General features: G+C 35.4%; 3 protein-coding genes across 4 annotated transcripts; 2 read left to right on the top strand and 1 right to left on the bottom strand.

The window, feature by feature from the left end:
• Nucleotides 1-16,629: 16,629 nt before the first annotated feature.
• Nucleotides 16,630-40,537, top strand: LOC123529756 (28S ribosomal protein L42, mitochondrial-like). Its single transcript, XM_045310273.2, has 5 exons — nt 16,630-16,725; nt 32,593-32,656; nt 33,700-33,784; nt 37,609-37,760; nt 40,427-40,537. Exons 1-5 carry the CDS (start codon nt 16,656-16,658, stop codon nt 40,479-40,481), a joined length of 426 nt encoding a protein of 141 aa, XP_045166208.1. The 5' UTR covers nt 16,630-16,655; the 3' UTR covers nt 40,482-40,537.
• Nucleotides 40,538-47,191: 6,654 nt separating this feature from the next.
• LOC123529570 (lysine-specific demethylase 7B-like) lies at nt 47,192-108,713 on the bottom strand. Of its 2 annotated transcripts, XM_045309942.2 has the most exons (22): nt 108,576-108,713; nt 100,014-100,099; nt 98,904-98,959; nt 97,719-97,777; nt 97,234-97,397; nt 96,101-96,242; nt 94,283-94,484; nt 93,038-93,288; nt 92,323-92,429; nt 88,925-89,019; nt 87,727-87,741; nt 80,661-80,759; nt 79,438-79,590; nt 75,664-75,806; nt 73,530-73,675; nt 71,421-71,910; nt 66,024-66,211; nt 62,097-62,189; nt 58,172-58,284; nt 57,185-57,275; nt 56,218-56,277; nt 47,192-55,770 (listed from the first exon to the last, which is right to left on the bottom strand). In XM_045309942.2, the coding sequence occupies exons 1-22, from the start codon at nt 108,683-108,685 to the stop codon at nt 55,688-55,690; spliced, it is 2,946 nt and encodes a 981-aa protein (XP_045165877.2). In that variant the 5' UTR covers nt 108,686-108,713; the 3' UTR covers nt 47,192-55,687. The 2 variants fall into 2 exon arrangements, with proteins under 2 accessions (XP_045165877.2, XP_045165878.2); XM_045309943.2 differs by lacking the exon at nt 87,727-87,741 and having other exon boundaries at nt 108,576-108,702.
• A 7,244-nt stretch (nt 108,714-115,957) lies between these two features.
• LOC123529569 (cocaine esterase-like) lies at nt 115,958-121,265 on the top strand. The gene is made up of 3 exons (XM_045309941.2): nt 115,958-116,293; nt 116,769-118,310; nt 118,787-121,265. Exons 1-3 carry the CDS (start codon nt 116,277-116,279, stop codon nt 119,091-119,093), a joined length of 1,866 nt encoding a protein of 621 aa, XP_045165876.2. The 5' UTR covers nt 115,958-116,276; the 3' UTR covers nt 119,094-121,265.
• The last annotated feature ends 10,407 nt before the right edge of the window (nt 121,266-131,672 follow it).

A 131,672-nucleotide genomic window follows, 5' to 3' on the forward strand; every position in this document is an offset into this window, starting at 1 on the left:
AATTATACAAAAAGTACATCGGTACGAAGTGACAGACAGTATTGTTTCGCACGCTTTTAACATTCAATGGATGTGCACATTATATCCTTAATATAGTATCTCACAATCGCTACAAAGATTATCGTTTGAGGGAATATTATTTAGAAATTCTGCATTTATGCCTTTGATTCTCAGGGCAGGTCACACTGCAAATAATATTGATTGAATCTTAACTGAATGATAATTCTTTTGTTTTGTTCACTCTTGCATTGATATGCGTGTTTAGTATATTTTAGTTCTTATAACGATGAACTGTACATGTTCAAGTTATATCAATAAATTACTGTTCTGTTCTGTTCTGTTCTGTTAAAATATGTTCATCTATATCTGATTATTCCACCTCAGTATTTTCTTAAACCACCCTACCCCCAGGTTTAGAATAACGATTTGCTGACATCGCTCAAAGTAGAAAAATCCAAACGAAGGTTAAACTTTTCACGTGCCCCAATGTTCACTATGGGCATTCGGCGCATTTGTTTGGTCGATAATGATGCTATATAGGATAAAAAAATCCAGGAACCAAAAATAAATCCAGCACCCATTTACTATCTATACATTCAATGTGTATATATATAGTAAATGGGTGCTGGATATATCAATTTACATATAGTAAATGGGTGCTGGATTTACTTTTGGGTCCTGGACTGTCTACTGATGTTTTTATCCTATATAGCATCATTATTGACCAACAAATGCGCCTAATGCCGCTGACTAAGCCGTCGTAAATATATACAACACGGCTTAACTCAGAGATTAAGTTACAACTGAACAGTTAAAAAAAACTTGCAACAAGACTCACTGAACAAAATAATGTCGCTGTTTTGAAAGATATTTCTAACTTCGAGTGAATCCAATTTATTCATCCTTTTAGTAGCGACCGTAGCGACACATTCTCATGCCACGGTTAGTATTCATTCTATTAATGGAAACCGGAGAATCCCTGACATGTCTTCTATAAGAATTCACAAGCCTCTCTGAGCGGACGCTTACATACACACACTCTAGAAGCAACACGGATATTACGTGCACGACCTCTTTTAGGTCAACGGAGACTACCTCAATTTTCATCTTTAACTGTTAAAATGTACATGGTTATGTATTATTATGTTATTATTAAAGTCTAAAATCTGGAAATAGACAAACATTCAGTAAATAATGAGTATTTGGTTGTCACACTTGTTTTTCTTCTGAATATACTTGTATATTAGAGTGTTACTTTTTCAGCAAGGACTAGTGCAATTAATCTGGTTCAGGCTACTTCCATGTAATAGAACGCCCGCACAAAGGGGACAAAATGACCGCTGCAGTGTACTAATGAGAGGAATGCATTTTAACCTGTACGCTATTCTACCTAAACTAAAGAATTCAACAGAGTACCAAGCTTTACCCCAAGATCGGGCGTGGCTTCGAACTCCATTGGGAACATTACTGTAACTTTTCACGTAGCACAAAAATTGTCTTTTATTTCCATGAAGAAATATTTCAAAAGACTTTAATACGATTTATGCTACCTTTTCCTTTTAGTCTGGTTAAAAAATATTGTAAACTAATGGTTTGATTCGTTATGTTTAAGTTTAAAATTGCTACAATTTTATCTCTCTTTTTAATCTCCGGAAACCTGTTAACCTGTTAACCTGTACTGAACCAAAGTGGTAACCCGCCATTTGGTATTTTGCAAATAGTTTAAAATTAAGGGGGACAGCTAAATCGTAGACACAGAACTAGAAATCAATCAATGACCTATACTGCATTTACCTGTCCACCTGCATGACACAAGTTAATAGAAATATTGACGTAAATGTATGGTTAAAACATAGTGATAAGTCATTTCATTGTAATGCCAATTTTCATGGTAAATACTGAAGTTTTTTTTCTTGTTTTTATATATGATGTGTGATATGGTACAAATAACACTTAGTCTAAATTTCAGTTCAAACAGCGGATCTGAATTTATTTTATTACACTTAAAACATTTTCTGATGTCACACAATAATCTTGTATTTCTTCCCGCATTAATTCTGGTATAACTGGGGATAAAATATTTATCGATGACTTTATACGTAGGACTATCTGCAAGAGTAGATACACGGAAATTAAATAAGAAGTTTCAGAAAATCTTAAATAATATGCTTCAAAATGATCAAATCAAGGGTTAAGTATTATATTCAGTCTTAAATGTTACATATCAGCAACCAGCATTATCTTTTTAATTGTTTCTCATAATCTAAAAGTTTAGGTACTATCTCTATCTAAAATCGATCCATCAGTATTAACATATCAAAATATTAATAGTATTTAATTACGCAAAAATGCAATTTTATTCATATCACAACCAGCAATATCTTTTAAAGTCTCAAAACTAAATTGGATATCTTATTAAAACGATCACAATTGTACACTATATCAAATTGTTCATGTATTAATTACGCAAAAAGCAATTAATTCATTTTGAGCAACCAACAGGGTTATCAAATCAAATCCATGAAAGATATAATACAGCACAAAGTGCCCCCATTGCGCAGATGATCACTGCTAATATCGTGAAAGGGAAAGATCGGAGGCAACAACAGTATTTATCCAAGGAGAAAAACCCCACACACTGAATCAGTTCAAACAATTCAGTACGTTAAGGAATCCTAAAACACGCTCATTATCTAAGTAATAAGTATATTGATATGTCAGTTCAGAAAGGAGGAGTGCCAGAATTTTCCAGTTGTGTTGAACATACCAGTGCTATAAGCCAACTAATCAGAGAAGCAAAGTTAAACAACAGCGACCTAACAGTGGTTTGGCTGGACCTCACAAACGCCTATGGTTCTATAACACACCAGCCGATTGAGAAAGCTATGAAACAATACTACATTTCTGACCACATACAAGGAATCATCAATGGGTACTTCAATTATCTTGGCAAAAGCTAGAGAAAGGCATCGTCACAGGCTGTACCATCTCCGTCGTCTTGTTTGTAATGGGAATGAACCTCATCATCAACGCAGCCAAGAGGGAATCCGAGGTCCTAAAACTGGGGTATACCTACCAGCAAATAGAAGTTTCATGGACGACTTGACGGTGTTAACAAAGACTCATATACAGGCGAGATGGGTACTGTCCACACATGGGCAAGAATGAAATTCAAGGCAAAGAAATCAAGAAGTCTGGTCATTAGAAATTGGCAGACCACAAAGAAGTTCAACCTCCAGGTTCAAGGAGAGGACATTCCGTCTATTGTAGACAGTCCGATCAAGTGCCTCGGAAAATAGTATGATGCAAGCTTAAAGGATGCCAACAACATACAGCGCATTAAAAACCAGTTACAGGAAGGGTTGAAACAAATTGACCAGACTGGCCTGTCTGGGAGGTTTAAGGCATGGCTTTTCCAACACGGGCTCCTACCCAGATTGATGTGGCCCTTTGTGCTTTACGAAATAGCAACATCAACAGAAGAAGACTTAGAAAGAAAGGTCAGAAGATACATGTCGATGGCTAGGGGTCCCACCCAGCTTCAGCAACATTGGTCTCTTCAGCAGAATCAATCAGCTACAGCTCCCACTCTCGTCATTGGTGGAGTTCAAGGTTGCAAAGACAAGACTGGTGGTGGTCACTCTTAAGGAGTCAAAGGATGACTTACTCTGAAAAGCAGGAATTGAAACTCGGACTGGACGGAAATGGTCTGCAAGCCAGGCAGTTAGCCAAGCCGAAAGTAGACTCCAGCACAAAAATGTAGTTGGGACTACTGCTGTTGGTCGTCAAGGGCTCGGTATCATCAACAGCCAGAGATGGGGCACAGCAGACAGTACCACAAGGAGGCAGATGATACAGAATGAAGTACACTTGGCAGCGGAGGAAGAAAGAAGGACAAGAGCAGTTTCCCTGGGTGCCCAAGATGCTTGGACGAAGTGGTGTACCACAGACAGAAAACTGACATGGGCAGAAATCTGGCGCTACGAACCAGTCAGACTTAGCTTCTTAATAAGATCTGTTTATGACCTGCTACCATCACCTTCCAACTTACACCGATGGGGACTACAAGACAAGCCAATTTGTCCATTGTGCGACAAGGTAGGAACCATGGAGCATGTGCTTTCAGCCTGCTCCACATTGCTAACCCAAGGCAGATACATGCGGAGACATGACTGCGTACTTGGAGAACTCGCAGACAACTTGGAAAGTGAGAGAACCAAGAAGAGGAAAAAGCAGAGCCCACAGATGATACAATTGGTCAAGGAATGCCAGACTGCACCAAAGAAGAAAGCAGCAACAACATCCCTCCTTGATGAATTAGACAAGTGGGAAATGGCAGTTGACCTCAGAAGAAAACTGATCTTCCCCGACATCGTACAGACCAACTTGAGACCAGACATTGTCATCTGATCCAGGAAAGACAAACGCCTGCCGATGATAGAGCTGACAATTCCTTGGGAAATTTGCCGTGAAGAGGATTATGAGCGTAAGCGGGCAAAGTACACAGAGCTCCAAGAGTAGTGCAAAGAGAGAGGTTGGAAGACGTGACTCTTCCCTGTTGAAATCGGGTCAAGAGGCTTCCCAGCACAGTCCTTGTGGAGAATGTTAAGTGCCATGGGCATCACAGGAGGAGAGGAAGAATGTCATTGGAAGGCTTAGTCTCGCTGCTGAAAGGGCATCCAGCTGGCTGTGGCTCAAGAGAGAGGAGAAGAGCTGGAAGCCTACCACTGACACGTAGTGCCTGATCAACCCTACGGACCCGCCGCCTAGATAGTGTCCTGGATTAAAGGGTCGAAACACTTGACAACGGGCGGTTCCTGGCTGAGGATGTCAATGGTTAAAGCGGTACAGAACAGTATTATACACACTGTATAAACAACTTAGAGAAATAACGAAGTGTAGACTAGGAAACCTTTAAATTTCCCACACATATTAAAGGCTCTTTTACGATAGGGCATGACAACGCCATTATTGGAGAGGCCTATCAAGACCTCTGCCAAACTAGGAGGATTTAGACTAATCTACGAATTTTACGGCGTTAGATTTCACTTTCTAGCACAAATTACAGTGAGTCAGTCTAAAATGACCCAATGCGCTTCCGCAAAAGTAAGTTTTGAAAATCCTCTAAGACGAAAATAATTGTTCGTTTTAAATAAATAAATATAGTGTAATACTAGTGTTACAAATGTTTGAAACGGTTCAGTTATTAACAAAAAAAATTATATAGAAATATATTTACTATTCTTTGTTCGCAGTACTCAAAAATATGCATATAGATTGAATCAGGTTAAAATGTATTTCGTTCAATTAAATGAATTTATTGTTTAACTGGCGGGTCCGGAATAAGAAGAGTTCTTCTGAGCTTCTGTGTCTTCGCCAGATAGTCGGAGATGTTAATCACGTGATCAAAACAAGGCGGCAATTCGACATATAAACCTTACAAACTTAGCAATAAACTAGAATATATAAAATGTTTAGAATTTCTTTTTCAAATAGCACATTAACAATAAAAATATCTGAAAAAAAAAAACATTTAAAAAAGAATGATGTATCTTTTTTCACTTCCGGCAGACGTCCGTTCGATTTGGGATTTTCTTCTAAGCTTTTCTAAAGCTTCTCGGAAGCTTTTCTCTTGGGCCCAAACGAACGGATCAGCTGACAAACAAGCCTGTCAGGTGAGGTTCTCGCAAAAATGGTAAGATGCTAATTTGGCAGCTTTCACCAGGGCCAAGTTCAGAGTACAATTATTGCAGTGGTAGCTTTTGAACATTTTTAAATGAAATTCAGTAACTAAGAAATGCTTGGGCCTACAGTCCTTAGATTGACGGAGGTTGATCATAACCTGAAGATGACTTATTGATTTTGAGGTCATTAGGTCATCGTCACAGTGACTATGACACCTAATAGGCCACAGTGACCGGCAACAGGGAAACTGATTTTTGGTTGCGGGTTTATCCCGCTACCAAAGTTAAAGTGTATTTCTGACAAACATATCATCTTTATTTGATTCCAAATCACATCCAAAGGATGTTCATGTGCTACACAAAATAATCCCATTCATGAAAAATGTGGATGAATTTTCAATGAACAAGCAGTTCTTATTCAACCTGTATCCACTGGCACTGACCATTTAGATTATATAAGATCTATCAAAGATAAGGTATTCCAGCCCATGGTTACATCACAAGCTGGGTCAGGCAGAGTTCATCTTAGATATGAGTCACATTAAATTTGTATTTGTTTCTCATTCATGTATATTCATAGACTAGCATTTAAACAGAAATTAAATCTACCAAAAACCCGCAACCATCAGACATTTCAAGGCTTTGGTTTTTTGTCTATAGCACAATCTATCATATAACCAGAGACATAGATAATAATTGTTATCTATGTCTCTGAAATAACTTTAAAAGGAGCAAAGTAGCCAAAGTGGACCTCTCGTACGTTTCGTATTTAAAAGAAGATTTTTCTGTTTGTGTTGTCATTTTCTTCCCTCACTTTTTTTTCGCTACTTTGTACATTCTAGACGTTTTAGTGTATTTTTGTGACTTTTCAAAGATGGGTTGAAGTCGTAAAATGAGCGAATAAATGATAACATAATTTGAGCCGTGCCATGATAAAACCAACATAGTGGGTATGCGACCAGCATGGATCCAGACCAGCCTGCGCATCCGCGCAGTCTGGTCAGGATCCATGCTGTTCGCTAACAGTTTCTCCAATCCCAATAGGCTTTAAAAGCGAACAGCATGGATCCTGACCAGACTGCGCGGATGCGCAGGCTGGTCTGGATCCATGCTGGTCGCATACCCACTATGTTGGTTTTCTCATGGCACGGGTCATTTGATTTTGTTGAAATTGTTAAAACGTATCAACAAAATATTGTTGTAAGCGTAGACTAAATTCAATTGTACGTTCAGTAACTTTTAAATTACTAGCAAAAGACGGCGGGTTAGCTGTTTTGTTCAGTATATTTAGGCAAAGATATTTCGTTTATTCATGTCGAAAGATTTCTTCATGTAGATAGAACGAACGTTTCGAAATTCTATGCTTCTTGTTAGACAGAAAGAACAAGTTGTAAATTGAAAAAAAAGACAATTACCAATTCTTGATTCAAAATGAATCCTGCCTTGCATGGACCGCCATCATCTTTTATAACAGTAACATTCAAGACGTGCAGATCAGAGTCATTATATCGCAATATGTTGTTATGATCGTCAAGTTGAAAGTTTAGCTCCAAGCTATATTCCTCTAGGTTAGGATACGTATCTACACACTTCGACCGATTTTTTTCTTTCTTGTTGCAAAGAAAGCAGGCAATATTTCGGTACCTTTTAAACGTAACTGAGTTTTCTGTAAAAATAACTGGCAGGTGAAAAGCTCCACAAACGTGTTTTAGCTGTTTGTCCGACTCATCCGGGCATTTGTAGATATCCACAGGGTCGCATCTACTAACTAAGGCCTGAACCTCTGTCCTTGGTGTATACAGCAAGTTGCATTTGTAATATCTACTTACCGACGTGATTCGCCGGTACAGGGTATAGGGATCATCATGACTGTAGAAGACCTTCAATGAGGCACAAAACATGATCACTCTCCAGACGCTAAATTTACTTCCAACGTGCCCTTCATTACACTGGAAACAATATATATTTTTGTATGTTTTGTTGGTTCTAAATGACGTCACAGGGATAGTAAGATCAGGGTCGTTTTTGTTGTTTCCGAAATATTCCATCGGAACATTGTCAATACATTTTCTTTTCATTTCCGAATCACCTTCAAAATCTAGCGGACATATGTTGACCATCAAATAAGAATTTGGTAACCGTTTAGATTCTAAACGAAAGTCATTCGTAATAGCCTTTGCCTCCACACAAGCAATAAGTCCTTGTGTGTCACGTGGTGAATCCCTATTTTCCAATAGCTCCTCAGTAATTGTAGAGTTCAAATTATTCAGTCGATTGGACAAATCTGCAATACTATTTGACAGTGTGTCGCTTATCACATCAGCAAGCCGGAAATCTGGACAACATGTCCCCAGCTCCTTGCAGCCGTTGTCACATAAACAGCTTTTACAACACGTTGCAGCAGACGACACAAAACTTGCATTGTTTGAAGATTTGATGGTACAAAGGGAAACCGTCGAACAGTGATCCATTTGCAATTCCAATAGGTTAATCAACGAATTATTTCCGTCAAGCCGTGTTCCAATTACTGTATTAGCAAAAAGAAGCGAAACGACGAAGTGAACCACCGATAATTGTGTCTTCATCTTGACGAAAATTCTCAGCCGTTATACCATCATGAAAAGGAAAACCCGAATTCCGTCGCAAGGTCTATATAGCCATATGAGAAAAATAAGTATAAACAGTGTTCATTGCCTCGCTGCAGAAACTGGCGAGAGCGTGGTATTATAATATACAATATCAATTAAGCGGATGTTCAGGAGTGGATATCGAGTTTTTCATTTATATAGAAGAAACACAATCATCTGACTTTATCCAGTTAATATGTTATTTTCAAATACATATTCCTTGATCAAAGTTCGAGCCAATACCAGATATCTTAATTCAAATAAATATTTTTAATTAAAACATTTTAGACACGCACAGGATAAACTCTTTGCTCCTTTAACACGTAACTTCGATGGCTCGAATGTTTAATTGCTGATATATATTCAAAATGGATTCCATTGATGCAGAACATAAAAAAATAATATACAAGCAAACCCATCAGTCTTTCAGTAATTGCAGAAACTTGAAACCCGTGCACGGTATAGTAACTTTCAAGAAGGAAATGTTTACTTCTCGGATACGTCGGTAAAATCATTTTCAAATGAGAGAAAGGACAAAATTAGGACGTATTGATATATATTGTTAATACGATGCAGTCACTGATAAATGGACACGTTACAACATTTTTTTCAGTTTTGGTGCCCCAAGCCACGCCCAAAACCTTGAGTTTTGGATCGGACCGGGCTGTCGTTGTATGGAGCGTTATCCCCCACCAGGCACGTTTGGTCTCCATTTCGGAAAACTCTTGTTTGGGAGGACCACAAGGATAGTTATGGTACCGGGTTAGGGTGGGGATGACCTACAGTAGCAAATAGGAGGGCCCTATGTGGCCTTGAGTTTGGATTGGAACCGTAAGGCCGTCCTAGACGGTGATGTTATATGTGGGTCAAGCATAGCGGCTATCCCGGGGAAACTCTTTGTGTCTAAAAATTGGTCTATGGCAGATTTGGAAATGTTTTACTTTTTTCAGTTTTGGTGCCCCCCAGCTGCGCCATAGACCTTGAGTTTTGGATCGGACTGGTTGGCCGTTGTAAATAGGGTTCCCCCACCACACACGGGAGGCCAACATTCCGGGAAAACTATATTTTGGGAGAAATGTACAGGGAGGTGTGAGGTTGGGTGGGATGGGGAGGCCTAAAATTGTTACAGTAGAAAAGGGGAGGGCTCTTTGAGACCCTGAGTTTTGTTTGGAACCGGACGGCCGTTGTAGAGGGTGCCGGTCTATTGGAGACAAGCATAGGGCCACTCCCGGAAAAACTCTTCTTTTACTCGCGAGCGGATCTTAAACTTGGTCTGAATACGTTTTTGGAACTTTTCACTTTTTTTTCAGTTTTTTCGCCCAAAGCTTAGCCCCAGACCTTGAGTTTTAGATCGGACCGGGTGGCCGTTGTAGAGAAGGTTGTTTTACGCCACCACTCCGAGAAAACTCTTGTTTGGGAGAAAACCGGGCAAGGTGTGAGACTGGGGTTGGGCGTTGGGTGGGGATGACCTGAATCGTTACAGCAGTAAAAAGGAGGGTCCTATATGGGGCTCTACGTCTGAGTTTGGATCGTAAGCCGTTGTAGAGAGTTACGGTCTACGGGGACAAGCATAGTGGATAATCCGGGAAAACTCTCGTTTACTCGTAAGCGGTTCGTAAAATTTGGTCTGTGGCCGTTTTCGGAATTTCTCACTTTTTTCACTAAGCCTCGTCCCAAACCTTGAATTTTGGATCGACTGAGTGGTCATTGTAGAGAAGGGACAGGTGAACATCATTCAGGTCAAACTCATGTTTGGTAGGAACACAGGGTTAGGTATAAGGCAGGGGTGGGCAGGTTGGCTTGAAATCATTACAACAGTAAATAGAAGGGCCATAAGAAGGAACCCGGAGTGAGGTGTGAGGCGGGGCTGGGACGGAGATGGCCTAAAGTCGTTACAGCAGCCCTGAGTTTGGGTTGGGACCGGTGGCCGTTGTAGAGGGTGACTGTCTATAGGGGCCAGCAAAGTGGCTATCCCGGGAAAACTCTTGTTTACTCGTAAGCGGATATTAAACTTCGTCTGAGACCGTTTTTGGAAATTTTCAATTTTTTAGTTTGTCCGTCTAAGCTACTTCCAGACCTTGAGTTTAAGATCTGTCCGGGTGGCCGTTTTTGAGAGGTTTGTCCCCCACCAGTTACGGGAGGCCGCCATTCCGGGAAAAACCTTTTGTTTGGAGGAATCTGGGATGATGTTAGGCGCTGGTGGGGGGGGGGGGGGGGCTTAAATCATTACAGCAGTAAATAGGATGACCTATGGGACCCTGAGTTTGGGTTGGGACCAGGTGGTCGTTGTAGAGGGTGACGGCCTTTTGGGGACCAGCATAATGTTTATACCAGGAAACATCTTTAAGCCTTCTAACGGTAGAACCCGGTAAATCGCTCTTATAGACTATTAAATTGCTGGCAGTAATATATAGGAAAGTGTTAAAGTGCTGTGATAAAACATTTAACTGCTGGCTGTAACGAAAGTGGAAAACTGCTCTCATAGATCATTTGACTACTGGCAATAACAGAAGTCTAGTAAAATTCTCTCATAACAGGAACCTGGTCAGTTGCTCCCATATACCATTTAACTGCTGGCAGTAACATATATAGAAATCTATTAAACTGCTCTCAAAAACCATTAAACTGCTGGAAGCAATGTATAGGAAGCTTGTAAAGTGCTCTTAGTAACATCATTTGAATTCTGTCAGTTACATGTATAGGAGACTGGTAAACATGCCCATAAGCAATTTAACTGCTGACAGTAACATAGATAGGAAAGTGACAAAACTGCTCTTATTAACATAGTTTTAGTGCTGGAGGTTGAGTATATAGGAAAGTAGTAGCCCTGCTCATAGAAACATCATTTAACTAGAGACTAGAGACGAAAAAAGTATGTCTCCCACTACTTACCATGCAGAAATTGTAAAATGCCAAAAATTAAGGACTATAACTCTAAGGGCAATCACTGAACCATAACATTCCTACGTTGTCCACAACTTGGCTTGGCAGTGGTAACTCCTGTGAAGTTTTGTGGAATTCCAACCAGTGGTAAAAGAGAAGTAGCACAGAGCAAAGAATTTGACAAATCAAGGGACAAGATTCCGCTGAAAATCATTTAATCAGAACATGATGATAATAATTATGCACATTTACGCTTCACACTGATTACTTGTGAATTTTGGTGAAATTCAGCCTAACTGAATGCAGAAACTAGTGTAAACACAGTTAAACATTAGACAAATCAAGGGCCATAACTCTGTTGAAAATCACTGAACCAAAACATGCCGATGATATATACAACTAGGCTTGGCACTGGTAACTCCTGTAAGATTTGGTGAAAATCTGCTCAATAATGTAAGAGAAGTTGCCGGAATAGCATACAATTTGACAAATCATTGAACCAGAACATGCCGTCATTATGCATAACAAGACTTGGCACTGATCACTGCTGTAACGTTTGGTGGAAATCCGCCAAATTATATAAGAGAAGTGGCTAAAACATAATAAACTTTGATGAATCTAGGGGTCATCTCGGTTGAAAAACACCGGACCGGAACATGCCCATGATATTCACAACAAGGTTTGTACTGCTCACTTTTATAAAGTTTGGTGTAATTCCTCCAGGTATCAGGGAAGTTGCCTGGACAAGGTAAGATACGACAAGTGAAAGAGCCATAACTCCGCTGAAATCACTGAACATGTCGATACGTATAACTAGGCTTGTCACTGATAACTTGTGTAAGGTTTGAGGGAAATCCGCTCAGTAATATAAGAGAAGGGCCAAAACATCACAAAATTTAACGAATCAAGGGCCACAAATCATCGAACCGGAAAATGCCGGTAATATGCATACTGAGGCTTGGCATAGATAACTCCTGTACGGTTTGGTGGAAATCCTCCCAATAAAAAAAGACGTGGCAAAAAAAAATATTAGAAAATTTGACGAATCAAGGGCCATAACTCCGCTGAAAATCATCGAACCAGAAAATGTCGACGATATGTACAACTAGGCTTGATCACTTTTGTGAAGTTAGGTGTAAATCAATCCAGTGGTGTCGGAGGAGTTCGTGAACAAACTGTGTGACAGACGAAGAGACGGACGTTCCCACATATGGGTATTTATGTGGCTACTCTTTTGTTCCCTCTAATGTTCTTTTAGCCACGTAAAAGAAAAATAGCCACATAAAAGCTTACGGAATGAATGTCATCAAAGAAAAAGTATAGTTACCTATTGTTCATATCTGTTTATTTGTTGTTGGGTTTAACGTCACACCGACACAATTATAGGTCATATGGCGACTTTCCAGCTTTGATGGTTGAGGAAGACCCCAGGTGCCCCTCTGTGCTTTATTTCATCACGAGCGGACACATGGGTAGAACCAACGACTTTTCCTAAGCCAGCTGGATGGCCTCCTCACATGAGTGAGGCTCGAACCTACATTGGTGAGGGGTAAGTGATTTGAAGTCAGCGGCCTTAACCACTCGACCACGGAGGTCCCCTTCTCGTATGACACAAGTACTGGTTTTTTCCAGGAAGCAGACATGTGCACATCAAATTAAAAATGCAGCCCCTATTGCATGCACAAGGTTTTTCTTTGATTTTAACAGGTGACCTAGTTTTTGACCCCAGATGATCCAGATTCGAATTTGGGCTAAAGATCGTCAAGAACATCATTTTGACCAAGTTTCAAGAAGATAGAGTCCTAAACATGGTCTATGGCGTGTTATCAAGATTTTCCTTTGATTTGAACTGATGACCTAGTTTTTGACCCCACATGACCCAGTTTCGAACTTAACCCTAGAAGTCATCAAGCGAAACATTCTGACCAAGTTTCATAAAGATTGAGTCCCAATTGTGGCATCTACAGTGTTCACAAGCTTTTCCCTTGATTTGACCTGGTGGCCTAGTTTTTGACCCCACATAACCCAGATTTAAACTTGACTTAGAGGTCATCAAGACAAAAATCTTAACAAATTCTCATGAGTTTCAAATTTAAATTGTGGTCTCTATAGTTTTAAATAAGTTTTACCTTGATCTGGCCTAGTGACCCAGTTTGTTGACCCCACCCCCATGACCTAGTTTCAAAACTGACCTAGCAATTATCAACACAAACATTCTGACTAAGTTTTATAAAGATTGAGTGACAACTGTGGCCTCTAGAGTGTTCACAAGCATTTCATTTTATTTGACTGGGTGACCTAGGTTTTGACCCCACATTACCCAGATTCAGATTTGACCTAGAAATCATCAAGGCAAACATTTTGACCAAGCTTCATAAAGATTGAGTCACAATTGTGGCCTCTAGAGTGTTCACAACCTTTTCATATGATCTGACCTACTGACCTAGTTTTTAACTTTACATGACCAAGTTTTGAACTTGACCTTAGAGATTACCAAGACAAACATTCTGACCAAGTTTCATGAAGATTGGGTCACAACTGTGGCCTCTAGAGTGTCCAAAAGGCAAATTTTAACGGACGACGCGCGACGCACAACGGACGTCGGACCATGACATCACAATACCTCACCTTGAGCACTTTGTGCTCAGGTGAGCTAAATATCACACAATAAAACAACAAAACTGCTCTTCCTCACCACACTGGGCAATGCCGCCACACTTCTTTTCGACAATATCATGTATGAAACTCATAGAATGTTGCCAAGTTAGACAATATACAGAGCAAACATTATTTTTCAGAAGAACGTTAACATTCATGACACTTAAAAGTATGTTAACAGTTTTAATTATTGCTGATAAGTACTGCCAATGTAAAAGATCGTTATAAATTTGTTTATCCTGTACCTTCCTCACATATGTGTGTGCAATTTGTTCATTAAGAGCAGGTACTAGTATTTGATTCCCTTTAAATGGTACTAAACTGGAGCATTAGAATAACGGGAAAAGTAAAATATTCTCTTTTTAGCTACCTTGTAGCAAATGTAGTATTGGTGATATCAATGTTTATAATGATATTTAAATGTAAATTTAACATGAAAACTAAACAGAGATAATTATGCTTATACATGAATAATGCCTTTAATCCATTCACAAGTAGGTGGATATACACATCGTGTAATTTTTTTGTCAAAAATAGAAAACTTTCTAATGCGTAGATCCTACTATTCTGAACTTCTTTTCTGGTCCGAGCATGTTTTGATTAGAGAGGTTCCACTATATATGTTTGTCCTAAATATCCTTCAGTTTCAGGGGAGATTTTGCAAGTAAATGTACTTGTATTTTTACTGCTTGCTTGAGATAGATGATTGTCGAACTTGTTCTACGATCATCTGTTCATTTTGGTTTCAGCTAAACATATTTGTAAATTTCCATAAAAAACACTTCGTCATTAAAATGGCATTTAACAAATCAGTAATATATATATACGATGCAACAAAAAAAACTTTAACTCTTAGCTTAGCTTAGCGTATCGCTTTACTATAGTAAAGGAATGACGGACAGGTTTTCGAACACTAATTTTTCACTTGGCATGGCCACAGAGGTCTAAATAAAAGCTGGTTTCTGTTTAAATTTCATCGTGGATGTATTTTTAAAAGTTTGGTAGGAAAAATGGGAGAGGGGGTTGTATTCGGTGAAGTGAAACTCAGTTTTTGTAAAAGAGTAGTACATCCAGATCACAGCAGCGTGATTTTGGTGTGATTTTACAGTAAGCAAATGTGACAAGAGAAATCTCTCTTAGAATTTACATGACCCCTACTTTTCTCTTCATTTTATAGCAGAGCTACCGGCACCGCGAAGCGGCGCCGACAGCGCCGCTTACGGTTAGACATAAATGCGCGTTTGATGATAAAAATTTAGTACTAAATACATTTTCTACGAAGAAAAAAGAAATAAATTCCAATATTTTCATTTTGAAACGACTTTCGTCACGCTGCCATTACCGAACTTTATTATATATACTTATGTTTGTCATGATTACGTTATAACTCCACAGTGGTGCAGTAGTTAGCGAGTTCGCGTTGAAAACCAGAGATCGTGAGTTCGAATCTCACCTGGGCCTGATTTTTTTTCAATTCCTTTTTTTATTTCAGTTTTTTTTTTGTATTATTATTGAGTTTTGAAAATATTGTATAACTAGTCATTCATGAGAAATTTAACAAGTGTTTAGTTTTGATGTCAGGTTCCAATGTAGTGCCTGTGCAGTAGTCAGTAGACATAACTTAAAAAAAAACAGCTTTAGGATCAAAATATACAGGCATTAAACTGTGAAAAGCAAATAATGCTCTTCTCCCCGTTCGCATATATTTCATCCGTTAGCTTTAAAATCACTGACCAGAGTTTAACAAAAAAAACTAAAACTATTGGCGATGAATTATCAATAAACATCAAAAAGGTTCTTACTACCATCCCTATTTTATAGTGCTAAAAGATTAACCATAAAAAAAGCCATAGAAATGTTAACTTAGAAGTTCAGTAAATAAACAGGGTTTTTCGAGAATTTCGGCAAACACTGTTTTTCTCTAGGTAAAATTCTGATCATTAACTTTTAAATATTGCTAGTCTTTTGGGTTTAAACCAGCTTTGTACAGTCATGTAAATGATTGTAATTTTCCCTTACCAGGCGTCTATAATAGCAGTATTTTTGACTGAAAGTTGGACACAATCATTCTTCCTTTCAGAAAGAACCAAAATTCGACAATAATGACATTTAAAAGAATTACAATAGTCATTTCCAGGATTACGTAAATTCTAATTTCTATTAACTTTAACTTAAGTCCGTATTGGCAAACATTCACACGCAAAGAGACAGAATTCCTTTGGCTATTGGCCTAATGATTCTGTTAGGTTTGAAGCTTTTCAATTTGAAGGAGTTATCATTTGTGACTGGTTTCCAGTATGATAATAATTTTTGTAAAATTGTGGATGCAGTACGTTTTAATAAGAATAACAGAAATTATTCAAATACGTTTTTTTCCCCTTTATCTTGGTGCAGATTTTAATCTATATCAAACTTTCTTTTAATTATATAGGGCCTACAGAATATGAAGATTTAAATTTGATGCAGTCTAAAACATGCATTCAGAAATCATGAATTATCATTAATACTTATAATTTTAATAGATCTAATAGAACATAAACTTCCTTAACGACAATTTTAACACCACTCCTTTAATTTTTAAGGGGGCTCTGCCTTTTTGGTATCACCTAATTTCATATTATCAGTTTGATCATAATTCTTAAAAATGAGGTAAGGATTTATTCTCTAAAATGGGTCTAGCTATGTTTTGTAGCTCTTTAAAAAAAGTCTGTTGTATATAGAATATATAGGGAATACTATTTACTTGTGTGTGACCTATAGATAATTATCTTAGTGGTTTTGGACCTTAACAACAACACCAAATATGGCGGCCTCCATGAAAATAGTACTTCGGACAGCTCAAAGCTATTCTAGAGCATCAGTAGCGCATAGATGTTAGTAAAGTTTCTTCATCTACGAATAAGTAGTCTGTATTAATATGCCTGTCAAAAGATAAACTTCTTTTTCAGACATCCCAACTTTTTCTGAATGCCAAATGGGAGTTTTTGCTTTCCAAAGTGGGAGATTGAGGTGTTCAAGTGGGAGATTTTATACCGCGGTAATTATGTTCATGATAACGAAGCTTTTAACAAATCTAATGATAATATAAACTTATTTGCCCTTATAAAATCACTAGTCTTAAAAATTCACTTGTCTATATCTTATTATTCATGCATTTTTAATGTTTTGGAACAATAATACACGAAGCCTTCCGTGCAAAATTAAATAGTTATGGCACTTTAAGCAGTATGTCTAAATTCAAAACACCACTGAGAATTAAACCTGCACTTTTATTTCTTTTGTTGGAAAGAAGACTCCCCAGGTGAATTTTACATGACAAACAGTGCAGCTGTTAGAACTGTTAAAACAAAATGTATATAGCTAAAAGAATAAAAGTTCAAGCAATAGAAAATTTACTGTTTGATTCTCATCCCTGGCAACCAGTATTTAAAACCCCTCGCTCAAATACTTTTACTGATCAAAATCCTGTTATCCAAAATTGAATGTCCGGGTATTGTTACACTTTCGTAGATTTGCCTAAATCTCCAGTTAAAAGGATGTGTTTGACAAATTGTTATGATGCAAAGACAGTTTAACAGCATTTGATGGTAAGTGATATTAAAATTTACCATGACATTTCCCCTTATCAAAATGATTTTAAGAGAAATGTTTTTTAAAACCTAGCAGGTTGACTCGGCGACCATCTACTTTCGATTTCAAAAAGTTATAGAAAAAGGTAAAGCCAGTATAATTTCTAATCTAAATTTGATTGAATTTAATTAGATATCTAATGTCTGGATTTTAATTTCAATTGTGACACATTAATCAACACCTGGCTTTGCTGAATCGTGTAATAAACAATAATCAGCAGGGGTAGAATAAGGTGCGAAAATATCCGAAAGGTGTTTCCGAAAGGTGTTGTTTACAGACTCAGCAGTGATACAGTATCAGATAGGCGCAAAGAAGTGGATTATTTCATAATTTTTGCTTTTTTATTGTTGTTTATGTTGTTTTGTTGTTGTTTTTTTTAATCGGGAGATTGAGACTTCTGATCGGGGTGGTCGGGTTTTACAACCAGAATCGGGAGAAACCCGATCGGATCGGGAGAGTTGGGATGTCTGCTTTTTGAATGAAATGTAGTGGTAAATTGGGAAGTATTTAGTTTGCGCGATGAATAATTTCTGCCAGTCAAGGTTACATTTTACCAAATCACTAGTGACGTGGAATCGGTTGGCAAACCGATGCGATGTATCAGAAAAATAATCGGTTGAATGTTATTTATTTTCATAATGTTTAATATGAAATTAGGCCCTGCCTAGCTGGAAAGGAAGTGGCTATTCTTACGGTCCCGTAGGAAACTATTATAGTCTCACGGGCTATTCTTACGGCTCTCCCGTAAGAGGAGTGAAAAGCCCGCCGGTGGCTATTCCTACGGCTGTTTTGTATTACAATACATTGCAGTACTGAAGTCATTCAACTGATATGTTTTCAACCGATTTCGGAAAGGCAGTGGCTAGTGAACCGTCACCGGTGCAGCAGACCCGTGGTCTAGTGCACCGTCACCGGTGCAGCAGACCCGAGGTCTAGTGCACCGTCATTTTTAATATATATAAAATATAGCCTTTATGCAGAGTTTAATTGAAAGATATTTTCACCAGTAATAAGCAAGAACAAAATGAAAAGAATGAAGTAAGATAAACCTTGACTTACTTGTTAATTTATGGCTTTATCTCAAGCGCTGATCTTCGTTCATCGGCGACGTCAGTAGTTGTCATTTTCTAAGATATTTCCGAATGACAGAATGAATTTGTTTGATTTTTTTAAAATTTTCATGAATACCATATATTTTTGTCAATTTAAGTCGAATAAATAAAAATAATTATTGTCTGTATTTGGATATATATGTAAGTGTACATATCAAAATTGAAATTGATCTTAATTTCAGATTTATTATGTCGTGGGACAGTAAATTCGGAAATATTGATATCTTGCAAGCAAATATTTTATAATGTACATGCACGGTGAAAACTGTTTATAATTTTAATATTTGTTATATTATTGATTACAATAGCTGCATCTCACGAAATCCATGATTAAAACTGTGAAAGGCAATAAAGATTAAATTAAGACAATGAATGAAGGTCTACAAATGTAGGCATTGTTGGATTGCTTGTTAAAATTATTTAATGATTGGATTTGGCGTGTTTGTCTTTTGTGGTGGCAGCTCTGATCATGAGATAGTGAATCTGAAATAATGTTGCCGAAGAGTGAAGACTGAGGTAAATCGGTAAATTGGAAGGTAAATCAAGTTTTATCTTACTTTATTCTTTTAATAATGGTCATACATATTACTGGTGACAAGATGTTATAATTATACTTCAAAGAAAGGCTATATTTTATATATAACAAAAATGACGGTACACTAGACCTCAGGTCTGCTGCACCGGTGACTGTTCACTAGCCACTGTCTTTCGGAAATGAAATGTAATCACACTTGGTTTTTGTGTTACAAATAAAATGGCTGGTCAAAATTGATGCAAACATGTCAAGCTGATGTGTGACAAACGTCAACTAATTTAAAGAGCAACAAACATGTTTAGATTTGTAAGAGATTTATACTGTTGTGAAAAATTTGTATAATATACAGGAAACATAGATCAATCAATCTCTAACTGGTTTAGTTGAAAATACTATTTATTAGTGTTTCAATAATATGAATTTAGGTGCTACCTAGAAGGCAGAGCTCCCTTGAAAAATCACCAGTGCCCCTTGAAAATTAAAGGAGTGCTGCTGGAATTACCTGGAATTATGGATCCGTTTTAGGAAGTTTATGTTCATTAAGATCTATTAAAATTTTAAGAATTGGTGATAATTCATGATTTCTGAATGAATGTCTTAGAATGCATCAAGATTAAATCTTGACATGCGAAAACTCTACAAATATGCTATATAGGAACTAAAAAATAAGGAAGTTACGGTTCTTTTTAAAAGGAGGAATGTGCCCAACTTTAAGGCAAAAATACTGCTATGATAGACGTCTGGTATGGGAGAATGAAAATCATTAATAATTAACATGTACAAAGCTTGTTTAAAATCTAAAAGACGAGCCATCTTTAAAAGTTAGTGATGAGAATTTTACCCAGAGAAAATCACTGTTTGCCGAAATTCCCCAAAACTCCTATTTTATTTACTGAACTGCTTAGTTAACAGTCTGGCATTTTTATGGTTAATCTTTTGTCACTACAGTAGTGCTAAAAGATTAACCAGTAGTACTGGTATAGAATAGGAATGGTAGTAAGAACCTTTTTGATGTTTATTGATAATTCATAGGCAATAGTTTTTTTCCTAGTAATAAACTCTGGTCAGTGATTTTTAAGCTTGTGGATGAAATATATGTGAATGGGGAGAAGAGCATTATGTGCTTTTCACAGTTCAATGCCTGTATATTTTGATCCCAAAACCTTTTTTAAAAATAAGTTTTATCTACAGACAGTACATTGGAACCTGACATCACTAACAAAACACTTGTTAAATTTCACATGAATGACTTTATTTTTTACAATGCTTTCAAAACTCATAATAAATAAATAAATGAAAAAAAAAAATGAAATAAAAAAAAATGCCTCTGGTGAGAATCGAACTCCCAACCTTTAGTTTTCTATGCGAACTCGCTAACCACTGCACCAATGTGGAAGTATGACATCATCAACACAAATATAAGTATATATAATAAAATTCAGTTATGGAAGCGTGATGAAAATCGTTTCGCATTGAAAATATTGTATTTTATCTTTTTTTCTTCGTTGAATATGTATTTAGCACTAAATTCTTATTATCAGACGCTCATTTACATTTTTATTCAATGTTCAAAGCAGTAAGCGAAACGCTTTTGTCAACCGTAAACAACAAGTGTCTACTGACGTCTTACTGATTAATTACTATGAGCATTGTGTGCTGGAAGAAACCCGAACAACACCGATTCCAAAATAGTACCACAAATTTTCAACTCGATAGTAGTTCTATACATAGTTTTATTTGTTCTGTTTTTCACACGTTTAACCGTAATGCGACTCTAGCGGCGCCGGTAACTCTGCTATTAATAAGCTATGTATTTACTTCTACGTCTGTACAACCAACAGTCGTTTTCTGACAAATATCGGTTTAAAAATAAGTATTTTGCACTTTGGATAAATTACGGAGAGCCGTAGGAATAGCCACCGGCAGGCTTTTCACTATTCTTACGTGAGAGCCGTAAGAAAAGCCTGCGAGGCTGTTCCTACGGGACCTTAAGAATAGCCACTTCCAACTGAAAAACCTACCTAGTCATACAGAATCTAATTTCTACATTCATTTTTCTTTTTGGTATTTCATGTTTTGACAGTAAGCCTGTAGCCAATTATGAACAAAGGCAAATGTTTTGAAATGTTTGGTTTAAATGAACAAGATCAAATCATTTCTTCAAATGTGTCAAGACTAGACTGATGACGGAAGAATCGGGTGCACAGAATCTAGTCCAGAAATGCACCAAAGGCCACTAGTCTAGTATATACAGTTGGCACTATGGGCCCCAACGATCATGTCTTTGCTGTTGATTTGTTTCTCTAATACAATTTTCTGAATCCGGGAATGCAAGGTTTCTTTTCAGTTCATGTACACGTAACAAATAGTTTTAAAATACATACGGCACATTCAACCTCATGATATCAGTGCATTTAGATTATGTGGGTGCAACATCAAGTCAGACGTGACAGTAATAATGTCAGTATTTATACTTAATAGCAAACTTAAAAACTTTTAAAACTTGTCTTTGTAAAGAGAAAATGGACATCACAATTAATAGGAAACCAGTGTGAATTTAGTTGCTATCTAAAACGCAGAGTTCTCTTGATAAACCAACAGTGCCCCATAAGAATAAAAGAAGTTGTGTTATCATAAATTAATGGCAATACCTGATATTACAGATTCTTTTTATGAAGTTTGGTGTTCTTTTAAGTTATTAACACAATGTCAATTGTTTGCATTAATGATAATTCATAATTTCTGAATGTAATATCAGTTTGTTATGATTCTTAGACTACAACAGAATTAAAACTCAATTTGGCAATTTTTTTTATATATTTTATTAAAAAGAAGAAATGCGTCTTCTACAGTACAAAATGAGGAGAATTAATTATAACTAAAATATTTCTGTTATACGGTTAATCCAGGAAGGTCTAATACAACGTATCAGTTGTTCCAAGGTTAATCAATTAGTTATGATCATAGAAACCAGTTAAAGGAGTTAATCGCAATATTTTGTGCACAACTCAATCGCACAGCAAGCGATAACCACTGTAAGCATATTTCACGATTTGCCACTGAAAGTGCATAATTGTCTAATAATAAATGCAGCGTACTTGGGCTAAAAAAATATCGTATATACTGACATCATAGTCGTGCGTATTTTCGGGTGAAACACAATATAGGGAACAGTAGTGTTGCACCTGGAGGTGAAAAAATAAGTTCTTAATTTTGGCTAAAAAAGTATTTTTCTACATAGTAGAGTGCTTGAAGTATAAGCAACTTAAGTGGTTTGCTGGTACTTGCATCGGAAATGTAATTTTTAAAGGCTGATAAAATACATATTTTTGCTGGTCACGGACACTACAAGTGGTACATTTTGTATAATAAAGCTTCAAATTTATGATAAACTTGAACTATTTTTACTGTTTTGTAGGACAAACACATGGAAATACATAATGCAAGGCAAAAATAGGACTGGGAAAGGTACAATGTATAGATACTGAAAAAAGAAACATATTGTTGGATATTACTTTGTTGCTAAAGAACATGTATATTTCAAATCATCTGACATCTTCAATTTTAGTCTTAAGGACGTATGCTAGAATTTGATGCGAAAATGACGTTTTCAAGGGCAGATAACTCTTTTTCGAATCCGGTGACCTATGATTTTTATTGCATTTTTTTGTTTCTTAGATGATTGTCCTTCAATATCCAAAGTTTAAAGAAATTCTGTTATTGGGAAAATTTTCACCCATCTCATATACAGGGAATTCTAGCATACGCCTTTAATGATGAAAACTTAATGAAAAATCAACAAAAATTCTGTCTTTGTTGAAACAAAATGACTTAGATTAAAGGGAAAGTGATTAATTTTCAAAAAAATCCTAAATATTGATAGATACCAGTAATTGGTTACAGACACTACAAAAAATGCCTCAAGAATGGTTTTGCATTAGATTATGTTAAAAACATTAAACCCACTCATGAATTATTTGGTATAATGTTAAAATGATATCTGAATGGAAAAAGTATTTAAATTTGATATTCTTCAAACAAAAATATACAACTTGACAAATTAAAACCAATGAAAAAGAAAACAGAACAACAAAATCTGAAAACTTCCTTTTTAGATGATAAACATGATTTTTAGCACTTTTGAACTGTATCTATATTTTTATATCTGAAAATATTTGTCAACAAATACATATAATTGTTTTTTTCTCAATAATAATAAACTTTGAAATGATAATTTTTCATTTTTCTGTAAAAAGATGCAAATTTTAATTTTTTCAGCTCTGGTTACGGACACTACAGTTTCAAGTAGCATTATTAAATAGACAAAATTTACCTTTTGTAGTGAAATTATTAATAGACTTTGTTAAATTTGTCATCAGTGAACCTTCCATATTGAAAAAAAAAATGTGATTCTTTATCTCTTGTTGCTTCCATGTTTGCTATGACATCTTTCAATGTCATGCTGCAGCAACAGAAAATGATGCTGTGTATAAAGATGCCGCAATAAGGGTTTTACAATGTGGTTGCAACATCAACAAGTTGATGAAAAATAAAGTTAATTAATTAACTTGTGAAATCAGTTATTACTTTCATAAGAATAACTATAAATAAAATTTTAAAAAATGTTTATTTACACCATTGAAAGACAGGTTACGGACACTACAGGGTTTTTGTAGTGTCCGTAACCATATTAGTGGTGCTACAGCAAAAATGTAGTTAACGATAAAGGAAATAGCATAAAAATTTAATGCCAACAGTTAAATTTGATAAGAAAAAATCAATAAAGACTCTCATAATACCTTATAAATCTACAAAATACAAGTGGTTACGGACTCTACATCTTTTCATAAAAACCTGATTTTCAGTTTTAAAGATTCATACAATTAAATTTCAGAAATACATGATTTTAATTTTTTTTCTTTAAGTACTGTTAGTTACAACAGAGAAATGATTCTGGACCAAAATATTAAAGAAAAAATAATGTTAACATTGCAATTATTTATTATAACAAAAGGAAGGAATTTCAGTGAAAAACTGCATAACATCTTACCCATTTCTTATTTTTCTCGACAGCTTCAACAATTTTCATCCGATTATGACAAATCAAACACCAAAATAATCCTTAAAAAATTGTCTTTATGCTGATAACACACATTTACATGGAAATATATAATATCATATCATTATTTTATTTGAAAAATACGGAAAATTCTAAGTGCAACAACATAACCCTTCAAAAATGACGATTTTTAGATGCGTTTTTTGCCACTGCTTAAAAGCTATTTGAGCTAGATCAATAAAATTTGGCACAGAACTTCTTCATATTTAGTGTTATAAAGTGTAAAATTTAATGTTAAATTGCAATAAAGGGTTAGGAAATTTATGAAAACCATGTATAACAATGTGATATTCTAAATGCTCCCTATATTGTGTTTCACCCGTTTACCTTTAAAAGTGATGGTGTTTTATGAGAGAAGTAGTCGAAGGAAGTACAACCTTGAAACTTGCAACACTTGTTCACCATCATAAGCTGACCCTGTACAGCAAGAAACATAACTCTTTTGTACTTAGAAAATATCAGATTTCTTGGTTAAGCTTTATGTTTAGGTCAACTTTTCTTCTAAACTATCAAAGCTATTGCTTTGAAACTTGCAACACTTGTTAACCATCATAAGCTGACCCAATACATCAAGAAACATAACTCCATCCCGCTTTTTGCAAGAATTATTGCCCCTTTTGGGCTTAGAAAATCAGTTTCCTTGGTTAAGTTTTATGTTTAGGTCAGCTTTTCTCCTTAACTATCAAAGCTATAATTGCTTTAAAACTTGCAACACTTGTTCACCATCATAAGCTGACTCTGTACAGCAAGAAACATAACTCCATCCTGCTTTTTGCAAGATTTATGGCCCCTTTTGGACTTAGAAAATATCAGATTTCTTGGTTAAGTTTTATGTTTAGGTCAACTTTTCCCCTTAAACTATCAAAGCTATTGCTTTGAAACTTGCACCACTTGTACACCATCATAAGCTGACCCTGTACATCAAGAAACATAACTCCATCCTGCTTTTTGCAATAATTATTGGCCCTTTTGGACTTTTGGAAAATCAGTTTTCTTGGTTGAGTATTATTATGTCTCCCACCACACAGTGGTGTGGGAGACATATTGATTTACTCCAGTCTGTGTGTGTGTGTGTGTGTCTGTCACAAAGCTTGTCCACACTCTAAGTCGAACTTTTCTCATTTGATCTTCACCAAACTTCAACAAAATTTGTCTGCCAATAAGTGCTCAGCCATGTTCGATAACTAGCCAAATCGGCCTAGGCACTTTGGAATTATGGCCTTTGAATTACCGAAAAATGCTCAGATTTTAGGCGCATTCCTGGAGCCAAAAGGACCCCTATACTACTCGTGAGTAGTCATGAGTAGTATAGGGGTCCTTTTGGCATTAGTATAGGGGTCCTTTTGGCTCCAGGAATGCGCATGCAGTCTGAGTAGTATAGGAGTCCTTTTGACTTGATGAATGTGCATGCGCTCTAGTAGGGCAAGTTCGATGAGCCAAATTGGTCCAGGCACTTCGGAGTTATGGCCCTTGAGTTACCGAAAATTTGCCTTTTTACTCTTGTCTGCGCTCTAACTCGAACATTTCTCATCCGAGCATCACCAAACTTTAACAAAATGTGTTTGACCATAGGTCCGCGGCCAAGTTCGATAACTAGCCAAATCGGCCCAGGTACTTTGGAATTATGGCCCTTGAATTACCGAAAATTGGCCTTTTTATTCTCGTCCACGCTATAAGTCGAACATTTCTCACCCGATCTTCACCAAACTTAAACCAAATGTTTTTTACCATAACTCTTCGACCAGGTTCATTAACTAGCCAAATCGCCCGAGGCACTCCAGAATTATGGCCCTTGAATTGCCCAAAATCAGCCTTTTTACTCTTCCAAGGCATATTTGTAGTGAGTAAACAGTATATAAAAACTGACTTGTTATTTAGATGATTAGGCAGTTGTGGGAGACATGCGCTTTTCTCATTAGCAACTTTAGTGTTTAAGTCAGCTTTTTAGCTCACCTGAGCACAAAGTGCTCAGGGTGAGGTATTGTGATTGCTCACCGTCCGGCGTCCGTCCGTCCGTCCGTCGTCCGTCCACACTTTCCTTTAAACAACATCTCCTCCTAAACCAACAGGCCAATTTTGATGAAACTTCACAAGGATGTTCCTTGGATGGTCTTCTTTAAAAATTGTTCAAAGAATTGAATTCCATGCAGAACTCTGGTTGCCATGGCAACCGAAAGGAAAAACTTTAGATATTTGGTGTGAAGCATTGCCTAGTGGACCTCTACCAAGTTTGTTCAAATCATGACCCCGGGGTCAAAATTGTCCCGCCCCAGGGGTCACTTGATTTTACATAGGAAAATCTTAAAAAATCTTCTTCTCAGAAACCAGAAGCCCTAGAGCTTAGTTATTTGACATGTAGCATTGCCTAGTGGACCTCTACTAAAATTGTTCAAATCATGACCCCGGGATAAAAATTGACCCCGCCCCAGGGGTCACTTGATTTTACATAGATTTCTATAGGAAAATCTTCAAAAAAAAAATAAAAAATAAACCAGAAGGCCTAGAGCTTAGATATTTGACATGTAGCATTGCCTAGTGGACCTCTACAACATTTGTTCAAATCATGACCCCCGGGGTCAAAATTGACCCCGCTTCAGAGATCACTTAATTTTATATAGGAAAATCTTCAAAAATTTTTCTAAAAATAAACCAGTAGGCCTAGATCTTAGATATTTGACATGTAGCATTGCCTAATAGACTTCTACAAAAAAAATTCAAATCATGACCCCCGGGGTCAAACTGACCCCGTCCCATGGGGTTACTTGATTGTACATAGAAAAATCTTCAAAATTTTCTAAAAATAAACCAGAATGCCTAGAGCTTAGATATTTGACATGTAGCATTGCCTAGTGGACCTCTACAATATTTATTCAAATCATGACCCCCGGGGTCAAATTGACCCCCGTCCCATGGGGTTACTTGATTGTACATAGAAAAATCTTCAAGATTTTCTAAAAATAAACCAGAAGGCCTAGAGCTTAGATGTTTGACATGTAGCATTGCCTAGTGGACCTCTACAAAATTTGTTCAAATCATGAACCCCGGGGTCAAAATTGACCCCCGCCCCAGGGGTCACTTGATTTTATATAGGAAAATCTTAGATATTTGATATGTAGCATTGCCTATTAGACTTCTACAAAATTTGTTCAAATCATGACCCCCGGGATCAAATTGACCCCGTCCCATGGGGTTACTTGATTGTACATAGGAAAATCTTCAAAATTTTCTAAAAATAAACCAGAAGGCCTAGAGCTTAGATATTTGACATGTAGCATTGCCTAGTGGACCTCTACAAAATTTGTTCAAATCTTGACCCCCAGGGTCAAATTGATCCAGTCCCAGGGGTTACTTGATTGTACATAGGGAAATCTTCATAAATTTGCTAAAAATAAACCAGAAGGCCTAGATCTTAAAGCTTTAGCTAAGAAATTTGTTCAAGCAAGCAACTCTACTCAGGTGAGCGATATAGGGCCATCATGGCCCTCTTGTCTCATAAACTATCAAAGCTGTTGCTTTAAAACTTGCAACAGTTTTTCACCATCATAAGCGGACCCTGTACATCAAGAAACATAACTCTATCCTGCTTTTTGCAAGAATGATGGCCCTTTTTACACTTAGAAAATCATGGGTAGGACAATATTTCTATTATACAAAAAAATCAGATGAGCGTCAGCACCCGCAAGGCGGTGCTCTTGTTATTTTTAGCTCACATGAGCCAAAGGCTCATGGTGAGCTTTTGTGACCGCTCTATGTCCGTCGTCCGTCGTGTGTCTGTCAACATTTTCTAAAAAAATCTTCTTCTTGAAAACCACTGAGCAGAATTACACTAAACTTCACAGGAATGATCCTTGGGTGGCCCCCTTTCAAAATTATTCAAAGAATTGAATTCCATGCAGAACTCTGGTTGCCATGGCAACCGAAAGGAAAAACTTCAAAAATCTTCTTGTCCAAAACAGCAAGGCATAGTGCCTTGATATTTGGCATGTGACATCATCTTATGGTCCTCTATCAAAATTGTTAAAATTATGCCCCTGGGATGAAAAGAGGCCCCTCCCCAGGGGTCACAAGTTTTACATAGACTTATATAGGAAAAAAGTTTAAAAATCTTCTTGTCTAGAACCACAAGACTTAGGCCTTTGATATTTGGTATGTTGCATTACCTTTTGTCTTTACCAAAATTGTTAAAATTATGCCTCAGGGGTGAAAAGAGGCCCAGCCACGGGTGGTCTCAAATTTTACATAGACTTATATAGGAAAAAACTTTAGAAATCTTCTTGCCTTAAACTGCAAGGCCTAGGCTTTTGATATTTGGTATGTTGCATTGCCTTGTGGTCCTCTACCAAAATTATTCAAATTATGCCCCTGGGTGAAAAGAGGCCCTGCCCTGGAGGTCACAAATTTAACATAGACTTAATCCCTTATATAGGGAAAAAAAATCTTCTAGTCTGAAAGTTCAAGGCCTAGGCCTTTGATACTTGGTATGTAGCATTGCCTAGTGGATCTCTAACAAGATTGTTCAAATTATGCCCCTGGGGTGAAAAGAGGCCCTGCTCTGGGGGTCAATTGTTATACGAGTTATGTAGGAATAAATACTTAAAAAATTATCAGATCATATTTCCTAGATTGTTTAATTGTAATTACCTGATGATTCCAAGTGATTAGAAGTCACTTGACCATGACCTTGACCTACTGACCTTTCTTTAAGATACAGTCTTGAAATTTGGATGACATGTACAGTTTTGCACACCGATCTTAAAACTGACTTTCAGTGACCATGAATGTGACCTACTGACCTACTTTCTAATATTTTAGCATCAGTTTTGCATTTTAAACATGTGTCTCATATTACTCAGGTGAGCGATTCAGGGTCATCATGACCCTCTTGTTTATTTTAACTTGTGATACATCAATTTATAAATATGCAAAGTTATAGAAAAATCTATCCGCTAGAAATAATTGTGAAAAACATCTTTAAATAGAAATTTGTCTCTTTTCGGCTGGATATTAGAAAATAGTGATTTAAATTTTCAATGTAGATATCTAATATTCTTCCAACAATTAAACTTTTGAACTTACATAAACCTGTTAGCCTAAACACAGACTATTGCAATTCTTTTAAATGTCATTTATTTTGTCAAATGACATCTTTTAGGACAAATTTTGTCCCACTAATTAGCTACGGTAAACCTCTTGTGTGGGAGAATGGCAAACAACCATTGACATGATAAATTCTTATTTCAAATTCATTCTAAGAAGTTCTTGACCAGAATTTTATCAAGAACATAAACTCTGTTGGTCGAAATCCTATAAGTTTACCAAACTCCTAACTGTCTAGGGCTGTGAAAGGGAGATAAGCAACACATGCTTTTCCATGCCTTTGAATTTGAAACTCAAAAGTTTTGTTCAAAATTTACAGACAGAACATTGGTAAACTATACACTTTAATGATTTCTGCTCCAAAATTTGTGACAAACATACTGGGCTTAAAGCACAAAAAAATGCATGTGAGGGGATTCGAACTCTTGACCTCGCGCATGCAAAGCTTGTAACTATGCAAACCACTGGGGGCTATGACATGTCATAAAATTGTGTATATAAATAAATTTTGTTATGCCAGTGTGTCTGGATTCGTTTTGCATTGGCATTTTTTTGTAAATACTGGCTTTTCTACATTAAAAATTAAACTGGCGATGATTTTGTTCTTCAAACACTACTAGAATGCACATTATTATTCAGTATTGGAAACTTTAAGCGGGACGCTTGAATCATAAAAAAAAAGTTACACAAAGAGACCCGAATAAGACAGATTCCATCTAATACCGCGAATTTTCAACTCGTAAGAATACGACAGAATAAGAATAAATTGTTTCCTTTTTTACATATCTATAACGGTAATTCGGCACCGCTAGGTCTGCTGATGATTGTTCATAAGAAACATTATTTTGTCAAATGTCGCCCTGAAAATTATTCTAGCCGTCATTCGACTATACTCCGTAATCAGCCTATCACTACAAATCACTTCCTTCTTTATTTGATATATACTGTGAAATATTCAGACCTGATTTTCACTACTTTAGAGCATTTTACTGATATGAGAACCATATATGGTCATTTAGTATGACATGTCTTCTTGGTAGGTGGGGATTGCTCATGTGCTGATATTAAATACAGGCTGACTCGGACCATGGCTTATTCAGCCCAAATTGGTTTAGATTTTCTGACACTATCATCATGAGTAATAATAACATGAGAATTTAGTTTAATTTCTGATGCAAAGGAATGTGTCATTTTATGTGCCAGTCCCTTTATGTACCAGCACCTTATGTACCACTTTGGACACCTTACATGTATGTACCACATATATATGATATATAGTGGGTTACTGTTTTTGTTTTGATATGATCAAAATATTATATTATATGTTACTGGTATATATGATCATTATGTTAAATTTATTCAATTTAATTGTCAATTAGGTCATAATTATTTAGGTAATTAAACAGTGTGTAAATAAATTATATGGACTTGTTATATTTGAATATTCTTACCTCAAAGACAAAGTGAAGGTCCATATCTTTCCTATATCCATATTATTATATCCCAAATAACATATTTTATTTTATTAAATATTTTACAAATAAAGTCATTTCACATCAAGGCATGTGTATCAAATGAAATAAAAATACTGTTAATTGTTTCAGCAGATTATCATTGAGCCCTAATTAGCACATTAGTTACATCCAGTTAATTACTGGCATAGTTCACTTTTTCAATCAAAAGGCTTGGCATGACAATTTTATTATGGCACTGAAACCAAACAACCCATGGGCTTGGTCAAACAGAGTGACATAATACTGAAACCAATCAAGATGTAAAGTAAGTATAGGAAAAACTATACGGCATATGACTCAAACATTTAATTTGATTTTGTATATAAGTCTATCCATGAAAATTGTAAGGCTTGTCCATGGGTGTGTGTTTCACTGGACTTGGCATATATACTGTCAGGTGATACGTTTGGGCCTCAGTGCAACATACACACAGGGAGGAGACACATACCAGTTGATCCGGAAGATTGTGGCACAACCCATCACAATTTCTGCGATTATGTAACCTGTTTGTTTTTCTTCACAAGACTTAGAGTTTCTCTACAGATACTGTTGTTTGTCTAATTAAAGAAATGTAATTTATTGAAAAACTACATGTTCTGTCCCAGACAAGCAGCACTAATATACAGGTCTATCAAGTATGGTTTTCACTATCACACTGTCACACAGTCTTAAGATTGGAATCTAGGTCTCAGGCTCACTCGTAGTCACTGTACCCATCACCGGTTATTCTATTTTGTATGTAAACCCAAGGGGGCAACCTTAATGATTGCCTGGGGCAGGTAAAAGTGGAGGATGGGCAGGCAAAAAATCATACTGAGTTGCCCGTCAGACAAGTGAATTAAATGAAAGATCCCAAGAAATATCCTACTGGTTTTTTGTTGCTAGACTGCATTGCAATTTCTCATCAATTAATCTCATGTTACATTTTAGGCAACCAAAAATTTGGTTAGGACAAGTAAGAATATAGTTGGAAGTTGCCCTATGGTCAAGTGCTCTACAGAGTCAAAGTCAAGACATGGACCCCTTTCTATGAACAGAAGTTTACTATTACACAAATGTTGTTAAATTAGATTATTCTCCTGTTTAAGCTCATTGTGCCAAATGTTATTATATTCCCCCTTTTTGCTTGCATTTGCATGCATGTCCTGCCATTTATACTCATCTGGGGGAGTCTTGCAGCATATATAGACTATTGGAATTAAAATAATCCTAACAGATCCACTGTGGTGTCCAAAATAACAGTTTTCTTATAATTTCTCACTTCCATGCCCAATTGTTAAGAATATGTGATATTTAAATAGAAAAATTATATTTTTGTATTGATCTCTGTTTACATGCCTTTACTTAAGAAATAACTATAGCAAAAGAGTGTTTTAACACTATTTATGCATGATGGATGGTTCTACGTTGGGCGTAATAATTTCACAAGGACACAGCCCGAATGAAATTATTTGTACGATGTATTACTGCCCGAGTGTATAAATAGTGTTAAAACATGATTTTGTTATAAATTACTTCGATTCTAATATGCCCTTAATCTAAAACAGTAGATAAAGTATAGTAGCGCTCTTTCATGGTCGCAACAAAAACATTGACGTCACTGCACATTAAGGTGACGTCATTCTAGCCTGAGAGTGTTTTAACAGAGAAAAGCGTATTAGAATTGCTGGTAATGTGCATACCTGTGTACAGTTTTATTATCTATTTTTAGCTAAAAGTTGCCATTATTTCAGGTGCTGTTATAAACAGAAGCTGTCACTCGAAAAGCAGTTCAGATGATTCAGAACAGAGTGCGAGGTATATTAAGTTTATATATATAAGTACAAACTGAATACTTACATATTTTACCCATATTATGAAGATCTGAGTTAATAAGGTAGATCATATTGTCGTTCTTGTTATAAATTTCTTTCAGGACCTTTAAAATTTAATAAGTTTTTAAACTTGTTAGGAGTACTAGGTTGATGCAAAAAACTGTCACGGTCGTTCCTGAGATTTCAATTTGAAAAGAAAAGTAGTCTTTACTTTAAAGCTACTCGCCCACAGTTTGGGGAGATATTTTGTGCTTAAAATGTATATGACACTGAAAAATGATGAAGTGGGTGAAAATGAAAGATATTGGTAAAACTGCAAGAAGAATGTTAATTTTCTGCATTATTTTCAAAAGCATGGTTTACTACCTTCCGCACAATATTTTTGGTAATTTATAAGAATATCTTGAAAAAATCTTGTGTCAAGTTTGTACCACTAGTTTCTTTCAGAATACTCACTTTTTATGGATTTTTGAGAGAAATAATTTTACGGCTAAAATGTGTGGGTTAGTCCCTTTAATACTATGCAATGTAACAGTACAATAGAACAAACCGGCAAACCTAAGTTTTTTCACTAAGATTAACCTTTAGCCTGCTCTAGGCAAGTGATTCGGTCTTTGCGACCAGTGCAGACCAAGATCAGCCTGCACATCCATGCAGTCTGATCATGGTCTGCACTATTCGCTTTTCAGTCAGAGAAAACCCTTTCGGATAATAAATGGTATTACCCAGACTGAATGATGGATGAGTCCATTTTAGAAATATAGCAGGAGAAAGGTTAAGATATAAATACTATCCAGTCCTGCATAAAGGTATCTAATACCGGTAACTTCAGACCCTAGGGATATGTTGACTAGTCATGGTGTTCACATGAATAAAAAGTTTATGATGTGATCGGCAATAACATCTTTCATCTTTGACGAATTTGGTCTAACAATCTTCAGAAATAGGCTTAATCTTGTATGTATTATCTGACTTTTGTTTACAGAATTGCCAATTTTATTATCAGAGTTGATATTATATTTTTAGATTACCGAGAGTTGGTATGTCAGCTGATGGAAGTACACTGATTGGTTGGCATCCAGAACCAGAGCATCCATATGAACATACAAAGGTATACATCAAGCCATGGATACTAGTTATGTTTACCACACCACTGTGTGGTGGGAAACAGATTGATTTACTCCTGTCTGTCACAAATCTCATCCGATCTTCAACAAACTTAAACAAAGTGTGTTTGCCAATAAGTCCTCAGCCAAGTTCAATAACTAGCCAAATCGGTCCAGGCACTTCGGAATTATGGCCATTGAATTACTGACAGGCCCCTTAGTCCAACACTTGCTGCAGAACTATCAAAGGTATATTTTCTGTGAGTATATAAAGACGGACTTACTATTCAGATTGTTAAGCAGATTAGGGAGACATGCGCTTTTCTCAAAAGCAGCTCTAGTATTTACAGTGAAATTTGAAAGACGATTGTCAAATAAACATTGTAGATTAAAATTTTTTTTAGCTATCATTAATGACCCTTTTGGTGACCAAGCTACTGAATACCAGGACTTGACTTTAATTCTGTACAGCACTTGCCCACAGGGCAACTTCAATTTATTTTAATTGCCAAAACCCCAAATTTTGGTTGCCCAAATGTAACATGATTTTGTGATGAGATATGGCAATGCAGTATAGCAACAAAAACAGTAGTACATGATTTTCTGAGAGGTAGTTCTTGGGATCTTTCATATAATTCACTTGCCTGATTGGCAACTGAGTATATTTTTTAGCTCGACTGTGCGTCGGCGTCCCGATTTGGTTAAGGTTTTGTACAAAAATGTCTTGTGGGAATGGATTGAAACTTCACACACTTATTCACTGTGATAAACTGACTTACATTGCATAAGTTCCATTACTCTATTTTGTTTTTTTACAAAGTTATGCCCCTTTTTCGACTTACGAGATTTTGGTTAAGTTTTTGTATGTAAGCTGGTATCTCAGTATCCACGGGAATGGATTGAAACTTTACACACTTGTTCACTGTCATGATCTAACATGCACTGTGAAGGTCCCATAACTTTACTTTGCATTTTTACAAAATTATGCCCCTTTTTCAACTTAGCAGTTTTTGGTTAAATTCTTATATGTAAGATGTTATCTCAGTTCCTTCTAATGGGAATGGATTGAAACTTCACACACCAGTCCACTGTCATGAGCTGATAAGCACTGTACAGGTTCTATAAGCTGTTTTGCATTTTTACAAAATTATGCCCCTTTTTCAACTTTGTTATTCATTCAATTGACAAGGCTGTTGAATAGTCGAGCATTGCTGTCCTCTTACAGCTCTTGTTTTGCCTGCCCACACTTCACTTTTACCTGCTTCAGGCAATAGGACAGTCTTTAACCTTTAGTCTGCTGGCGGCAAGTGGCCTTTGCGACCAGTGCAGACCAAGATCAGCTTGCAAATACGTATAGTCTGATCATTGTCTGCACTGTTCGCTATTCAGTCAGTAAATTTTCAATGATCAACTCTTTACATGGTAAGTGGTACTACCCAAATTGAATGATGGACCGGTCCATTATAGAAATTAAGCAGGCTATGGGTGAAGGTCAAGCCCTAAATACTCATTTGAATGAACAAGCTGCAATGCTAGGAAATATCAGGGAAAGGAAACCCATCACGAATATTGGCAAATCTACAGTAAACACCTATGAATTGGTATTATACTAAGATATGGACTGGTATTTATTTAGTTAACATTAATAAAATATGCCCTGTTCCAAAGATAAAAAATTAAAACATTTTATTCATCATTATATGAGCTGCGCCATGAGAAAATCAACATAGTGGCTTTGCGACCAGCATGGATCCAGACCAGCCTGCGCATCCGCGCAGTCTGGTCAGGATCCATGCTGTTCGCTTTCAAAGCCTATTGCAATTAGTGAAACCTTTAGCGAACAGCATGGATCCTGACCAGACTGTGCGGATGCGCAGGCTGGTCTGGATCCATGCTGGTCGCAAAGCCACTATGTTGATTTTCTCATGGCACGGCTCATATTATAATCATAACATACAGTTGAAATGTGATATCTCAGACTAACTTACCTCAAAATTCTGTTTATCTTGAAGACATTTTGAAGTCACATCCCGAAAACACTTTCACAAAATATTAGTATATGTCGAATTTCGGATCTCTTGAAGTAAAATGCCCAATCACTTGGAATTTGAGATATAAAATTTCAACTATGTTGATGTTTGTTAAACTTAAAGTATTGTTCTGACACCATACCATTCAAGTGCACATAAAGAGTATGAATTTTTAGCTCACCTGTCACAAAGTGACAAGGTGAGCTTTTGTGATCGCGCAGCGTCCGTCGTCCGTGCGTGCGTCCGTAAACTTTTGCTTGTGACCACTCTAGAGGTCACATTTTTCATGGGATCTTTATGAAAATGGGTCAGAATGTTCAACTTGATAATATCTAGGTCAAGTTCGAAACTGGGTCACGTACGGTCAAAAACTAGGTCAGTAGGTCTAAAAATAGAAAAACCTTGTGACCTCTTTAGAGGCCATATTTTTCATGAGATCTTCATGAAAATTGGTGAGAATGTTCACCTTGATGATATCTAGGTCAAGTTCGAAACTGGGTCACGTGGGGTCAAAAACTAGGTCAGTAGGTCTAAAAATAGAAAAACCTTGTGACCTCTCTAGAGGCCATATTTTTCAATGGATCTTCATGAAAATTGTTCAGAATGTTCACCTTGATGATATCTAGGTCAAGTTCGAAACTGGGTCATGTGGGGTCAAAAACTAGGTCAGTAGATCTAAAAATAGAAAAACCTTGTGACCTCTCTAGAGGCCATATTTTTTATTAGATCTTCATGAATATTGGTCAGAATGTTCACCTTGATGATATCTAGGTCAAGTACGAAACTGGGTCACGTGGGGTCAAAAACTAGGTCAGTAGGTCTAAAAATAGAAAAACCTTGTGACCACTCTAGAGGCCATATTTCTCAATGGATCTTCATGAAAATTGGTTAGTATGTTCACCTTGATGATATCTAGGTCAAGTTCGAAACTGGGTCACGTGGGGTCAAAAACTAGGTCAGAGGATCTAAAAATAGAAAAACCTTGTGACCTCTCTAGAGGCCATATTTTTCATGGGATCTTTATGACAATTGGTCAGAATGTTCATCTTGATGATATCTAGGTCAAGTTCGAAACTTGGTCACTTGCGATCAATAACTAGGTCAGTAGATCTAAAAATAGGAAAACCTTGTGACCTCTTTAGAGGCCATATTTTTCAAGAGATCTTCATGAAAGTTGGTCAGAATGTTCACCTCGATGATATCTAGGTCAAATTCAAAACTGGGTCACGTGCGTTCAGAAACTAGGTCAGTAGGTCTAAAAATAGAAAAACCTTGTGATGTCTCTAGAGGCCATATTTCTCAATGGATCTTCATGAAAATTGGTGAGAATGTTCAGCTTGATGACATCTAGGTCAAGTTTGTAACTGGGTCATGTGCAGTCAAAAACTAGGTCAGTAGGTCGAAAAATAGAAAAACCTTGTGACCTCTCTAGAGGCCATATTTTTCACGAGATCTTCATGAAAATTGGTGAGAATGTTCACCTTGATGATATCTAGATCAAGTTTAAAAGTGGGTCACGTGCCTTCAAAAATTAGGTTGTTAGGTCAAATGATAGAAAAACCTTGTGACCTTTCTAGAGGTCATATTTTTCAATGGATCTTCATGAAAATTGGTCAGAATTTTTTATCTTGATGATATCTAGGTCACATGTGCTCAAAAACTAGGTCACTATGTCAAATAATAGAAATAACGACGTCATACTCAGTTCAACACTGGGTCATGTGGGGATAGGTGAGCGATTCAGGACCATCATGGTCCTCTTGTTATTCTTAACTGTCACTGTGGGATTTTTTTTACAGCCTATTGAGTATGACATGAAGAAGGCAGGGGAAGGGACAGTGTTGAAGGATGAACTTGTTAGAGACTATGTGACTCGGTACAGACCCTCGGGTCCAACTACACCAGAACTGTCAGCTATAACTTTCACAACTAAACATCAGTGGCTTCCAAAGTAGGTTTGACTATTCTGTTACAGTGTAACTTGTTTTAATGACATGGCTTAGGATAAAATTCTACACAAGCAGAAAGGTTGTTTTTCAATAGCCAACTTCTTATAAAATTAACCTGTCCAGAACAACAACCTTTGTTCTAGGGAGACTGCGTTGTATTTCGATTCTCTCCTGAAGTGTTTTAACATTTTAGCTAACCTCAGCACAAAGTGCTCAAGGTGAACTATTGTCATCACCCTGTGTCTGTGTCAAATCATAGATAAACCTTGTTAATACTCTAGTGACCACATTTTCCATTTGATCTTTATAAAAAATTGTCAGAATGAAATTTGTTACTATTAGGGACTATTTTTGGGGTACATTAATATTAGTCCCGGAAAAGTGCTGATTCCTTGTATCTGTTTTATGTAGTAGTTTATTTTAACTGTTTGACTGCATGTTTATGTAGAGATGCCACATTTCATCTAAGAATGGCTAGTCGTATTACAGATAGTATGGCTGTTGACACAGTCCATGTCAGTTTTCACCTTCTTAAACAGAAAAGTTTATAATATCTTCCTGAGAAATCAATATTCAGAATTTGATATGATTCCACAGAAATGATCATTAGTTGATTTTCTTTCTAAAAAATGCTAAAGGCTATGTAACCCATCTATAAATACAGGATGTAGGTAGACATTTACTCCCCAGGATATTTGCCCCACCCCGCCCCCATGAAAAAATTGACCTCAGGACATTGCCCCCAGTTGAAATAGTACACACGATGTTTGCTGGGGGCGAATGTCCAGCGGTCCACTTTTTCATTTGGGTGCAAGTGTCCTGGGGGGCAATTGTACGGCTCTCATAAGATACACTGTACTAGGAATTGGGCCAGTTTTCCCTATATAGCTACATGTATATAGAAAAAGTTTAAAAAATCATCTCCTCTAAAGGTGGAGATCAGAACTGGGTATGATTTCACAGAAATAATATCTAAGTGAACTTAGATGAAAAAAGGGCAGATCAGGATACGATGGTTCTGAGATGGAAGACTGAAGTATCTGCACATTTTTTTTTTGGTCAAGTACCCAAAGCACAGTTGTTTTTTTGTTTAGCTCACCTGAGCACAAAGTGCTCAAAGGTGAGCTTTTGTGATCACCCTGCATCCGTCCGTAAGTCGTCTGCGTCACTCGTCTTTCGTCAACAATTTGACTGTTAACACTCTAGAGGTCACAATTTTGGCCCAATCTTAATGAAACTTGGTCAGAATGTTACCTTCAATAAAATCTTGGATGAGTTCGATATTGGGTCATCTGGGGTCAAAAACTAGGTCACCAGGTCAGATCAAAGGAAAAACTTGTTAACACTCTAGAGGTCACAATTTTGGCCCAATCTTAATGAAACTTGGTCAGAATGTTACCCTCAATAAAATCTTGGACGAGTTCGATATTGGGTCATCTAGGGTCAATAACTGGGTCACCAGGTCAAATCAAAGGAAAAGCTTGTTAAAAACTAGGTCACCGGGTCAGATCAAAGGAAAAGCTAGTTTACACTGTAGAGGCCACATTTATGACCATATCTTAATGAAACTTGGTCAGAATGTTATTCTTGATGATCTATAGGTCTAGTTCAAATCTGGGTCAGGTGGGGTCAAAAACTAGGTCACTAGGTCAAATCAAAGGAAAAGCTTTTTAACACTCTAGAGGCCACATTTATGACTGTATCTTCATGAAACTTAGTCAGAATGTTAACCTTGATGATCTTCAGGTCAGATTCGAATCTGGGTCATGTGGGGTCAAAAACTAGGTCACTGGATCAAATCAAAGGAAAAGCTATTTAACACTTAAGAGGCCACATTTATGACCATATTTTAATGAAACTTGGTCTGAATGTTAATCTTGATCTTTAGGTCAATAGGTCAGGTGAGCGATACAGGGCCTTCATGGCCCTCTTGTTTATTTTGCCCTTAAAGAAAATATTTTCAGTCAGAACTGTTCAGAACGGGAGACAATCAAAATCCCCTTGATCAAAATCCCCCACACTGAAAAATGACAGGGTGTTACAAAATCCACTTCATACTTTTGCAGGGGATATCATAATCCCCTCTGTGATTAACATTATAGATATATAGATGTCAGTGCTCCAAATTATATTATGTGTGCTAAAGGCATTGTATAATTGTTCAAATACAACTATACACAACTTAAAAGTCTATTGCATAAAGTACGTAAATACAATGCCTTTAGCACACATAATATAATTTGGAGCACTGATATCTATATATCTATAATGTTAATCACAGAGGGGATTATGATTCTCCCTGAAAATGTGTGAAGGGGATTTTGTAACACCCAGTCATTTTTCAGTGGAGGGGATTTTGATCAAGGGGATTTTGATATACACTCGTTCAGAACAATGCTTTGTCAGAAAGATAAGATAATCGTTATTTAAAGTCAGTAACCTTTATGATAAACAGTTTTAACATAGCTGTTTTCAAATCAAACAAGAATACCCTTTAATAAACAATCTATAGTGTGTAAGAACACAAATCAAGTCATGAAACCTGCAACAAACTCTGAAGTGAGTGATAAAGGGTCTTTTTTCCCCATTTGACAATGTTCTTTTAATGGTTAAAGAGCGTGCTGTGTTCTTAATGTTAAATACAATATTAACATTGTTTATTTTACAGGTCGGGGAAGAAATACCAGAAAAGAAACCCACCAAAAGATAGAGATGCTATATAAGAATATTATGTCTGTGTTTCCTTTTTGTTTTGATGTAAATAAAATATTGAAACGTACTCCGGCCTCATTTGTTTCATGACAGAGTTTATAGTGATAACACAGATATGGTATAGCCAAAACATGCCTTGATGTGATGTGAAATATAACTTAGCAAGCTCATTTATAAGAAAACTATAACAATTTTTACAGCTCACCTGAAATTTTGTCCAAGGTGAGCTATTAGTACAGGCCGATGATCTGATTATCTGTCGTCCTGGGTCAGCTATTTTACTTAAACATCTTCTCTGAAACTACCGGTACTCATCAGAATTACACCAAACTTGGTCAGTAGCATCCTGGTATAGACGGCAGTCAAGTTTGTTCAAATGGATTAGATTGGTTGCTTTCAGGGGCTGCAAAGCTAAAAGTAGAACAATCTTTAAGGAACTTCTTACAAATCGCTGGATGGATCTTCATTCAACTTGGTGTGTAGCATCATAGTAAATTCCTCTCCCAAATTTATTCAAATGGGGTTTATTGGCCTCTTTTAGGGTCCACTAGAGTTAAAAATAAAAGAATCTTGAAACTGCTACTTCTTATTATCTGTTGGATGGATCATCATCAAACTTTGTCTATAGGATCTTGCAATCCCAAACATATTCATATGGGTGCATTTGGCCCTTTTTAAGGGCTAAAAATAGACATGCCTTTAAAAAACATAATTATGAACTGCCATATGGATCTTTGTCAAACTTTGCCTTGAACATCATTGTAAGGTCCTCTCGCAAATGTGATCAAATGGGAGCACTTGGCCCCTTTCAGGGCCACTAGAGCTAAAAATCCAAATACTATTGAACAATTTCTCATAAAAGTCAAGATTGATCTTTTATCACACTTGGACGCAGCATCATTGTAAAGGACCTCTCCTAAATCGGTTCAAATGGGGGCACTCTTCCTCTTTTAAAGTGTCTGCCAGAGCTAAAAACGTAAATACATAAACAAGAGGACCATGATGGTCCTGAATCGCTCACCTCTTCCCACATGACCCAGTTTTGAGTATTACATCGTTTTTTCTACTATTTGACATATAGACCTAGTTTTTGAGCTCATGTGACCAAGTTTTGAACTTGACCTAGATATTATCAAGATAAAAATTCTGTCTAATTTTCATGAAGATCCATTGAAAAGTATGGTCTCTAGACAGGTCACAAGGTTTTTCTATTATTTGACCTATTGACCTAGTTTTCCAAGGTACGTGAACCTTTTTTTTTAAATTTACCTAGATATCATCAAGGTGAACATTCTCACTAATTTTCATGAAGATCTCATGAAAAATATGGCCTCTAGAGAGGTCACAAGGTTTTTCTATTTTTAGACCTACTGACCTAGTTTTTGACCGCACGTGACCCAGTTTCGAAACTGACCTAGATATCATCAAGGTGAACATTCAGATCAATTTTCATGAAGATACATTGAAAAATATGGCCTTTAGAGAGGTCAAAAGATTTTTCTAATTTTAGACCTACTGACCTAGTTTCTGACCGCAGTTGATCCAGTTTCCAACTTGACCTAGATATCATCAAGATGAACATTCAGACCAACTTTCATACAGATTCCATGAAAAGTATGGCCTCTAGAGAGGTCATAAGGTTTTTTTTATTATTTGACCTACTGACCTAGTTTTTTAAGGCACGTGACCCAGTTTCTAAATTGACCTAGATATCATCAAGATGAACATTCTGACCAATTTTCATGAAGATCCATTCAAGGGTATGGCCTCTAGAGAGGTCACAAGGTTTTCCTATTTCAAGACCTACTGACCTAGTTTTTGATCGCAGTTGACCCAGTTTCAAACTTGACCTACATATCATCAAGATAAACATTCACACCAACTTTCATACAGATCCCATGAAAAATATGGCCTCTAGAGAGGTCACAACGTTTTTTCATTATTTGACCTACTGACCTAGTTTTTGACGGCACATGACCCAATTTCGAACTTGACCTAGATATCATCAAGGTGAACATTCTGACCAATTTTCATGAAGATCTCATGAAATATATAGCCTCTAGAGAGGTCACAAGGTTTTTCTATTTTTAGACCTACTGACCTAGTTTTTGACGGCACATGACCCAGTTTCGAAAATGACCTAGATATCATCAAGATGAACATTCAGACCAACTTTCATACAGATCCCATGAAAAATATGGTCTTTAGAGAGGTCACAAGGTTTTTCTATTATTTGACCTACTGACCTAGTTTTTGAAGGCACGTGACCCAGTTTCGAACTTGACCTAGATATCATCAAGATGAATGTTCTGACCAATTTTCATGAAGATCTTGTGAAATATATGGCCTCTAGAGAGGTCACAAGGTTTTTTCTATTTTTAGACCTACTGACCTAGTTTTTGACGGCACGTGACCCAGTTTCGAACTTGACCTAGATATCATCAAGGTGAACAGTCTGACCAATTTTCATGAAGATCTTATGAAATATATGGCCTCTAGAGAGGTCACAAGGTTTTTCTATTTTTAGCTCACCTGAGCAATGCTCAGGTGAGTTTTTCTGATCGCTCGATGTCCGGCGTCCGTCGTCTGTCGTCTGTCAACATTTAGCTTGTGTATGCGATAGAGGCTGTATTTTTCAATTAATCTTCATGAATATTGGTCAGAATGATAACCTTGATGAAATCTAGGCCAAGTTCGAAAATGGGTCATCTCGGGTCAAAAACTAGGTCACTAGGTCAAATCAAAGAAAAACCTTGTGTATGCGATAGAGGCTGTATTTTTCATTTAATCTTCATGAATATTGGTCAGAATGATAACTTTGATGAAATCTAGGCCGAGTTCGAAAATGGGTTATCTCGGGTCAAAAACTAGGTCACTAGGTCAAATCAAAGAAAAACCTTGTGTATGCGATAGAGGCTGTATTTTTCAATTAATCTTCATGAATATTGGTCAGAATGATAACCTTGATGAAATCTAAGCCGAGTTCGAAAATGGGTCATCTCGGGTCAAAAACTAGGTCACTAGGTCAAATCAAAGAAAAACCTTGTGTATGTGATAGAGGCTGTATTTTTCAATTCTTCTTCATGAATATTGGTCAGAATGATAACCTTGATGAAATCTAGGCCGAGTTCGAAAATGGGTCATCTCGGGTCAAAAACTAGGTCACATCAAAGAAAAACCTTGTGTATGCGATAGAGGCTGTATTTTTCAATTGATCTTCATGAATTTTGGTCAGAATGATTGCCTTGATGAAATCTAGGCCAAGTTCGAAAATGGGTCATCTAGGGTCAAAAACTAGGTCACTAGTTCAAATCAAAGAAAAACCTTGTGTATGCGATAGAGGCGGTATTTTTCAATTGATCTTCATGAATTTTGGTCAGAATGATTACCTTGATGAAATCTAGGCCGAGTCCGAAAATGGGTCATCTAGGGTCAAAAACTAGGTCACTAGGTCATATCACGTAAAAACCTTGTGTATGCGATAGAGGCTGTATTTTTCAATTGATCTTCATGAATTTTGGTCAGAATGATTGCCTTGATGAAATTTAGACCAAGTTCGAAAATGGGTCATCTGGGGTCAAAAACTAGGTCACTAGGTCAAATCAAAGAAAAACCTTGTGTATGCAATAGAGGCTGTATTTTTCAACTGATCTTCATGAAATTTAGCCAGAATGATTACCTTGATAAAATCTAGGCTGATTTTGAAAATGGGTCATCTGGGGTCAAAAACTAGGTCACTAGGTCAAATCGAAGAAAAACATTGTGTATGCAATAGAGGATGTATTTTTCAATTGATCTTCATGAAATTTGGTCAGAGTGATTGCCTTGATGAAAACTAGGTCGGTTTTGAATATGGGTTATCTGAGGTCAAAAACTAGGTCACTAGGTCAAATTAAAGAAAAATCTTGTGTATGCGATAGAGACTGTTTTTTTTCAGTTGATATTTATGAAATTTGGTCAGGTTGATTGCCTTAATGAAATCTAGGTCGAATTTGAATATGGGTCATCTGAGGTCAAAAACTAGGTCACTTGGTCAAATCAAAGAAAAAACTTCTGTATGTGATAGAGGCTGTATTTTTCAGTTGATCTTCATGAATTTTGGTCAGAATGATTGCCTTGATAAAATCTAGGTCGAGTTTGAACATGGGTCATCTAGGGTCAAAAACTAGGTCATATCTAAGAAAATGCTTGTTTTATCGCAAGAGACCAATTTTTTGGTCCAATCTTAATGAAAATTGGTCAGAATATTTGTTTCCATGAAATCACTAGGTCAAACATGTTTTACACTGTTATGGAGTGTTTCTTAGGTGAGCGACCTAGGGCCATCTTGGCCCTCTTGTTAGACCTACTGACCTAGTTTTTGAGGGCACTAGTTTTTGAGGGCACGTGACCCAGTTTCGAACTTGACCTAGATATCATCAAGATGAACATTCAGACCAACTTTCATAAAGATCCCACAAAAAATGTGACCTCTAGAGTGGTCACAAGCAAAAGTTTACGGACGGACGCACGGACGACGGACACCGCGCGATCACAAAAGCTCACCTTGTCACTTTGTGACAGATGAGCTAAAAACATAATTAAAAAACTTTTTCTCATGAACCATTGGAGAGGAAATAGGGGCGTTTGGGCACCTTCTAGGAGCTGCTAGAGCTTTAAATAGAAATACATCAAACTTGGTGTGGAGAATCTTTGCAAGATCCTTTCCCAATTTTTTTTTTTAATTTGGAGCACTTGACCCTTTTAGGGGCTACTAGAGCTAATACAAGAAATATATCTAAACAACTTTTTCTCAAGAGTTGCTTGATGGATCGTCTTCAAACTTGGTCTGTAGCATCATTATAAAGTTTTCTGCCAAATTTGAACGGGGGCCCTTGGCCCCTTTTTGTGTGTAGTGAAGAGGGCCTTTAGAGCTAAAATCAACCACCCTTTAGATGAATTTTTCTCATGAAGCGCTTGATTGATGTTCATCAAACTTTGTCGTGAGCATCATTATGAGGTCCTCTCCCAAATTTATCGAAATCTTCCCTTCAAAGAAACTGTCGTAAAACATCACCTTGTCCAGAAATTTAACTCACAATCTCAATATTGATAGCATAACTGCTACACCAGATGGAGAACTGCTATTCCTGAATTTTGCTTACAAGTGGTTTTGCCTCTGTTTCTTAACACTTCAATCGAGTAAACAGCTGTAATATCGAATGAAAAGGACGTCACGACAATGTCATAATAATACAAATGGGAGATTCAACAGACTCAAACTTGCAACCATGACAAAAAAGATGCTTTTCTTCCTGGGCTTTAGGTCCCAAATGAGTTTGCTTAGGAAGAGCCTTAATCAAAACCCTATCAGTCTGGTCTTAGTATATGTTTCTAAATGAGTTTCTTGTATATTTGATCCGTCAGCGGCTCACTTGTTTTAAACAATATGCAAGTTTCTTGTATATTTGATCTGTCAGCAGCTCACTTGTTTTAAACAATATGTAAATATTTAAAATACAATTATAGCAAAATATAGATCAGAATCTGATTACGTCATTGTGGTGTCTATTCCGACCAACATCAACATAGTTTACATTTGGTTTTCACGATGGCAATCCGAACTTGGCATTTACATTCATGCCTATACATCCACACACATACCTTCCCCTGTTTAGAATCTGAAATCAAGGTGAGCAATCTAGGGCCATCATGGCCCTCTTTGTTTCTTTTAAGACAGATTTTTTTTCTAAAGTTAATTGTGTAATGAGAAGAATGTTTAGTCAGAAATTAAACAAAGCAAAATCCTGCAATACCAAAAAAAAACAACAACAAAAACCCAACTCTATTTGAAAGCTGTACAATATGTAATAAATTTGACCTGGACAGGTTTTTGAGAACACTTTGTCAATGAATATCTTGAAAAAAGTCTTCTCCAGTCATGGAAATTCACAAGAAATTTCATCACTTATAGCAAGCTATTCTAACTTTACTGGATTTTGTTTTGTATTTTATTAGTTCAGGCTGTACGAGTTAATGACCATTCCACTTTTTACGGAGGTTTTGATATGCTTTCAAATTGATGACTCTGCGGGGCATCTGGTCAAGCATAGATTATTGAACACTAACTTTTCAATTTGTGCGGCCACAGAGGTCTAAACGAAATTAACAAATGTTAATTTTTAACATTTCATTGAAGATGTATCTTTGGTATTTTGGTTGAAAAAATGAGAGAGAAGGTTGTATGTGGTTATATAAAACCATATTTAAGTAGAAGTAGCAATACTAAATCACAACAGTGTGATTTTGATACGATTTTGCAGTGAAAAAAATGTGACGGGGGAAAATCTGTCTGAGGAGACACTTGACCGCTACTTCTTCAGATCCCGTCTGAAGTAGAAGCAGCATTTTATTTATCTTCAAGGGCCATAACTCCTACAAAGGGCATGGTACATTCATGTTCTGACAACATGCGCAAGCTCACTGCATAGTTATATATTTCTGATAATTGTACCAAACCCCTTGAAAACTGTAGAACTTACCAGGACAAAGATTTTAGGAAAGACGGGGAAGGACAAAGCTGCAACTGTATGGACCCCACTACTGCTGAAATATTTTAGAGCAGAATAAAATCCATTAGACAATGCATTTTGCATAATAAAATCCATTAGACAGTGCATTTTGCATACCGATTTGAGAATACCAGTTACTAAGTTATTAGTATCATAACAATTACATAACGTATATTTTTGCTTTTATTCATTTTTCTGTAAAATTTACCATGAATTCTCATCATACATATATACATGTATATAGACAGCAACACAAAGAATTCTGCATGTCAAATGATTACATTCAAAATGTTCACCATGATTAAGTCCTAATGATACTGCAAAATAAACACTTAACATAATATTTTCTCTACTGAGCAAACTATTAACTTAATAAAAGAAATTCTACAAGCAGCCATAAACTATGCCTTTGACAAACATAACTATACATCTCTAATTGCTATCTCGGTAAACACATGAACTGTCTACAGTATATAGGAACAGAGTATAAAAAAATGAACACTTCTTGCCTAGAATGTATGATAAATACACTTGTGTTCAATTTAGACTTATCAGCAGTGAGTCAAGAAGCTGCATTTTATAAAAAAAACCCAGCAAAAATGAAACTTTAAGGACCAATATCATTAAAGGGTGCTGGGCACGACCAAATATTCAAACAAAAGTACCTCAATTATGTCCTGACAATGACAAAGTTTGACCTTTTGAAACATACCCTCAACAGTAAGCGCAGGATGTTTTTAACCAAGCAATGTTAATTTCTGCAATTGCGTTATGCTAATGAGATCGCAATACCATGTCACATAAAATAAATAATAAGAAAAAATACAATTTCTATTTATATGTAAATACTAAAAATGCCTTCAGGTTTTGAGATCTTGGTTTATTTCTTTTACATCAAATAAAAGTAAACTCGGAATTAAGGCCCCTTAAAAATTCTCATCTTTAACTATATCTGCTCTCAGCATTATAGAAGATCAAGTGCGTAAAGTTTGTTTTCATTTCCTCATTCAAAATATTTCGGGTGGATTCAGATATTGGCATATCCAACCGGTCCCTGCATACTTTGAGAAGAAAAAAATATCAGTAAGTATATTCTTTTTTGCATTATAAATTTCTGAACAATTATCTATCTGATATGTTATTTCTAAAAAATTAAATCTCTGTAGCTAGGCGTCAAATGTACAATTCTTTGAGTTATTTACAATTTTACAATATATATATATATATATATATATATATTAAATTATATATATTTATATATTAATATAAATAATTTACAAATCAATCTACATGTATATTCAACATTCTGTAGAAAAACACTTGCATTTAGAAACAGTAAAAATAAAATTGACGCAAAAATTCTTCAATCCATATAGAACAAAAGAAAGCAAATCATTAACTGTTTTATGAATTTATCTAAAACAGAAAATTCTTAATCACTAACTTTGTTAATAAATTATGTTCTTTATATGTGTACTATTGGATTTAAGCACCAATTTTGTAATAAACAAGAGCTGTCGGAGGACAGCAACGCTCGACTATTCAACAGCCTTGTCGACTGAATGAATACGAAAGTCGAAAAAGGGGCATAATTTAAAAAAAGCAAAATAGGGTTATGGAACCTGCATAGTGCTTATCAGCTCATGACAGTGGACTGGTGTGTGAAGTTTCAATCCATTCCCATTAGTGGGTACTGAGATACCAGCTTACATACAAAACCTTAACCAAAAAATTCTAAGTCGAAAAAAGGGGCATAATTTTGTAAAAAAGCAAAACAGAGTTATGGAACCTGCTTTGTGTATGTCAGATCATGACAGTGAACAAGTGTGTGAAGTTTCAATCCATTCCAATTAGTGAGCACTGAGATACCAGCTTACATACAAAACCTTAACCAAAAATGTCTAAGTCGAAAAAGGGGCATAATTTTGTAAAAAAGCAAAATAGAGTTATGGAACCTGTGCAATGTATGTCAGTTTATCACAGTGAATAAGTGTGTGAAGTTTCAATCCATTCCCACAAGTGGTTGCTGAGATACCAGCTTACATACAAAACCTTAACCAAAAATTTCTAAGTCAAAAAAGGGGCATAATTTTGTAAAAAAGCAAAATAGAGTTATGGAACCTGTGCAATGTAAGTCAGTTTATCACAGTGAATAAGTGTGTGAAGTTTCAATCCATTCCCACAAGTGGTTGCTGAGATACCAGTTTACATACAAAAACTTAACCAAATCGGGACGCGGACGCCGACGCGGACGCCGACGCATGGGCGAGTCCAATAGCTCTACTATTCTATGAATAGTCGAGCTAAAAAAGTTCCCGTTGTAAAGTAAATACCCAGCATAAATGGCTTATCAAGTTTGTTTTAAATAATGCAAATCTATTAACTACTGTGTTGTTTTTATAGCATCAATGTCAACTACAATACCGGGAACTGAATTATGATGTAAAGTTAGGGCAACACTGCTAATACATTCTCCACCTATAAACTTTTGTAAGATACAGTTAACAACTGAGAAAAATCTAGTATTCATAGGTACTGTGAAATCATTAATATTCGTGGGGGACTAATTTTCGTGGATTTCGCGGTTGAGTCAATCCACGAAATTTAATCCCAACGAACAAGTAAAATTCCCATTCATTTTATGTTCAAAAGTGGAAATCCACGAATTCACATCCCCACGAAATTGCCAATTTGACAAAAACCACGAAATTTCATGCCCACGAAATTAAATGATTTCACAGTATGCAAAAACTTACACAGCTTAGAAAACTGAAGTTTTCCATTTCAACCTTGGCAGCTTAGATTATATTCATTTATCCTTTTTTTCCGACTGGTAAAAATCTCTGGCAATCTCACATAAATTACCTAAGTGTATTGTATACAAAAATATTTTTGTAAGACACAAATATGTTACTTTTAAGACAATAACACAAAACAAATTACTGTAACAATAGACAGATTTAGCAAAATACTGTATCTGGAATATAAGCTGTCCAAAATTCCATATCGGACTAGAGCTCAGCTCCTACCAAGTATGGTTTTCTTATATAGAGAGTATCCTTTGTCCTGTCAGGAACAAACCGTGTACCAGTAAGTAATACTACCATAGTCGCTTCTAATGTACGATACAGTAAAATGGTTTAATTTTGCGAGCATGAAAATTTGTGGTTTTGGAGAAAACAGGATTTTGTTTGAATAAGAATTGATGGGATTTCATACTGCAGGATTAAACGAAAGTGACACATGTTTGATTGATGCTTCTTAATTTTGTTGACCGATGAAGACACAAAATCCGCAATTTTTTTCCTGCCAGATCATGCAGATATATAAATGATTTCACTGTGTTACCCTGATGAAGCTTCTACTTTGAAAATTATCAAATTTTGTAGTCTGCATGTAAGACTCCTCAATTTGAAATAAAAAATTTCACAATTATTTTGAAAAAAAATCAGCTGAACTGTTTCTCAATGTAAGGATACTACAGTAAATGTGTGTGGAAGACTCAGGCACATATAAAACATGAACTTTAAAATTTTTCAACTTGATCATATTATTGATAGATGTGAAAAAACAAAACAATGAAAAAACTTACAAGTAGCTGCCAAAAAAGAAAAATATTGCAATTTTTACATTATGAAGAATGTGCGTTTCAAAAAATGTTTATAAAAAATTTCAACATTTTGTAATCTTAAATGGGTATGCCTCTTGATTTACATCTCTTAGAAAACAATTTTTAACTTCCAAAGAAATTTTTAAAAAATCTTAACTCAACATTCATGGCTTAAATCAACACTAAAATCTTAAAAAAAAAATAATAAATACTAAAACCATAGATCAATGCTATTTAAGTTAACATTTTAAAAATATGCTATAATATTACGTAATTCCTTCTCTTCTGCATTAAAAGTATACTGTGTGAATAATGCTATACATGTTTCACAGACTACACAAGTGATGTTATGAATAAATATATACTGTGTTGCATTCAACATTGGTTTTAATTCACATTTACTAGTGAACAAAAACAAATTATTTAATTTGATATCAATATGTGCATATTTCTTCTAATGAACAAGAAAATTTTACCTTTGGGCTATGCAGTAAACAGGGTGGCCTACCAGGTGACTTTTGGATACTGTGAAATCATTAAATTAAATATTCGTGGATTTCGTGGTTGACTCGATCCACGAAATTTAATCCCAATGAACAAGTAAAATTCCCATTCATTTTACGTTCAAAAGTTGAAATCCACAAATTCTTATCCCCACGAAATTACCGTTTTGACCAAAACCACGAAATTTCAATCCCACGAAATTAAATGATTTTATAGTATCATATGCATGGATAAAACGTCCTGACTCAAGTAACAGTTTGCTTATAGTTTTCTTATTACTTGACGGATTTTCGTAAGAGAAGGAGTGTCAAAGACAAGAAAATGAGTGATTTTGTCTGCATAAAACGTGTTTTCAGTTCTCAGTACTTTTCTCTGTATGTTATCAACAAAGTTTACGAAAAACAGGTGAGCAAAGTGTTTGAGAAAAGTACTGAGAACTGCGGCAGATGCTTTGTGTGGAGGAAAGCACACATTTTGCTGTCTTCAAAACCTTTTATTTTATGAAAATCCATAAAGTAATAGGAAAATACAGGCAAACCTGGATTGAAATGTTTTCTTTGTGTGTACGATATCCAAAAGTCATATTGGTTGGCCACCATGTACATAGGTTAAAGACTTAACAAGCATTTTTATCAACAATAAAAACTTATTTCTATATCACTATTTTTTTTACATTATTTTCTTGTATTTTCAAAATTTTGAAAAAATCTGACAACAGTTTGAAGTCATTCCCATTTAAGATATAATACTAAGATTTCCAACAAGAACATAACAAAAATATATATTACAGGGATAAAAAGACAGTATAAAATGCTGAAAGTGATGCAAACAAGGTAGATGATTTGAAACAAATATATGCAGTAAAACAACCCTGTTACATTGCACAGTCAAATACTACAAAAACAATCTAAAACAGGACAGCCACAATGGCCTTATAGTGCTCACCTGAATTCAAAGAGCACTAAAGGTAAAATATAGCAATCTTCATCAAAACCACGGCAATAACTTTACCAATATTGCTTCTTTACACATTCTGCCTGTCTGGAGAACTGCTCAAGAAATGTGGAATCACACATGCCAACATTGTGAAAAGTTACAAAATCTGACTAAATATTTATTTTATCTATTTACTTTTGTTGGGTTTAACAATGTACCAACACAATTATAGGTCATATGGCAACTTTCCAGCTTTGATGGTGGAGGAGGACCCCAGCTGCCCCTCCGTGCACTATTTGATCAGGAGCTTGCATCTGGGTAGAACCACAGACCTTATGTAAGCCAGCGGATGGCTTCCTCACATGAAAAATTCGAAGCCCCAAGTGAAGCTAGAGCCCGTATCAATCAGGGGCAAGTGATTTGAAGTCAGCGACCTTAACCAACTGGCCACGGAGTCCCCTCAAAGTCCACAGCAGGAATCTAGCCCACTGACTAAGACACTGAGACCATGTACATTTCATAAAGATTGTTCAAGAAATATGGCCTTCTGTGTTTTGGCAGACAAAAGTGATCCACAAAACCTCACCCTGGAGCATTTTGTTCCTAGGTCAGCCAGTCTTCTACAAAATAAGAATCTCTCTATGGCACATTCCTTTCGTCCTCACTGAAACCAGATTCTGAACCTGCAAACTTAACTGTATAAGGTATCCGAAGCTTTCTTGTATTTTCTCTCAAAGACAAGAGTATTAATGTGTACAGAAAACTATGGCAACTTATTTGAAATATATTATTTAATTCTGAATCCATATTAAAAAGGAACTTTTTAATAGTTAATAACTGACAGGTGACACATCTAACACTGGTATAGGTTTATCATTAAATTTTTTTATTTTAGATTTGTTAAACTGTGCAGTTAAAGAAGTCCTGTGAAGGTCAGGAAGCAAGACATGATGTGTATTAGCAGATGGCAGGATAAAGTGTTTTTATTCAACCTCATGTCTTTTTTTTTTCTATTGTGAGAAAATGCTTTAGCAAGATTTTTTACTTTTAAAAACAGAAAAAAGTCATATTGTAATAAGGACTATTATAATATACCTAAATGGTAATCATTCAAGTGTACATATATATAACTCTAAGGAATCTGGTTTGCTAAGCATAATAATCCTTTCTCATGTAAAACTACACATAAAATCAAAGGCCTGAAGGGCCTGAGTCGGCTAATGATTGATGTACTGACAGTATAGTCTACCAGTTTCAGTTTGTTTTTAGTTTTTTTCTTAAAATTTCATAACACAGCTCGATATTTACCCAAAATATTATATCCGTATACGATAACACTTTTCTCCAGTTTCAACAATATATTTTACAAATTGTGATGATATGAAGACATTTAGCAGCAATTGGCAGTATCTGACATTGAAGTTTACAGTTAAATTACCTCTTATTTAAATCTTTTCATAAAAAAGTTGTTTCGTTTCGTGAAAGCAGCCAAACATAGACGATCTACTTTCGATTTCAAAAACTACAAGAATATACAATTTAATGTTTCGCCGATTTGTTTATTTCTCGAAAAATATGAATTAAAATCATTTTTAATATCAGTAGTAACTAAACAAACCAGTAAGAGCTTCTTCTTCCGATAATTTATCCGTTTACTGACTGCAAAATTCAACCCACGCAAAGTTTATAGAAATCATACGATGCGTGTTTACGTTCAATGTGGGAGAATTAAGGCTGATCGACTATGTTACCTAACACATCCAGACGATTCAGATTTTGTTTTTAAAAAAGCATTGTGTGCGTTTCTGTAATTCTATATACGTTTTTATATGCTTAGAAATTATTAGACATGCGTATTTGCATTATTTCTATACGTAATTTACGCTAATACACATCTTATCTGGAGCCCTGTGGAGCTATTTTTTGTCTTTCGCTGGATGTTACCCAAGCTTTGTAAGCCTGCGCAATTCTTAAAATGCACATTTATGCTTAATGAGTTACATTCGAGTATTGCACAATTACAAGTCATAAATATGACAGATTACATCGTATATTGGTCATAGCAAAGAGAATTGACACAACTTAACTTCATTCATGCAGTGAACAGTTTGAAGTTTGAGAAATCTAATGGAACTACATCTCTTCACGTGTTATTCGGTCCATTTAGAGAATCGCTGAACAGCAAGGACTCGTCAAAAGGCTTTCAGCCTTTAGCCGACTAAAAAAAAAAACAGTATGAAAGCTAACTATTTCTTTTATTGCTGGAAAATTATTCTCTCTTTTTTCCCCATTTTTTTTTTGCCAAATCTCAAACTGGCAGAAGCTTTGTAAAACTTCCATTTTGTAGCACTGTAGATACCTATTTTTAATGCACAAAAGGGTATAATACGCATCCCACCCCCAACCATCAGTTTAGCTCGAATTTGTGGGGAAACATTTTTTTGGCCAATATTGAGGTAGACTGAAAATGAAAGTACAGTTTACATGGAATAAATTTTATCTGTGTGGTGGAGAGCGCAATATGTTTTGCTATACAAGCGATTTTTTTTTACTTAAAAATAAAAACAATAAAATATCGTAATATTTGTTTCTTTTTTTTTTAAATTCAAATTTTACAAATAAATAGAAAGCAGCTGCTTTCAATATCTTTGAATAGCATGAACTTCATACTGATAACAAAAGGTGTGATCGTGAACTGGCAAAAATCGTAAACAAACTCGTTTTTAAGACTATACCTGTGTAGACTATGCAGGGATGGACCTGGAGGTAAAAAAAAATGTGCATTATACATAAGTGCCTATGGTAAATACTTACTGTTAGTACTTCATGGGGGATCTGTGAACAAAAGAAACACAACCTAATAGAAATACTTAACAAAGCAAGCTAATATCAGAAACTAGTTAAACCACACAACTAAATAGATAGAAGGATATAAATGTTTTCAAACAAATTGATCCTTTACAACAAAAACCCTTTCAGAATGCCCTTGTATAAAAAAATATAATTTGTGAAACTGAACCCAAGATTATGTTTGTAGGTGAAACTGAACCCAAGATTATGTTTGTAGGTGAAACTGAACCCAAGATTATGTTTGTAGGTGAAACTGAACACAAGATTATGCTTGTGGTAATGTTATTTGAACAGAATGTAGTTAAATATATAAATTATGAAAACATGAAGTATAGGTTTTATTTTGTTCAATACATTAAGCATTCCTTGTACAAGTGTCATTTGTAACCACTGAACATTCATTCTCATTTATGCAATCTTGAGAGTAAGGTCCAACGTGCTATGCAGTTGACTCGATAATGGATAAACCCAAGCGTCATATATGATTAACTGGATAAAACATGGTTCCACACTTTTGATCTTCAGATTTCAGCTGAACATTTCACAGGATAAACCGTAGCACTTCAGATTTATAGCTAAACCACCAACATCCTTGCTTTACAACAGCAGCAGTGTATATATTGTTTTATAAATCCAGAATCAACTGGATTTGACAGCAAAATGTTACACTCCTGTAGCACAAAGTTTGAATAATTCTACTGATGTAGAATGATAAATGTTTGATGTGTAAATAAATAAATGAATCAGCAATACTGTGTATTAGGTATCAGTGCATGCCCATTTTATGTATCTTAAGAATTTTTCCTAGTCTCTGTTTTGCTGTAGCTTCCCCTTTCTTCGGTTTCTTTCCTAAAAGTAGAAAAGAAAAAACAATTTTCTTCCTTTACCTTAAAAGACAGAAAAATTATTTTCATTCCTTAGCTTAACTTTGTCTCTTTTAACAGTGTATCAGTCAGGTAATGGCTAACAGTTCAACAAGTCTGTTCCCAATGTTCCTGAATTCAGTACCAGTACTGAACTGTTCTCCAACAGCAATTTCCCGAGTACATGAATCAAAGTGGGATATGAACATCTACTGTCAAACCATTTGCAAAGACCAAACTCATGACTCTCAAATAAGTCTTGTGGTCTACATTCTAAGCTATACAATTCAGAATCTTTCTAGCATAAAGACATTGAACATTCTTATAAAGTTTACAGTCATCTCTTTTTAAGGAAGTGAATAAGCATGTCAAACGAAAGCACAGAAATGAAACGTTTCACTATGATGTCTATTGTAAGGATCAAGTTACTCACGTTTGTTAGCACTGTCTGACAATGAACCACCAACTTTAACACCAGGCCGGAATGCTGAACCTGAAATGTTCAGTTTTTTTACTGATATCTGTTGTTGGATTTTATAAAGTTGTGTTTAAAATATTTAGTCATACAGCCACTCAAATACTGGTATAGCAGCAGAGAAAGTGGACTAGGTAGTTCTCTAGGCATTATTCAAGGCATAGGCATGCACATCATCATTCCAGGATGGTAGTGGAATAATCCATAGTAGCACCAGGCACATGGTTCTAAGCCAAAAAGATAACAGACAGCTTGCAATTTCATTCTTTTAGAGGCACAAGATTTCATTCCTTTTTTACTCCTTACCCTGCTAAATTTCTATAATGAACTCGTCCATCTATCAATTTGGACAGTTCCATTAACTGTTAAAAGGGGTGCTTACCAAAATGATACTGACTGAATTGCAAACAGTGCAGAACATGATCAGCCTTAAGGCTGATCTTGGTCTGCACTAGTCACAAAAGCAGAATCACTTGCTGCCGGCAGACTAAGGGTTGAAAAGCATCAGTCTGCATTCACAGCATATTATTTCACAAAATTTAACCTTAAAAATTAAATACCCGTTACATATTTGTGAAAATAAAATCTAAGTTTTAACATGTTTAGATTTACATAGAATTTGCAAATCAATAAATTTACTGGACAAATTTAGTAGTCTTCTATTATAATGAAGTCTAGGGATTTTACTACATACACATACAGTAGAAAAGAAATCACAACTTTTCTATTAACTCTTTATTACTACATAAAATGATCTGTACTCTTTTTGAAATAAGGCCTTCCAATACTGCCTCCTCGGGTAAATGGATACTTGTGTTAAACATTCACCAAAACATAGAAATATAGATGATACAGAAATGTATTCAAAACAAAATTTGAATTATATCATTTATGTCTGGTTGAGAACTGCTTCGAGAATACATACCTGAGTGTGTGGGTGAGAGAAATGAGCTTGATGTACTGGCAATAGAATCTAAATCTAACTTAGGTTTCTTTTTGTATGGACGTTTTACTTTCTGGAAAACAAAAACAGAAAGATAACACAGATACTAATCAAACAATACTGACGGTCCTTAATACAGTCAAACTCTGTTTGCTAGAACTCAGATAATTCAAACACCATGCTTGGCTCAAACTTATTGTCAGGTACTGGCAAAACCCCTTTATTTTATTCTCGGATAAACTAAACCACTGAATACATGAAAATAAGCCTCCCCGCAAATATTAATGATTTTACAACATAGTTAAGGATGTCACAATAAGTTGATGTGTAATTAATCTTTTCTGAAGATTACCGTGTCTTTCCCTGCCAGGTAAGTAAGAAATTAGATCTCAGGGCCTCCTCTGCCAATCGCAAATGTAGCCAAATGCTACAAATTCAAAGAATCAGCTACAGATTTTTGAAAGTGGCTACAATAATTTTATTAAAATGTGGCCAAATTTCTGTAATTCAGCTTCAATTTGTGCTCAAACACTGTAACAGGGTTCAGTTATATCAAATATTTTCATGTGCACAAAATTTCATAAAATAGAAAAACAATTTTAGTGTGAACCGGAATTCTGTGAAATTCCCTTCAGTTACTGTAAAATCATTTAATTTCATGGGCATGAAATTTCGTGGTTTTTAGTCAAAACAGCAGTATATGAATTTGTGGATTTCAACTTTTGAACATAAAATGAATGGCAATTTTACTTGTTTGTTGGGATTAAATTTCATGGATTGACTCAGCCACGAAAATTAGTCCCCCATGTATATTAATGATTTCACAGTATCAAAATCTGTGTTTTCACAAAGAATAATTTTCTTGAAATAAGTAAAAATGCCAAAGAAGTGAGAATTAAGTGTGTCAATAATTCTTGAATTTTTAGAATATGACTTTAACAGTACTTATTCTGTTAATAAAGAACTCACAGGTGCTGAGGTAATTTTGGCAGCAGATTGTTCCAGACTATTTTTCACTGACTCCTTCGTAACACCTTCTCTATGAGATCTTTCTCCAAGTGGCACGGAAATATTCACTCTAGCTGTTAACAGAGCAATTAGAAAGCATGGAAAATGAAATTAATCAGATCTGCAAAACGACAACATCTTATTAGTAATAATTTTTTCAAATGCAGAAATCGTTTGCCAATCACGTCAGTAAACAAGAGCTGTCGGATGACAGCGCGCTCGACTATTCGAAGAAGTGATTGAAGAATGGGGTCAAAATATTTCCATAGATTTTCAGACAAAAGAAAACAAGAGGACCATGATGGTCCTGAATCGCTCACCTCTTCCCACATGACCCAGTTTTGAGTATGACGTCGTTTTTTCTATTATTTGACATTGTGACCTAGTTTTTGAGCTCATGTGACCCAGTTTTGAACTTGACCTAGATATTATCAAGATAAACATTCTGACCAATTTTCATGAAGATCCGTTGAAAAATATGGTCTCTAGAGAGGTCACAAGGTTTTTCTATTATTTGACCTATTGACCTAGTTTTCGAAGGTACGTGACCCTGTTTTGAACTTTACCTAGATATCGTCAAGGTGAACATTCTCAGTAATTTTCATGAAGATCTCATGAAAAATATGGCCTGTAGAGAGGCCACAAGGTTTTTCTATTTCAATACCTACTGGCCTAGTTTTTGAACGCATGTGACCCAGTTTAGAAACTGACCTAGATATCATCAAGGTGAACATTCAGATCAATTTTCATGAAGATCCATTGAAAAATATGGCCTCTAGAGAGGTCAAAAGATTTTAATAATTTTAGACCTACTGACCTACTTTTTGACCGCAGTTGACCCAGTTTCAAACTTGACCTAGATATCATCAAGATGAACATTCAGACCAACTTTCATACAGATCCCATGAAAAGTATGGCCTCTAGAGAGGTCACAAGGTTTTTCTATTATTTGACCTACTGACCTAGTTTTTTTAAGGCACATGACCCAGTTTCAAACTTGACCTAGATATCATCAAGGTGAACATTCTGACCAATTTTCATGAAGATCCATTCAAGGGTATGGCCTCTAGGGAGGTCACAAAGTTTTTCTATTTCAAGAACTACTGACCTAGTTTTTGATCGCAGTTGACCCAGTTTCAAACTTGACCTATATATCATCAAGATAAATATTCAGACCAACTTTCATACAGATCCCATGAAAAAAATGGCCTCTAGAGAGGTCACAACGTTTTTTCATTATTTGACCTACTGACCTACTTTTGAGGGCACGTGACCTACTTTCGAACTTGACCTTGATATCATCAAGATGAACATTCTGACCAATTTTTATGGAGATCCATTCACAAGTATGGCCTCTAGAGAGGTCACAAGGTTTTTCTATTTTTAGACATACTGACCTAGTTTTTGACCGCACATGACCGTTTCGAACTTGGCCTAAATATCATCAAGATGAACATTCAGACCAACTTTTATACAGATCCCATGAAAAATATGGCCTCTAGAGAGGTCACAAGGTTTTTCTATTATTTGACCTACTGACCTAGTTTTTGAGGGCACGTGACCCAATTTCGAACTTGACCTAGATATCATCAAGATGAACATTCAGACCAATTTTCATACAGATCCCATGAAAAATATGGCCTCTAGAGAGGTCACAAGGTTTTTCTATTATTTGACCTACTGACCTAGTTTTTGATGGCACATGACCCACTTTGGAACTTGACCTAGATATCATCAAAGTGAACATTCTGACCAATTTTCATGAAGATCTCATGAAATATATGGCCTCTAGAGAGGTCACAAGGTTTTTCTATTTTTAGACCTACTGACCTAGTTTTTGATCGCACGTGACCCAGTTTCGAACTTGACCTAGATATCATCAAGATGAACATTCAGACTAACTTTCATACAGATCCCATGTAAAATATGGCCTTTAAAGAGGTCACAAGGTTTTTCTATTATTTGACCTACTGACCTAGTTTTTGATGGCATGTGACCCAGTTTTGAACTTGACCTAGATATCATCAAGGTGAACGTTCTGACCAATTTTCATGAAGATCTTTTAAAATATATAGCCTCTAGAGAGGTCACAAGGTTTTCCTATTTTTAGACCGTCTGACCTAGTTTTTGAAGGCACGTGACCCAGTTTCAAACTTGACCTAGATATCATCAAGGTGAACATTCTGACCAATTTCATGAAGATCTTGTGAAATGTATGGCCTCTAGAGAGGTCACAAGGTTTTTCTATTTTTAGACCTACTGACCTAGTTTTTGACGGCACGTAACCCAGTTTCGAACTTGACCTAGATATCATCAAGATAAACATTCTGACCAAATTTCATAAAGATCCCACAAAAAATGTGACCTCTAGAGTGGTCACAACAAAAGTTTACGGACGGATGGACTAACGCACGGACGGACGGACGGACGACGGACGCTGCGTGATCACAAAAGCTCACCTTGTCACTTTGTGACAGGTGAGCTAAAAATGGATTAAACAAAAAATGTTCCTGTATTTGTGGATTTCGATTAGTCTTGCACTTAATGGCAATGTGTGACCAGGATGGCAAATATGTTAAGTTATATGTTAGGCAAAATATGGACTTGTATGAAAAATTTAACTAATTTCCAAGCCCAAAAAGGGTCATAATTCAGTCAAAATAGTTGACAGAGTTATGTACACTTGCCTACAGATGGAAATCATGTTGATAAACTAGTGTTAAAAGTTTCAAAGCCACAGTTCAAATAGTTTTGACAAAAATTTCAAAGTTCAAAAAGGGCCATAATTCAGCCAAATTAGTTGTCAGAGTTATGTACTCTTGCCTACAGATGGAAATCATAATGATAAACAAGTGTTTAAAGTTTAAAAGCCATATGTCAAATAGTCTTGACAAAACATGGACATATACGAAAACAAAACCAATTTCCAAGTTCAAAAAGGGCCATAATTCAGCCAAAAAAGATGACAAAGTTATGTACTCTTGCCTATTGATAGAGACTATAATTCTGAACAAGATATAAAAGTTTCAAAGCCATATGTCAAACACTTTACACAAAATATAAACTGGTACGAAAAACTTAACCAAGATTTCTAAGTCAGAAGGGGCCATAATTCAGCCAAAATGCTTAATGGAGTTATGTACTCTTGCCTACAACTGGACATGGTGATGGTAAACAAGTGTTGAAAGTTTCAAAGCTTTATCTCAAAAGACTTTGTCAAAATGTAGACTGGTACGAAAAAACCAAGATTTCTAAGTCAAAAAGGGGCAATAATTCAACCAAAATGCTTGATGGAGTTATGTACTCTTGCCTACAACTGGACATGGTGATGGTAAACAAGTGTTGAAAGTTTCAAAGCTTTATCTCAAAAGACTTTGTCAAAATATGAACTGTTACGAAAAACTTAACCTAGATTTCTAAGTCAAAAGGGGCCATAATTCAGTCAAAATGCTTGATGGAGTTATGTACTCTTGCCTATAACTGGACATGGTGATGGTGAACAAGTGTTGAAAGTTTCAAAGCTTTATCTCAAAAGACTTTGTCAAAATGTGGACTGGTACGAAAAACTTAACCAGGGTGTGATGCCGACGCCGACGCTGTGGTGAGTAGGATAGCTCTACTTATTCTTCGAATAGTCGAGCTAAAAATTATGCCAATATAATTTTAATATTTCAAATGTAATCACAACTTAGGCTAAGGACACTGTCTGATTCCTAGATGGCCCACCAGTACTCATGCCTTGGCCTGAGCTTGTGAAGGTTGTGGCAAATTCTAAACTCATTCAAATTTGAACATGTGATGATCTAATCCGGAAACCAAAGCTAGACCCGTGTCATCGTAAAATTAATAATAATATCTTTATAATAAATGAAGAGTGAAGCAGTACCTTTAGGGTTCCAAGTTTGATCCTTGCTGGGTTTACTATGGCCTCTCATAACCTGATCTTGCTCTTCCTCATCCATCTCCAATGTCGGATATACTGTAAAATTAATATTTAACTGCACTAAGTTGTTTCTTTGATTATCTTATTGTTTTAAAGACATTTTCAAGCCAATTTACAGTTACATTACTGCAGTCAACAAAGGACAACTTATTTCAGGCACTGTCCTCAGCCAGATCATCATGGAAAACAGTACCACTGCCCTTGCACTGAGGATCAAACTTATGGCCTCTTGATTCATAGTGCTTTGGTCTTTGTAGTATAAAGTGATCTAAAATAAAAGTTATAGAATAGGATGTCACCAAAACAAATAACAGGTAACGTTTCTTACATTATTCAGAAACGAGACTTCAGTCAGAGCAACAGATAAGCTGCGTATTTGCGTAAATACCCAATTAAAATTTGCAAAATACACAACAGATTTCTTTTTAATGCGTATCAAAACTCAAACAAACAAGAGGACCATGATGGTCCTGAATCGCTCACCTCTTCCCACATGACCCAGTTTTTAGTATGACGTCGTTTTTTCTATTATTTGACATAGTGACCTAGTTTTTGAGCTCATGTGACCCAGTTTTGAACTTGACCTAGATATTATCAAGATAAAAATTCTGACCAATTTTCATGAAGAATCATTGAAAAATATGGTCTCTAGAGAGGTCACAAGGTTTTTCTATTATTTGACTTATTGACCTAGTTTCCAAAGGTACGTGACCCTGTTTTCAACTTTACCTAGATATCAAGGTGAACATTCTCATTAATTTTCATGAAGATCTCATGAAAAATATGGCCTCTAGAGAGGTCACAAGGTTTTTCTATTTTTATACCTACTGGCCTAGTTTTTGACCACACGTGACCCAATTTCGAAACTGACCTAGATATCATCAAGGTGAACATTCAGATCAATTTTCATGAAGATCCATTGAAAAATATAGCCTCTAGAGAGGTCAAAAGACTTTCTAATTTTAGACCTACTGACCTAGTTTTTGACCGCAGTTGACCCAGTTTCAAACCTGACCTAGATATCATCAAGATGAACATTCAGACCAACTTTCATACAGATCCCATGAAAAATATGGCCTCTAGAGAGGTCACAACGTTTTTTCATTATTTGACCTACTGACCTACTTTTTGAAGGCACGTGACCCACTTTCGAACTTGACCTAGATATCATCAAGATGAACATTCTGACCAATTTTTATGGAGATCCATTCACAAGTATGGCCTCTAGAGAGGTCACAAGGTTTTTCTATTTTTAGACCTGCTGACCTAGTTTTTGACCGCACATGACCCTGTTTCGAACTTGACCTAGATATCATCAAGATGAACATTCAGACCAACTTTCATACAGATCCCATGAAAAATATGGCCTTTAGAGAGGTCACAAGGTTTTTCTATTATTTGACCTACTGACTTGGTTTTTAATGGCACGTGACCCACTTTCGAACTTTACCTACATATCATCAAGATAAACATTCAGACCAACTTTCATACAGATCCCATGAAAAATATGGCCTCTAGAGAGGTCACAAGGTTTTTCTATTATTTGACCTACTGACCTAGTTTTTGAGGGCACGTGACCCACTTTTGAAAATGATCTAGATATCATCAAGGTGAACATTCTGACCAATTTTCATGAAGATCTCATGAAATATATGGCCTCTAGAGAGGTCACAAGGTTTTTCTACTTTTAGACCTACTGACCTAGCTTTTGACCGCACGTGACCCAGTTTCGAACATGACCTAGATATCATCAAGATGAACATTCAGACCAACTTTCATACAGATCCCATGAAAAATATGGCCTCTAGAGAGGTCACAAGGTTTTTCTATTATTTGACCTACTGACCTAGTTTTTGAGGGCACGTGACCCACTTTCGAAAATGCTCTAGATATCATCAAGGTGAACATTCTGACCAATTTTCATGAAGATCTCATGAAATATATGGCCTCTAGAGAGGTCACAAGGTTTTTCTACTTTTAGACCTACTGACCTAGCTTTTGACCGCATGTGACCCAGTTTCGAACATGACCTAGATATCATCAAGATGAACATTCAGACCAACTTTCATACAGATCCCATGAAAAATATGGCCTCTAGAGAGGTCACAAGGTTTTTCTATTATTTGACCTACTGACCTAGTTTTTGATGGCACGTGACCCAGTTTCAAACTTGACCTAGATCTCATCAAGGTGAATGTTCTGACCAATTTTCATGAAGATCTTGTGAAATATATGGCCTCTAGAGAGGTCACAAGGTTTTTCTATTATTTGACCTACTGACCTAGTTTTTGAGGGCATGTGACCCGGTTTCGAACTTGACCTAGATATCATCAAGATGAACATTCTGACCAACTTTCATAAAGATCCCACGAAAAATGTGGGAGAGGTCACAAAGTTTTTCTATTATTTGACCTACTGACCTAGTTTTTGACGGCATGTGACCCAGTTTCGAACTTGACCTAGATATCATCAAGGTGAACGTTCTGACCAATTTTCATGAAGATCTTGTGAAATATATGGCCTGTAGAGAGGTCACAAGGTTTTTCTATTTTTAGACCTACTGACCTAGTTTTTGACGGCACGTGACCCAGTTTCGAACTTGACCTAGATATCATCAAGGTGAACATTCTGACCAATTTTCAAGAAGATCTTGTGAAATATATGGCCTCTAGAGAGGTCACAAGGTTTTTCCATTTTTAGACCTACTGACCTAGTTTTTGAAGGCACGTGACCCAGTTTCGAACTTGACCTAGATATCATCAAGATGAACATTCTGACCAATTTTCATAAAGATCCCATGAAAAATGTGACCTCTAGAGTGGTCACAAGCAAAAGTTTATGGACGGACGCACGGACGGACGACAGACACCGCACGATCACAAAAGCTCACCTTGTCACTTTGTGACAGGTGAGCTAAAAACCCAAATACCTAGTTCTCATCCAGATGCGTGCATATCTTTGAAATACTAAATGATTCGTCCGCGTGTGTCTTCTGTTCAAATAATATTACATTAGTCAGCTGTATCAGTCTCCAGCACTCGATAACAACGATACAGGCCAAAGCAATCCTACTTTTTCATCTGTATGGATAATGCGCTCACAATAAGCGTCTGTTATCAAAATGGCATTAAAATGGGGTAGGAAAAAAACCTAGAGGAATTAAAGCAGTTTAGTGTAATGACCAATTTTTTCCTGTCGGTCTCAGATGGGAAGAAAGATGTTATACGTATATTAAATGATAATATTTCTAGCTGCGTAAGTTATCCACCTTTAAACGAAATAGTGAGCGATCTACTGGACCAACTACTGGATGATGTGTTATGCGCAGTAAACAAAAATTCTTATGAAAAATTTACACATTCCGGCGATTGTGTCAATAAAAAACTTCGAGTGAATGGAAAATCAAGTATCCATTGCTGCTGATTAAAGGCGAGTCATACGAAATGAGAATGCATTGAAACCCAATAAAAGTGAACATCATGGGGTAATAATAATTTTTTTTTTATGTGTTAGAATACCCTATTGATTTTAGGCAATACCCAATTAAAACCAAAATAATGGGATAATACCCAATTCATTCTGAAAGCTTATCTGTTGCTCTGCATCAGTTTTATATTTTCCAGTAAAAAAGGACTTGAAGTCTTCTATAACTTCAGCACCAACGGATTTGGTATCCTTATAATTTAATTATGTTTTAGAGACAGTAACTGTTATTTATACTATAAAAAGTAGCCCAATGTCATACATATGTAAGTTAAAAGATTGCTATAGTGCAGAAAATGTCAAATCTAAAGATCTGAAAAAACTGAAATATTTGATCAAAGATCACATTTCAAAGTGACAACAATGTATATGATATAAACTTCTAACCAAACTCATCGTCTTGGTAACACTTTGAGAGTTTTTCCTCCTCATCTTCCTCCGCTAGAGCACTCCGTGATCGTATTCCCTGACGCCGACTCTCTGCTCGAGAAAACAACTGCATCCCACTGAGGCCACCACGACTCATTGATAACATACCCTGTATTGCTTCTCTCATACTTGGCGATGGGGCTCGTCTGAATTAAATATATGTATTAAATTTAATCTATATCAAGCATATGGTTGGAAACAACTGGTTTCATTTTTAACTCATAACTGCTCTTTCAGTAACAACAGGGCTCGACAAATTCTTTGAAAGCAATTCCTCCTGCAGCGCGAGCTGCCAAGAATTTTCACTCGCCCTGCTATAATTTGTACTCGTCCTGCATTTCAACAAGAAAATGATTTTTTATAGACAGTGTCTTTTTAAAAATCTGTTAAAAATGGCACTTACTGGAATCTTGGTGAGACTTTACAAGCGTATGTGATCATAATGTGATACCGAGTAGCTGTCATCAAAATTAACTTTCGTTTTAGATCTTTTTGCTACCCGGCTTCTTCAAGGCTCCATTTTAATTGGATTTATTATACTTTTGGTAAATAATCACTCATCCTGCAGGACAAGTACTACAGCAAGTTTCACTTGCCCAGAGCCAATTTCTATTCGTACTTACGAGAGGACGAGTTGATTTGTCAAACCATGAACAATGAATGAATCTTTAAACCTTTCTGAACCTCACAATTTTCTATCAAAAACTTATACAGAGCAGACTTTGACAAACTTTATTCAATTTAGAATTTGGTTAAATCCTGTTGCTTTTTTAAAGAATCATTATATATTCAGAGAAAACTAGCTAATATTGAAGATAGGCTATTTCTAAATTTTTTGTTGAAATGCTAAGAAAGAATTGGATCTCAAGCATGCTACCACAATGGTTACTATCAAATTTTTGATATCATTTTCTCATACTGAAAAAGTTCTACAACGTAGATTATTAGCAACCTTCCACAGCTTTGAAAATTTTCCTGTGTTTTTCTTCAAACATTATTCAGAAAAATTTCACATGCAAATATTTTCATTAATATATTTAATTCATAAAATGACATTAAATCTGTTAGTTTTCAACACAAGACTTGCCATTAATTCCTGAAAAACTTTAAGTTTCAGTATGTGGACCCAGGCTTTACTATATCATAAATGACACATATAAGCCATGACTTATAGAGTTGCAAAAGTGCAGAACTTTAAATTAAAATTTACTTCAGATTGTTGGAAAATAAAGTCATTTTTTTTTACTACAGGAAATATGCTTCTCGAAATGAATTCTAACAAGACTAAAAGAAAACGACAATGGTTGGCATGTAAAAACTAATAGTGGTATATATTCTATCTCTGTAATACTTTGATATCTTTTGTTTTCATCGGTCTTACATTTTGTGGTTTCAGCCAATACAGATACAAGGGGTCGACACTAACGGTGGCCTGAAGACCCAGGGGCAGTGTATTTTCGGTCGGACCAGTGAATCCTGCAAGCTAGCAGGTCCATCGGATCACTAAATATTCAGTGGTTGTAAATTTAAAATCAACAAAATTTGCTCATGTAAACATTATCTGAAAATAATTGCATTTAAAAACAGAAAATTAGTTTTCAGAAGATACCCAGATGCAGGGCTTTCATTTTGAGACAAAAAGTTATGGGATCATATGGGACTGACCAATGACACAAAAGCTGGGCATGGTAACGACCTAACTGATTATCCGGAGAAACAATAATATATCTTGTTACTTCAGCAAATAACTCTATTCTTGCAGAAAAGTACATTTCACATCCAATATCAGTTAAAACATTTTTTCCCATCAGTAATAAAGCTACTTAGTTTGGATTTTCATAAATCCTACTTTTTCAGTATTTAAAAAAAATTGTCTCCTATTAGGTTACACAATTAACAGACACATTTTGATGAATAGCCTGAAATAAACACAGGAATGTGGCAGCTAAGCATCAAAGGGAAAGTGTCAACATTTTTTTCATTATTAATTGTCTGCATTACTCTTAGATGTAGGATGAAAGTTAACCTGTTTGACAGTGGAGGTGGCTGATGTAATTTGACCTAATTCTACTGAAGATATTTTCAAGTGTATAAAAATGTGCTTCAGATTATTATTTTATGGGTGTGGATTTTCATTATGTAGCTGAATAACTGCAAGTTTGTGTCTTCTTTTCTTTTTTATAATACAGTCGAAACTCGGTATCTCGAATTTCAAAGGACCGTGCTTTTTATTTCGAGATAACCGAAATTCCTGTTACCGGTATGAGGAGGGACGTATATGGACGAAATGATAAATAAGTTGGTTAAGTTACGAAAAGATTTACTGAAAAATAAAAACTATTTCCTTGATACCTTGTATACAATGTCGACACTTTACGCGTACACGATTCCGTACAGTTTGTGTGCTATCAAAGTTTTCAGTTTTTGAAGAATGAAAATGATACTAACCTCAAATATTTTTGAGTCAAGTCTCCTTTTTGTACCACGTTTCTCGCAGAGGTTTGACAGCATTTTGATTTGACATTTTGAACAAATGATGCTTTCAAGCAAGAAGTTAATGTTTTATACAGTCTCATCGCGATTTCCTCTAATAAATCCTTATTAAATATCCGAACTGTTCAAACTAATTAATTCATTCGTTTAAATCAAAAGCAATTTTCATAACGTCACAAAAACAAACGACCGCTGATTAAAGAAATCTAATGTTTACATCAAACAATTATCATCATGGCACTTGCAAATAAGTATGACATCATCTCACTTTAATCGCAGCACCTTTGGTATGTTGGCATCACGGCTTTCTGGTTTAGCAATAAACATGGACATGTGTTAAAAACCAACCACATTCATAATGAAATGTATGCTATTTTATCGCATATTTTTCTCACTTCGACATAATGAGTCTACAATGCACTTGAATTTTATTGACGGGACTGAAAATCCCTTTCGATGGAGTCTCGATAAGTCAGATTTTGACGTAACCGGAGTTGAATTACATATATAAAGAAGGAAATTTGGTGGGACTTGAAAATGTCTTCGACTTAAGCGGAATTTCGAGGTAAGCGAGTTTGAGATACCGAGTTTCGACTGTATATATAAATACATGTATAAATAGAAATGAAAGACTTATAACTGAGACACCTAGTGTGCAATGAAGCACTTATGGTTTTGCTTCAATTTTGTTTAGATTCTATTTACAAATAGCTTGTGAATATATATAAAAAGGAACCTTGACATAGATCAAAAAATCAACTTTTTCTAGATTTTTAATAGCGATGACAGACATCTGTTAACAGCTGAGTTTTTTAATTTTAAAGGTGGTCATCAATTTTATCTGTCAGGTTCTTGCGAGGGGAGTCAATTGAGCTGAATATGTCGCTTTGAAGCTTCAAACTTCTCAAATCTAACCTCAAAGCGAATTATTGAATTCGCTCGATTTTTTTTTCGATCACACTCATAATCTATTTATAAATTTGCAAATGTCAAAATGAGTGGATACACATTACACACACAGCCAAATAAAACTAATTTTAAGCTCCCTACTTTAGGTAACTTGTGAGATTTTCGCACAAGTTGTGAAGAATACAAACTAGATACTCACTCAAAGGTGATGAATGTACCCCGCATGCAATGACACAGTCATTGCATTTGACGACACAAGATTGCATTATGTGACTGATGTACATAACTTTGTATACAGTACAGTGAACAAAATCAAAATTCCCAAACTTTCAGAATATTTAAAATCAAAAGAATGTAACATCACCATGCAAAACTAGGGTTGGTACTGATACACTTGTGATAGTTTCATTAAATTGTGCGTAAGGGTTTGTAGATTGCATGCACTAGATTGGCATGCAGACTGTATGTACATATAATGTTAACATGAAACAAAGTCCAATGAATTTGCAAATTTTTTTCTGAAAACCTAACTGCCCTGCACAACTACGTGTTACATGCACTTGATGTTATTTCATTAAATTGTGTCAAGGGTGATAGAGAATGGTGACGTACAAGATTGTGTCTATGTATAGTATATAACAAAAAAACAAATGTCCATTAACTTAACGAATTTTGTTTCTTAATGAACAAACAGTTCCCATGCAAATACTGTCAGTACTGATCATTGTGTGAAGTTCATTAAATTGTGCAAGGTTGAAGATTAGCACAAAGAGATTTGTTCAATTTGTTATAGTATAGTAAACAAAAAAAAAAAAATCCCATAACTTGCAATTTTTTCGTTAAAGAACCTACAGCCCATGCACTAACGTTGGTATGTTCATTGTGTGAAGTTTCATTATTCTGTCAGGGGGATAATGAGCAGATGGTGCGCTCAAGATTGCCAATCTACGCACAAGCGAGAAGCGTCAGACCACACAGTACAGATTGACATGACAGCAAAGACAAACCTGAAACAGTAATTACCCCCCTTACAACTTTGTTTGTCGCGGGGGGAACATTATCAGTTTCACCAGAGGCGATTGTAATCGGCCAATTAGCACCGCGGTTACGTCTTTGAAACTTAAAGCGTTTAATTGTCAACATGTGCGAGTTGTTTTATGAAGTATTTTTAATTAACCATGCGATTAATTGGAATTATAGACACAATTATTTGGTATCCATGGTGTAAAGTATTAACTTCGTAAAACTGACTTTGACGCATGAATTGATTTGAATATGTATTTTTAAGTTTGACACGGTTTACTTTCAGTTTTATTCGAAAGAGAAACTGTTCACACAAGTGGTGACTCGGTATTAATAATAAACCCCTTTTCATCCTGCATTCATGTATTACACAATGTGGCACCAAAAATCAGTGGGTTAGATTTACAGCACCAGCTTGAATTTTGTAATGAAGCAATAATCACTGTATGGGAAATGATGTTCGAATCACTTCATAGCATTGAGGAAGAAATAAAAAATCGATGGAGTCTCCCCACTTCTCCCTAAATCAGCTTGAAGGAGAAGTGACTTCTCCCAAAAAATTGGAACTAGCGAGACCCGTACATGTAACAGATTTGTTCCAAACTTTATCATCTGATCATTTACATTGAATTTTAAAAGCTGGCGGTCCTTTGGGCCCTAGGAAAAAAAGAGTTAGTGTCGATCCCTGGATACCTCATGCGGACATCATTCTTGGATTTCAAAGTTTATCAAATGTTTGCTGGGATATAATTTCCCTAAACGATACAAACCCACAATATGTGAAAATTAATCCTCCATGAAAAATAATGATTTTACAGTAAGTCTGCAGATTAAATGCACTTTCTTTTTTCCTAACATAACACAAATATCTGATGTACATGGAAAAAGAAAAATTCTACATCTGAACAGATTAAAGCCTTAGACACTTACTCAACATCTTCATCAACAGTGAATGCTGTTTCCGTACCATACCCGCTTGCTTCCAATATGTCTGCAATACTTCCGTTAAGTCCACCTCTTATTGTTGGAATATTGCGACGCAACTCTTGTTCAAGACTAGATTCACCTTCACTGGCACTAAGTGGTTCAACCTTCCCTATAGTTGATGGTGAATTACTTAAGGCAGACTGGTTTATAATGTCACTTAACGTCAATTCACTTTTCACTGCAGAAGGTTCCGATTTAAATGTCCGCGAACTTGCACTTGAACTGAGATCAGTGTGAGATGATGGAGGTTCAGATTTTGGTGGCAATAATGTTGATATTGGAGGCACAGTTATTGTTTGACGAGAAGTTTGTGGACGATGTAGTTGCATGTTTGGAGATTTCGGCGAAAAATGTGATGCTTGACTGGGCGGATGATCATGTGACTTAGACTGTGTCTCTGCTGATGTGCTAGACGAGGTTTGTGGATGATGGACTGAAGTAACAATCAAATACATGTTATTTATTTATTGCAATAACATTAAAAAAAAAATCATGATAGCTCTATTTTTGGTAAATATCAATTCCTTTTAAATATCAAACATTAAGCATTTTATTTCCATTTGCCTCTCAATCTCTGCATTTTTGTCTTTCTGTAGATACTATTAGTTACACTGCTTGTTGGTGACAGGATATGGGATATACGCTGTTGAGGAAATCCATATCGCTCGAGCCTGGTATGGATTTTCGAAACAGCGTATATCCCGTATCCTGTCACCAACAAGCTGTGTAACGATTTTATCTTGCCAACTACCCTTTATTTACATGCTATAATCGATATGAGTCACAAGCAACGATTATTTAAAATCGGCGTAATCAAGCGTTTAATCAAAATGCATATCTGAAATGTACTTGCAGGATATGGAATATATCCTGTCTCCACGTGACATCTATTGACCAATAGAAATGCAAGAAACTTGTAGGAGGCAAGATAAATAGTATTACACTTACCACTTCCAAGAAACCATTCTGACACAAATCTGTAAGATATACTCTCACAAAATTTATCATCTAAACATTCAGTCAGTTCAATAACTTTTTCTGCAGACAGCCCTGCAGAATTTACAGCATTTTTTGCAAAATTTCCTATAAAAAGCACTACGGTCTCAGGGGTAAGACCTGTGTTTAATGCATGTCAAAAGTTAAACAAGAGCATTGCAATGCGGAGCAATACAAGCCCAAAGGTATGACCTTGACCTTGAAGCGAGTCGTCCGAAATATGTGCTTTGCACAACATCTGGATGTGTTTCTTTAAAATCCGTCAAGCAGTTCAAGACTTACAGTGCTGACATGAAACAAAGTCATATGACCTTTGACTCCTAAATGTGACCTTGACCTTGAAGAGAGCCATCCAAAACATATGCTCTGCAAGTTGTTTTGATTTGGTGAACATTTGTGTCAAGTTTCTTTGAAATCCTTCAAGGGGTACAAGAGTTACAGAGCGGACACAAAAATTACTGGACAGACGGACTTACACCGGTGTCATAACATAACATAAAATATGATTTAACTACCTCAACAAGCATTTCAAAACACATACATGTATCTACCAGGCATTATATCTATTTAACGTTTGACAATAACATGCACTATATTATCCTTAATTACCTTGGAAGGGATTAAAACTGTTGGGTAACTTTCAACTGTTATATCTTCTGTCATATTATCACAGTTAACCTGTTTCAGTGGTTAATTTCATGCCAGGAAATGCTTGTGGTTTTTGCAAAGAGTAAATATGTGCATAATCAGTATCGCGCATACATTAATACACAATACTGCCATGATATAAGAGAACTAAACAGTAATGTGCTGAAGTAAAGCTACATCATATTTATTTTCACTTGTTGCTCACACTTGGCTAATTAAATCAAACATTTTATTAGTATCTGTTAACAGCTTCTTTAATTAAAACTTAGAGGTCACCTGACCTTAGATATAAGATCATAATTGGAAGCCAAGGCACAAGAGTAGCCACCATAATATTTTGACAAATAACAGGTCAAAGTGAATCCATTGACCTGCTATATAAATTGAGTAAAAGTTCCGTATACTTACATGAGAGTTTGAGCTTGAGTTTAGGTTGTTTACTTTTACGTGCCTTGCTGGGGTTCTCGTCTACAACGAGACTTTCTTCCTCACTATCCTCTTTGTCACTACCACTGAAAAATGGCTGAAACTCACCTTTCTTAGCCTTACGTTCACTGTAATTGAAAGTTGAAGTAATACAATCAAGCGACTTTAAAGGCATATGCTAGAATTCCCTGTATATGAGATGGACGATTTTTTTTTTAATAATAGAATTTCTTCAAACTTTGGATACTGAAGGATAATCATCTAAGAAACAAAAATATGCAATAAAAATCATAAATCACCAGTACTGAAAAGGAGTTATCTGCCCTTGAAAACAGCATTTATGGGGAAAATGATGAAGGGCAGATAACTCTTTTAGAAATTTTATAACTGGGAAAAATTTCACCCAGAATTCTAGCGTACGTTTTTAAAAAACATCATCAATCTTTTACCAAGAACACAATTACTAATTTAAATAACTGGTTATGAGAGTTATCATTTAGCGAAAAAATATTCACCTGATATTTTACAAAGACACTTTAATATTTCCAAATGTTGAACTTATCCTCCTGGTCAGTTTCCCTAGAAACAATATTTATAAGGAAAAGGCAATAGTGTTCTATGTTCTTTCTACCTGCTAGGTCTTCATACAACATTTAAGGAAGTGAACAAATTTTCGTAATCAGCTTAAAAATGAGAAAAGTATGAATATTTGAATACATGATTAAATTATAAATATGGCATCAACTTTGTTTCTACTATTCAGCATGCTTTTATCTTTTTTGAGTAATTGGACAAGGGTCATTCATAAAAAGATTTACTTTAACTGATCCTTTGATATTTTCAAACATTAAGTGACCATAGTGTCAATTAACAACAATTATCAGTGGAACATCAATATCATTTATTCAACAGGGTCATAAAAAAGACTGCTGTAATTGAAAGTACACCATGTTACGATGTACTGGTACATGATAATGACATAGATGCGGTGTTGGAGACTTCATTTTTTTCTGTTGAAATTGAGAATACACAAATTTAAGTCTGTGCGAAACAGTCTTTTTTTGCCTCCATAAGCAGCCAATTTCTAAAAATTCAAACTGCTACATCTGTTTCAACAGTGGTCTGATTTTGAAAATTATTTCAGAATTATTAAAGGCTTCATGATGGCTTTCATACAAAATCAACTTCTTCTAGGCATCTTCCCCTTTAAGGACAAATATATTCCAGTGTTTTTAGTCAGTCAAGAGCTGAAACCATTGGAATTTTGTAAGCTCTACATTCTGCCAGAGGCCCAGTGCCAGTGAATGACATCTTTGAAGAGTATATAACTCACTACAAGGCATATAGTTTCTTTACAACTTGACCAGTCTTGTCCTCTTGAGCATTGTTGCTATACAGTGGTTGCACTGTACGTACCAGAACTTTACAAATAATTAAACCCCTGTGACACCAGATACAAAGTTTTATGACAAAGTTCTGATAATGAATTTCACCTATGCATGTTTGAGACAAACACAAGATGTTACAAGAATGTGAAGATTGCACTGAAAGTGGAATGCCCTAGTCTGTTGGTTACGTTTATGGTCCTTACCCCGACTTTTGTGTGCAACAAACCCCATTAGGCTTAACGCATGTGTCAGGTTTCATTGGAATCCCTTGAACTTGAATCTCAGGAAGTGTTTCAGGCCAATGCACAAACTAACAAACAAATAGAAGACGACATGTCCATATTCAGGGGCATAACAATATTGAATTAAATTATGTACGATTTTATTAAAATGAAATTCTAATACTTTACCAGTTCTTTCAGTGTCAGGAAGATGACAAACATGGAATTTAAAAAAAACCCCAAAACACTGATATAGTTCATTTCATTAACCCTTACCATGCTTGACACGACTGATTCTGCCTTTGCGACCAGTGTAGACCATGATCAGCCTGCACATCTGTGCAGTCTGATCATGGGTCTGCACTGTTTGCTATTCAGTCAGTAAATTTTCAGTAAACACCCCTTCAAATGATAAATGGTACTGCCCAAATTAGAAGATGGATCAGTCCATTATAGAAATTTAGCATGGTAAGGGTTAAAGAAAGGTCAGCGAGTCATGAACCATACCTTACAATTTTTCCGTTTGAGACCTTGAGGGTGAGAGAATGGCGAGAAGCAAAGCTTTTATCTGGAGATTCAGTTTCGGACGAGTCGGTGAAAGCACCAGCCTTAGGTAGTCTGGAACTCTGCGACGTATCATCATCATCATCCTGTCAATAAAATTTAACGTAAATACTGTCTATAGATATTGTTATCATCTTAGTATCTCGTCTAAACTGTGAACTACCTTAAAGTTTTTGAAATGAAATTTGATTACTTCACATTTTACTACTACATTTTTCTTGTGTTAGTATATTCTGAAAATAATTATCATTAAATATTTATGCGCATGTTACACAATGGTGCGCATGTTACACAATGGTGCGCATTCTACCCAGTAAATAATGGCATGATGAAATTCTATAAGCATACTTATATGAAATCTCTTGTTTATACAGATTTTAATCCCAACTAACAAATTTCATCTAGCAGTTAGTATAGCGGTGAATAACAAACATTACTATGCAAAATATCCTCCCGAGATTGAATATATCACAGCACAATTTTCACTTTTAGACCAACACAGGTATATTACATGTTTTTCACTGAATTATCAAAATATCTGAGTGAAATATACTGGTATTTTCACAGTGAAAAATATGAAATATATTTTTCACTGGTAAGAATCTATACAAGAGCTGTCACAGGAGACAGCGCGTTTGACTATTTCAATGCTGGATAGTGAAACTCGGCACATCTGAGGAAGCTGGAGCTGTCTTTAGAGTGTTTAAAGACTCCAATAAGAATGAAGATACTGGACAAAAGCTTGAGTCTTTGTCAAAAGTATTAAGTAATAAGAGAGAAAAAGAACATTAAATAAGTACAATTCTAAGCAAAAAGGGGGATAATTCATGAAATATTGGTGCAAGAGTAAAGACCCTTGTGTCATATGATGTGAGTGATGATGCTGAATAACTATTTTAAGTTTGAATCAAATCAATTTAGTAATGATAGAGTGAAAGTGCATCAAAATTTTAAACTGAAATTCTAAGTAAAAGGGGGCGTAATTTATGAAATATTGGTGCAAGAGTTATGGCCCTTGGTCATAGGATGTGGTTGATAAGGTGGAACAACTTTTTAAGTTTGAATCAAATCCATTTAGTAATAACTGAGATAGAGTGAAAAAGCATCGAAACTTTAACCTGAAATTCTAAGTAAAAAGGCGGGATAATTCATGAAATATGGCCCTTGTGTCATTTGATGTGAGTGATGATGTTGAATAACTATTTTAAGTTTGAATCAATTCATTTAGTAATAACTGAGAGAAGAGTGAACAAGAGCTGTCTGATGACAGCGCGCTCGACTACTGGAAGAATTGATTGAAGAATGGGGTCAAAATACTTCCACGGATATTTAGACAAAAGAAATAAATAGATTAGACAAACAATGTTCCTGTATTACTTTGATTTCGATAAGTCTTGCACTAAATGGCAATATATAAGCCGATTTCAATGTCCAACAAGAGCACTGCCTTGCGGGTGCTGACGCTCATCTGATTTTTTTTGTGTAATAGAAATATTGTCCTACCCATAATTTTCTAAGTCTAAAAAGGGCCATCAGTCTTGCAAAAAGCAGGATAGAGTTATGTTTCTTGATGTACAGTGTCCACTTATGATGGTGAAAAACTGTTGCAAGTTTTAAAGCAATAGCTTTGATAGTTTATGAGAAAAGTTGACTTAAACATAATATTCAACCAAGAAAATGATTTTCTAAGTCCAAAAGGGGCAATAATTAGTGCAAAAAGCAGGATGGAGTTATGTTGCTTGCTGTACAGGGTCAGCTTATGATGGTGAACAAGAGTTGCAAATTTTAAAGCAATAGCTTTGATAGTTTAAGAGAAAAAGTTGACCTAAACATAAAACTTAACCAAGAAATCTGATATTTTCTAAGTCCAAAAGGGGCAATAAATCTTGCAAAAAGCAGGATGGAGTTATGTTTCTTGCTGTACAGGGTCAGCTTATGATGGTGAACAAGTGTTGCAAGTTTTAAAGCAATAGCTTTGATAGTTTAGGATAAAAGCTGACCTAAACATAAAACTTAACCAAGAAAACTGATTTTCTAAGTCCAAAAGGGGCAATAATTCTTGCAAAAAGCAAGATGGAGTCATGTTTCTTGATGTACAGGGTCTGCTTATGATGGTGAACAAGTATTCAAAGTTTCAAAGCAATAGCTTTTATTTAGTAGAAAAGTTGACCTAAATATAAAACTTAACCAAGAAATCTGATATTTTCTAAGTACAAAAGGGGCCATAAATCTTGCAAAAAGCAAGATGGAGTTATGTTTCTTGCTATACAGGGTCAGCTTATGATGGTGAACAAGTATTCCAAGTTTCAAAGCAATAGCTTTGATAGTTTAGGAGAAAAGCTGACCTAAACATAAAACTTAACCAGGCAACGCCGACGCCGACAACCGCTCAAGTGGTGACAATAACTCATTTTTTTTTCAAAAAATCAGATGAGCTAAAAAGGGCCATAATTCAGTCAAAATAGTTATGTACTCTTGCCTACAGATGAAATCATAATGATAAACAAGTGTTCAAAGTTTAAAAGCCATATGTCAAATAGTTTTGACAAAACATGGACTTGTATGAAAACAGAACCAATTTCAAAGTCCAAAAAAGGGCCATAATTCAGCCAAAATCCCTGATGGAGTTATGTACTCTTGCCTATAACTGGCCATGGCAATGGTAAACAAGTGCTGAAAGTTTCAAAGCTTTATCTTAAAAGACTTTGTCAAAATATGAACTGGTACGAAAAACTTAACCAAGATTTCTAAGTCGAAAGGGGCCATAATTCAGCCAAAATCCCAAATGGAGTTATGTACTCTTGCCTATAACTGGCCATGGTGATGGTAAACAAGTGTTGACAGTTTCAAAGCTTTATCTTAAAAGACTTTGTCAAAATATGAACTGGTACGAAAAACTTAACCATGATTTCTAAGACAAAAGGGGCCATAATTCAGCCAAAATCCTTGATAGAGTTATGTGCTCTTGCCTATAACTGGCCATAATGATGGTAAACAAGTGTTGAAAGTTACAAAGCTTTATCTCAAAAGACTTTATCAAAATGTGGACTGGTACGAAAAACTTAACCAAGGTGTGATGCCGACGCCGTGGTGAGTAGGATAGCTCTACTTATTCTTCGAATAGTCGAGCTAAAAAGCACGAACACTTTAACCTGAAATTCTAAGTAAAAGGGGGGCATAATTCATGAAATATTGGTACCAGAGGTACGGACCTTGTGTCATATGATGTGGGTGATAAGGTGGAACAACTATTTTAAGTTTGAATCAAATCCATTTAGTAATAACTGAGATAGAGTGAAAGTGCATCAAAACTTTAACCTGAAATTCTAAGTAAAATATTGGTGTGAGAGTTATGGCCCTTGTGCCATATGATGTGGGTGATGATGAGGAATAACTATTTTAAGTTTGAAATAAATCCATCAAGTAATTACAGAGATAAAGTGAAAGTGCATTATAACTTTAACCAAATTGCGGACGCTGAAGGACGCCTATGCTAGGTTTAGTAGGACAGCTCTCCATACTTCGTATAGTCAAGCTAAAAATAGGTAAATTTAGCCAAAACATGAAAAAAAAAAAAAAAAAAAAAAAGGAAATTTGTTTGTTTTACATGCAATATCAAAATATCTTTCACTCATGAACACTGCTATCTTAAATTTTCTCTCGTGAAAGATATTTCAATCTTTAACTGAAACAAACAAATATTCTCTATATAATTACGTCAAAATTGTAAATATTTTTTCTTTCTCTGTCCATTTCCTCCAACTTGTTCTGTGTGTGCATATCAAGAATATCTAAGCCTTCTATCTTCTTTACTTCTTTTTTCTTTTTCTTTCTTTTCCTCTCCACTCTGGACTTTGGTGTTGCAAATTTCTATGTACAATTTAGCAGAAAGGAACTCAGCATTAATTTGTTAACTTTGCAAACACAACAATATAACCTCTAAAATGTTTTATCAAAGGCTTTATTCTAGTACATACCATTTTGATAACATAACCAGTAATAAAGTTCAACAACATTTATTTTGTGCTGAAATAATCCTTGTAACTCAAGTCATTATGCACAACGAAAGATCATAATATGAGCCGCGCCATGAGAAAACCAACATAGCGGCTTTGCGACCAGCATGGATCCAGACCAGCCTGCGCATCTGCGCAGTCTGGTCAGGATCCATGCTGTTTGCTAATTGTTTCTCTAATTGCAATAGGCCTTGAATGCGAACAGCATGGATCCTGACCAGACTGTGCGGATGCGCAGGCTGGTCTGGATTCATGCTGGTCACAAACCCACTATGCTGGTTTTCTTATGGTGCGACTCATATTATATAAACAAAATCTTATGTAAAACAAAACTGTCTGGATAAACTGTCAAATTAACACATGTTAATATGTAAAAATACTATTATTTCACAAGTTATCTTAATTTTGGAATATTTTAGTCGCAACATCAAGACTGGAAGTTAATACCTTCTGAGGTAATTCTGTGGAAGGTGAGCATTAAAAATACTCTTGCAGCCGTATAGAAAATATGGAGCGGACACTAAATAGGCTATCAGTTCTGACTTAATCATTAAATTTACTGTGACATTGACCTTGGAACAATGGACCTAGGCTGTGCATTCTGAACAATGATTTGATGAGTTAAACAATTTATGTTAGTTTAATATCAACATTTGATGCTAGTTTTATATAAAATCTTCCAGTGCTTTAGAACATGACTGTGAAGCTGAAGCAAAGTAATGGACTAACTGGTGTGAAGAAAATTTTGAATCTGGTTTCATAAATTTTACTCACAGTGGCTAAAATTACAATACTCTTCTTCAATAAGTACTTTTTAAGTTAAATTTTGGCCAGTGAGTTTTTAGAACACAAAGTTGGCCCAATTGTGGCTCACACAATAATCATTGAAGTCAAAACAATGTAATAAACGAAACTGAACTTTACCATCGATTCTTCACAACTTTTCACATCTTTCCCAAGATCCTTCAGCAAGCGGCCATATTGGATATGTTCAGGAACATCATGTTTTGCAGACTTTATAAACTAGTAAACATAAATCATATCTCATGTTATATAAAAAATATTTGTAGCAAATACATGATTTACTGAATAGATAAATGCAGAATAAAGAAAAGAGTTCCTATATCATTTAATTTAAGGACAAATATATAAGGTTGAAAATATTGGAAAAATTCAAACAGTAATCAGTTATCCTAAAAAAATTGTCTAAATAATAAAATGATGGTTTTAATTGTAATCTTTTCCTTTTTAAAACATTTTTTATCTAAAACTTGTACCTATCTGTAAAGCGTTATTACAGGATAAGATAAGAAAAAAATTTCTGGACAAACTTTCTGTGCAATAAAATTAATCCACATGTACATCTGATGAATGTAGATGACAGAACATCAATTAACAGAATATTTTAAATGCTTGCACTAAATATGAGTTTCTGACTGGCAGCCTAAATTTCAGAGTGTAGCAGACTGTCAACCAATATTACTTAAAAAAAAATTAATTAAGCAGCTATTCGTGTGAAATCAGAAATCATCCAAATTGAAGTTACTATTTCTATGTAATGAGATAATGGAAGTGCCAAAGTTTCAAGGTGTTGCAAAATTTGGAGACAACATTAAAACTTTACATAGAGCTAATATGATAAACTGATACATGTTAATAACTGAAAAAGTTGCCCTGTTGATATTCATTCATTACAGGATAATCAGTCATCAACAAATGCATTTCCTACAAGTAAAAGGCATCTGCTTAAACAAGAGGGTCATGATTACCCTGGATCGCTCACCGGAGTAATATGAGCTACATGTTTCAAATCTAAAACTGATGCTAAATTATCAAGAAAGTCAGTAGGTCATATTCATGGTCAATGAAAGTCAGTTTTACGATCAGTGTGCAAAACTGTGTATGTCATCCAAATTTCAAGGCTGTTTCTTAAAAAACAAGAAAGTAGGTCAGCAGGTCAAGGCCACAGTCAAGTGACATCATATTACTTGGGGTCATCAGGTAATCATAATTAAACAGTCTTGGAAATAGGATCAGATAATTTCTTAAGTACTTTTTCCTATATAACTCATATAATAACTAAGTGACTCTGGGGTGGGGCCTCTTTTAACCCCAGGGGCATAATTTGAATAATTTTGGTAGAGGATTACTAGGCAATGCATCAAGCCAAATATCAAAAGCCTAGGTCTTGTGGTTTCAGACAAGAAGAATTTTTAAGTTTTTTCCTATATAAGTCTATGTAAAACTTGTGACCCCCAGGGCAGGGCCTCTTTTCATCTCAGGTGTACAATCTGAATAATTTTGGTAGAGGACCATAAGACAATGCTACAAACCAAATATCAAAGGTCTATGTCTTGTGGTTTCAGACAAGAAGATTTTTAAACTTTTTTTTTCTATATAAGTCAATGTAAAATTTGGGATCTCCCGTTCGGGGCCATATTTGACCCTAGGGGGATAATTTGAACAATCTTGGTAGAGGACCACTAGATGATGCTACCTACCAAATATCAAAGCCCTAGGCCGTGTGGTTTTGTACAGGGAGATTTTCAAAGTTTTCCCTATATAAGTCTATATAAACAAGGTGACCCCCGCAGCGGGGCCATATTTGACCCCATGGGGGTTAATTTGAACAATCTTGGTAGAGGACCACTAGATGATGCTACATACCAGATATCAAAGCCCTAGGCCCTGTGGTTTTGGATAAGAAGATTTTTAAAGGTTTTCCTTTTGGTTGCCATGGCAACCAGATTTCTGCATGGAATTCAATTCTTTGAATAATTTTTAAAGGGGGCCACCCACAGATCATTCCTGTGAAGTTTGGTGTTATTCTGCCCAGTGGTTTTCAAGAAGAAGATTTTTTTAGAAAATGTTGACGGACGGAGGACACACGACGGAAGACGGACATTGAGTGGCAACAAAAGCTCACCATGAGCCTTTGGCTCAGGTGAGCTAAAAATGGTATCAGCTGACTGTCTGCAACTTCATTCTTGAGAGCAGAACAGAAAACTGCTCTTAAACACTTAGAACAACTTGCAAAAGTTCTAAGTATCTTTATCTTCAAGAATGATAAGTAACTTTAAATTATTAAAAAATATGTAAGGTCAGTACAAGTGAGAAAACAGCCCATTATAGGCAGGCAGTGTGCTAAACAAAAAACATACAGAAGTATGATAAACAAAAAATGCCAAGATGAAGAATGAATCAATGGAATTTGTGTATGATACAATGTATCACTTATCCATTTCGTGCTTAGATAACAATCAATCCCAGCTTTTCAAGGTCTTTACCAACCCTACTGAGACACTATTTCTTGCGACTGTAGATGGGAAGGGTGCGGAAACCCGTCTTGAAACACTGGCTTTACACAAGCCAGGTGCATTATCAAACTGGCTTCCTGACATGAAATAATTGAGCCGTGCCATGAGAAAATCAACAAAGTGGCTTTGTGACCAGCAAGGATCCAGACCAGCCTGCGCATCCGCGCAGTCTGGTCAGGATCCATGCTATTCGCTTTCAAAACCTATTGCAATTAGAGAAACTGTTAGCGAACAGCATGGATCCTGACAAGACTGCGCGGATGCGCAGACTGGTCTGGATCCATGCTGGTCGCAAAGCCACTATGTTGGTTTTCTCATGGCACGGCTCATATTATGATGTTAATGATATAGCTCCTTTATGTTTCCATGAATCATGCATACCCTGTAGCGTACATGTCAGTGAGTTGATGATGGTATATATGACAGCATCACATACAAGCAACTGCAGAATCTGCCAGCTATCATGCATGGTTACAGAGGTGAAAAAAGTCATATACTATCAAACTGGAAGGACCAGACAAAACACCATACACAAACAAAATTCTGATACTATTAATGATATTTAAAGAGATATGAAAAATACTAAAGGTTCTGCGTTCATGATGTCATGCAGAGTTTTTTTTATGAAACTGCCAAACAGATGTTTACTAAACCTTTCTAGTCATTTTATTGATTCAAACATTTTTTTCTTCTGAATCTGAAGTAGGTGATCAGGTTTTGCTTTTCATAGTAAGAAAAAAATCCAAAGTGGAGGACATGTTTTCATAACAATTTTAAATGAAACACTGTCAATTCTAATATGCTTGTCTCTGTCAAAACACTGTTCCCCTAGACTAACTTCATGTTAACGTGCGGTGATGTCAAAGTTTTTGTTGCGACAAAGAAAGAGCTTATCTACTGTTTTAGATTAAGGACATATTAGAATCAAAATAATTTATAGCAAAACCGTGTTTTAACACTATTTATACACTCGGGCGGTAATACGTCGTACAAATAATTTCACTCGGGTTGCGCTCTCGACATATTATTACGCCCGACGTATAACCGCCCATCGTGCATAAATAGTGTTGAAACACTCTTTTGCTATAAATTATTCCTTAAATCCATTTTGTTTTGAAATTTTGGGTTCAATTAGGAAAATATCAGGATTCCTGGATTCCATATCATCCTTGAGGAGCTGACATCTTCCCGACAAGAATCAGGAATGAAGGATGAATGCCTTAAATAGTTTTGTCTTCAATTAAACTCAGGTAAAACATTTGCCAAGCCTAAGGATAGAATTAAAAGTTTTTTTGCTCTCCCAACTGAGCTGTTTTTGGAATTTGCAAACACATTCACTTGAGAAAATCTACACGAAACTGTTCTACAAGCTTAACAGATCATCAAAAAACAACAAAAAACAAGAGCACCGCCTTGCGTGTGCTGACGCTCATTTGATTTTTTTGTATAATAGAAATATTGTCCTACCCATGATTTTCGAAGTCTAAAAAGGGCCATTATTCTTGCAAAAAGCAGGATAGAGTTATGTTTCTTGAAGTACAGCGTCCGCTTATGATGGTGAAAAACTGTTGCAAGTTTTAAAGCAATAGCTTTGATAGTTTATGAGAAAAGCTGACCTAAACATAAAACTTATCCAAGAAAACTGATTTTCTAAGTCAAAAAGGGGCAATTATTCTTGCAAAAAGCAGGATGAAGTTATGTTTCTTGATGTACAGGGTCAGCTTATGATGGAGAACAAGTGTTGCAAGTTTCAAAGCAAAAGCTTTGATAGTTTAAAAGAAAAAGTTGACCTAAACATAAAACATGTTTCTTGAAGTACAGCGTCCGCTTATGATGGTGAAAAACTGTTGCAAGTTTTAAAGCAATAGCTTTGATAGTTTATGAGAAAAGCTGACCTAAACATGATAGTTTAAAAGAAAAAGTTGACCTAAACATAAAACATGTTTCTTGAAGTACAGCGTCCGCTTATGATGGTGAAAAACTGTTGCAAGTTTTAAAGCAATAGCTTTGATAGTTTATGAGAAAAGCTGAACTCAGGGACTGCGTTTTAGGCGAAGTTGAGCGATAACTTCGCTTTAAAATATTTCACTTCGCCCTTCCCGCCCAGAAAAGCGAAGTTAAAGTCGCCCTAAAATTGGATGAAAGGAAAACATAATCGGCAATAAAGTGTGCCGAGATGATACATCTCGGTTATGTAAAGTCTGTAAACACAATACGCAATACACAGGATGTCACTGGAAGGCACGCGCGGCGAAACGTGTCCAGGACAACAAAAGATGATCACTCGATTTCAGATTGACGCCGCAGGATAAGCTGCTAATTGTTTGCATTTAATATGATTGCAGTAAACGATAATTAAAGATTGAAAGAGTAATAATTGAGTAAAAAACAGCGATAATTATCTTCCGAATTGCAAACCTAATTATTACGTATCAGCCGGCGCGTGCTAATTTACATACGACGCTCCGCCTACTGTCATACTTCCGTTTGTGGCGGCGAACAACATTGAAATAGAAATTCACCGAGATTTTGATTGACAAAGCAGAACCCGAGACGCATATCGCGGATCGAGCCGACGCACGGGACACTTTTTTTTGTGTGGGTCAAATTCGAGTTTTTCTCGCGGGTCAGAACACGGAACCTCGGGTCAACCGAACGTACACCCTCGGTACTTTATAAGGAGATGTCTTATCCAGTAATTCATGGTTTCGGATAAAAATCGTTTCGAAATTTTTATTGCCATCACAATGTAGACTACCCGTTACTCCCGACGTTTATTTTTCAATCGGGATCTGCTTACTAATCATTTTAATCTTCATTTCTCTTTCATTAAAAACATAGGTATAAGTTAAATATAAGGCCCTTGACAAACTATTAAATTTGTTGTTTGATAAAAATAGCAGACAAGTCTTTAGTACATTTGAAATGTGTTAAAGGGAGGTAATATATTTAACCAATTTTTAGATTTTTTATGTCAAAATACGTAGTTTAAAAAAATATTGCCCCTAATTTTTAAGTCTTTTATCTACTGATCAATACAAATAACATTTCATTGTAAGTTTGAGAGTTTTTTAAACTCTGTAGTTTGTCAAACAGAAGGAACTAATATAAATTTTTAAACTCAAAATGCTCACAAAAGCGGAAAAGCTGCTCTAGGAAGGAAGAAATCCAAGAAATATTAAGTACTGGTTATATGTGGAAAGATTTGTTGTGTCAAGTTGTCAAACATTTTTCAGTAAAACAGTGCAAAAATGTACTGTATTGTTGAAACATTGCACCATTTTTATTTATGTCATAAAAAGATAATACTACAAATGGAACTGAATAAACATTATTATTGTTATTTAATGCATGTAAGCAATGTCCTGTCGCACGTTTGCCAAACTTCTCCCAAAATTTCAAAACTTCTCCCTATTTCCCCAGGAGGGAGAAGTCACTTCTCCCTAATTTTCCAGGCTAAGGTAGTCCCTGCTGACCTAAACATAAAACTTATCCAAGAAAACTGATTTTCTAAGTCCAAAAGGGGCCATAAATCTTGCAAAAAGCAGAATGGAGTCATGTTCCTTGCTGTACAGGGTCGGCTTATGATGGTGAACAAGTGTTGCAAGTTTCAAAGCAATAGCTTTGATAGTTTAGGAGAAAAGCTGACCTAAACATAAAACTTAACCTAGAAATCTGATTTTCAAAGTCCAAAAGGGGCCATAATTCTAGCAAGAAGCAGGATGGAGTTATGTATCTTGCTGTACAGGGTCAGCTATTGTTGGTGAACAAGTGTTCCAAGTTTCAAAGCAATAGCTTTGATAGTTTAAAAGAAAAAGATGACCTAAACATAAAACTTAACCAAGAAATCTGATTTTCTAAGTCCAAAAGGGGCCATAATTCTTGCAAAAAGCAGGATGGAGTTATGTATCTTGCTGTACAGGGTCAGCTATTGATGGTGAACAAGTGTTCCAAGTTTCAAAGCAATACCTTTGATAGTTTAGGAGAAAAGCTGACCTAAACATAAAAATTAACCAGGCAAAGCCGATGCCGACACCCATCAAGTGATGACAATAACTCATTTTTTCCCCCAAAAATCAGATGAGCTAAAAATGCCTGCCCAATTCTCTTATAATTACAATACACAATGAATAAGCAATGCTATTCAGGTATATTTCTTGGAAGCAAATTCTTGCTGTCTAAATAAGCAAACCTCCAACAGTTAATAATGCCGGTAAAGCCAATTAGCTACTAAGTGCCTAAAGGACAGTTGCGAGTCTTGTGTACTATCAGTAAGCTTTTATATCCCAAAATAATTTCTAAAAGATGAAACAAACATTTCTAAAAGCGTTATATGACATACACGGACACAAATGTTAGAAAGATTTGTATTTTAATCACCAAAAGCTGAGTATATGTGTATATAATTCATCTAAAATATCTTTGGTAATATTTTTCTTCCAGCTAAGACAAAAATGTTGCCTTAGAAACATTAATAAATTCAGACATGCATTTTCACCCTTGATCTCACCATTAACAAAAACGGTATGTTTAACTTTTATGGTAAATAGAAAAGGAACAAAAACAAACAAAATTTATGTAAAAAGACTAGGAAAAGATTGCAAAAAGAATAGAACATGGAAACTTTGTCTTAGAGACAAGAAAAATATTAGCTTTCAGGAGTAAACACTCACTAGTGTCTGGTTGAGCTAGTATGCATAAAGAGAAAAAACAACAATTCAATAATATAGCAAGACTATCTAGCATTTCAAAGATGGAAGGAGTATTTCGACATTCGTAAAGTATATATACATAAAGGCATTTCCTAAATTAACAGAGAGATGTCAAAAGCTACATTAATATTTAAATTATTTTAGATGTAGCAAAGAATCAAGACTGTATTTCACATGGTTTTTGTTTGTTTGTTTTGGGTTTAACACCGTTTTTCAACAGTATTTCAGTCATGTAACGGCGGGCAGTTAACCTAACCAGTGTTCCTGGATTCTGTACCAGTACACACCTGTTCTCTGCAAGTAACTGCCAACTTCCCCACATGAATCAGAGGTGGAGGACTAATGATATCAGACACAATGTCGTTTATCAAATAGTCACGGAGAACATACGCCCCACCCGACGATCGAACTCACGACCTCGAGATCCGTAGACCCAACGCTCTTACCTATTGAGCTAAGCGGGCGGGCTGTATTTCACATGGAGACAGCTCCAAGCAATATCAGATCTGACCAGTCTACCATTACATTACTGCCACAAGCCACAGATAGGATGCACACGTAATGCAGATAGACCTGATTATTAATGTATCATACTGATGGTTAATATATTTTGACGACCAAGGAAATTTATTAACATACAATTAAAACTTGATATCAGAAATTAATTTTTAGAATCTTAAATTATATTTCTCTGACACTAAAATGTCTCTTTTTCTATTTTAATATTTTATACAGATGATTATAGTGACATATAATTACCACCATATACTAGGGGTATAGATATGCAAATGTCAACTTCTATTTTTCATTTGATTTTCAGGTAATAATTTTACTCTTTGATACAGGTAAGCAACTACCCTTAAGTCAAATGCCTGGAACTATGCAATATACATTTAACTGAAACAATTTATACTTTAGATGCTAACAACAAAATATTTTTTTGTATCATAATTAAAATTTACTTAAAGATTACACCAAATAAAAATCAACCAATGTTTATTCATTTAACAATATTTCCATTTCAATTTTCTATCTCGGAAAAGGCCCAACATATTTTTTCATTGATTTGAAATGTTAACTGGTTATGACAGTCCACCGCATATTAGATATATATATAGAGAGCTAATAAACCTCTAGAAGACATGTAAAAACAACTTACGTCTTTTCTCTGCGTCCATGATCTTAGATGGAATACAAGTGCTTTTGCACCTTCAAATACATATGCTGGTGGTTTCTTGCCTTCATCAATATAATCTAAAAAGTAAGCAATCAAATACTGTGAAATAATTAACATTCATGAGATGAACTAAACATGTGTTTACTGAGCCCGGGGCCCAGTTGTTCGAAACTTTAACAGGCCATTAAGCTAACGGTCGATTAACTTTTAGAGTTACATTTCGACATTTTAGAAGACTTAGTGAAACATATTATGATAAATTTAAGAATAATTATGAGCACTAAAACATCTTTACAGTATTTTAAAATTAAAACATCCTACTAGTGGTCCCATCATGCCTAATATTTTGAATCAAAATTTAACAGGCCGTTAGTTTAACAGCTGGTTAATGTTTCAAACAACTGGGTGGTGGTGTCAATACCAAAAACTTCTTGACAAAGTTCTTACAACATTTAAACTGGATGTATTTTCTAAACCCATTTTTCTCTACTTTTCGGACAATTTAATTGTTGCTGTGTTTAAAACTATCCTGAAATGTCTGGAAATAGGACACAGGTGCTCCCCACTCCTGTGACTGTACATGGTTTCATGACTCCTGGTGAAATATCTTTTGATATATGCAACACAAACATTTAAGCACTTGATGTGTATTTTTCCCTAAGTGAAGGACTGTAATTGGCCTAACTGAGTGAAATCCTAAAGAGAATACCAGGAGCACAACTTCACATGCCATATAACAATCTTCTAATATTTTGTGACTCTAGGTCAAGTACATTTTGAGATACATTTGATACAAACTTCTATTTTTTGACTAAAGTCAAGGGCCATAACCCTGGTCTTGCAAAACTCTAGGCAATTTTTCAAAAGATATTTGCAACACATTCTATGTATGACACAAACTTTTATGCCCTCTTATGCATATTTTTGACTAAGTCTGGCAGAGTGATATAGCCTTCAAAACCAAAAGAGCACAAGTTCACATGCTGAATAATATTCTTGTAATGTTACATAATCCTGGGCAGGGCTCCAGATAATTTTTTGGGCCTGTGAGTATTTATGTATCATAATTTTTGTGAATGAGTAAAATTGTAAAATCTGAAATTTACTAAGAGTAATTTTACTCCTACTGAGAATTTGTAAATGTGAAAAATCAGAAATCAGTTTTATATTATTGGGTGTAACCCCCATGAATTTGTATGCAGTTCAATCCAGTTTCAATATTCAGCATTCCAGTGCTTCTTTTTTTTTTCTCTCCCATGGCTTGCTTTGGTTTCACCCTTGCTACAGTACCGAATCCAATAGAATTTTAAATATACCTTTATCTATGTTTTGGGGTTCATTTTAGTTGGTTTAAGAAAGTGTATGTTTGTTCACGTTTTACATTCATAGAAAGAGACCTTTCTGTTGTTTACTCCGCACTGGAAGTTGATACTTTAAATCGACACCACTTTAAAATACACTACAGTTCCATCTACATTAATTCCCAACTATTTGATTTCCGCATGCATTGAGTGTATAATATAGTTTAACTTAAGTGTATAGTGTTTCTATGTCAAAAAAGGATCATAACTAGGCTAAAGTCCTTGTCCTAGCTATGTAGTCTTGCCTACATATGTAGACTATGATGGTAAACAAATGGTCAAAGTTTCAAAGCCATAGGCAAACAAGAGGGTCATGATGACCCTGGATCGCTCACCTGAGTAATATGAGCTACATGTTTCAAATGTCAAACACATGATAAAATATTAAGAAAGTCAGTAGGTCACATTCATGGTCAATGAAATTCAGTTTTACGATTTGTGTGCAAAACTGTGTATGTCATCAAAATTTAAAGGCTGTATTTCAAAAAAAAAGAAAGTAGGTCTGTAGGTCAAGGTCACAGTTTATAATTAAACAGTCTTGGAAATAGGATCAGATGATTTTTTAAAGTATTTTTCCTTTATAACTCGCATAATAACTAAGTGACCCCAGAACGGGGCCTCTTTTAACCCGAGGGGCATAATTTGAACAATTTTGGTAGAGGACTACTAGACAATGCATCAAACCAAATATCAAAAGCCTAGGTCGTATGGTTTCAGACAAGAAGATTTTTAAAGCTTTTTCCTATATAAGTCTATATAAAACTTGGGACCCCCAGGGCAGGGCCTCTTTTCACCCAATGGGTACAATTTGAACAATTTTGGTTGAGGACCATAAGACAATGCTACAAACCAAATATCAAAGGTCTAAGTGTTGTGGTTTCAGACAAGAAGTTTTTTAAACTTTTTTTCCTATATAGGTCTATGTAAAAATTGGGACCCCCGGGGCGGGGCCATATTTGACCCTAGGGGAATAATTTGAACAATCTTGGTAGAGGACCACTAGATGATGCTACATACCAAATATCAAAGCCCTAGGCCATGTAGTTTTGTACAAGAAAATTTTCAAAGTTTTCCCTATATAAGTCTATATAAACAATGTGACCCCCGGAGTGGGGCCATATTTGACCCTAGGGGGTTAATTTGAACAATTTTGGTAGAGGGCCACTAGATGATGCTACGCACCAGACATCAAAGCCCTAGGCCCTGTGGATTTGGACAAGAAGATTTTTAAAGTTTTTTCTTTCGGTTGCCATGGCAACCAGAGTTCTGTATGGAATGAAATTCTTTTAACAATTTTGAAAGGGGACCACCCAAGGCTCATTCCTGTGAAGTTTGGTGTAATTCTGCCTAGTGGTTTTCAAGAAGATTTTTTTCGAAAATGTTGACGGACACACGACGAACGACTGACACCGCACAACGGACATTGACCGGTCACAAAAGCTCACCATGAGCCTTTGGCTCAGGTGAGCTAAAAATGGACTGTTATGAAAAACTTAACTGATTTCCAAGTCCAACAAGAACCATAATTCAGCCAAAATAGTTGACAGAGTTATGTACTCTAGCCTACAGATAGGGACTGTTATAATAAACAATGCTAAAAATGAAAAACTTAACCAAGCTTTTTAAGTTAAATGGGGCCATAATTCAGCCAAAATCCTTGATGAAGGTATGCACTCTTGCCTAAAACTGGACATGGTGATGGTACACGTATGTTGAAAGTTTCAAAGCTTTATCTCAAAAGACTTTGTCAAAATATGGACTGGTTTAATAAACTTAACTAAGGTGTGGTGCCAACGCCGTAGTGAGCAGGATAGTTCTACTTATTCTTCAAATAGTCGAGCTAAAAAGGCCATAATTCTGACAATATGCAAGCAAGTTACGGTAACTAAGTTGTCTAATAACAATAATTGATCAGAAACCAGTGTTCAAGCAGACAGACGGACAAGAGAAAACAATATAATGCCTTCCTTTTCCAAAATGGGCATGAAAATATACAAACTTTGCAACAAACTATTTTACCTCTCATTGTGTCAAGGATCTGCTTTGCCGCATACCAATTAATTGTTTCATACGAAGGGAACAGATACTTCTCTGACGTTTTCACCCGTTTCTCTATTGCATAAACCCTGATCAAAATGTAAAAAGAGATAAAAAATCAATTATCTGAGTGAAACACATTAACTGAAAAATCAATCACCTTTAATGTATGCACCGGACATATATTTTTGTGATTATCACAGAAATAACTACCAGTAATTTCCTTATTCACTGTTTTAAATGCAAATAATGAAAATAAAAAAAAATCATTTTATTCATCAAAGCCTCTGCATAAGGTATATTCCCAATAGTTAGTATAACAATCAGTAAAGCTATGTTTCTGATATTTCCTATTCTGTTTAATTTTAAGCTGAATTTTATCTAAAATTAACTCTTCAACATTTCTGATTTTAAACTATGCAGATAACTTTATAGAAATATATCAAATGTATGATTCATACACATTAAAATATTTGTCTTAAAGTAACTACTCTAAGTGACAGACTTCAGGTAATTTCACCTAGTCTATTGGAATGTACGTATTCTTGTATTTAACTTTAACTTCAACACCAACTGTTCAAGAGTAATTATCTTAAAATTATTATTTTTGGCTTCAATGACTGAATATACTGCCATAGCCATCTTTAACCATACAAACACATGTATACGAAACATATCTATTTAACTGAAAACTTACTCAAGCTGTAAAGGAATGTTGTAATTATGAAGAAAATTTCCTCCAAAAACAAGGGAATCTATCGGTGTAAAGACAGCATGGATCCATCCAGTTGGTATGAAGATAGTGTGTCCTTGTTTGACAACACATTTATAGCATTTGTCAACCTGATCGCCGAAGAAAAGCTCACTTTGATTGGATGCACTAAGCCATGTCTCATACAGGCATAGATTAGCATTTGTTGGACGAATCAAGAAGAAAACTTTCTCTCCCTGTCAACAATAGATAAATAAAAACTACATGTACATTGCAGTCGTAAAATGTCTGCTTTGATTTTCTGACAGGTAGTTTTTCTTTCATTATTTTCTTTTTTAAATACATCAGAAGAGATCCAATCCAGACATATATAAGAATGGTTTGGCAAACTATTTAAATCTTTTCATAAAAAAGTTGTTTCGTTTCGCCAAACATAGACGATCTACTTTTGATTTCAAAAACTACAAGAAAATACAATTTAATGTTTTGCCGATTTGTTTATTTCTCGAAAAATAAGAATTAAAATCATTTTTAATATCAGTAGTAACTAAACAAACCAGTAAGAGCTTCTTCTTCCGATAATTTATCTGTTTACTGACTGCAAAATTCAACCCACGCAAAGTTTATAGAAATCATACGATGCATGTTTACGTTCAATGTGGGAGAATTAAGACTGATCGGCTATGTTACCTAACGCATCCAGACGATTCAGATTTTGTTTTTAAAAAAGCATTGTGTGCGTTTCTGTAATTTAATATACGCTTAGAAATTATTAGACATGCGTATTTGCATTATTTCTATACGTAATTTACGCTAATACGCATCTTATCTGGAGCCCTGCTGGAACTATTTTTTGTCTTTCGCTGGATGTTACCCAAGCTTTGTAAGCCTGCCCAATTCTTAAAATGCACATTCATGCTTAATGAGTTACATTCGAGAATTGCACAATTACAAGTCATTAATATGACATATTACATCGTATATTGGTCATAGCAAAGGGAATTGACACAACTTAACTTCATTCATGCAGTGAACTGTTTGAAGTTTGAGAAATCTAATGGAACTACATCCCTTTACTGTGTTATTTGGTCCATTTAGAGAATCGTTGGATAGCAAGGACTTGTCAGCCGACTCAATAAAAAACCATCTGGTTCCACACTTTGAAATTTTCCATCTAAGTAAACACAAATACAGAAAAACTTCAAAAACAGATGCAAGTTAAAAACTTACCCTGAGCACATGATACCAAACAGAAGTTCCACCAAAGTCAATATGGAAATCTGTAAAGCTATCTCGCACACCCATCAGGCAGTATTTGTGTACCTCAGGTTTCGTATATGTACAGTCATCAGGTAGCGTCTCTGGCCAGACTCCATTAGATACCCAGCTCACCTCCCTCACTGCTCTTGGTACGTTAACCAGGTCAGACAACCTACCAAGTGAGGGATTATCAACTTAATATAATATCAATTTATATCAAAATATATATAAAACAGATGAAAAAAGTTGAAGAAAATAATCTGTCCTCAATTTTAAGCTGATCAATAGTACCAATCAAAAAGCTACAGACAACCTACAATTCACCCTAAGTTGGATAATTCGAACACAACCTTTTGCTGGAAATCATCATCAGGCCCCGTTAGAATCTCTATATAATGTACATGTTCAATGGCTAAAACTGCCGATAACTCGAACAGATTTTTACAGTCAATAGAGTTTAAGCAAACAAAATTCTACTGTATATGACTTGGCACCTAGAAATAGTCTAATGATAGTCATTTTCTAATAAAACTATTTCTACATGCATGTAAATAGTAACAAATCTGTAATATGTTTACATGATTACTTTTACAGTGTGACAGTATTAACATGATCTGGTTGGAAATATTCACACTGATTCCCAACACAATCACAACTTTAAATTTCTGTTTGGGATATTATACAGTCAAAGTAGAATATGATACAGCATCCATTAAGGTTTAGAATTAGGCCTTGAGAAACAAAAATCAAACAACACCAAATCATAGAAAGACAGAGTTGTTTGACATGAAAATTGAACAGCATGTAAAGTACGTATATTACTTTACGAAACAAGTGTCAGTATACTGACAGAAACATTGAATTACGGAAAAGGACTGCCTAAAGGGGCCCCACTTCGGGACAGTCAAACGCCTTTAAAAACTCACCATTTTCAAAGAACTGTTACACATGTTCGTTTGATGCATTTGCAATAGCGTGCGAGTGGTGAAATTTCGCATAACAAGGTGGAACACAGTTTTCAGCAATTGCTTATCTTTAGTTCTTTAGAAATGGTATTCATTTTCAAAGGGACACAACTTTTTCCGAATATTTTAAGTACAAAATGGTATTCATTTTCAAAGGGAGACATTTTTTCCAAATATTTTAAGTATTCTTTGAGAAAAAGTTGTCTCCCTTTGAAAATGAATGCCATTTGTAAAGAAATAAAAGATAAACAATTATTGAAAACTGTCTTCCACCTTGTTATATGAAATTTCACCACTCGCACGCTATTGCAAATGCATCAAAACGTACATGTGTAACAGTTCTTTGAAAATGGTGTTTTTAAAGGCGTCTGACTGTCCGGAAGTGGGGCCCCTTTAGGTAGTCCTTTTTTGGAATTTAATGTTTATATCAGTATACTGACACTTGTTTCGTAAAGTAATATACATGTTTTACATGCTGTTCAATTTTCGAGTTAAGTAACTCTTTCTTTCAATGATTTGGTGTTGTTTCATTTTTGTTTCTCAAGGCGTATTTCTAAGCCTTAACATTCCACTGCTAAAAACACCGAAGTTGAGTTTCAAGATGCATGCATATTGCATTTACACCTACATGCCAGAAACTCCTTATGAATTGCACATGTATTCTACACATTTCTTACCTTAGATTTAGGTTCTGAAAGCGTATCTTAAATGCATCCAGCTAATTAGTGTGTTAGAAATTTTTGATTTTTGAAATCCTGTATGTACATGAAAGCTCTAGCCATTTTATTGTTTCATTCAAACTCAAATCCTGTTATTGTCATACCTGGTTTTTGAGAACTCTAAACTGATAACATTGAAGATTTTATCTCTGTTTGGACTGTTGTAATAGTCTGTCCATTCCCTCATCAACATTTTATAGTCCTCTTGTCTCGATACATCTATAACATCAATCTCTCTCATTGAACCTGTTTCATACAGAGACGCAACTTAAAGCTCTTCAATAACACAAAATACCATACCAGTTTCATCAAAACTCTCAAAGATTTGCCAATTTGGGGAATGATTCCTTACCAGCACTGAATGACAGAATTATTATCTTAGCTAGCATTTTGCACTAAGAGTTACGATAAGGTCATAACTTTCAATATCTAGTATATCTGGTACATGTCTTCATCTTCCCTTCATTAAAACAATTTGAGCCACGCCATGGGAAAACCAACATAGTGGCTTTGCGACCAGCATGGATCCAGACCAGCCTGCGCATTTGCGCAGTCTGGTCAGGATCCATGCTGTTCGCTAACGGTTTCTCTAATTGCTATAGGCTTTGAAAGCGAACAGCATAGATCCTGACCAGACTGTGTGGATGCGCAGGCTGGTCTGGATCCATGCTGGTCGCAAACCCACTATGTTGGTTTTCTCATGGCATGGCTCATTTCTCCTTCTATTAAAACACAATGCTCATAATCATGTTTTCTTTCAATGTATGAACTTCCTTCAGCAAAACTACAATGAAATAAGATGGTACTCAATATGAAAAACCAAAGTCTCTGACCAAATATAGTACAACAGAGTCTTCCTACAGAATGTCAGCAAAATAAGCAAGAGAAGGCATTCAAAATGAATTGAGCTGTGTCATGAGAAAACCAACATAGTGGGTTTGCATCCAGCATGGATCCGGACCAGCCTGCGCATCTGCGCAGTCTGGTCAAGATCCATGCTGTCTGTTATTAGTTTCTCTAATTCCATTAGGCTTTGAAAGCGAACAGCATGGATCCTTACCAGACTGCGCGGATGTGCAGGCTGGTTTTGAACCATGCTGGTAGCAAAGCCACTATGCTGGTTTTCTCATGGCACGGCTCAATTTATACTGTCTTGGGAGTCCAGGAACTGCAGTACAGTGCCATATAAACTTTCAATATTCAAAAATCTTAGTACCTAAAATAAGCTCTGACTTACCCACATAATCTTCCACATCCTGAATGGTGAAAGTGGGAGGTGGTAATGTCATACCAAGGTCTTCTGTACTTTCAAACAACAATGGAATATCGAAACCATGCTTGTCAAAATATGTCTTGCCAATAGCACTACCAGGCAATCGCAACAAAGGTATTTCATCAGCTCTGAAATAAAATAATTTTTTGCTAATTGGTAACTGAAAACTAAAATTTCACACTGAAATGATACCCTGCAAACAAGATGTTCTTGTATTCCACAAACATCAGGACAAGTAAATTTACTTCAAATTTGTCAATACAATAATGGCTATAATGTTGAAATGTTAATAAAAATTGTGTGAAATCAAAGGGTCTTTAAGATGAATATCAGCTTCTGAAAATTAAAAGTCTACATTTTCAGTATTTTATTTCAGCAAGAATTTCTTTGTAGTTAATAAATGTGATTAAATACATGTGCAGTATAATGTAACAAAAAAAAGAACCAACGAGGGAAAAGTCCTTCCTTTTAATTCTTTGATAAACACAACAGTCCCAGTCTGTACAGCCTGAAAAAGATAAATTTGTAAACAATAATATATAGTTATCAGGAAGCATTTTGCTATCTAAAATATACAGATCAGTGGATGCAATATGCCTAGATTTTCCCCCGAGCCCTTATGGAGTCACAGGAAAAATTTCATAATTTTCTATAGAACCATTATACAAACAAGTAGAACATAGCCGACAAAATCTAGTAAGAAAGTCAGAATCAAATGTTGTTGTCCCTGCAGTTTTTCACAATGTTTCTCAGAAATAATGTGGTTCCATGTTACAATCTATGCTGAATACTAATGCCTTGACTTTGTACGGTGAGAGTACCAACTTATCTCAAGGAATTTTGCTGATGTTTTAACAAATAAGAAACACGTGTTCATCTTATTCTAGCATAAAACATAACAAGAGGGCCATGAAGGCCCTGTATAGCTCATCTGACCTATTTAGTTTAATTTTATTGTAATCATTACACAAGACATTATGGTAATTATGTACATCAAGTCAAATTATTGACGACGGACGGCGGACACAGGGCGATCACTAAAGCTCGCCTATGAGCACTTTGTGCTCAGGTGAGCTAAAAAGCAAAAAAAAAAAAAAAAAACTTGAATAAACTGCCTCTAATGTTTTTGACACAGACAAGAACATCAGCACTGTCTGGTTACATTGTTGTCATTTGAATTATGTGCTAATTTGACACAAAACATTTATCTACTGTTGTGTAAAAAAATTGTGTTAATAGGCTCAAAGCAAACTTGTGAGACATTAATTCTTCTTTTAAAACAACCCCTGAAAAAATTTAAACGGCAGTTTTATGCTAGAATAAGAAAAGAGCTTATATCAAGATTTTCTAGAATGTTTATCTTGTTTGAATACTAACAGCACTATAGATTGCTAGGTCTCACCTTGCAACATTTTACTGACAAAAAAAAAATGCAAAAACCGACAAAAGATTAAGATAACATGAGTTCATTTCATTCTAGACAGAATAGTGATTTCCCATTTTATGTCATTCAACATTAATCCATAAATCAGCAAACCAATGAAAGTTATTAAGCCATGAGAGACCATTACTTTTCTAATATTCATCAAAAGCTGTTTGTAACAAGAAGTCTACTTTCTAGGTAAACTGCTCACCTTTGTGGCTCCACTGTCTGAGTAGTCATGTCTGTGCCAATTTCTTCTCTGTTTTACTGAAAATGAAAAACGTCCTTACTGATCATAAGGTTCTTGTGAAATTTCTATATTTTTAAACAAAATATTCAGTTTTAAAGGGAACATTTTCTCTCTCTCAAAAAATATAAAATGTGGGCACTGTGAAATTAACCAGAGTCACAAACTTGTAGCAATTTTGAAAGATATCCCTATAAATAACAGAAATGGTAATGAACTGTTTTAACACTTTTTAAATACTGGAGAAAATCAACATTTTTCATGCCTCCTTACCAATTTGATCCACTCACTTTATTTTAATTTTCAATGTCATTCTATACCAAATCATGCTGAAAAAGTTCACCCTGAAAGTGGGTGTGCAGTTTCAAGAGACACTTTGCAAATGTAATAACTTGACAGTAAAACATTGTACTTTATCAACCCAAGGAAGTGAAATTTTATAAGACATGTCAGCCACCAGGACCCCAACTTTTGGGGACAGGTACCCATACCCACAGGAAGGGCAATTTTTCGTTGTTTTAAGACGAAAAGGAGAATTTTAGTCATTATATATGTTACTACTTTTCACACTTATTAATACTGTTTTTCAATCATTTCTATCAAATGTATACTTACTAATACTGTTTTCAATCATTTATAACAAATGTAACTATATTGCAGCTGAGCAGTAACCTTCCTAAGAGGCACTATAATATAACCACTTGAAAGACAGTTCTTTTTTGTTTTGTTTTCGAGGGGAATTTTCTTCTGAGAAAGGGAAAAAAATACTATTTTATGAGGGGAATGGGGCCCATATTCGGCCACAAAAACGGCCAAAAGAGTGCCCTGGCCACAATTCAGGAACTTTGCTAGATAGAATTACTGACCTTTCGTAAGCGAGCTGGATGACATTCTAACATCAAAACACAGACTCTGAACCAACAGTGGTGAGGGGTAGGTGTTGAAACTAATCAAGATAAACTTTTGTACTTCCTTCACAATGAGACTGAACTAAACCAGAATATCAGAATTGAGGAAAATTTTAATGTAGTAAGAATACAAAATTGAAAATACATGTTGTAACTTCAGACTTACAGACTAAAGGTCCATGATCTGTCTGGCAATTTGGACAGTGGTAGATTTCTATATCTGGTGCCTGATGCTCTAGAATACCAACACAGCTGAAATATATAAATATATAAAAACATTTCATATGTCAAGTCACACAGAAATTTCGATGAAAAATGGAACATAAAAAGTTAGTGTAATAATTTAAATTTATTAATAGTGGGCAGGTAAGGCTATGGTATTTAATATAAAGCCAAGTACAATGTACCTAATTGCTGCACCGAATCGCTCAAAGCAATAGGAAAGGAACATGATGAGGGTGAGATCAATTCAAATAAACAAAAAACAAGGAGCTGCGTTCAATAAATGCCTGATGCCCCGTGGCATCCTTGTCGATACAAAGCAACCCAAGTCCAAAACGAGGTCAAGTTCAAGGTCAAACTGAGGTCAGGTGATGTCTGAAGATGAGGAATGGTCACAGGTTACATCTGCATTAGTATCAAGTCATTCTAGATAGGGGTATTGATGCTAGACGAAACGGTCCCATTTGGTTAACCTCGTACGGATGGACGAACGGACAGGACAATCACTATATGCCTCCCACATCAGTAGATCCCGGGGGCATAAAAATGAGAAGAACACATGTTTGTAATAGTCTGTTGTTGCAGGGATCTGTGGGTGTGTTTGGCAGAATTCCTTGGTGGAGACCAAGGAGGTCTGAATGGGGGGAGGGGGGATCTAAGAAACCATATTAAGATATAACACGGCTTGACAAATCCACTCGTCCACTGGTAAATACCAATAAAACTTGGCTCCAGGTGAGAGGAACATTTACCAAAATATAATTAAATCTAATTAAAACGGAGTCATGCATAAGCCAGACAGCTAAAAGATCTACAAGGCAGTCTGAAAGGCAGCTATATTCCCCGCCACTGTTATGGATAGTGAAAGGTTGATTGTACTGGAAGGAACCATTAAACATTTGAGTTGTGACCTTGACCTTAAGTTGGCAGGGGTGAATTTTGAAATCTGCACACTGTCTTGATAAGAGGAATATTACAGCCAAGTCATATTAAAATCCTTCCCAAGGGGTTAAGGTGGTACAGAGCAGAGATGAAGGCTCAAACATTTGACCTAGAGTAGTGATCTTGACCCAACATGGCTGACTCATGAGTTCTGCACATTGGCTTGATGAGGTGATCAACTCACCTAAGTTTCATTTAAGTTCTTCAAGACGTTTAGGAGATACAGAGCGAACACAAAATAGAAGGCTCAAACAATTGACCATGAGTTGTGACCTTGACCTTAAGCCAACATGGCTGACTCATAAGCTCTGCATATCATCTTGGTGAGGTGATCATTTGACCCAAGTTTCTTAAAATTCCTTCAAGGGGTTTAGGAGATACAGGGCAGACACAAAATAGAAGGCTAAAACATTTGATCCTCAGTTGTGACCTTGACCCAACATGGCTGACACATGAGTTCTGTACATTGTCTTGATGAAGTGATCCTTTGGCCCAAGTTTCATGAAAATCCTTAAAGGGGTTTAGGAGATATAGAGTGGACACAAAATTGAAGGCTCAAACCTTTGACCTTGAGTAGTGACATCGAAACGACATGGCTGACTCATAAGTTCTGCATAATTATCATCTTGATGAGGTGATCATTTGACCAAAGTTTCTTAAAATTCCTTCAAGGGGTTTAGGAGATACAGGACAGACACAAAATGGAAGCCTAAAACATTTGACCCCCAGTTGCGACCTTGACCCAACATGGCTGACACATGAGTTCTGCACCTCGTCTTGATGAGATGATATTTGACCTAAGTTTCATGATTATCCTTCCAGGGGTTTAAGAGATACAGAGTGGACACAAAATTGAAGGCTAGAACCTTTGACCTTGCGTTGTGACCTTTACCTTGAGACTACATGGCTGACTCATGGGTTCTGCACATTGTCTTGATGGGGTGATCATTTGATCCAAGTTTGATGAAATCCTTCAAGGGGTTTAGGAGATACAGAGCGGACACGAAATGTTACCGACAGACAGACGAAGACCATTCCTATGACCCCCAACCACTTGTGGGATTAAAAATTGAAGTTGTTTTCTTGTTCTTAACTCTTGTTCACCCTCAGTTCTGGTATGGCATTGTGTTTGCATTAGCAAGATGTTCGACAGCCGGTAACACAAATGCTGTTTGTAAAAATCAACCAGAGTGCCAGAATGTCACAATATACACCCATCACAGCAAATTTCTTTACTCTAGCACCTGTACTTGCAAATGGAGTTTTAATTTTGTGGTTATTTAGTAATCATTGTAAGTCTTTTGTTTTTCTAAGTCCACAAAAAAAACTCCTTACCAGGCAGAGATACCTTAAAATACACCTAAAATTGGAAAGTTATATCTATGTTGTACCACAGAAAAGTGGTCTTGTTTTTTCCCTACTGTCAATTATAAAAATGTTACAATATAAGTTATTTATAGTAACAACTAAGGGAAGTTAATCTTTAAAAAAAAAAAAAAAAAAAAAAAAAAATCCAAAACAAATGGAAGTCCATAAAAAAATCTTTACCAGGTAGAGATTGGTCAAAATACACCTCAAAATTGGATGTAGCATGCATCTTGTACTCAGAAAAGTGGTCTCAATTTTTCGCTACGACTAGTAATGAAAAAGTTACAATATAAGCTATTTATAGTAACAACAAAGGGAAGTAATTCTAAAGAAGGGAACTGCCCATGAAACTTCGTCTCATGATGGTGAATCACTGTGCCAAGTTACATCAAAATCCCTCCACGCATGAAGAAGAAATGCCTCGGACAAAGTCATTCTTGTATCTGATCTTTGGCCTCTAAGTGTGACCTTGACCTTAGACCTAGGGACCTGGTTCCTGCGCATGACACTCCGTCTCGTGGTGGTGAACATTTGTTCCAAGTTATATCAAAATCCCTCTATGCATGAAGAAGAAATGCTCCGGACAAGGTTTTCATTCTTGTATCCTTTGACCTCTAAGTGTGACCTTGACCTTAGACCTAGGGACCTGGTTCTTGCGCATGACACTCCGCCTCGTGGTGGTTCAAACATTTGTGCCAAGTTATATCAAAATCCCTCCATGCATGAAGAAGAAATGCTCCGGACAAAGTTTTCTTTCTTGTATCCTTTGACCTCTAAGTGTGACCTTGACCTTAGACCTAGGGACCTGGTTCTTGCGCATGACACTCCGTCTCATGATGATGAACAATTGTGCCAACTTTCATCAAAATCCCCCCATGCATGAAGACTTTGACCTCTAAGTGTGACCTTGACCTTAGACCTAGGGACCTGGTTCTTGCGCATGACACTCCGTCTCATGATGGTGAACAACTGTGCCAAGTTTCATCAAAATCCCTCTATGCATGTAGAAGATATGCTCCAGAAAAAGTCTGTGGATGCCGCCCGCCCGTCCGCCAGGGGCGTTCCCATAATACATCCCGTTTTTTAAACGGGCGTATAAAAAGGTAAGGCAAGAACAGACTGTAACATGACAGTGTCCAACAAATCAATTGCCCCGAGCCCACAGGCTACCAGAAATTTTCGTCTGGCTACCAAAAAAATCCGGAAGTAAGCCCGCCGGGCAACCATAAATCTAAAGCATCAGTAGCCCGATCATTATTGATTTACAAATATATTATCCGGTCAGTTACTCGATTTCAGCTTGCAATAAACAACAACTGACCATGTGTAACGATTATCCGGTCGTAACTGGTTCAAACTAGTTTATATTTAACCCCGCCCATTATCAACGGTAGCTGCAGAAACAGTCTCACTCTTCCCGCTGATTTTTTTTATCTACTAATTACGTCACAGCGAGTGCATAAATAACAAGAATCATTGAAGTGTTAATATTTATTGATAAAGGGTATTGATCCATAAAAAGAGGAAAAACACGACAAAAACTCGCCAATTAATGACTTATCCGTAAGCGGCCAGCTGATCACCGAGCACGTGAAAAGTGCCCTATAAAATTTCTTCATGCAAGCTTTAAATTACACCATTGTTTACTATATAATAAGTATATAACTAAGCAGTCTGGTCCTACCGTAATTTTAACTAGAAAATCCAGTTTTTAATGAATTTCGAAGGCAAATATGAGTTTAGAATGTCCGTTCACGATTCTAATAACACTCGATGTCGTATGCAAATTTTCCATATTAATCCCTTCAAAAAAGCTATCAGTTTAATTTTTTATGATAATTAACATCAAAATTTGAGGAACTATCTCTGGTTTACATTAGTGAGTCAAGTAATCTGAGTGAAAACCACTTTCACACAACATTCTGAAAGTGTACCAGTATCCGAATAGTATATTTTGGATATATATCTTTTTTACAGACTGTTTTAACATGTTTCTGTTAATGAAATATTGATGAAAGACCCAATCAACACAACATGAATTTTGATAAATATTAGTGTAAAACGTAACCTGAAACAGACCTTTTTATTATGTTGTAACATGATCTTGGTTTCAAACTTAAAGGCCCTCCACAATTTCATATTTATATGAATAAGTTGACATCCTTGGTGACATTTTCTAAGCAAAAGACTTGAATACTTTGACAAAAATATAAAGTAATTTAAAAACCCTTGGTAAACACTGGTAACGGTTTTGAGAAGATATCATTTACAACTTTATTCAGTAATAAGTATTCACAATTAATGCAATGATCATAAATGTAATGAATACTTAACTGTAAACATCTAGAAAAGCTTTTTTTGGAGCTCTAGAAATAACACTAAATTTAACAAGAGTCAATTGGTACAAATGTACCAGTTAAAATTTCTATGAATAAAGAGAATGAAATATTGACCTTTTTTCTGTTTTCCATCATTCTTAACAATAGGGGTCTGTAACAATATCTGGACAATATCAACATCAAAATAAACAGTTATTGTCATTCACATATATATAGACTCTTATTTCTGGTATTAAAGAAAAAACATCAACGAAATGCCTTTCAAACACACTGGATCCCGGAAGGATACAAGAACATAAAGATAAAATTATAGAGTATAAGAAAAAATATATGTTCAAACAGTGTCAAAAGTTTAATTATAAACCCCGAGCGCTTTCGGCTTTTTAAAAAAGCCTTTTTCAAGGGTAGCATAAATCAAAACAACACAGCAACGGCGTAAATACCGCCTGTATAGTTCGATATATAAAAATATATGTTCAAACAGTGTCAAAAGTTTAATTATAAACCCGAGCGCTTTCGGCTTTTTGAAAAAGCCCTTTTCAAAGGTAGCATAAATCAAAACAACACAGCAACAGCGTAAATACCGCCTGTATAGTTCGATATATAAATACTGAAAAAGGCTTTTTTAAAAAGCTGAAAGCGCTCGGGTTTATAATTAATCTTTTGACACTGTTTGAACATATATTTTTCTCATACTCTCTCTCTCTCTATATATATATATATATATACTATTACGATATGAATGTGTCTGGGGAACTGAAACAAACACATGGGTTTATTTTGATGTTTTTAAACTTATTTACCAAACACTGTTACAGACCCTTTTGATTCTCACATCTCAGTAAGTCGGGTTCGGATAGAGCAAGAAGAACTTTCGGGGTTTAAATTGCTGGGCAACTACAAAAAAAATGCTGGGCTACCTGAAAAAAATTCTGGCAAAATGATAAATTTGTCGGACACTGCATGACAAGTTGAAGTGAAAATTCTAGGCAGCTCGTATAGCAAGATGCAGGGATCGAATTTAACATCTTTTCCCACTAGCAAGTTTTTGCTAGTGCCATTTTTTTCCACTAGCAAAATGATGGGTTCCACTACATTTAAAGCTGTTTATGTGCTATTTATTAAATTGTTTTGTTGTTGTTTGGTTTCATATAAAAGTTCACGGTCCGGACAGGCCGGTGACTTTCTGGTTTCAAAAGTACGATACAAACCAAAGTACTCATGATTCTTTGGACTTTTGATTAGACTCGGAAGTTTTAGGTTTTTTCAGGTCACTGCCCCTGGTGTTGCTAGCATTTTCGGTCTCCGCGAGCCTTTTTTGCACAAAGCAACTTGTTATTTTCCTCTCCATTTCTGCAGAACTTTGCGTATCACTGACCAAAATGAAATTAAATATTGTCTAGACACTTAAGATATACGATAATTACATTTGTATAAAGTGACAAACGTCTCAAGCAGTCACATGATTATTGGTAAATAAACTACCCAAAAGGAGTTTTTAAAGAGAAAAGGACAGTTTGATCGAATCCCTTGATTTTCGAAAATGATCGTGAAAATATTCGAATGCCATGATTTTCTACTCGCACTTCTTATTCTTACTCGAATTTCGACTGCTAAATTCCATCCCTGAAGACGAGTTGTTTCACTAAATTTGTCAAGCCCTGTATAAGATAATTTTTTAGTGTGTGAAGCACGTTAAATCTATTAACTAAGACTTCTGGTAAGAATAAAATTATTTTTCTTTCTTTTTTATTGGTCTTAACAGATTTTTTTGTCAATACAAGAAAATACTTTTCAGACAGGGGAATGGGTCAAATTTGACCCTTAGAAAAAACACCAGTTGTCTACTAATAACTATCAGATTCTAGAGGTAACAAATACACTTCCATTAAGGTTTAGGAGTATGTCATCAAAACACAGAAATATTTGACCAACAAGCATTATCTTTACCAACAATCTAGGCTACAAGTCCATTACTTTTTCTACCGTAGTGTTCTGTTAGACTGGATGTATACTTAAATATTCTCATAAAGTTGATGAATGCTATTTGTTAAGAAATAAAAATGAACAATTGTTGAAAATTGCATTCCACCTAGTTATATGTAATTTCAGCAAATTTTTTCTTTAATGCATCAAAATGAACATATTACAGTTAGCTTCATTTTCCATTTGATGACATATGAAAAATAACACAACAAGCGGACATTTTTAAAATGTATGTCAGAATGTCTGTTTGCATGCCAGCAAAAGAATGATATGAAAATTCATACAATAATTCAAGTCTAAATACAAATGTTATCAACCCCTCCTGTACGCTAAAATCCGCTATACCGTAAAGCACTGTATCCTTGCATGCCTGTGAGCCATCCCTTTAATGACTTCCAGCAAAAATGCATTTAAATTTTAATGGTTAAGGCAGGGGTCCTGAAATAAGCTGTCCGAGTTGTCCGATTCGTGGATTCCTCGGTCCGGACAAGCAGTTTTTAGAAGCTGGCTTGTCCGGGGACAAGTAAAATTTCCGTGGTAAACATTTTATGAAAACGAAACTAATCGGCGTCATCTGTGATTTCCGCATGCCTAAAGGCAATATCTAATCTGTTTGTGAACATTTATGACCCTTAAATTATCAAAACAAAATGTATGCAGCCATTTATAGGCATGTGGACTGGTTTACTACAATGAATGATCATTATTGGAAAATTATACCGTGAAGTTGAAAATGAGTGCCAGTCTGGGGATTCCCGTTATCTACATTCATTTTTGATTTAGCTAGGTTGGCGCTATGTAAAAAAGTTTAGTAGCAAAAATTTGTGGCTTAATTTTTCGAGTCGATTGTTCTGACATTTAACAACTCGGACAGCTTAGTTCAGGACCCCTGAAAGACCAGTGCAGTATTCAGTGAATGTTATGGGACCGGGGTAGAAATTCTAGGCATACTTAGACTATTTTTGTCAATGGCATGTGTTCAAGTGTTCTTAATTATTCTCTACTCACTAAACTTGCTAGTCATAACATACTTTCAAGTGGATGTTCTAGGCACTTAGTTTGCTAGTTATAACATATTTTCAAATGGATGGTTCGAGTCATAACGTAAAAACTTTATATAAGTCAAAATAGAAGTCAACAGAAGTGTATGTTTGTATTATTTGTTTATTTAGTAATGATAATGCTGATCCTTCCCTTTTTAAACTAAAAAGTACGGACAAGTTCTTCTTTGGTACGGACAAGTGGATTTGTGGGCCCAACTTGTCCGTGGACTAGTAGACTCTGAAAATATTTCAGGACCCCTGGTTAAGGACATTAGAAAAACCTCACTGTTTACTAAAAACATGTACGTTAAATGGCTTCTGCCAATCCGATCAGTGGACTTTTCATTATTCTTATGGGAGAGCCGTAAGAATAGCCTCAGAGGCTATTCCTACGGAACCGTAAGAATTGCCACTTCCTTAAAGTAAACCCTGGAAGAGAAAATACCAAGGTTCCTTGGGACTCGTACCCTGGGCCTCAAGATCTGTAGATGGACACTCCCATCGCTAAAGTGTTAATAAATCTACTGTCACTACATTTATTAAAAAATGCATCCTCGTAATTCTTTGTTTTCATTATCTTGTCTAAACAGAGTGTCAGAGCAGCCATGTGACACAAGTGTGCATGACAATAACAATCAATCAATGGTGTATTCAGGTACTTAAATAAGCAAATGTATTAATCTATCAGACCTCTTGCAGACTGTGTCTGTATTTAAAAATTACGACAGCATCTGCGATTATTGTTTGCAGCTTTGTTTTGAAAACAAGATGACCTACATATAAATTGTGCCTTAAATATAGAAAATTTGAAGTCCATTTTAAGCCCACCTTCCGTGGAACCAATCTTTGCATATGTCACACTCAATCATAAACTCATTTTCATTGTAGGGTTGTCTACAAATGCAATAAAGTGTGTCTTTATCTTCGTCTGACGCCATATTTGACAATTATGACAGTGGGAAGTTCGGAAGTGCGCATGCGCAATTACACAGACGCTTGTTTTTACAGACACGCGCAAAAGTTAGAGCACAACACAATTTTAACGTCGGATACGTACAACTTATACATTAAAGCTATTTTCCGACAAACACAAGTAAATAAGCTCAACATAAGGAAAACAATGCAAGAAATTGCATACTTGTGAATGTTAAAGCATATTTTAAGCAACACATACTGTATGTTGAAAGTGTGGCGCAAGTAATCGGTACGGCAGTATCTGTATCTGTAGGGTATATGCCTCTTTCTCGTAATTCCGAGCCTTCTCATTGATCCGAGCCTTTGGAAAATTTGCACTTGCAGCTATTTCCTGTTTCTAAATTTTATGTATGTTGTGGCAAATCATAAGACAGTTAAACAAAAATAAAGAGAAAATAGTATGCCCTTTTCTCGTTATTCCGAGCCCCTAAGCCGGGTTTTCAGTGCTGGTCAGTAGAAGATTTAAGTTTCAAAAGAGTTTTTGCTATAGTTCGGTACTCCAACATCTAAACTTATAAAATCCCCATGAAGAAAAATTCTAAGGATTTTTGTAAATGAATAATCTAGGCTTTCACATGATGACCCTAACCCTCTGAAACAGCCAAATTCTTTCTCGTTAAAACCGAGACTTGCAATCATTTGTACTTGCTCTGAAAAATTAAGGCTTTTTTGAAAAAGTTCTTTGTTAAAATTAAGAATAGATATATTATTGTGTTAGCAGACAAAAAAGTTTTAGAATAAGTGCTTTCTGTAAGAAGGTTATATATTACCCCAATGATTTTAGATAAGCAAATTTTGTACCAAAATTTTCTGTTGTGTATATTTCTATTTTAATGCAAGTAATTCTATTTTCTTTTTACTTTTGTTTATCTGTCATATGATTTTTTACAACATACATAAAATTTAGAAACAGGAAATAGCTGCAAGTGCAAGTTTTCCAAAGGCTCGGATCAATGAGAAGGCTCGGAATTACGAGAAAGAGGCATATTACTTGCATTAAAATAGAAATATACACAACAGAAAATTTTGGCACAAAATTTGCTTATCTAAAATCACTGGGGTAATATATAACCTTCTTACAGAAAACAGAAACCACATATTTTAAAACTTTTTTGTCCGCAAACACTATAATGTATTTGTTCTTAATTTCAAGAAAAGAACTTTTTCAAAAAAAGCCTTATTTTTTCAGAGCTAGTACAAATGATCGCAAGTCTCGGTTCAACGAGAAAGAATCTGGCTGTTTCAGAGGGTTAGGGTCATCATGTGAAAGCCTGGATTATTCATTTACAACAATCTTTAGAATTTTTCTTCATGGGGATTTTTTAAGTTTAGATGTTGGAGTATCAAACTAAAGCAAAAACACTTTTGAAACTTTAAAGCTGTTACTGACCAGCACTGAAATACCGGTTAAGGGGCTCGGAATAACGAGAAAAGGGCATACAAAAAAAAGGACCACTTCTGGTATAACGCGTCGGGGTGAGTGGGGTCGTTCAGTAACGATGTGTGAGAGCTGTTTTAAAGCTCTCTACTGTTTCTGCGCACGCGGTATTGTCTTTCAGTTTATTCCAGTCCTGCACTGCCTTAATAAAAAAAATGTCTATATATTGCTCTGAGTTGGCGTTATTTACTTTGAAACAGTTTGAGTGGTTAAAGCAGAATTTTTCAACGATGTTTGAGCTGATGCTGTCACTTATAATTTTAGGACGTATACGTCTTTTATTAAGTGCTGGTGTTAAATAACTGGTCTTGTTGATTGCCGGCACCATACCCCTGATGATTTTATAAATAAAAATTAGTCTTGCCTGCTGTCTTCTTTCCTGCAAGATGTCCAGGTTGAGTCTTTGTAACATGTCAGTAACACACCCATCTTCTCTGGAGTGGTAGTCTTTTAAAATGAACCTTGCTGCGTGGCGTTGAATTTTCTCCAGGGAGTTGATATCCTTAACATAGATAATTGACCCATACTCAAGTGTAGACCGGACAAGTGAAATATATGCAAGTTTCCTACAGTCTTGGGCACAATTCCTAAGGTTCCGTTTTAAAAATCCCAAAGTTGAATTTGCTTTTTTACAAATATTGGTGATATGTGTGGTATGGCACGATGGAACTGACCCTGTTGCCCCGAGTGGCGGTAGTAGCTGGGCGCACGTATACATGTGTCAGGAGTAATGCCGAAGAGGCCTTATATGATGCGGTATAACATGTAGAGCTTGGCCTGCTGTCGTCTCTGCTGCAGAGTCTGCCATCCAAGATTAGATAACATCTTCTAAAGACGTACGGCTATGGTTTTTGTGTGGTAGTCTCCCATGACAAACTGAGCTTCGCGTCTCTGGACGGCTTCGAGTTGGTTGATGGAGACTTGGGTATATGGATCCCAGACTGTAGAGGTGTACTCAAGGGTTGGTCGCACGGTCATTGTATAGGACCGATCTTTGATGTCAGCAGGACAACTTGAAAGGTTCCTTCTCAGGAATGCCAAGTTCCTGTTTCCCTTCTTGGCTGTTTCGTCGACATGGGGCTTCCATGAGAGGTCATCTTATTAAGGCGACACCCAGATATCTCCCATTCTTGAATACCTTTAGAATATGCCCATGGATGGTGTACTGGGTCTGGTTTTCGATTTTGGTGATGTGTACATTTGGCAGGGTTAAATGTCATCAACCAGTCCCGCTCCCACTGTTGTAAAGCATCAAGATCTCTCTGTAGTGCCGTAGCATCGTCCGGTGTCCTGAATTTCCTGTATAGGAGGCTGTCATCTGCAAAGAGACGTGTGGTGGAGCACACTACACCGGGCAGGTCATTGATGTATAGCAGAAACAGTTGAGGTCCCAGGACAGAACCTTGGGGGACGCCTGATGTGACGGGAGCTGAGGCTAAGTGGTGCCCCTCTACGAGTACCTGTTGGCTACGGCCAGAAAGGAAGCTATGGATCCAGCCGAGGAGTGATCCAGTGATACCATAGTGTCTGAGCGTCTGAGCCCTGATATGCATATCTGGGTAAGGGTCACTCTTCATGCTAGGGAGGTCACTGTGGTCCTCTTCAGTAAAGACACAGCTGAACTGACTGTTGAGAATGGATGCCTTGATCTTGGGGTCGCTGTGGGAAACACCATCACTCTTAAGGGATGACACGCCTGAGATGTCACAACGCTTTCCCTTGATGTAGGAGAACAGCCTTTTACCACCCTTTTCGCCGGAGATACTGTCACGAATGTAGGTGTTGTATGCTGTCTTACATTCGCGCTGTGATCGCTTCTTTAGTAGCTTGTAGCGTTCAACATCTTCAGTGTCATCGGTGAGTCTTGCCTTACGGTATGCCTCCTTCTTCTGGTGGGATAGGCGCTTGATGTTTCTGTTGACATATGGCTGTATCGCGAGGACGTCGTTTTAGACGGGGCATGATCTTCGATAGCCTTTATACAGAAATCCCTGAAAGTGACCCAGAGACTATCAATATCTGTGTATTCTGTGTAACGGGTGGTGAAGTCTGTGGAGAAGTTGGCAACTAGTGTTAGGAGTTCTTCAGACTTCGCGTTTTTCCAAAGTAAAATCTTGCGTTTCACCTGTCTCTACTTGGGTACTCTGGCAGATGCTTGCAGAAAGACAATGTCATGATCACTGATTACAGGTATTGGTTTGATCTGGTCTGTTTGTTGTAAAGATATCGAGGATATTTCCACCTGGTGTTGGGAAATCAACAATTTGTTCAGACCCAATGTCGTACAGAGTGTCCAGAAAGAGCAAAAAGAGAACGTCAGTAAGAGCCCTGTGACATGATTGCTTGAGAACTAATTTTGATTTTGTTTTAAGCAAAGAGCTATAAAAATAAATGTATTTTATACTTCTTTGTTTTAAGACATATTTATACTGTGATCTCTTTGCACTTACTTTATGTATTGCGCATTTTGGTGGTTCCTCTAACCAAAGACTTGTAAAAAATACTTCTTTGCTCTAACTTTACCCAGTAGTGGAGCTGTTACTAAGTTCACATTTAATAAGCTCTCATGTGATACTTGCTTCTTTAAAACCGTCTTAGCATTTCTTTTGTGCAACTGGTATAGTTAAGGATAGTATGTAATCTTAACACAATTATATTTTAATTATTTAAACTCCTGGTATTATATTATTTTAGTATTTATGAATTATGCAGACTATAATGTGGTAATTTGTTTTAAACTATGTACTAATGAAATTATTTTACTTACAGTTCTTATATGTTTGTTGCTAGTTGTTTGTACATGTTTTCAGTATTCGGTTAAAAAGCTCAGTCAGAGCTTATGTTGTATTGTTATATGTCTTCCCAACTTAAAATAAAATTTATCTTATATTATCTTAAAACATAGCTGACACTAAGAAAATATGAAGAAATCACATACAATGTACATATTAAAGCACATTAATAAAGTACATTAAAGCAACATAAAACATAGCTGACACTAACAAAATAAGTAGAAATCACATACATGTTAAAGCACCTTAAAGCAACATAAAACATTACTGACACTAAGATTATAAGAAGACATTAGCATTACCAGTTCAACCAGCATAACAGGCTAAAACTAAAGCTAAAGCTATACCTTTCCACTAAAGCTTTTTTGCGGGCCTACTTTGCGATGCATGACTCTCTGGCTGTGTTGGGTGTGCTTTGTGTAACATATGTAGACATAGCTAGGTAGTAAAGATATGTCATGCAATTATGCTCATCGCTAAAGTTCAACGAGTAGGTTTAAATAACACGCATGCATCAGTTACAAGTTGTACGTATTTGTTAACATGGCAGGTCAAAAACTAGATATACAAAGTAACTCTAATGTGGTTAAGAAAGATTAGTTAATCATTTATATAAAAGTCCTGGAAGTTTGGTGGCTGCTGCCACCAGTGTCAGAAAGTATACTAAGTTTGAGAAATCTTGTCAGTTCTTAAGACCATCCTAACAACCAAAAATAGTTCCAGGCTTTCCAGATAAACAATTATCTACACAACGTGCAGAATATGCAATGCTACAAGGTATGCCTTAATACCCTTTTTGATGTAAATTCGGCAACTTAAATCAACATAAACTGAAGTCAACGTTTTAATCAAAAGAACCACGTGTATGAATACAAATATGCAAATTTATGGTCACGTGAATAAACGATGACTTCATGTCACCTGAACTGAAGCGATGATATTTAGCTATTGGTTGTTCCTTATCATCGTATCATACCATAGCACTATCCTAGAGGTCACGTAGCTTATAACGTAGAACAATTTCTGATTTTTTTTCTACCCTGGGGAAACCTGTTTCCTGACCGCAGCGTCACATGTATAACACCCGAAGTATAAGACTGTATATGATAATTTATTTATTTTATTTTGTTGGGTTTAACGTCGCACCGACACAATGTATATGATAAAGATGGCTTAAAATAAATACGGAATTTCAACGGAAAAGACACATCACGAAGGTTTCCGAACATTTCCGGTCCATAGACAATTTCACAAGTTTGTACCTACCATAGATTTTCCAGCAAATTGTAACAATTTTCAAATATGTCAGAATAAACTTAAATGTTCGTCATAGCTATCAAATTGTAAGATATTATATTAATGCAACCCTAGTGATCTACGAATGTTACCGAATTTTCGACATCATTATCTTGTTTTCGTTTCAAACACGCGAAAATATGACCAAATGTTAATTAGGCTATTTATAGAAAATCGATAATCAGCAGTGATGGATTACATTAGGCGTTGATTCTATCAGAAATTAGATGAATGCACTAATTAGCGCAAATGTAGTGGGATCTATTATGCATAAAAACACATGTATTAGGTATAATTTCGTTTGACAAAACACGACTTATCAACAGAACAGAACAAAACAGAACTTTAGTCATAATAATATGACTTGAACATAAGAAGTTCCTCGTTATCATAGCTTTATACAGCACGCAGTAATACACTCTTTAGATATATACGTACAGTGAGAATGAAAATATATACAGACATCAATGAATTCCCGGGCTAGTGGAAACCCACAGGACGCCCAAACTGACAAATGTTGCAGGTTCGCTTTGTCTAAGTAAGTGGTACTACTGTCTCACAATTTTATCAATTTACAAGCTCGTGAAAATGGGCCATATATGAACCTGCAACGATGATATCAATACTTGCCTTTTTGAAACGGCAATCTGTAGCAAGTCGTCGGGTAACAGATTTGATCAGCTTTAAAATTAAGATCTTGAGATCTAACTAAATTTTAAACTTAATCTCCCGTGAAAAATTGGCGATGGTTTCGTCCTCACATTATTCTTAAGTAATTGATATTTGTTAGATGGAAACTTGTATTTTTTAACGGTTACACTTTTCGTCTCAAATGTTCTCAAAATTAAGAAAAATCTCATAAATATTTAAGTTTCTTGACAGTGGTTTTAGATGTAGGATTTCTTTCGGTCTAAACATTTCTGATTTCATTAGAGTGTTTTTAAATTTTAACAGTTCAATGATTTTTTCCTCAAAATATGAACATTTCAATTTCTTTCAGTATAAACATGAGAACGAAAAAATCCTGCCTCCATTACGTTTTCTCATTAATAGAAATATTGAAACGTTCAAATTGTTTTAAGGCAGATTCTGCTCACTTCAGCTAAATTCATTTATAGAAGAATATGGCTGGGTCGATGCAAATATATGTACCAAAATTAAAACGGTTTTGTTTCGCCAGTTACCCATTTTTCTATTTTTTTTCCTCGGTCTGACTTATTGGTGCGTTGTTTGTTTTTCTGTTAAATCAAACAGTGAAAATCTCCCAACAAATAATCGGCTAACATAAATGCATGTACATTCAATGCAGAACGTTCATAAACTTTTTAATATCATTTTACGTATTACCATTTACCTGCTGAAGTTAAAGAAATTCCCACAATAATTTTTTTCTTACTGGGGGAAGGAAAGACTTATTAATAGATAAATTGATTAAAACTACAAATTAATATGACGTTGTGTAAGTCAGTTACTTACCTCCTAGAACGGTGTTCATATATTGAAAATACCCGCGGTCGTGCTGTAACATGATTCGCACTAGCGCGGGTATTTTCAATTCATGAACACCTCATACTCGGTTAGTAACCTACACATATTTTACACATTGATTATAAGCCACCATCAGTGCTTTGAGCGCTTTGATTTAAACTTAAAGTCCTACAAGTAGTTGATGCCGACCGTATCATGGTGATATCAAATATCATTCAAACAATATCGCTGCTGCATTTCAGCGTATCCGTATTTTTTGGAATGTAACTGAAATATATCATTCTTATCACTCAATGGGGATTAAGTACCAGTTTAAAATTATATTTTGAATACAGGAATTTAAACATTTCTTCTAAGATATGTTGTTAAATTTATTTATATTATCTTAACTTTAATAGTACCGCCATTCTTGTTTAGTGAAACTACTTATTACAGGATGGCAAATAAGTGTTGAAAAATTCAATTACAGGAACTTTGAAGTGATCTGATATCTTGAAACGAACTAAAATTATATTTACAAACTGTCAAGAATATGAACAGATGATGAGGGAGAAAATGTAAGTGAGTTTTAATAACGAATATTTCTTTGTTTTGTTCCATTCATAAAGTTAACATTTTTATGTCCATTCATAAACGTTAACATTTTTTTGTATATGTACTGTTTTTTTTTTCAAAGCTCTCAGGACAGTTTTTTTTACATCCGGAAACAAATGTCCGCACATGCGCGAGGCTATTTGTGCTGCTTTTGTAACTGCTGGTGCTGTGGGCGGCAGTGGTTCCGGATATATTTGAAAGTACGCCGATTTTAACATTTTTCGCTGCTTCGATACTGAAAAACAAAATTTATATTAGACCACGTCTGCGGCAGACGAAATTTAACTGTTCTATGAAAAGTAGCTTTAGTAATCATATGTTTTAAGCCAGTTTCATGCATTGGTTTATATATCGAGCAATGTATAGCATGTAGAGAAATGTTAACACAAATGAGTTTTATCATGATGTCTTTATATTTTTCATTCTGTTTGCTTTCAGAGTGAATCTTAACTTCCTAACACTATATTTTACATCCATCATAATTTTGATCAACGCGACAGAATCACCAATTGTCAATACCACCAATGGTCCAGTTCACGGGCTTGTGAAACAGTACCACAACGAAGATGTGCTCCAGTTTAAAAGAATTCCATATGCGGAGCCACCTATTGGAAAATTAAGGTTCAAAAAGCCTTTACGGTATAAAAAACGGGAAAAGGTTCTGAATGCAACCGAATTAGGTCCCTCATGTATTCAGAATTTTTTTGGAAATGATGCATTGTTCTTAGAAAGTTTGAACATATCGGAGGACTGTTTACATCTGAATATCTACGTGCCTCGTGGTATAAATAAAACTGCACCTAAAGCTGTAATGGTTTGGATACATGGTGGCGGGTTCACAGCTGGTCAGGGAACACTTATCGATGGATCATACCTTGCTCTTCAAGGCGATGTGATCGTAGTAACTATCAACTATAGACTCGGTCTGTTAGGCTTTTTGTCGACCGAAGATGCTAATGCTCCCGGGAACTATGGAATCTGGGACCAGAAACTAGCCATTGAATGGGTGCACGATAATGCTGCAAAGTTTGGAGGTGATCAAAATAGAATTACTATATTTGGTGAATCTGCTGGTGGCTACAGCGTTGGTTTGCAGACGATAATTTCATCAAACAGGGGATATTTTCATCGTGTTATATCACAAAGTGGGACGGTTTATAGTCCCAGAGCACTGGCTAGTGATTCAAGACGTGTTGCTAATGAAGCTGGTAATCTTTTGAATTGCTCAACAAACACTACTGGTCAGCTGGTTGAATGCTTGAGAAAGAAACCTGCGACAGAAATATTGCGAGTGCAAGACAATGCCATCAACGGCTGGGACCAAACAGAAACGTTCTTATCAAGGCTCGGTCCTGTCATTGACGGGGACCTTATTGTTGGTGATCCTATCGACCTTCTCAAGAACACTAAGTTAGAATCCTACAAATTCTTCCAAAGTTTGGATATAATGGCTGGCACAAATAATGCAGAAGGCGGTCTGATGTATTGGAGAATGATGAAATATCAGAGTCCATATAGCTTCAACATCTCTGAAGGAATACCGAAAGAAGCCCTTTGTGAGGTTATAGCACCAGCAGTACATGAAAGCTACTTCAGCAGCTATGATAAAAGCGATGAAATATCCGGAGCTATTTGTGATCAGTATACCGTCTCAAGTAATTCTCTAGCTGAACAAGGTCGAAGCGCTGTAAATGTTTATGCCGATTTACAGTTTATCATTCCAACCATTAAAACTTTATCTTCCCATGCTGCCAATAACAAGCTAAATCGAAGCACGTATCAATATATTTTTACCCACCAACCATCGTATCCATGGATTCAGTCCCGTCCACCATGGTTGCACGGCGCGAATCATGCTGGGGAACTTCCTTTTGTTTTCGGATTGGAAGCAATGTATCCAGACACACACGAAAAACCGTCCGCTGAAATGGGATTGTCAAAACAAATTATGACGTACTGGAGCAATTTTGCAAAATCAGGGTAAATATAATTTTTATCTTCAACATAATATAACAACTAACGGCTTGAAAGGGTCTCGTAGTTTGCATAGCTAAATTAATTATTCATATGAAAATATATACATGTGCACTGTTTTATGACGACTGAAAATGAAATGTGTAAATCTATTCTATAGAGATCGAAATCGACCACAGGATTTGTTGAACTTGCATATAAATTTTACCATGTCTTGTAGGTCAGTTCGAAACATGTATATCAAAATATGTTTGTATTTGTATCTTCTAGGAAAAAAGTCATACGTTTTGAAATAGCAACTTGTTCAGAGTAATTCAACATAAGACATTTTCATCTTAATGCTACATAAGTGGTAAATATAAAGCATTATTTTAGATAAGTTATAAACATGGTCAAGACATACTCCTTTTCAATGCCATTTTTTCCATGTGTTAGTTGGTTACAAAATTATTATTATATTGTTTTCTTTTAATTTCTGCCAGAAATCCCAATATTGGTTCTACAGAAGAAGACACCGAACATGAACAAAAATGGCCTTATTTCGATGATGTGGACATGGCTTTTATGAACTTAACAGAACAACTACACACTGGATCTAAGTTATTTGAAGACAGAGTTAAATTTTGGACTGAAACTGTACCAGAGATGTTAAGAAATGATGTTGTTAATACATCGCCAAAAGACACGAATGCAGCGCAGAGGATGAATTGCTCTGTATTTTTGATATTTCTGGTATATTATTTTGAAGAGGTATTTTTGAAATTCAGTATTTCTGATACATTTGCATAGTGTCATGTCTGAAACTTTACATTTCAGATAGTAACATGTGAAAAATAAAATAATGTGATATCTTTTAGCAATATTCCAGGATAGAAACTTTTGTTGATGGTCATTTTTGGAAAAAAAGTCATAGGCAAATTCAAAACAAACGGCAATATAATTGATATTTCGCAGAATTTGTAATTCAGTAATTTTTATATATCTGTGCAGTAAAATTGATGTAATATTACATGTAACACTAAATTTACATTGTTGAAAGTGTATACTAAAACAATGCAATGATGAAATACAAGACAAAAGCACACAGGATGATAATAGTTAAATTACAGCACAACGTGGTCATGTTTTTTTTGTTTTTGTTTTGTTTTTATTTATTTTTTGCTACTGAACTGTGTATTGACTGAGATATATAATTACAAAAATACATAAACTGCTTAATGATCTCTATTTAAACAGCAAGAAATAGGTAGATAGTTTCTTCTTTAACCCATACTCTGCTTAATTTTTATAAAGAACTTGTCCATCTTTCAATTTGGACAGTACCATCTACTGTTAAAAGGGGTGCTTACCAAAAAGATACTGACTGACCGGCGAACAGTGTGAATCATTATCAGACTGCACGGCTTTGCAGGCTGATCATCAACTACACTGGTCGCAGAGGCAGAAAAACTCGTGACCAGCATGATAAGGGTAAGAGATAGAAGTTCATAATTATCATGTCTGAATTAGATGCCTATGTTGTAGACAACGCTATGCGATCGGGAATTTAGTTATTTTGTGATCGAAAATTTCGAATTTTGCGATCGGCATTGAAACTATTTACTTCTCCTATACAGGCCCGAGGGTGCCATTACGTGCGTTTTTTCTGCATTTCAAACATGTTTTAAGATACCGATTTCGGAAAAAATGTATGATGTTAAAAATATTCGCGTACATTTTAGTTAATATAGTTAATAAAGATCTACAGAAAAATAAGAATTTCGAAATAGCCAACGTATTTGCGATTATTGTCACTCTAAAACACTAATTTAAAGGCATATGATCACGTTTGCTTGGTTCTTACATCTTTAGTTGAGTAAATGTATATATGTTCATGTATAAACCTTTTAGCATTGCTGACGTTAAACGAAAATTTGACAGAAGCAACACAGTTTATGCATATACAAATACAATACAGGAATGCAAAACAAAATTAATGTACTTAATACATAATATTATATTTTGTCAATCTTCTTAAAATAATATTACATTTTTGAAATTTAGCACTTGGATAAATAGTTCATATGACATATCAGATCTAAAAGATCAAATGTTGTCATAAAGTTATACTTATTAGTTAATTAAAATCTTAAAAGTAACACATTTATTTAAAAAAGTATAAACGGGAAGATTCCATACTTACGAACAATTAATAAGTGTAACTGATATAAGTTCGTAAATTTTAGGTGATATATATTTTTGAAAGAAACCTTATAATGAAGTTTTGAAATGCTGTACGTATAATTATGACTTTTTAGAAATGATGTGTTCAAAGGTGTGTATAAAGAACAAAACCTATTGAAATACTGGTTTAAAGTGATTAAAGCTAGTAACTGCATTATAAGCACTGTATATGAACGGTTGAAAACCGATATGTTTGTATAATAATAAAGAAAACTGGTGTTGTTATGTAAAGTAACCAGGTGCTAATTGTATATAAGCATCTGAAACAAGACTAAGTTATCTCAGTATTGTTAGTGACAAAAGATACCGAACATTGTTAACCAAGTTCAGAGTCTCTGCACGTTATTTAAAAGTTGAAACTGGACGTTATGGTCAAAACAGGATTGACAGAAGTGAAAGAACTTGTGATGTCTGTGGTTCTAGAGACATAGAAGATGCGTTTCATACGAAATGTGTTTGTCCGCGTTATAAAATGTTGAGAAAACGTTATATTGACAGATATTACTATGAACGACCAAATATGTGGAAATTTATTAAACTTTTGTCATGTACAAACAAAGAGACACTTAATAATTTAGCCTGTTTATCAGCTTTGCTTTGAAAGTAAGAAGAAATACGTTAGAAAATTAAATAAGTATTTCAAATTGTATATATCCTAGTACATATTATTTATCTATACCTTCTACTGATGATACCTGTATCTTATAATTGATAAATGTTTTATTTTTTGTATTATAACACATTTACTTTACACTTATAGTGATTACTATGTTTTAAATGTATTGTAAATATGTTTTAATATTTGATAACCTTGATTTAATACTAGTATGTACATGTTGTGGGGATAAAGAGCTTATGGCTCAAATCTGAATAAAGCTTTCTGTATTTTGTATTCTGTAAAAAAACTTTTCAGTATTTTTCACGAAGATTAATATTACATTGAAATGACTTTTCACTAAGCTGTGACATACAGATATATGGATGAATGCAAGGTAGGATTTTTATCTGAGTCATTGAGTGTTGTGGTCTCTCAAGCAAGTTTGACTGTATCTAAAATTAAAAATCCAAGTATAGCACTGAAGGCTACCTTCCACCCTACTACCAACTCACATTCTATACTGAAGTTTAATTTGTGCACTGAGTGATTTTCAACAAATGATGTTACAACTATAACAATAAATTGATGTCAGGTTGACATATTAAGATATTATTTCATGATTCAGACACGCAAGTAAAGAAACGAAATATCTATAATCTTCAAACGATTTACCAAATATAATACTAAATCAAGTTTTGCAGTCAAAAAAATGTTACTCATTAAGTAACACTTGCATCGTAATCTAAACACGCTAAATGAAACAATATATACAATACTGTGGAAAAAATTATCTTAAAATGTATGAAGCGTAATGAATGCCGCAAAGTAAGTTTTTATGCCTATTTAGTTGCTTGATTCTCATTACTTGGTAATATGGGCATAAGTTGCAGTGTCAATGAATTTGTGAAATAAAATAGAAATAAAAAGCACTTGATAACTCCAATAGAAACAGACAGCAGTCTCATACTGTAAATGAAATGATTCAATGGAAGATGTAAAATTCAAAAGATTGCCGGAAGACAGCGTCTTGTAGAAATGGGAAACGCATTTAGCTACGTTTATACCACGAAGAGTAGCGAAACAATTTTCCAATCAAAATTCTTCGATTTAAAATTTAAACCTCTTTCGGTCAGCGGTGTGGAGTCTAATTACAATTTTAGCTAATTTTATACCACGAAGAGTAGCGAAACAATTTTCCAATCAAAATTTTAAACCTCTTTCGGTCAGCGGTGTTGAGTCTAATTACACGCTTATACACTTACCATCGCTACCTTACATACAATGTATTGTTCAAGATTGTACGATTAATTTATACGAATTTATCGTACTTGAAAAGTATAAACGCGTATTTCACTTTTAGTTTTCATAGCTTTATTTATCCATAATATTTGTGTCAAACAAATTAAGTAATTCATTGTAGATACCAAATTCAAACTTTTGATCTTCCGCTTTCATTTTCAAATAAGCTCCCTAATTGTAGTATCAGGGCTAAGGATGAGGGCTGATGGTGTTGCCCATATATCAAAACATTATTGAAGTACTTTCCATTCAAAAGAATAGAGTTTCAGCGTTCTTACTCTATAATCAAACAAAGTGGAATGGGACTATAGCAAACCTATCTTAAGCAACCATCAAAGGGAGCGACTCAGCGGGACTGCTTAAAGGCCTAGATTTTGGCAGTGGGCCAAGGGATTTTTGTCTTCACCAGAACAGTTGGGGGCTAATGACCATCACAGTATGGCTCCAATAAACAAGGTCATTGTTTATTGGAGAGTCAGTCTACCTTACAAGTGTATCTATTAGTGAGAAGGGGAAACGATGTAATTTATTTTAAATTAATGAATAATTGATAACTTTTAAAGTTATTCTAGTTTTTTTTTGCATTTCTATGTAAAAAAAAATATTTGTTGATCAAACACAATAATAAAATAATCAGAAACTTATTTTCACAATAATGAAATAATGAGAAACTTACTTAAAGAAATATGCAAGTTTTTATTTTTTCAAATTCCGTCTGGAGAATTGTGATATTTCTGAAAAATGTGACTTTCACTCATCTAAAGCTTGCAGAATACTGTAAATAACATTTGTCTAAAGTGAAAACAGAATGTGAATTTCAAAGTTACAAAACAAAGCCTGAAAAAAGTCACCTTTGGCAACATACTGAAAATGAAAACTGAGTATAGATGGAACACAATAATTTTATATTCAAATAATGTTGATTACATGAATACAAGAAAATCAATTTCCAAATCAAAAATATTGTTTGTCAGCACAAAGAACTCAGGAAGTTTTCACTATACTTGTGTTTTATTATCATTATTATTTTCAATATTATTACTGTATCTTTTATCATCCTATATGTAATATAATAATTATAATAATGATAATAATATACCAATGATAATATAATAATAATAACAATGATGATAATAATAATGATAATAATAATTATGATTATTTCTATTATTATTATTATTATCATTATTATAACAGTAAAGTTATAGTTATTATCATCTACATAATATCAAAATAATTATTATTATTATTATTATCATTCCACATTTACTGAAGAAAAATTAATTTCTTTCAACTCCACTGCACACATCTTCATGGTCTAGTTGGGGTCCCTGCTGTGCTAATTGCCCTCTAATCAGTTGCAATTACATAATTGCTGATAAGCAGCAGATAAGATGGGAGTTGTATATTGGATTTGGGGGGGGGGGGGGGGGGGGGCACTTATATAGTAGTGAATCTAGGCCTTTAAGAAAGGTGACTGCTTAAGTCATGCTGAAATTAGTTTGTTTATTAGCTTCTTAATACAGTTGATCGCTAAGGCAGGATTTACTCTATACCTCTATTACAGTTTAATAGATTATATTTTTATTAAATGTGTGCAAAATCTCTCCCTAAATCTTCATTTTAGCTCGACTACTAGTATTCGAAGAATAAGGAGAGCTATCCTACTTACAACGGCGTCGTCGTCACACCTTGGTTAAGTTTTTCGTATCAGTGTCAAGGATTTTGCCTGAATTATGGCACCTTTTAACCCACAAATCTTGATTAAGTTTTTCGTACCAGTTCATATTTAGTGTAAACTGTTTTACATATGGTTTTGAAATTGTGACAAAACCTTAAAATAAAATGAAATTTTAGTAATCTTCAAAAGATTCATAAGATATAATACTGAATCAAGTTACCGGTCAAAAAATGTTTAGTGCAGCAAAATAACAGTATAATTTTATGTTATCGGATACATTTGTGTCATAATCTAAATGTTGCTAAATGTAAAAAAGGTATCTAAATTACTATTAAAAAATGGTGAAACAGCTTTTAAATGTAAATAGCGAAATTCATACCTATGGAATCCCGGTGCAACATGCTTTCTTCAATTTGCTTTTTGCATTTTGCGCTTTCCTTTTTGTCATTTGCTGTATGTGTTTGCTATATTGAGTTTCGCTTTTTTAAAAGCAATAACGAACACATCGACTAAAATCTATAAAGACATCTACAAGGGCTTTAAAGATATTAAATCAGTAAGATCTTAAACTGAGGCCGTGAACTCATTTGTAGTTTGTGGAAATCATGTGCTCCATGTCTTACGCTATCTACTTTTTGAACGCTCATGAAACGGGACGTATTTATTTTATTGGAACACCTGTGGTAGCGGACAGCGTTCACTGAAGTTTTCCGCTCTCTAACTTGAGCAGTTCTTATCAAATATCAACTAACTTGGTTACAAACCAGATAGTATTTGTTTTTCTTGCAAGTACCGGGCCTATTTTGAGACAGTTTACCATTCATGTTGTAACTTGATTTTTTTAGGAACCTTGGTGCGACATTTTTTTTTTTTGCTCTTTGCTTCTTGTATTTTGCTCTTTGTTTTTTTGCGTTTTGCTATTTGCTTCTTGTGTTTTGCTATTTTTTCCTTGTGCTTTGCTATTTACTTCTTGTGTTTTGCTATTTGCTTCTTGTGTTTGGCTATCTCTTTGTTTGTTGTGTTTTGCTCTTTTATTCCTGCATTTTGCTATTTGCTTCTTGTGTTTTGCTATTTGTTTCTTGTGTTTTGCTCTTTGCTTCTTGCGTTTTGCTATTTGCTTCTTGTGTTTTGCTCTTTGTTTCTTGCGTTTTGCTATTTGCTTCTTGTGTTTTGCTCTTTGCTTCTTGCGTTTTGCTATTTGCTTCTTGTGTTTTGCTATTTGTTTCTTGTGTTTTGCTATTTGCTTCTTGTGTTTGGCTATCTCTTTGTTTGTTGTGTTTTGCTCTTTGATTCCTGCATTTTGCTATTTGCTTCTTGTGTTTTGCTATTTGTTTCTTGCGTTTTGCTCTTTGCTTCTTGTGTTTTGTTCTTTGCTTCTAGTGTTTTGCGCTTTGATATTTGCTTTCGCGTTTCCGTTTTCTTTCTTTCTTTCTTTGTGTGTGTTTGTGTGTGTGTGTGTGTGTGTGTGTGTGTGTGTATGTGTGTGTGTTTTGCTTATTGTCCTTCAGTCTGACTGAAATCTTCTCTTAAAATGCTACATTAGTAAGATCGTGTACGTCAGTCAGATTGATTGTGCTTTTTATCTAAAAGAGATAAAAAAGAAATATTACATACTATGTTTACAATAACGTTCACGTAAAGCAGTTCCTAAAAATAAAAATCGAGCAGATGTTGAATTTCAGCAGCAGGGACTGTCGTCGAAAAACAAAACGCAAAAGCAAAACACAAACAGCAACACATGAAATGCAAAAAGCAATTAGCAGAAACATGTCGCACCGGGATTCCATACATACCACAAGGTAAGTTTTTATTTTTGCCCTTTCAATTGCTTGGATCTCATTACTTGGTAATATGGACATAAGTTGCAGTGTCATTGCATTTGTAAAACAAAATGAGGGAAAAAGCTCCTAATAACTGCGTTCGAATGATATAAACAGAAAGAAACCATAATACTGTGAATGTATGGTAATTCAAAACAGGAAAAAAAGTGTCGTATACCAATGGGAGACGTATTTAGCTTCTTTTATTACAAAAAGCGTTGCATAATAAGTTTCCCGACAAATTTAAAATTTAAATGATCAACAGCATAACTCGTTCGGTCAGATGCGTTGAACCTAATGATAACTTCTTGTTAAACGTTTACCCTTACCATTGCTTCAAAATTGTACTCGTGAGTATTTTATACGAATAAAAATTTATGTATTTATCATACTTGAAAAAGTATACTCATGTAATACACTTTAAGTCTTACAGCTTTAAATATATCCATAGTGTCTGCCTCAAACAAATTATATCAAACATTGTAGATACTAGTTTAAACTTTGATCTTCCCTATTCAGTAAAAAATAAGCACCAGTATTGTAGTACCAGCCAGTGTTGCCTATAAGTATATCAAAACAATGTTTTAGTATTTTTATTCGGCACAATAGAATAGTCAGTTTGGAAAGTTTCTTGATTGGCTACTTAATGCTTTAAAATACCTGTCAGAGGCCGCTAAGGCAGAATATACTGCATACTTCTATCACAGTTCAACATAAATGTCCTATATATGTAATAAAATAGGCCTGTTAAACCAACCAAATAGCTATTTCCAAACATTCACAAGGATTGCATTTTTCATGCGTGTAACATTCGGATCCCGAGTTACAATTCGCATCCCTCCCATCGTCATTTCGTACTTGGGCACTTATAGCCAGAGCAATGATTTACGGCACCTCGGGATCGGGAGGTAGGGGCACTAGAACAGTTTACATACCTACGTTTTCTAGCTACTTTATGTCTATTTTCCTACAATATAGATCTTTTTTTAAACCTAATTTTATTTCAAAGTACGGTTAAGATTCAAAACAAATCGATGAATTTGTTGGTGCCAAAAGCAAAATCATTTGAAACTTAATGATTTATCATCAAAGTTTATATGTATTTCATTTTTATAAAAATATCATTGATGGTGATGGAGAACGGCGCGGTTTATTTTCATTTATTTTGAAGAATATTAAGCGCGAAATTCTTGTTGAAGCAGACGATAGGTAGAACAAGTGTACGTATCGTGATCAATTGATGAAACTCCATTTATGCTGTAATCATTAATTGATATGAATTTGAATGTTCTTTTCAACCTAATGAAGTTTTATTTTAATTTCACGCCGCAAACAATTTGCTAAAACGCATTTTTCTCCTACCTCTCTGGTGCGTTATACTGATATCCATTCTTTGTAGTAAGTCCTGTGTTACATCCGAGACCTCCATCGCAAGAGAGACACATTACAACTTCAATACATCGGTATTAGTACCCGGGGTAGATCGAGGAGTTAAAGGGTAATTTTTCTCTTTAATATAAAAACAGCGCAACAAAGTGTGTTTTTCATATCATATATCCTATTTTTTTGGGGAGCCCCCACAAACCCTCCTATGGAGGAGGGTGGGACACAGCCTTGCAAATCAATGCCTGTCGGGGCTTTGCCTTTACCATTCAAATTTACCTAACAACCACGAAGAAACGCACATACTCGTTTGCCCCGGTAAAATCTAGTCTCTCGCTACGGCCATGTATAATGTAATTGTTCGTGATATTAAAACATGGCAGAAAATAGTTTAACAAAATAAAATGAAATAATAGTGCCTCAGTTCGGTTATGCCTTTTAAGATGGTGACTCAAAACATATCCTTTTTTTTCTCATAATCTTGGCAGAAAAACAGGGAGGCACCGGCCTCCTTGTGCCTCAGTGTAGCTACGGGCATTGACCTAAACATGGATGGTCAGTATAGATCTAGTACGTAAAGACATTGCAAAAACTGATGAATTTTTAGTAAAAACGATTTAAAATAAAATCAAGTCGTTGTCGTTGCAACTCAGATGAAACATTCACCAAAACGGTATATATATAAACATTATTTCTGTCAGTTTCACACATGGGCGTTGATTAAAATCAAGAATATGTCCAGGTACGCAGTTGCAATCACAGGCACGGGTCCAGTGTATAGATCTGTTTATCTTTTTTTAATATAATTTTTTCACTCAAATATACTTTATATATGTTAGTCAAATGAAAAAGAAATCGATGACAAAAAATCCGGCCATAGTGTCATTTACATTGAAAATGACACTATGACCGGATTTTTTGTCATCGTTTTTGACTGACATATATAAAGTATATTTGTGTGAAAAAAATATATTAAACAAAAAAAATATACATTGGACCCGTGCCTGTGATTGCAATATAATACTAACGCACCTCTGCTTTTGATAGCATTAAAATAAATCAGTTAATATATGTCATGTATCTTCTACATTCTTTTCAAAAGTATAGTCTTAGACAAGCCAGAGATGAGTTGAAACGGTGACATTGTCAAGCTTCTATGCGCCGATTGCGAACTGTCTCTGGAACGAATAGAATGTAAATAACAAAGATGGCTGCGCCCACGGAAAATAAAAGGCACGATAAAATTTTATTCAGTGATCTAATTTGGGGTAGTATTAGATTTATTAGATGGAGTCTTTTCATTTAGCATAACTGTTCACATTATACTGTTAAATGTAGAAAGTTATTACTATCAGTTTAATAGGGCTAAACTGATTTGAATTACTCCGCCCAATTTGGATATATGTACAGGGCATGTTCAAATGTACTCCCTTTTAATTTTTGTATCTGCATGTCATTAAATTGTGAACGAAGCGAAATAATAAGTTTGAAAATGTTGAATATGTTTCTTTTACGTTTTGTGTACTGTGAATAGATAAATAGATACATTTATTCAGATTTAGTCGATCGCGAGCGAAGCAGAGTTATTTCTCTTGATCTGTTAACAGGCTGGTAACATTGCCCGATCGGGCTTATGACACAAAAAGTAATATTTCTTGAAAAATAATGAAGATATTTCTTTCAAACTTGGTCCATTTGTGAAGCATAACAAATGATACAAATTAGAATAAAAATAACTTGGTTGCCTTCAGTTTTGGTAGAATTATTTCCCCTTTTCAGATTTTTATGACGCATAATCTTTGAAGTCCAAAAAAAAACAATGTTCTAATGCTAAGTTTAAAACAAAAAAGGGTTAAATGGCTTTCTAATGCTCTAAATTATTGCGCCAGTACACGAATGTAAACATTTTACTCTTCTTTCACTTACAACATTATAGAGAAATGTTAGTCCTAAAAAAATTGCTCATACATCTGAACTAGAAACAAAGTATTTACCCTAAATATATAGAATAAAGGTATTGGCGCACAAGTTTGGAGCACTAGAAAGCCATTGAACCCTTTTCTGTTTTAAACATTGCATTAAAACATAATATTTTTGGACTTCAGAAATTATGCATCATAAAAATCTGAAAAAGGGAAGTAATTCTAACTAAACTGAAGGCAACAAAGTTATTTCTATCTTGATAAGCATTATATGTAATGCTTAATAAATGGACCAAGTTTGAAAGAAATATATTCATTATTTGTCAAGAAATATTACTTTTTGTGTCATAAGCCCAATCGGGCAATGTCACCAGCCTGGTTAAAATTCATCTTTGTCATAGTATATAAAGTTTTGTTTATATCAGATGTGAATGTTTGAATCAGTTAGGGGATGGTTTCTAGGAAACACAGTCGGGTCCTTTTCTGTAATACCCCTGTTATTGACTAAAATGCAACTGCCATTTTTATGTACCAAGAGCCATATTATCTTAATTTGTTTATGGCTGCTTTTTTAAAGAAAAAAAAAAAGAAATCTTTGTTTTAAACCAGTGGCTACAGAATTTTAAGAGTTATTGTCCTTAATTTGGGTAAAATGATAATTTATTCTGATATATATTTGTCATTTTATAGGCTCTCTATATATTATTTGTAACAATAGATCCCTGTATTCAGCCAATCTATGTATACATTAACACTACAACTATTGCTCTCTGATTAATTGTTTCACGCTTAGAGAGAAATGGAGATCCATTTTATCGTGTTGGTAAAGTATATTACAGATTATCGTACTTTTTCTTATCCCACCGAGGGAGAAACTGTTGTATTTGGTCTGGTGCCCGGTAAGCGTGGTATATTATATTGTTTTGCTGAAGTCGTCTGGAGGTTTCAATTTTTTACGCGTGGGTAACCGAAGAAAGCTGTTTCTGTTATTACTGAATGGATTCAATTAAATCTTGTAATAGTTATTCCACACATTAATCATCACATATGACAGAAGGTCCGTTTCTCGCCCCCGATTCCATCAACAGCTTTATTAAAGTTTTGATGCACCTTCGCTTTATCTCTGTTTTTATTTGATGGCGAAAATTTTGATTTTTTTTTAAATTATCGCAGAAACGATATTTCTCACATTTTGCTGACATGCTAATTCAAAATCAATGTTTGGTTTCTTACTTTTACAATGTCGTTGCGCAATTTTCATGTTTTTGCTAATGTAACGTATGTCCAGTAAGGGTAACGTGTAAAATCGCTATGGAGTGTCACATTCCGCTTTTTTGATGTTTCTCATTTTTACCACGGACAAGGTAGGACAATTTGAGTTACATTGTAAGATTATTGATTGGACGATGTGTCATATGATTTTGTGACGTCACTTATAATCATTACGTACAGTGTACAATTTAGCAAAAAATCTTCGTTTTGTTTCCATAAAGTAATTCAGTGAAATAGAATTAATAAATCAGATATCTAGATCTATTTCTTGAAAAAAAAATACACGGATATCTCCTCAAAACAGTTGTTCCATATCATCACCCACATCATATGAAACAAGAGTCATAACCATTATGACACCATTATGTCAAATTATGTCCACTTTTAATTAGAATATCAGGTTAAATTTTTTGCTGCACCTTTTTAATTGGTTGTCTTAAATCATCACCGACATGATATGACACTAGATTTATAACTTATGCTCAAATATTTCAAGAATTAGGCGCCCATTTTTCTTTGAATTTCATGTTAATTTTATATGCTCTTTCACACTATCTCGGTTAATTCTAAATTGATTTGGTTCAAAATCCACACATCATCCGCATCATATGACACAAGGTGCATTACTCTGGCTGAAACAATGAATGAATTACTAGTATGCCCCCTTTATACTTTGAAATTCGGGTTATTGTTCTGATGCACTTTCATTCTCCGGATCCGTTATAACTAAATGAATTTGTCTAAAACTTCAATTATTGCCCAACATTGTCATCCAGATTTAGGTATAAATCATTCCAGTTATAGCTTTGGTTCCTCAGATGTTCCCGAATTCACTATCAAACGCGCGGTATCCTCTGAAAGATCTTGCATCATGGCGTTTGCCCTTGTTTTTACTTAGAATTCAAGGTTGAAGATCGTATTCACTATCCACGTTTACTCTATCTCTGTTATTACATGTAATCACCTAAATCATATGACATGATCTCCATAACTCTGACATTACTATTTTCCGAATCATGCCATATTTTACTTAGAATTTCTGATTAAAGGTTTGTTGCACTTTCACTCTCTGTCAATACTAAATGCGAAGATAATACATCATTTTTTCTTGAAAATCTAACGTCAAGTGCTTGTAATAACATTTAAGACGTATATTGCTTAAGTCTTGAC

The sequence above is a fragment of the Mercenaria mercenaria genome, chromosome 13 (genome assembly GCF_021730395.1).
Source record: "Mercenaria mercenaria strain notata chromosome 13, MADL_Memer_1, whole genome shotgun sequence".
Taxonomy (NCBI): domain Eukaryota; kingdom Metazoa; phylum Mollusca; class Bivalvia; order Venerida; family Veneridae; genus Mercenaria; species Mercenaria mercenaria.

Excerpts from the sequence above, each read along its gene's own strand:
- LOC123529756 (XM_045310273.2), top strand. The coding sequence starts at position 16,656 with ATGGCGGCCTCCATGAAAATAGTACTTCGGACAGCTCAAAGCTATTCT. Across the intron at positions 16,726-32,592 it reads AGCATCAGTAGCGCATAGAT|GTGCTGTTATAAACAGAAGC; the intron begins GTTAGTAAAGTT and ends CCATTATTTCAG. Across the intron at positions 37,761-40,426 it reads AAACATCAGTGGCTTCCAAA|GTCGGGGAAGAAATACCAGA; the intron begins GTAGGTTTGACT and ends TTTATTTTACAG.
- LOC123529570 (XM_045309942.2), bottom strand. The coding sequence starts at position 108,685 with ATGGCGTCAGACGAAGATAAAGACACACTTTATTGCATTTGTAGACAA. Across the intron at positions 98,960-100,013 it reads AGATCATGGACCTTTAGTCT|TAAAACAGAGAAGAAATTGG; the intron begins GTAAGTCTGAAG and ends TTTCATTTTCAG. Across the intron at positions 66,212-71,420 it reads ACTGTTGATGAAGATGTTGA|ACGAGCCCCATCGCCAAGTA; the intron begins GTAAGTGTCTAA and ends TATTTAATTCAG.
- LOC123529569 (XM_045309941.2), top strand. Across the intron at positions 118,311-118,786 it reads AGCAATTTTGCAAAATCAGG|AAATCCCAATATTGGTTCTA; the intron begins GTAAATATAATT and ends AATTTCTGCCAG.